Below are 144,179 nucleotides of genomic sequence, written 5' to 3'. Positions count from 1 at the left end.
CACGGCCTCCATCGTAACGCGGTTGCCGCGGCCAGGTTCGAGCCCTAGTATTCCGGATTAATTTTGACCACCTATGGCTCTGTACCGTACGTTGACGTCGCACAGGACGGGGGCGCCTTTTCTGTTTTGCATCCACCGAAACGCGGCCGTCGCGGCCGGGTTCGAACCCGGGTTATCCGGCTTGGTAGGCGGGCGGGCAACCGCAAGTGGTTTTAATCAACCACTCTGCACAGCGGCGTATGAAAACGCAGTGAAGTTTAGAACACTGCTACCCGAAATAAACTGAACGTGCATATTTTCGAATCCAATTTATCAGAAATATAAGCGTAAATAAAATACGTGATGCTCACATGACAGAATGTTTTCAGTTTTTTAAGGGCAATTATATTTTTTCGCCACTCCACGTGCCAACAGTGAATCGAATGACGCCGTTTGAAGTGTGAAATGACCTGAAGCAAGCAATAGTATTCAGAGGCCACACTAAGGTGAAATAAGACTCATACTTTCCTAATTTATTTACAAAACGAGAACAGAAACCTGGGCAAGTTGGAACGGATTCATCACAAAGGAGCTCGAAACACAGGTCGTAGTGGAAGAAACAAGAGACGACACGAGCGCTCGTGTCGTCTCTTCTTTCTTCCACTACGCCCTGTCGTTCGCGCTGCTTTATTATGAATTATTTACATCGGCGGAGAGAAATACGAAGCCTTTGAGTGCCACGTGAATGTTAAAAAAAAACAGCCTTCAACACGTTCGTTGTATGTACTGGACTTTTCTGCAGAAGACGAAGACAGAGGTCTCAGTAGTTCGGATATGCATCAACATGTTAGCCAGTCTTTCGAATACTAGAAGGTTAGAAGCATCCACTTTTAACACTGTAGAGTCGGGTGCATGTTTCGCTGCCCCAAGCCTGAGGCGTGTCTTGAAGGGCAGTACGAGCAGGCAGCAGAGGCGGATTTGGGCACTAGCATCACAACTTCAACATTAGTTTTCGAATAAAACAAAAAGTGCTCAGTTTAATCAAGTTGATCTATTTGCGTGCTTGAATTCACTGTATTCTATATATTTACTAGGATCACCACTGTATGCCGTTTGCGGCTAAGTACAGAGCTAGAAAGACATTTAGAGTCGTTCAGAGTTTACTTTTTTGCATAATTTGCCTTCGGTTTGGTCCTGTATATTTGATAACTTTGTTCATGTTCTGAAGAGCTTTGGCAAGTACATATATTTAGTACTGTAAGAAAAAAAATATATCTCGAAAAATTCAATCCCTGAGATGTACTTTTTTTAGAATTTTGTATTCATATCAAAATGCGCGGATTTGGTGTGAGCTTGTGACCTTTGGGAGGAGGAATGTCGTTCAGTTAGTTGGAATACCTTAAGGCAAATGCGTAAAACAGATGATTTTCATAAATTAATTTCCTGCCCTAGCTTTTGATTATTACGGCGATGACGGCGAGAAAATATTTTTATCTTCGAAAACAGGAAAATTATCCTATTGCCGCGATGAGCCGCGATTTTTTAAACAGAAATCTGAGGTGATTTAGTATAGATTCAGAACAACCTGAACTCCTAGTGGAGAGTCGCAGCTATGAACGCAACGTGACCGCTTGCACGACAGCCCTGTTCTCACGGGCTCTAGGATAGAACATCGGCGACTAAATTCGTTGTTTTTGCTGGTATAGCGTCCAGTAAAGAGTGAGGAGGTTTTGAGTGGCACAAAAAAGAAAAGAGCGAGAACTTCTGCTTCAGCGCCTGCGGGCACCATGGGTGGGAGACGGGCATATCGGGTGAGGGAGGCTAAGGGGTTTGAAAAGCATTTCATAATTTTCTTTATTTGGCATAGCAGGACTGAATGAGTGCTGACGCTGGTCTTCCTGTCGAATGGCTGCTCTACAAACACTCGCTTCTTGTATTTAGTAGCCGTGGCATCCACCGATGAGGGGGGAGTCACTTTAGTCAAGGGACAGTTGCGGGTGCAGCATCCTGCAGGAAAAATCTGAAGGATACAAACTGTGAGCGACTTGCCTCTCGAGGTCACAAGTCATCACTGGTTACTAAACATGATGTCAGTTGACCCACTGATTCACATTCAGCAGAAAATTCCTTTCCCGAGTACTAGATTTCTGCATTTGAAAGAGACCAGACATGTACTTAGAAATTAATTTCTAATAAAGCACAGAATGAGGCACACAAGCGTACGGAAGTGGAAGTAGTTAGTAACAAGTGATTTAACTTTGCTTTCTAGCTGCTCTATGGGCCGTTCTTACTTTCAGTTTTTCATGTACCTCTTCTTGTGTTATCAGTATGTAGTAAATTCTTGCGTCAAAGCAGTTCCGTTCTTGTAATCTTATTGCAGCCACTTCCAAAGTAGCTCTGCTATGACATTCCATTCCTACTTGCTGGAGCTTTTTGGCACACTATGTATTTCATTCTGACTCTGCTTTTATTCCCGTTGAATTGCGATAGGGTTTATGGGGTGACACAGGAAACCGTAGACTTGAGGGTTAAGGCGAAAAGGAAGACGACTTGCATCCAATGCTTGTTTTTGCGAAAATCTAACATGTCCAGCATTCTCGGACAAAAGTTTGAAAATTGTGAAATTGTAAGATACTGTTATGTATTTATTCAAGATAATGACCCATTCTTTTGATATGTAAGTAAATCTTTCTTTTATAGTGTTTCCATCGATCGTATCGAAGTGTTAGTACTGCCTCAGAAATCCAATGGGGAACGCTTCTGATGATAGCGAAAAGGTTAATAACAAGAAAACTGAAGACTGCCGTCGGATGATGTGCTGATATATTGATTGTAGTGAAATCTAAGATTATGCGAAAAAATTGCATTAATAAATGGTTTCCCATCCTAAAATGCTTTCGTCCAGAATTGCTGGGTATTAGTACTGCTCTTTGTGAAGAGGCTGACGACTGTCGGCGGCAAAACACGCAACATTTCTTTCCTTACATAACTGGTCTCAAAGATGGATTAACGTTTTCCCGACACCCGATTAGACTTGTGCCATCAAGACTGCTTGAAAATAGCGCGGCGAGTACCGTTTACAAGCGGCCATTGCTAGAGCTTAGGCTCACGGAACCGGCTGACAAAAATTGTCTCCACGTCACTGCTGATTACTTGCGCAAACGCCAAGCCGTTGCAATTTCTGTATATTCTTTAGGAGCAGTTAAGCTCACAAAAGTGTCCTGTTAAGTGGGCATAGCCTCGTCATCATCACCAAGCGGTAATCTGTCTATACTAGAAAACTTCACATCGCGATTAAGATCTCTTTGAGCGGAATGCAGCTCCTTTACAAAATCCACTGCTAGTTGTGACAGCAATTCCGGCTTGTGAATTGGTTCTTGCCCTGGTTCAGCTATTCAGTCGAGATCTTCCTTGTCTAGGTAGTTCTTACAAGGTCATTGTGATTAATTTTGACAGCTATAGTTGTTAAGTGGCAGGTTGTCCTATATTTAAAAAAATTGCGAAGGTTAGAGATAATAATTGCCGACAACCTCATTAGAAAAGCATGGCTATGCTGCACAATTTCGAGCAACAATTTGCCAAATTAGGCGGAAGCATCCTTATGTACCCGCGGGTGAAACACCGGGCAGAAACTTTGGCCTGGCTTTCAACTGGCCCTTGTTTCCCAGACCTAGGTCAACCGTAGGCGTAATCAAAAGGCACCAATAAAGTTTGCTATCTGTCTTCTCTCTCTTGGTGCTCGACCTAATCAGGGCGAAATGCTCAGGAAACGGCGCTTTGACCTTGCCTTGTGTAGACGAAGACACTGTCTGTAAAGGTACCCTTTGACCACAGATGCTCTTGCGCTATAAAACCATCATCATCATCATCGTCGTTAAGATAAGCCAAAAAACACCAAGTAGGTCATTACAGTGCCAGGTGTGTGAAAGCTGAGGTACGTAATTTTAACAGTTTACATGTCCCCACGACATTAAAACGTGTCGGTGACAACGTACACAAATTTATCACCTGAAATATTTTGTTATCCACACTGATAAAACTCTGTGTCACAGATTGCACCGGACAAATTTGATTTTGACATCAATTTGGTTGGTTGGTTTATGGGGTTTAACGTCCCAAAGCGACTAAGGCTATGAGAGACGCCGTAGTGGAGGGCTCCGGAAATTTCGACCACCTGGGGTTCTTTAACGTGCACTGTCATCGCACAGTACACGGGCCTCGAATTTCTCCTCCAAAGAAATTCAACCGCCGCGGCCGGGATCGAACCCGCGTCTTTCGGGACAGCAGCCGAGCACCATAGCCACTGAGCCACCACGGCGGCTTGACATCAATTTCACACGGTACAGACTAGATGTGTGCAAATCTTTTATTTTTCTTAAATACCACCGGAATGACAGAAGGATTTATTGCTCTTAATATCCTAAACTAAGACTGTCGGTTTTTAAGTCGTGCCTTGGTGGCGAACACTGTAGCAATCCGATCATACCACTACTCTTTCAACATATGTATATTGGGACAGTTCTGAACGGAAAGCTTGTCCTTTCGCTGGCATCGAAATTCCGGCATGGACGAGATGGAAACCGCGAAAATCAAACCCGCGCACCTCGGCGGCAAAGTTGCAACCACGAACTATTACTATTCAGTGTTACAACGCCATGGCCCATCAGCGCCAGCTGCAATACACATCTAGCATCTTCATGTTGTAATATGTTGCAAAATTTCATTTCCGAAATTAGTCAGGGAACAGAAATTTCTTACTCGATTGATTCCTTCCGAAAGAAAGCCGCCTGAGTAAACGGTACGTATAAAGGATGTTGTGGATGCAGCTCTAGAGATAACGAACGCCAAACCGGCGCTGCAGGCGATACATTCCGCAAGAGGCAGCGGATACCGCTCTGCTAGTTGCCCCAGCGACCGCCTACAAAACAAAATAGATAAGAGCCCGCACAGCGAGGGCGAAAAAATTGCAGTTTTTCAGGCGGCGGGGCAGCGAGCGCACGTGAAGAGTGATGCCTCCTGCAGCTGCCCAGTACACGCTCGTCGGCTTCAGCCCGGACCTCGACTGGAGGCCTCTGAGTTTCGTGAAGACCATTCCGACGAACAGGGTGTGCAGTGCTTGCGGACTGGTGCGCAAGAGTACCGCGTTGCTGCCCTGCATGCACGTGCTGTGCGACTCGTGCTACAAGCAATGCGCCCAGGAAGAGATGCACGTCTGTCCGCTCGATGGCTACGAGTGGCACGACGAAGAGGACGTCGACTGGAGGGACTTTCCTCTAGATGAGTTGCAGAGACGAGAGGTTAGTCACGGAACTTACGCCCTTCTCTTTATCTTTTACTATCGTTCCCCGTTTCTATTTGGCATGAAAAAAGTATAATAATGTTTGCAAAAGAAGTTGCAGTGCCACACGCGGGACATGAAATAGGCAGACGGAACCACTCGCTCTGACTGCTTACCGAAAACTTTCGCTCCATTTTTGTACAGCGAAGTATTGCGGTGTGCCATGGTAGCGCATGCTTTCGTCTGTTATTTTCTTCTCCGGTGTGCTCCGCTTTGAATTCCCGAGAGTACTTGCCTTAGCTCACGATGTCCACGTCAAAATATATCCATGCATTGAATAGAAACCAGCCCCCGACAGGAGGGTTTGCGGGATCATTCAAACGAGGACACCGCGGAACGATTTATGTGTGTCCTAACCTTAACACGGCCCGCACCAAGACGGCGTCTGGAAATCTTCACCACGCAAAATGTGTTCCGTGCTCTTTAATTCGGGATCGTCACAACAGAAGTTAACCTTTGCTTTTCATTTTCACGCAAAACAATCAAGTTATTTGCCTTCTTTGGCAATTTCGCTTTCGTTTTATTCTTTCTGCAAGCACCGGTTTTCGTTCAGTGCGTTTTTAATTTTTCTCTTTGTTGTTTGCGAGGAATGCATGTTGCGGGCAAAAAAGAAAAATACTGCCGCATCATGCAGTAAGCGAGCAGCGATAACCACTCTGCAGTGGCGTGTGCTTTCACTGTCCGATGACAACGGCCCGATGGTGACGGGGTTTGTGGGTGCATGTGGGAAGAGCCGGGCAGACGAGGCTGTCTAAACCAAGAGCTTTTACCGCTCCGCGTAATCTCGCTGATTTCGCCGCTGTGTGCGGTGAGAGGCCGCTTAAGTACTGGCTTTTCGACAGTGCCCGATAAAGTTAAAAATGGCTGGCTGACCTTGCATGGCGCTGAGGAAATGCTTGAATGAATGCTGCTCTCATTTACTGATTATTTTGGTCGCTGGATAGATAGGATATACTAAAGGAGCCGTACTACACAGAGGCGCACAGATTACTCGGACGTCTCGAAGCTTTGAAGCAAAGGACACGTCATCGTCATCATCATCATCATCAGCCTGACTGCACCCATTGCAGGGCAAATGCCTCTCCCATGTCTCTCCGATTAACCCTGTCCTTTGCCAGTTTCGGCCACAGTATCCCCGCCACCCTCTTAATCTCATCCGCCCACCTAACTGTTACGTTTGCCTTCTCTTGGAATCCACTCCGTTACCCTTAAAGACCAGCGGTTGTCTTGCCTTCGCATTACATGCCCTGCCCAAGCTCATTCCTTCCTCTTGATTTCAACTAGAATATCATTAACCCGCGTTTGTTCCCTCACCCACTCCGCCCTCTTCCGATATCTTAACGTCACGTCACAGGGACACGTATTTCTGCAATATTTAAGGCACTGTAAGGTATGGACCGAGTTTCGTCTAACACGCTCGCATTCTTTCTGGTTCTCCGAGTATGTGAGTGATCGAAAGTGTGTGAAAAAAAGTATTTAGCAGTTAAAGGTGATCATTGTGCGTAATATTTTTCCTTACGTCGCGCTAAAAGACAAAAAAAAAACTATGGTTATGAGCCTTCTTATCCGCGAAGGTCCGAGAGGGACCCAAGCAGCGCAGGTAATTGACCCAATATTAGAAATGTATTGAAGAAGGGTTCGGTCCTGCAGAGAACCAGTACGAAACCATCCATTTCCAATATTGGGCCGATTGATTATGCTGTTCGGTATAGTTTCATGCTGTGCCTCAATTGACAGCCACAGCCCGCTACTCTGAACGTTTGTAATGCTAGATGAGGTAAAAAAAACCATGGACAACAAGCCCTGTCAGTCAGGTGCGCTGACGACTAGAGGTTAAAAAAGTCCCTATTTCTGCTTTTTCGCGACGAAAAGACCCCTCTGCTTTCATCTTTCTGCTGTCGTGGCCCACCGCAATGCAGTACTGTATGAAGTAGAGTGCACCTTTTTCGTAAGAAATCAAAGCGACTGCGTAAGCGTGTTGCCGCTATTGTCGCAAGCACGTTTTTGAATCATATCACAGTTGTCTTTCAAGAGGAACTGCCATTGCAGCTGAATTATTTCTCTGACAGTGGGAGTGGTTTCGGTCCCGATCGAAGGCACATAAACAAAACGGATTAAGCCACGATATTTTTGCCTACGGGTTTACAACACACATCTGTCGCAGGGATGCTCAAATAGTTTGAATTCATTAATGCTTCAAAAGATAAAAATCTTTTCTTTTCCCTTTTCGTGTATCGTATCCCGTGATAAACACATAATACATTTAGGAGCTAATGTGATTGCCGAAGTTTACTTTTCAGAAACCTACCATACAAACCGTTGTTTTCTACTCGTCATAATGAATTGACGTCTGGTGATCAAGTACGGTTGTAGGTTTACATGAAATAAAAGGCAATCAGGCATTCCTTCATGCGGTAGAAATCTCGTCGTTGCGTTTCTCTGACTGATGTTTCAAGAGGCGTAGGTGTTTTCTTAGCTGTCTTCTTGGTCTACCACCTTTTCAACGCTTTCTACCCCGCTTACCTGGACAGCACGGTATCTCATGATCCCACCTGTGCGACCATATATACAGCGCACACATACAAGGCTGGGCCCATGCTATGAATGGCGAACACCTAATTTCCTGTATCATATCTATGCCAGATTTACTAATCCTTCCAAGTCCACCTCAAGGAGAATATTCCTCCTCGCGCATATGTACCCACTATTAAACAATTTGCTCAATACGTGGTCTGTGTAGAATGTAGGCTTCAAATTGCATCGGTACTCTCCTGATGTTGAGGTCTGTTTGAGCCTGCATTTCTATCCAGGTTAAGCGGCGGGCTCCCACAGAAGAATAGGCTTTATCTTCGCGATAAGCTTTGTTTCTTACCTGTAACTTTTTTGTTTCCTGCCGAGAGTAGGCGGACCACATGAATATCCTGTACTAGGATTTACGCTGCTGTGTATGCACGGTGCGCAATGTGTGATCATCAAACTAGTCTGGGCTTATAAATACGTGGGTGATATTGCTACGCAGGTCGATGTTCTATTGTAATTCAGGTCCCTTTGTGGACGGACGGACAAAATTAACGCAGGTAAATCGTTGCTGCCCGTTGCATTGGAGTACTGCAGGAAATGCAGCGAGGCATTTGCATGTGCAGTAGGGTACATTTTCATGGCGCTAGTTCTCCGAGGGCTCGCATGGAGGCGAGTGTATTATTGGAGGAAATCGTGCTAGTCCAAAATTCTTTTCTCTTCTTATTCGAAGCTCACAAAGATATCGTAAAAAGCCAAGCCTTCCCTGAACGCTGCCATATATGCAGCATGCGCGCAAATAGAAATAGATGGTGTCTACTGTTGTTCGCTACTGCTACTTACTGCTATGTACGTCAGTCGCCAGGCAGAAGGAGCTAAATCAGGGCGCATAGGGGGGACTAAAATTGTGATATAGGGGACAGGAGTGTGTAAATATAACACTATAATTTAGTTCATGAATTAAACAACTAAGGGTCGGAGTGAGTGGGCGCGTAGAAGTGAAAGCGCAACCGTCTCTTTGCCATTCATGTGTTGCAGCTATAAAATTGTAGATTTTGAAGAGCAAAGCTGCAAGATCCTGCTGCCCCTGAGCCCAACCAAGAGCTGACGTGAAATCACAGCAGGAATTACCTTAAAAACAAATTAAGAAATCAATAGTTGGAGACGTAATAATGATTTCAATGAAACTACTCTTGTTCGCCTTGCAGGTCAAGTGCTGGAATGCAGAAGAAGGTTGCCAGCATGTGACAACTGCTTCCATGATCGCCCACCATTTCCAGCGGGAATGTCTGCACCATTCTACTCGCTGCCCGAAGTGTTCGAACAGCGTCCTCTGCAGCGAAGTGTGCGCGCACCTCAGGTCGGGAACTTGCGGCTCGTTGACTGACGCCTCTTTTGAATCCCAAAGCAATTGCGACCCCAAGGATGGAAATGCGTTTTTTGCTACTTTCAGCCAAGCATTCCAGAAGCAGGCGGATGAAATCATGGGCTATCCGAAAGAATCACTGCTGATAATAGCACGCACGGTGACAGGTTGAATGAAATTTCTCATGATATCAACGCATTCAAAGAAGCCTTAAGACAAGAAATCCTATCGTCGAACGCGGAAATTAAAGAATATTTTACCACACGCAGCGACACCGTAAACAATATTTCCGCAGGGGTAAACCGACTAGAAAGAGCACTGACAGATCATTTGGGTAATATGACAACGAAAACTGCAGGAAGTATTTCTCAAATCACAGCTGCTTTGCATCAAGCCAGAACAGAAGGGAGGGAGAGTGGTGAGAAGACGTTGCAGCGCATCAGCAAAGTGCACACACTCGCTCAGCTGCAAGCAACGCGGTGCGAGTTTTTTGTAACAGGTGTGAAATCCCTCGAAGAGGAAGCGCTGAAGGAAGGCTTTTCTAGCTATTACAACGAGAGGGTGTACCGGCGTGGTTACTGCATGTCACCCGGCCTATACTTCTGTAATGAAGGCGGCTCGGTTAGTGTGCGTATTTGCTTGCAGCTGCACGAGGGCGACCTGGACGACGTTGTTCTGTGGCCATTCCAGCAAAGGATCAAGCTGAGCGTCGTGAACCCGCAGGGAGGCGCCGAACGTGACATCGAGAGTAAAACGGGGCGTTCTCGGAAGGTCTACCAAAAGCCCGAAACCTCAAGCAATCGTGGCATTTGCTTAATGACGTCGTCGTTCGTCCTAGCGGATCTCCTCAATGACGGCTTTGTTGAAGACGACAAGCTTCGAGTCAAGTGGGAGCTCCTGCCTTGAGTTTCTCTTCCATCGGCACAGGGACAAGGAAGTGGCACATGTGCACGACAGGAATAAACTTTTTTTCTTGTTGACATTCAAACCAGATTGGAAGAAAGCTTCGTGACCACTGCAATATTAGCATTTTTTTTTTCAAAATAAATTTGCAGTTTAAATGGCAGTTACTGATGTTTGTATTCGATATCACTGCTGTTTTGTCCTTCGCAAGACTGCCTTTCAGCGTCGTATAGTCCGCGATGTATCTCACAATATTTGTTGAGAAATGGTAGCTTCTACTTGTGTTGATACCCAGTTTCGCAACCATAGCTATATATGCCATATTTCTGGGAATAAACTAAGCCTCCGTGTTTCGTCGTACTATGCCATAGAAAAATGCTCCCACGTGCATTTCCTAACTAAAGGGACAGCTATTCTTGTGCCGTATCTACTGGCGTATAGGCCAAGCCAATCCTTTCAAATAATGCCCTTGAAACTTGGGGACCACCAATACTGTCATCAAGTGAGGGCAGAGCCCCAATCTGGTTTAAAACACGGAATAGGTGGAAAGAAAACTCCGCCAAACACATTATTTTGGGAAGTTTTTAGTTCAGGCCGTCACTTCGGTTTCATACATTATACGGCGGTTGCAACCATGTTTGCATGGAAAGTCCTTTACGCGCCCCTTCTTTTGCAAGGGATCCGCGACAAAATTGTGAGATAAATGTCATAGGAAGATGAAAGCGGATTTGCATTGTGCAATCAACGCGTGGTTTATTGAATTTGTACAGAGAAGCAGGCTTCTTGCAGTCACTCAGTGACCGTTCTTTAGTAGTATTTTAGCCTGTCTTCTTCTAGGGACAGGAGCGTGTAAAAATTTACAGGGCCGCAAGTCGAGTGCAATGTCACACAAAAATGCGCCAGGTGCTGGGAAAAGCAGATGTAGGCCCTTTCCATTATAACAGCGTCTAGCTTTGAGACCATCGGCCGGAAATTACTGCCGAAATTGTTCGAGTGCTTTGACGCAGCGGATGTTTAAAGTTTTGTGACAAACATCATCAGTGAAACGGAGGTATTGTCTTCAGCCGTCTCCGAGCACACATTCATCGAAATTAGTCATCTTTGTGCCAGGCGCTGTGCGCAGCCCCGCTGTTGTGTTTATCAGTGCAACGTCGCCGCTGCTCGCATGATCGCGGCCGAGAGCTTCCGTTGCTTTACCTAAGTACATGTGATATAGCATTTTCTTATTCTCCCGTTGGAAAAATAATGGGCCAACCAACGCGGTTTATTGACGAATGTGAGAGTTAAATGATAGTCCTGTGTCCCATGCTCAGGGAAGTGGACGCTTCCAGGAATGCGTCAGCGGTATCCAGGCAAAGCTTTAATATCACGATCATCATCATCGTCATCAGCCTAACTACGCCCACTGTAGGGCAAAGGCCTCTCCCATGTCTCTTCAGTTAACCCTGTCCTCTGCCAGCTGCGGCCACTGTATCCCCGGAAACGTTTTAATCTCAACCGCCCACCTAACTTTCCGCCGCCCCCTGCAACGATTGCCTTCTCTTAGAATCCACACCACTACCCTTGACGACCAGTGGTTATCTTCTTGCCTTAGCACTGCAGCCTCGGTCCGTACCCAATTCTTCTTCTAGATTTTGACTAGGATGTCATTAACTCGCATTTGTTCCCTCACTCACTCTTTTGGCCTTCGGTCTCTTAAAGTTAACCTATTCTTTTTCTTTCCATACCTGTCTGCATTGTCCTTAACTTAAGCCGAACACTTTTCGCTACCCTCCGCGTTTCAGCACCATAGGTGAACACCGGCAAGATGCAGTTGCTGTACGCTTTTCTTTTGAGGGATATTGGTAAACTGCCACTCATGACCTCGAGAGAAACTGGCATACGCACTACACCCCATTCTTATTCTTCCGTTTATTTCCCACTCGTGATCCGTATCAGCGACCACTACCTGCCCTTAGTACGTGTATCCCCTTAGCAATTCCGGCAACTCGCTACCTGTTGTGAACTGCTTCCTTATTGGAACCCTTCTTTATTGGAATTTTATGGCTGATTTTATAATGGACTATCGTAGCTATGCAGTCCTTATAATATCTTCCAGTATTTTCATGCAAGACTTACACACTCCGATTCCGCAATGCCTACATAACTCCTGAAGTTTCCACTGAGTTTCCAGTGGTTCTTCTCTAGCGTGCTCATGGAAATATTCTAGAGTGACTTAATTGTTTTAGTTCTGTAGGCGATAAATCGACCTTCGGGTATTGAAAGAAGCACGGGGGTTCGTGCAGCCTCCATAGTAGGGATGACAGTCTAGAGGCGGGTGTAAATTGGGACGGCAGAATGGCACGATGTGCATCAATGGTCTTTGTAAACGATGCGCGCGGCCTTGTAATAGGAAGACAGGTAAGATGGTGAGAGCAAACCCTGGAGATGTGTCGAAAATGTATCCTCAGTGCGTCAATTGTTAGGTATGTATTGATTGGATTCTCCTGGGCTATTAGTACGGTTTCGGCCGTAGAGGCGTATTTCGGCAATCCTAGGGATGCAGGTCCGGAGAGCTTGAACTTGAACGCCTTGTAGACTTCGTATGTTGGTTTTTCTAATGTTTCCAAGTGCAGGAAGGCTGTACCGGAGGAGTTCCATGAATAATGCCTTGTGGAGCTGCATCATCGACCGCACTGACCCTCCCCATGACTTTCCCCGAAGAAAAAGGAGAATGTTAGCAAACCCTGTCAGTCGCTTTTTCATGTATGAAATATGGGGGTCCACGATAGATTTCAGTCGATGATTACTCCTAGAAATCGATGGCTGTTTTCGTAGGGTTGCCGTTTGTAAATACGGTAACGTGTGACATGTTCTTGCGTGGAAAGCAAGAATCCAACACTTTCGGTTGAAATCTGCAGACCTTGCAGTGGAGGTTACAATAATACTTGACGCCTTTTAAAATCTCTCTCGAACTTGTGGGGGCGTAACTTCGAATTCCCAAATACAGATGTCGTCCGCATAAATTGAGAGTTGTGCTGATTGTGGCGGTAAGTATGTAAGCCTTAGAAGTGTAAGGCTGAAAAGGTTTGGTCTTAGCACTCCACCCTGTGGGACTCCACGGCAAGTAAAATGAGTTAGGCCATCCTCAGTGTGGACAAAGAGAGGTATGTTAGATAAATAACTGCGCATCCAACAGAATACGCGGCCACCAATTTCGTCTGCTTCCAGAGCGTCCACAATGTTAGGTGAGTTTCGATGTCATATGCACCCTTTATATCCAGGAACAATGCAATGGTCAAGTGCTTCAATTGTTTTGGCGCTTGCTGGATGACACCAGGTCGACCACGTCGTGAATTGAAGACGTTCACTTCGAAACCCGGACATCATAGCCGGATATATACGGTAGTGCTTCAGGGACCACTCAATACGTGTAAGAACTATCCTTTCCAGTACTTTGCCTATGCTGCTAGCTGGTGCAATTGGACTTTATGATGTTAGGTCAAGAGGCAATTTGCTTGGTTTCAGTAGCAGAACTGGACGAGTCGACTTCCACTCGTCTGCAACTGTGCCCGCATTCCATAATTTTTTGTAATATTCCAAACGTACGCGTCTCGCTTCTTGTCTAGGGTTTGGAAGTGCAAAGTATGGCAGACCGCCGATTCTCGGCGACGATGACCGTCTGCCACCAGCCAGCGTGGCGTCAAGTTCTTCCCCAGAGATGGGAAGGAACATTCGTGAATCCCGAGAAGCAGGAACATAGCTGCAATGCAGTGTTGCTGATGGGGTCGATGGGCCTGCCACCATAGAGCAGAAATATTCGGCTACCTCCTTACTTTCGGGTGTTCACGTTCACTTCTTTGCGTTCTTCATCGATATGTGGCACATTCTTGCGTCAATGCAGTTCTTCTCAGTTATTGCAGTGAATCATGGGGAATCACATACAAAACGTATTTATCAACATTGCTAAGACAACAAAAACGTGCCTTGAAAACCATTGGATTACCTTCTTCGAATAGTTCTAACAACATTTTTGATGCAATGCAAATCATGTCATTCACAACCTTACGCGATTACAAAATAGCTCTTATGGTTAATAATATTATAAATACCAACTACCCCTTACCTCTTGGTGCATTCAGTATTCCCGTCCGCAACACTACACAAGCCAGCAATGCCAATTTAACCTTCCTATTTGCCATAATGCGTACGGAGAAAGACGAATAGAATTTACAGGAGCGAAAATTTGGAACTCGTTGCCAATTGAAATAAAGCAAGCTAGGAATTTCAAACTGACATGCAAGAAACATTTTTTGGTAATGTAAGCAAGGCTACAAAGTTAGTGTTTCTTCAATGTGTTTGTGATTGCTGTTGTATATGTTATTTTGTATTGGACTGCTTACTAGCCTCATTGGCTATCGGTCCAAATATCTGTGTATACACTTTGTTTGTGTTACTCAATAAAGACTTCTTGATTCTTGATTCTTGAATCATATTGCATTAACATCCAAAACAGGAAATTAATTCCAGATTATTTTTTGTAGCTTCAAGCGCTTTTGGGGATGCTAAGCATTTCTTTCTGACTTTGCTTTAATGTCATTGGAATTGAGATAGGCTTTATGGGCAGACACAGCTCGCAGAACGGCAAACCATGCATTGGAGGGTTAAGTGGACAACGACCAAAACTCCATCCAGTATTTATTTCTGTCAAAATTGATTGTATTACTCTTTATGAAGATACTGATTTCTGCCGGTGGCAAAAGATGCATTCTTGCTCAGATAACTGGTTTCAAAGATGAACCAACCTTCCCCCTCCATACGATTCGATTCGTGCCTTCAGGGCATAAAGGGACGCATTGACCGCCGTTTAGAGTGAACATTCTTGAAGCTTAAGCGAACTGAACTGGACGTCAAAACTGCCACAATGTCACCGCTGTTTCTTCGCGAAAACGCCAAGCGGTTGTAATTTGTGTATATACATGGTCTGTTCTGAAAGTAGTAGGACTCATTTTTTTAAACAAAATTTATTCAGGAGAATAGTACAAACGATTACAATTTCCGCACCTACTCACTGCTGCTAATGAGTTTTACAATTTTCGTACGCCTCCAGGAACGCCTGGACCGGAATGCTGTTTAGCTCCCTCGTCATGGCCTGTTGAACCACCTCTACCGATCCGTGATGTTTCCCCTCGAGCGTCGATTTTATTCTCGGGAATAGAAAAAAGTCTGGCAGGGCCAAGTCGAGGCTGTAGGGGGGCTGAGACAGCGTTGCCGCCTTGTGCGGGACAAAAAATCGGGGTCCTCATTCAGATGACGAAGAAGATCCTACCGGTTGGCCTTTTCCTCCTCTGACAACACTCCCGGCACCAACTTCGCACACTCTTTCCTCATGGGTAAGTTTTCTGTCACGATCCCAATATTTGGGTTTGAGGAATGCTCAAGTCATCAGCAATCATTCTGATAGATCACTGTTAAGTAAATGTTTCCCTCGCTACACATTTTCGTTGGTCTTGATGGTCGAAGGGCGTCTGAAGCGGTCGTCTTCCTCCACTCTTTCCTTACCTTCTCGGAAAAGCTTGTGCCTATCAAAAACACCTGATCTACCCATGGAAGCGTCACCGTAGGCCTCTTTAATCATGTTGTGAGTCTCTTTGCCCGTTTTACCAAGATTTACTCAAAATTTGATCGCGTACCGCTGATGCAGTAAACGCTCGACGATTCTGCGTGACGAGACGTTTCGACAGGGGTTGACAGTACAAGCGACCTCCTCTTTTTAATGGCCGAGAGCCGACTGCCGATTTTCCACAGCATTCCCATTATCCCCGTTCAACGATCCTGCACGCGCAGACCACCTCTCCTCCGCCCGTTCGCCCAGGAAAAAACCAGTCCTACTACTTTCAGAACAGACCATGTAGTTTAGCAGCAGTTAAGCTCACAAAAGCTCCTCTTTTAGTAGACGTAGCCTCGTCGTCATCACAGAGTGGTAATCTATTTACACAAGAAAACTTCACGTCGTGGTCAAGGTCTCTTTGAGCGGGATGCAGCTCCTCGAGAAAATCCACAGCACGTGGTGCCCTACAATTTCGGCGCGTGAATTGGTCACTGTACAGGTTCAGCTATTGAGTCGAGCTCGTCCTTGTTTCGACATTTCTTTCCATGTCACTCTGATTAATTCTGGCTAAGCTAGTTGCTTAATCGCAGACTGTCTTCTCGGTAAAAAATTATCGCAGGTTTGAGACAATGAATCGGAAAAAGCCTGGAGATCAGTTGGGGAAATACGAGCAACAACTGCTGCCAATGTAAGCGAAAGTGCCCATATGGGGCCACCGGTGAAGCCACCCGCGTAGTCTCAAGGTACATCAAGTTTTCCCTCTCTTCCCTCCCTTGGTGCTCGACTTATTCAGGGAGAAATGCTCCGGAAATGGTGCCCTGACTCGACCATGTGTAGACGAAAGCACCTCGTCTAACGGTGCTCCTTGACCAAAGATGCTCTTGAGCCATAAAATCATCATCATCATCATTTAAGTAAGCGAGATATCAATTAGATCATTATGCGTAGTGTGTTAAAGCTGAGGCAGTCCATTTTAACAGTTTGCTCATGCCCAAAACATCATAATGTGTCGTTGACAGAGTACAGAAATTTCTCACCTGAAATATTTAGCTCTCCGCACTGATAACACTGTATCGCAGCTTGCCCCGGACAAATTTGATTTTGACATCAGTTTAACACGGAACAGAAGAAGTGGTTGCAAACCTTTTTTTTTTCTGAACTATCAGCAGAATGCCGGAAGGATTTTTGGGTCTTAAAGTCCTAAACCAAGGCTAGAGATTTTTGAGCTGTGCCTTTGATGTAGGGCACTGTAACAAACCGATCATAACACTAGTTTTTCAACACAAACCGGGGTAGTTTTGCAAGGAAAATTTTAGCTTTCGCTGGCGTCGAAACTCCAGCACGGACGGGATGCAACCCGCGAATCTCGAACGCGCGCACCTCGGCGGCTATGTTCCAACCGTGAAATACTACTATTGAGTGTTACAATGCCATAGCCACTCAGCGGCTGCAGCAATTCACACCGAGTATCCTCATGTTGTAATGTGTGCCAATATTTCATTTCGTCCATTAGGCAGCGGACAGAAATTTATTACTCGCTTGAGGCCTTCCGAAAGAAAGCCGCCTGAGGTACAGCTACGTATAGAGGAGGTTGTGAATGCAGCTGGAGAGATAACGACAGAAAAACGGGCGCAGCAGGCGATAAGTTCCGCGAGAGGCAGCGGACGCCGCTCTGATAGTCGCCCCGACGACAAAACGAAATAGATAACAGCCCGCACAGAGGGGGCGGAAAAATGCACTTTTTCAGGCCGCGGGGCAGCGAGCGCACGTGAAGAGGGATGCCTCCTGCAGCTACCCAATATACCCTGGTTGGCTTCGGCCCGGACCTCGACTGGAGACCTCTGAGTTTCGTCAAGACCATTCCGTCGAACAGGGTGTGCAGTGCTTGCGGGCTGGTGCGCAAGAGGACCGCGTTGCTGTCCTGCATGCACGTGCTGTGCGACTCGTGCTACGAGCAATGCGCCCAGGAAGACATGCACGTCTGTCCGCTGGACGGCCACGAGTGGCACGACGAAGACGACGTGGACTGGAAGGACTTCCCTCTAGATCAGCTGCTGAGGCGAGAGGTTAGTCACTCAACTTCCACCTCCCCCTCTCCTTTTCTTTTAAAGCTAAAAACTATGCTCCTTTCACCCTTAGCCTGAAGCTCAACTGGGTCTTTGATTTGACCTCTAATGGGAGGCGCGCCGCATGTCGAAAATCGCGAGCGGCGGGGGCCTCGATCTTCTTCTTCATCGTCGCCATAGCTGCGCACTTGGCAGTCACGTCCACCGCTGCGCAGGCTGCTTGCTCTGCCGCTCCTTCTCGCCTGTGGCCGCACGTGATGAGTCACCTGACTCGCTCTTGCGCTTGGCGGTCACGTCCGCCGCTGCCCCGACCGTCGCTCTGGACGCTTGATCTTGCACTTGTGGCACGTGGTTTGCGCTCGCTGAAGTCTTGAAAAAATAAAGGTGAACCAAAGCTGGACAGTGTATAACCATGCTCAGGAGCTCTCGCTCAGTTTATGCTGGCTGAGGTGAGTTGCGCCACAGCCACTTTTTGTCTTCAGCTGTCGATAACCTTTATTTGTTCCAGAAAAAAGCCTTCCAATATCTACAAAAGAAATCCCAATGCAACACGCGGAACATGAAATGGACTTACGGGACCAGTCGCTCTGATTGCTTAACAAAAAGTCGCACTCCTTTGTACTAGAGCTGTATTCCGGTATACCATTGTAGCCCGTTGCTTCGTATGTTATTTTCTTGGCCCATGTGCTGCGCTTTGAATTGCCCGAGTACCCGCCTTAGTTAGCCACTACCGTGCATGGAATTGAAACCAGCGCCCGACAGGAGGGTTTGCCGGATCATTCAAATGCGTACACAGCGGAATGTTTTAAGTCTACCCTAACCTTAATACAGCCCGCAGCAAGAAAGCGCCTGGAAATCTTCGCCACGAAGACAATCGTCGTGGTCTTTAATTAGGGATATTTATGCCCCAAATTGATCGTTTGTTTTGACTTCCACGCGAAACAATCTAATTTTTTGCTCTGTTTGCCAACTTTGCCTACTTTATATTCTTCCTGCAAGCTCTGTTTCTCGTTCAATGCGTTGGTCTTTTTTTTATCGTCTTTATTGTTTGTGAGGAAAGCATGTTTCGAAGAAAAGAAATCCTGCCACATCATGCAATAAGTCAGCGGTGATAAGCGTTCTTAATCTCATCCGCCAACCTGACTTTCTGCCGCCCCCTTGCTACGCTTGCATTCTGTTGGAATCCACTCCGTTATCCTTAAAGGGAGACTGAAGCACGTTTTTCGAAAATCGGGCTGGAAGCGGCATTCTATAGTTTTTCATGCTCTATACTGGAATATCGCATCAAAATAAGGCAAAAACAAGCGCGAATTGCCTTTTTTAGCGGAAATATGCGGCCTGTGCCGCGGGGCACGCCGCGCGGCGCGCCGCCGCCCGTGATTGGTCAAGAGAGGTCGTGACGTCACTTTGAGGACCGGAGAAGCTGCCGATGCGGATCCGGCGCTGCGTTGAGTGCAGATCGCAGCTTTCCGTGTCGTTGTAAAAGCGAATACGGCGACTATTTTTTTTTACTGACCTCCGAAGGAAAGGATACTACAGTTTGCTCATTCCACGTATCGCCTGAAACCAAATTGACACAGCAAAAAATTCTACGCCTAGCACAAGCATACGCCAGCGTCAAAGACGCGATGCAGAGCATGCGTAAAAGGTGCCAGCACAACCTCGGCTCGTATTCTCGGAAAGGAAGGGGTGCGAACAATACTCAAGTCAATTACCACCACCGGACGCCTCCTGGCTCGCCCTTAAGCGCGTCATCCTAAAGAAAAGGCCCAAAGCACTGTGTACAAAAAATCCTGTTCTCAGTACCCGGCGTTGCAGGTTGGGGCAAGAAAGTATTTCAAGGAAACGATGAAGGAGCACAAAGTTGGTGTCAAAATTAGCGAAGCGCAGTGGCCAAGCACTGCGACGCATGTGACCACGAGATAGTGACGCAATCATAGTGCGCTGGAAACCAAGCCAAATACGCGCACAAGGCTGCTGCTTCACTCATGGCGCGTTCAGCAGATGCCAGAAAATATTAATCGCTGCCTCGGAAACGTTCGCCCTTCCTAGATTTGCAGTTTAGGTTCAGTGAAGTGGTTGCCAACTATATGTGTGTTTAAAAGCCAAGCTAGCTGCAACTCGCCCGCTGCCACAACTTGAAGAAACCGAGTAAGGTTGCGGTGTTTTCTTGCAAAAACTCGGTTGGCATTCATTTCTCTCATAAATTTGCATCCGAAATCAACGTCGAACGCTTTCATTTCAATTGCTTAGCTACGATTAAACGAGATGCCGCATATGAAGAGCTTCGATGCTTGCTTGCTTTGGTTTATTGTGCTTTGCTCTGCTTGCTTGCTTGCTTGCTTGTACACGTCGAACCGAGTATAAAATCACTAACCGAGCCTTGCTGAGCACGTCTCAGGTGGTCTGGCCGCACCTAAGCTGAGGAGAGCGACACGTGCTTGAGCCTCTATAAGGTTTCTTCATGGGCTAAGTGAGCATGTTTCTACTTTGAAAAGAGGCGTTTCTTCGGAATGGTGACACGCCTCTCGTGCGCGAGAAAATCGAAGGAACTGTGTCATGGTTCAGCCGCGCCTTTTCGACAGAAATCTCCAGGGGTCACATTAGGGACAAGCTCTGCATGTAGCCGCTCTTACGAAAGTGCTTTGAGCAGAGTAGGCTTGCTTTGGTGAGCTTGAATTCTTTGTCACAGCAGCGACCACTTGCGCTGCGAGCTTTTGATCTTGCTAAAAACAGTGGAAGACGACACAGTCTCGGCCGTATTTGTTCATCGACACGAACGCAGAGTAGTACCTCGTGTTGAATCTGATTCTCAAGGTCGGCTGACACGCTTTGTACGGCACAACGCACGCAGCAGGAGCAACAACGCGCGCTGAAAGCTCGCTCGGGTGCGCCGAAGTATCCCCGGCTCCTGAACGTGACGTCACGTTGGCCCGCATGGGCGAGGTTTCCCTCTCCGCTGTTCTCCTCTCATAGGCTCGCGCGGGGCGCGGGAGATTTGAACATCGCGTTTTTAATTGGTCATTGCGCCACTCTTTTAGCCAAAATCGAAAAAATAATTGCACAGACGTGATCAGCAATGACACTACTTCAAAACCGTAAAAAATTAGCTGATTCGAAAACCGCCTCAGTATCCCTTTAAGGACCAGCGGTTATCTTGCCTTCGCATTACATGCCCTGCCTAAGCCCATTCTTTCCACTCGATTTCGACTAGGATGTCATTGACCCGCGTTTGAGGGTTGATGACTTCCAAATGAATGGTGGTTAATAAGAGAAGTTTGCGTTGATGCAGCGGCCGCAGCTTGCAAAGGACAGGGGTTAATTGGAGAGACATGGGAGAGGTCTTTGCCCTGCAGTGGGCGCTGTCAGGCTGATGATGATGGTAATCATTCGGAGTCTTGTATGCTTTCACTCTCCGATGACGACGACACTAGTAGTGATGGGGGTTACGGGTGCGTGTGGGAAAAACCAGGAAGATGAGGCTGCCTAAAGCAAAAGCTGATAAGACGCTGATGAACTAACTGTTCGACAGTGCCTGATACCGTTAGAAATGGCTCTCTGACCTTCCTATGGAAATGTGTGCACGAATGCTGCTCTTATTTCCCGCATATTTTAAATGCTGGATAAGCAGGATACACTAAAGAAGCCGCCCTATGGAGCCGCATAGATGACTTAGATGTCTGGAAGCTTTTAAGGAAAGGACACGTATTTCTGCATTATTGAAGCATCTCTTAAATATGGACCGAGTTCCCTCTTAATACTCTTGCATTCTTTCTGGCTCTTCGAATCAGTGAGTAATCAAGACTGTGCGAAAAAAAAACAAATATTCAGCAGTTAAAGGTGATCATCGTGCGTAGTGTTTTATCGTATGTCATGGTATTTTGTACTGCGCCTAAAGAGAAAAAAAAAGCCATTGTTAATAAACCTTCTTACCCGCGAAGGTCCGAGAGGTACGCAAGTAGCGCAGCTAATGGGCCGAATATTATTGGCGAAGGTCGGTCCTACAATGGGCCAGAATGAAACCATCTGTTTCCAACGTTGGGCCGGTTGATTATGCCGCTTGGGTGTAGTGTTATGCTGTGCCTTAATTGACAGTCACAGCTCGCTAATCTGAACAATTTTAATGGTAGATGAGGTAAAATAGACCGTGGACAACAAGCTCTGTCAGTCAGGTGCGCTCATGACTCAAACGAAAGACCTCTATTTCTGCTTTTTCGCGACGAGGAGAGGCTTCAGTTTTTTTCATCTTTTTGCGGTCGTGGTCCACCGCAATACGGTACTGTGTGCAGTAGAGTGTGCCTTTTTGGCAAGAAATCAAAGCGACTGGCTAAGCGTGTCGCCGCTGCTGTCGCAAGCACGGTTTTGCTCATTGAACGCTTGTCTTTGAACAGCAACTGCCACTGCAGCTGAACAATTTCCCCAACAGTGGTATTTCTTTTGGTCCTAAGCGAAGGCAGATGAGCGGAACACAACTAGCCGCGATATTTTTGCATACTATTTAAAACTCTAATCGAACGCTGGGTTGCTCAAATAGTTAACATTCTTTATTGCTTCAAAGGATGAAAATCATTTCTTTTCCTTTTTCATGTGTCGTATTCTGTGACCAGCATGTAGTGCATTTAGCATGCGTAATGAATGTCAAAGTTTAGTTTTCGGAACACTAGCGTACAAACCCTTGTCTTTCATGGTTTACTCTTCATCATGAACTGACGTCTGGTGATCCAGTACGGTGGCAGGTTTATATAGAATTAACTACAATCAGACATTCCTTCACGCGTTAGGAATTTCGACGTGGCCTTTCTCTGACTGGAGTTTCAAGAGGTTCAGCTGCTTTACTATGTTGTCGTCTCCGTCTACCACCAATCCAACATTTGCTACCCAGATAAACTGGAGAGCACGATATCCTATGACCCTACCTTGTCTGAACGCGACCATAATGCGGCATGCGCACAAATAAACATGGGTGCTGTGTAGTGTCGTTCTCTGCTGCTGCTTACTGCAATGTACGTCTATCCGTAGGCAGGCGGTCCAAAATGAGGCACATGAGGAGGACTAAAATCTTGACAGCGGGTACAGGAAGGTATAGATATAACACTGTAATTTAGTTCACATATTACACTACTATGAGTCAAAGTGAGGTTAGTGCAGAAGGAAAAATAGAACAGTGTCTTTGCACTTCATGTGTTGCAGGTATAAAGTTGTAGATTTTGAAGAACAAATCTGTATGGCATCCGACTGTCCCTGTGCTCAACCAAGTGGTGACGTGAATTCACCGCAGGAATTAACTTACAAACAAAAATTGAAAAAAAAAATATATATCGTTGGAGAGGTAATAGGGATTTCAATAGATATACTCTTGTTCGTCTTGCAGGTCAAGTGCTGGAATGCAGAACGGGGTTGCCAGCACGTGGCGGCTGCTTCCATGATCGCCCACCATTTCCAGCGGGAATGTGTGCACCATTCTACTCGCTGCCCGAAGTGTTCGAACAGCGTCCTCTGCAGCGAAGTGTGCGCGCACCTCAGATCGGGAACTTGCGGCTCGTTGACTGACGCCTCGTTGGAATCCCAAAACGACTGCGACCCCAAGGATGGAAATGCGTCTTTTGCTACTTTCAGCCAAGCATTTGAAAAGAGGGCGGAAGAAATCATGGGCTGTCTGGAAAGAATCGCTGCTGATAATAGCACACACGGGGACAGGCTGAATGAAATGTGTCATGGTATCAACACATTCAAAGAAGCTGTAAGGCATGAACTGACAGCTGCAGTTCAAAATCCTCAGAACTTAAAGGAAACTTTACGTGAAATTTTAACGTCAAACGCGGAAATGAAACAATGTTTGACCACACGAAGCGACGCTGTAAACAATCTTTCTGCATGGGTGAACCGATTAGAAAAAGAACTGACAGATCAGTTGGCTCTTGTGACAAAGGAAACCGCAGACAGCCTTTCGAAAATAACAGCTGCGCTGGATCAAGCCAGAACAGAAGGGAGGGAGAATGGTCAGAAGACGTTGGAGCGCATCACAAAAGTGCATACACTCGCTCAACTGCAAGCAACTCGGTGCGAGTTTTTTGTACAGGGTGTGAAATCCCTCGAAGAGAAAGCACTGATGGAAGGCTTTCGTTGTTATTACAACGAGAGGGTGTACCTGCGTGGTTATTGCATATCACCTGGCCTAGATTTCAGGAAAACGGGCGACTCAGTGACTGTGCATATTTGCTTAAAGCTGCACAAAGGCGACCTGGACGACGTTGTTCTGTGGCCATTCGAACAACGAATCAAGCTGAGCGTCGTGCATCCGCAGGGAGGCGCCGAACGGGAGGTCGAGGATAAAACAATACGTTCTTCGAAGTATTTCCAAAAGCCCGAATCTTCGAGCAATTTTGGCGCTTATTTCAAGAAGATGTCGTTTGGCCTAGCGGATCTCCGGAAAGGCGGCTTTGTTGAAGACGACAAGCTTCGTGTCAAGTGGGAGCTCCTGCCTTGAGTGTGTCTTCTGTCTTCACAGGGACAGGGAAGTGGCACATGTACATGCCTGGAATAAACCTTTTTTTTCTTGATATTAAAAGCAGATTTGAAGAAAGCTTCGTGGCCACTGCAATATTAAGCATTTGTTTCAAAATAAATTTGCAGCTTAAATTGCAGTTACTGACGTTTGCACTCGGCGTCATTCCTGTTTTTTCCTTCCTAACACTACTTTTTAGGATCGTAATTTTCGTTGCCACTGGATATATTGGTTGGACATGAAAGCGTTCACTTCTGCTCATATCCAGTGTCACACCGGCAGCTGCGTATTCCATACTTCTGGGAATAAAAAGAGCCTCCATGTTCGTAAAATTTCCCAAAAGAATACTTCGACGTTCATGTGTTAACTGAAGGGAAAACTATCCTTGTGCCATTTCTACTCGCGTGTAGGCCAAACAAGTTATTTTAAAAAAGTGTTTTTTAAATCTGCGAACGACGAACACTCTCCTCAAGCAAGGACAAGGCCGAAATACGGTTACAAACGCGGAAAAGGTGGAATAAAAAACTCCGGCAATAGCATTCCTTTCAAAAGTCCTTAGTTCTGGCCGCCACTTAGTTTTCACACATTATACGGTGGTTGAAATGAGCTGTGCTTGCGACAGGCTTTTGCGCGCCGCTTATTTGCAGAGACGCCGCGCGGTGCCTCAGCGGTTATGGCGTCCAGCTACTGACCGGAAAGTCGCGGGTTTGGCCCCGGCCGCAGCTCTCGAATGTCGTTGGAGGCGATATTTTAGACGCCCGTATAGTGTGCGATGGCAGTTCTCGTTAAAGAACCCCTGGTTGTCAAAATTTTCGCAGCCCTTCACTACGGTGTCCCCCATAGCCTGAGCTGCTTTGGGACGTTAAGCCCCCATAAGCCATAAACCAAATCTTCTTTGCAAGAAAGCCGCGATCCAATCTTGAGATGAACGCCATAGAAAGATAAGCGCTGACCTTCACTGTTCAACCAACGCATGGTTTAGTGAATTTCTGCTGTAAAGGAAGCTTCTTCTAGTCACTTAGTGACCCTTGTTTTGTACGATTTTAGCCCGTCTTAACGTTGGGACAGGAGGCGTGTAGAAATTTACATGGCCGGAAGCCGAGTTCCACATCGCATAGAAATGCGTCGTGTACTGAGAAAATGAGACGTAGCGCCATCTACCTTCTAATCGCGTTAAAGTTTTGAGATCATCGCCTGGAAATTACTGCGGAAATTATTCGACTGGAGTGTCGCTGCGGATGTTTGAAGTTTTCTGCCAACCCTCATCAGTGAAACGGAGGTATTGTCTTTGCCCGTGTCCTCGCGCACGTTCATCACTACGAATCGTCTTTGTGCCTGATGCTGTGCGCCGGCCCGGCGTTGTTGTTATCGCTGCAATGTCGCAGCTATTCGTATGATCGCGGCCGAGAGCTTTCATTGCTCCGCCTATGTACATGTAATAAAACATTTTATTTATTTCATTGTTAGCAAAATAAAGGGCCAACAAGCATGGTTTATTGACCAGTACGATAATGAAATGGTAATCTTGCGTCCCATGCTCAGGGGTGCGGTCGCTTCCAGGTATGCGTCAGCGATATTCAGGCAAAGCAGACGAGCTTTAATCTTCAGTGTCATAATTAGCCTGTCTACGCCCACTGCAGGGCAAAGCCCTCAACCTGGTCTCTGCAATTAGAACTGTCCTTTAACAGCTGCGTCCACCGTATCCCTGTAGATCTCATAATCTCATTCGTCCAGCTAACCTTCTGCCGTCCCCAGCTGCGCCTGCTTTCTCTAGGAATCCAGTCCGTTAACCTCAAAAAAACAGTGGTTATCCTGCCTTCGCATTGCACCCTCTGCCCAAGCCCAATTCTTCGTGTCGATTTCGACTAGAATGTCGTTAACTCACGTTTTTTCTCTCACCCATATTGCCCGCCTTCGGTCTCTTAACGTTACATCCTATCATTTTTCTTTCCACAGCTGGCTGCGTTGTCCTCAACTTAAGCCCAACCCTTTTCATTAGCCTCCATGCTTCTGCCACCTAGGTGGGCACCGGTAAGATATAGCTATAGTAAACGTTTATCTGGAGGGATATTGAAAGACTGCCATTCGCGATCTGAGAGAACGTGCCATATGCACTCTACCCTATTCTTATTCTTCTGGTCATTTCCCTCTCATGATCCGGATTGGCGGCCGCTACCTGACCTAAGTAGACGTATTTCTGTGTCACTCATTAACCAATTGTTAACTGCTGTTCCCTGGCTAGGCGGTTGATCATTACTTTAGTTTTCTAGATTTTAATTTTAAGGCCTGCCATTCTGCTTTGCGTGTTTAACTAACTGATCGTGTTTCGCAGCTCATCTCCTGAGTTCGCAAAGCAATGTCATCAACGAATCGCCATTTACCTACGATATTCTCCAGTAAATCTTATCCTTAATGCAGGCCTCGGGACACCTACTGTAAACAAGCGGTGAATAGCATTGGCGAGATTGGGTCTCCATGTCTGACACCCTTTCTTATTTTAATTTAATTGCTGACTTTTTAAAGGACTACTGTAATTCTGCAGTCGTTATAGATATCTTTCGGTATTTTCACGTAAGACTCTTTTACATCCTTAATGCGCAATCCTGCGTGACTGCTGAGGTTTCCACTGCGTAACATGTTTTGTCGCAATCACTGAAGGCTATATAGAGGGGTTGGTTACATTTTGAGCAATTCTGTATCTTCCGATTAATTGTGTGAATATGGTTTATTGTCGAACATGCTTTACGAGAGCCTGCCTGACAATTTGGTTTTTACGACCAAGGTTTTCAGCATTCTTTTTGTGATTACCTTCGGAAATACCTTGTAGGCAACGGACAGTAAGGTGATAGGACTAATTTTTCAAGTCCTTGACGCCTCGTTTCTTATGAATGATGATAATGTTAGCGTTCTTCCAAGGTTCTGGTACGCTCGAGGTGATGATGGAAACACAAGCTCTTCAAACACAATCTCCTGTGGTTCCTTCAAGAGATCTGCTGCTGCTGATCCTGACCACGCACTTTCCTGCTTTATATTTCTCGTAACGCTTTCTTTCCTTCCTCTTTTGTTACTGGCGGGATGTCCCAATGCTGAGAAATTTTGCCTCTCTCACTGACGGTCTGATTATATTGGCTACTGTATAGATTTGTGTGGAGCGCTTCGGCTGCTTTAACTATCTTATCCATTTTGCTAATGACATTCTCCTCTTTGTCTCTTTGCACAAACATCTCGCTTTGACCTATGCCTAGTGTCCTCTTCTCTGCTTTATGGCTACCTCCGTTCTCCATAGCATGCTCGATTTTCTTCACATTAAACTTCCTTAAGTTGGCTACCTTGCGGTTGTTTATTAATTTTGATACCTCTACTAGTCCAATTCTGTCCGCATTGTTAGACGCTTTCAAGCTGTCATGCTTCATGGGTCGTTTCGTAATCAGATTTTTCATTTCCTGAGATAGCTATTGTGCCAAAATGTGCTTAAGAGTCTTAACTGTTGATGCGCAAATTTCTTATAGTGTTTTTATTGTTGTGAAAGTTCTTTTTTGTCTTTGAGAAAGCAAGCGTAGCGGGGAGCGGCAGAAACAAAGAACGGCGGATGAAATTACGAAGTTTTGAGGGAGTAACAGGGCTGCAGATGGTACAAGACACAGACAGATATCTTTGTCGTGGAGGGGACGTAATAGTGCGATGATCATAAGTCGATATAGATATTCTCGGAGGCTGAAGATTCACATTTTTGTGAGTTGTCAACGAGCAGTATACTTGCGAGATTTCATCATCATTATAAGCCTCACTATGCCCTCTGCAGGGAAGGACCTCTCCCATGTCTCTGTAATTAACCGTCTCCTTTGCCAGTTGCAGCCGCCGTATCCCCGCAAACTTCTTAATCTCATCCGCCCACCCAACTTTCTGCCGCCCCCTGCACCGCTTCGTTTTTCTTCGAATCCACTCCGTTACCCTTAAGAGCCAGCGGCTAACTTCGCTTCGTATTAAATGCCCTACCCAAGCCCATTTCTTCCTCTTGATTTCGACTAGGATATGATTAACCTGCGTTTGTTCTCTCACCCAGTCCGCCAGCTTCCGATCTCGTAACGTCACACCTGCCATTTTTCTTTCCATAGCTCGCTGCGCTGTCCTAACTTAAGCTGCGCCCTCTTTGTTAGCCTCCACGTTTCTGCCGCATGGGTGAGTAACGGTATGATACAGCTGCTAGGATAGGATAGGATAACTTTATTTAGCTCAAGCGCAAGTGCTTTTCTGCGGACAGATGATTTTGTCTCCGAAACAGTCGGTTGCCCATATTCCAGGGCTCCGCTGGATGCTGCCGTCAGCTGACATCGCCGTATCAAACCGGTCTGGTTATCGCGGCAGTCAGTGGAGAGCAGACCCTCCCATTGCTCCGCACTTGGGTTTGGTATAACGGGGATGATGTCGACTTTATGACATGCCCATGTTATGTGGTTAAGTGTAGGGTTTACATGGCACCACGGACTATTGTGTTCGTAAAGTGTGGGGTGAATTTTACTTAGTGTGTTTAGATTTGGATACGACCCCGTTTGAAGTTGTCTCCATGTGACAGCCTGTTCTTTGTCAAGGATTTTTTATACTTTTCTCTTGAGTTATATTGATAAATTGCCATTCATGATCTGAGAGAACCTGCTATAAACGCTCCACCAAATTCTGATTCTTGTAGTTATTTCGCTCTCATTATTCGGATCAGCGGTCACTTCCTGCCTTAAGTAGACATATTCTCTTATTGCTTGCAGTACATCGCTACCGATTGCTAACTGCTGTTCCCTTGCTAGACGGTTGAACACTACTTTGGTTTTCTGCATGTTAATTTTTAGACACACCGTTCTGCTCTGCCTGTCTAACTCATTGATGATGCTTTGCAGTTCATGTCATGAGTGACTTAGCAAGGCAATGTCATCAGCGAATCGCAGATTATTTAGGTATTCTCCGCTAACTTTCGTCCCCAACTGTTCCCAATTCAGGCCCCGGAATACCTCCTATAAACAGGCGGGGAATAGCATTGGAGAGATCGTGTCTCCCTGCCTGGCACCTTTCTTTATTGTAATTCTTTATTGGGTGCAATCACCCTTAAAAACCATGCGAAGCGTTGCAATATTAGTGTTCAGTGCAGAGGACTAGGCAATCAAACCGCTGGCATAACACTGATGGAACGTTGCAAACAGTGCCGATATATTTTCATCCGCCAAGAAACATTGCGCGCATTTCAGTGAGCTTACACGTTTGCTTCCATTTTCCACTGTTTAGTACTCATACAGTGTCCTTGTGAAGAAATAAGAATGAAGTACTTTGTGAAATGTGGATTGTGAGGATTTAACGTCCCCAAGAAACACATTGGCTATGAGGGAGGCCATATTAAGGGGCTCTGGATTACTTTTGATTTTTTCTTTTAGAAGTGAAATGAGGCAGTAACTGTCTCACATATCTGGGCGGACTCCCAAACCACGCCGTAAGGCAGGGAATAAACGAGGAAGTGAAAGAGCAAAGTAAGAAAGAGATGCCGTAGTGGAGGTCTCGGGAATAATTTTGACCCCTTGGGGATGATTAAGGTGCACTGATATCGCACAGCACACGGCCTCCATCGAAACGCGGCCGCCGCGGCCAGGTTCGAACTCGGGTATTCCGGATTCAATTAGACCACTGATGTCTCTGTAACGTACGTTTACATCCCACAGCACGGGGGCGCCTTTTCTGTTTTGCCTCCACCGAAACGCGGCCGCCGCGGCCGGGTTCGAACCCGGGTCATCCTTCTTAGTAGCGGGCAACCGCAAGTAATGTTAATCAACCGCTCTCCATCGCGCCGGATAAGAAAGTAGTTAAGTTTAGAACACAGCTACTGGAAATTAACTGAATCTACAAAGTTTCCAATTATATTTGTCAAAAATATAAGCGTAAATAAGAAACGTGATGTTCATGTGACCGAATGTTTTCAGTTTTTTAAGGGGAATTCTATTTTATAAGCCACTCGACTTGCCAATAGTGGATTGACTGGCGCCGTTAGAAGTGTGAAACGATCGGAAGCAAGCAATAGTATTCAGAGGCCACACTAAGATGAAATAAGACTCATATTTGCCTATTTTATTTACAAAGGCGGAGAGAAATACGAAGTATATGGATGCCATGAGAAAGTTTGAAAGTAAAGAACCTTCAACGCGTTCATTGCATCTACTGGACCTTCCTGCAGAACAAGAAGACATAGGCATCAGTAGTTCGGATATGCATCAACACGTTAGCCAGTTTTTCGAAGACTTGGTTAGAAGCATCCACTTGTAACACTTTAGAATCGGCTGCATGTTTCGCTGCCCCTTGACTGAGGCTTGCGGTGCAGTGAAGTACGAACACGGAGCAGAGGCGGATTTCGGCACGAGCACTCAACTTCAGCATTACTTTTTGACTAAAACAAGAAATGCTCAATTTAATCAAGTTTATCTTTTGTCTACTTGAATCCGCTGTATTTTATGTTTTTGCTAGGATCACCACAGTATGCCGTCTGCGGCTAAGTATACGGCTAGAACGATATTTAGAATAATTTAAAATTGACTTATTTGCATAATCTTTCTTTGTTTTAGTCCTAGCCATTTAATCACTTTTTTGATGTTGTGGAGAGGTTGGGAGAGTCGATGTAGTTAGTACAGTAAGAAAAAAATACATATTTCGAAAAAGCCAATCCCTGAAAAGCTGTACTTTTTTCAGAATTTTTTCTTCATATCGAAATGCGCGGCTTTGGTGTGAGTTTTTGATCTTTGGGAGGAGAAATGCCGTTCAGTTAGTTGGGAAAGCTTAATGCGAACACCTAAAACAATTGATTTCCATAAATTAATTTCTTGCACTACACTTTGCTTATGAGGGCTATGATGGCGAGAAAATATTTTTATATTCGAAAACAGGAAAATTAACTTATTGCCGCGATAGACCACGATATTTTTAACAGAAATCTGAGGTGGCTTAGTGCAGAGTCAGGGCCACTCGGCTTCTTTGTGGAGAGTCGCAGCTACGAACGCAACGTGACGGCTTGCACTACAGTCCTGTTCTCACGTGCTCGAGGGTAGAACAGTCGATTTCTGAATGCGTTCAGATTTTGCTGGCAGCGTCCACTACACAGCGAGGAGGCTATGAGAGGCGCAAAAAAAACAACAACAAAAGAGCGAGAACCTTTGCTTCAGCGCCTCCGGTAACCGTGCGTGAGAGAAACGCATATCAGGTGAGAGAGGCTAAAGGGTTTGGAAAGCATTTCATTATGCTCTTTATTTGGCATAGAACGACTGAAGGTGAGCTGACGCTGGTCTTCCTGTCGAATGGCAGCTCCACAGACACTCGCGTTTTGTGTTTAGTTGCTGCGGCATCCGCCGACGAGGAAGGAGCCACTTTATTCTGAGAACGGTGAACGCTGGACAGCCTGTAAGAAAAATCTGAAGGATACGAGCTGAGTACGACTCAACTTTCGGGGTCACAAGTTATCACATCTTACTAAATATAATGCCAATGAAGGCAGTGATTCGCATTGAGGAAAACTTTCTTTTCGAGAGCAAAAGAAATTTCCATTAGAGAGAGACCTGTGATGTACTTATAAATTAATTTCTAATAAAGCACAGAACGAGGCACACAAACGACCGGAAAGGGCAATAGTAACCGGCGCTTCCTTTTCGCTTTCTAGCTGTTGTATGGGCCTTTCTTATTTTCAGTTTTTTATGTACCTCTTTTTGTGTTATCAGTAAGTAGTAAATTCTTGCGTAAAAGCAGTTCCGTGCTTGTAATCTTATTACAACGACTTCCAAGGTAGCTCTGTTATGAAATTCTGTTCCTATTTGCTGGCGCTTTTTGGCAGACTATGTATTTAATTCTGGCTCAGCTTTTATTCCTGTTGAATTGCGATAGGGTTGATGGGCTGACACGGCAAACAATAGATTTTAGGGTTAAAGTTGGAAAACAAGGACGACTTGCGTCCAATGCTTGTTTTTGTGACAATCGATCAAGTCCAACATTCTCGGACAAAAATTTCGAAGATTGGGCAGTTGGAAGATACTCTCATGTATTTATTCAAGGTAACGGCCCATTCTTTTGATATGTGAGAAAATCTTTCTTTTATAGTGTTTCCATCGATCGCATAGAAGTGTTAATACTGCCTTGGAAATCCAATGGGGAATGCTTTTGAAGATAGCAAAAAGGTTGATATAAAAAAAATTCAAGACTGCCGTCGGTTGATCTGCAGATATATTGATTGTTATATTGAAATCTTATATTATGTGAAAAAATTGCATTGATAAACAGTTTCCCATCTTAAAATGCTCTTGTCCTGAATTGCTGGGTATGTATATTGCTCTTTCTGAAGATGCTGATGACTGTCGGCGGCAAAATACGCAACATTTTTTTCCTCCAATAACTGGTTTCAAAGACAGCCTATCCTTTTCCCGCAACCCGATTTGACTTGTGCCATCAAGGTTGTTTGAAAAGTGCACCGGGAGTACCGTTTAGAAGCGGCCATTGCTAGAGCTTAGGCTCACGGAACTTGTGACAAAAATTGCCTCCACGTCACTGCTGTTTACTTGCGCAAACGCCAAGCGGTTGCAATTTCTGTATATTCTTTAGGAGCAGTTAAGCTCACAAAAGTTTGAAGGTTTGAAGGTTTATTAAAACGAAATACAAATCAGTTGTAAGTTTCATAAAAAAGTTAGTACAGTAGGAGGTCCCAAAGTGAAAACTGTCTGGGGGACCTCCCATCAGGAATTCATAAGAAAAGTGCACAAGTTTAGCAGGGGAGCTGGAACATAACTATACAATGAAGTTAAAACCTGTTATATTATTGTAAGTGGGCGAGCTTGGAAGCGCATGCCGAAACGGGTCACCGACGTGCCCTGAGGAGGGCGCGGGAAGGGGCGCCCGTAAAGCGACAGTACACGTTGCTGGCGGGAGTCAAACTGGCTCCTCTCCTTGAAAAGCGAGGGAGCGTTTATTTCCCTTTCCCTTCTTCCCCGTGCAGCTGGGTGCCGCGGAGACGGCGCCTGCGGTGTACTTCGCGTCCGCTGACTTGGGGAATCGTCACACTCCTCCCTTTGTTATGAAGCCTGCTGGTCGAGCGGCGCTTGTTTACGCCTCTGTAGGCCGTAGTAGATAACAGTCTTCCGGACCCGGGAAGACCGACGAAGCTGGGGGCGCAAAGGGGCCGCACTTGACTGCTGTTGCCGCGCCGAGGCTGTTGTAGACGGCTCGGTGCTTAATGAGCAGCGAGGTGGGCACAGCTGTTCCGTGTCCGTTGTCGCTGCCAGTGCAGGAAGAAGCTCCTCGTCATCGGAGAGAACACCGGGGGTCCTTCGCGGTCGCACATGGTCCGCGTGTCTGTTCCACAGCGTTCCGTCTTCGAGCTGTATTTGAAGCGACGATGAACTTGTGGGATGGCGAACCGTTCCGGCAATCCAAGCTGGGCCTGGTCGGAAGTTTCGAACAAAGACGGGCTCGCCGGACGAAGGCAAAGAGCTTTTGCGTGCGTTGCTGTCGCAGCGCATCTTTTGCTTCAATTGTTTGAAGTCCACATGCGCCCTTAGGCCGGGGTGCATTCGTTGAATGGGCGTTTGCAGTTGCCTGCCCATAAGGAGCTCAGTGGGAGGGGACCCAGTAAACGCGTGCGGCATTGTTCTGTAGGAAAGCAGGATCTTGTCGATGTTTGTTTGGAAATCTCCAGGCGCTGCCTTCTTGAGCTTCCCCTTAATTGTCTGCACGACGCGTTCCGCTGCTCCGTTCGATGCCGGGTGGTATGGCGGGATAAGAATACGCCGTATGCCGTTCTTGCTCAAGAAGTCAGCGTACTTCTCGCTGGTGAATGCGGTGCCGTTGTCGGAGACAATGATGTCTGGAATGCCATGTGTGGAAAATATGCTTCGCAGGCATCGAATTGTGGCGTCCGCTGATGGTGCATGAACGGGAACCACCTCTACCCATTTAGAGTAGGCATCGACTAGGACGAAAAAGTAGTGTCCTTGAAATGGACCACCAAAGTCGACATGCAGTCTAGACCATGGTTTCTTCGGAAACGGCCACGGATTAGACTGTGCTTTCCGTCCCATTCTCTGGTGTTCTTGGCCTTTGAATGTGCCTAGTCGCTCTGAAAATACGTCCTTGTAGCAAGTCAGCAGCTCGTCAATGCTTGTAAGTGAGTCAACGGATCTGACGTCATTGAGGTTGAGCTGCAGCGCACTGATCCAGTTTCGTCCGAGAAGAGTTGGACACTGGTCCGGAGCTACAAACAAAGGCAGTGTTGCCTCTCTTCGCCCGAACTGGACTGGAACGGTAACCTTGCCCTTAACGGGTGTTAGTCTTCCGCAGTAACTCTTCAGAATCACGTCTGATGGATCTACTGAGAGCTCGGGAAACCGCTGTTGGAATGCGGTCTCCCCCATTACGGAGACACTGGCCCCCGTGTCCAGCTCCATTCTAAGAGGTCTTCCTGCGACTTGTAAAACTGCAACAAACGGAGGAATTGTTTGGTCGCTTTTCATCTGCCACGTCTCGTAGACCTGTGACTGGATTTCAGGAAGATTTCCACTCTCTGCAAGGCTGTGGACTGGCTGCTTTTGTTGCCTCTGCGTATTGTGCTTCCTTGACAAGTTCTTTTGCTTCGTGTCGCTAGCCCTTGAGCGGCATACTCTGGCCAGATGCCCGATCTTACTGCATGCGTTGCACCGGGATTTGGCGTGCTGGCATACTGTTGCGTAGTGCGGCTCTCCACAGCGATAACAACTTATCGTCTGTTTCATTTGTGCTCGCATCGCACTGTGAACTGGCTGCGCTTCGGCCATACCCTGGGCTTGCATCAACATGCTTGAGTCTTTTTTCGCTGTCTCGATTGCAACTAGGACCTTGACTGCAGACTCGAACCTCAGGTTTGGCTCTTCAAGCATGCGCCGTTGCATTGGCGCGTCATTAATGCCGCAAACGAGTCTGTCCCGCAGCATGTCAGGAAGGAAGGTGCCGTACTCACAGTTTGCTGAAAGCTTTTTGAGTGATGCGATGTAGTCGCTGACAGATTCATCCGGTTGGCGAGAGCGACTGTTGAATCTGAAGCGGCAGACCACCACGGAAGGCTTAGGAATGTAGTGGCCCGGCAGCACGGAGAATATCTCGTCGATGGAGACTTGATCTGGAGTCTTAGGCGTCAGCAGGCTCCGTAGTAAGGAGTAGGTGCTAGATCCGCAACATGTCAGGAACACGGACCTTTTCTTCTCCTCTGGAACAGTGTTGGCGTCGAAGAAGAGCTTGACTCGCTCCAAGTACTCTGTCCAGGCTCCTCCTTCCCCGTGAAATGGCTCCAATGCTCCGTAGGTCGGCATGGTTGCAGATGATGCGATGCCGGAAAACTTTTACCTCGTCGCCAGAATTGTTATAGTATTGTAAGTGGGCGAGCTTGGAAGCGCATGCCGAAACGGGTCACCGACGTGCCCTGAGGAGGGCGCGGGAAGGGGCGCCCGTAAAGCGACAGTACACGTTGCTGGCGGGAGTCAAACTGGCTCCTCTCCTTGAAAAGCGAGGGAGCGTTTATTTCCCTTTCCCTTCTTCCCCGTGCAGCTGGGTGCCGCGGAGACGGCGCCTGCGGTGTACTTCGCGTCCGCTGACTTGGGGAATCGTCACAAAACCTATTAGTGTAATTTGCGGCAATGAATAAATTATGCAATAGTTAGCGGGCATGATTTAACAAAAAAGGCATAAAACAGCAAAGCATAAGAGCAAGAGAAAGAACACAAAAAGACATCAGATAACAATGGGCATTGAATAAATGCAGATATAAAACAGAGGCGGAGAGAAAAAGGAATAAAAAAAAAACAAAGGTTCCAGATGAGCAACAATATGACCATTTGCTGTCAGAGTGGGGAACAGAAAATAAGATTAACGCAACCTTAAGCATGGCATGAAGCTGAATGGGTTGATAAGAGATGTTTTTTTAGTAAAGTGTAGAAAGCAGGCTGGGAACGTGCGGATTTGATTGCTAGTGGTAATGAATTCCAGGTTTTGATGGCGGAGAAAAAAGCAGTTTATTTTCCATAATTTGTGTTCACTTTTGGTAGAAGCATATTGTTTTGTTCGGAGAATCTAGTGTTATTACTATTAGCAAGGAAAGATGCGGAAAAACAGAGAAGTTGATTATTATTATTGCGAGCGCGGTAGATTAGAAGACCTAACCTAAGATTAAGGAGGCATTTCAACGGCAAAATGTTCAGGTCAGAGTAAAGAGGTGAAGCAGAGGCTGTGTATGGGCTGAACGATAAAATTCGAAGCGCTTGATTTTGAATATGAGAAATACATGACATATGGCATGAATAGGTATTACCCCATGATGATAACAATAATTAAGGTGACTGTTAATGAACGCATAGTACAGGGATAAGAGAACATGGCGTTGAAAGAATTGTCTAGTTTTTATTAACACCCTTATTCCAAACGAAATTTTTTTGCTGATAGATCTGGTGCGTAGATGAAATTTTAGATGACAGTCAAGCGTGATGCCGAGAAATGTAACGGATTCGGAGGCAGGGATAATATGATGACCCAGATAAATGGGTAGGCTCGGGATGACATGCTTTTGATGAGAGCGGAATATCATGAAAGTGGTTTTTGTAGGATTAAGTTGTAGCAAGTTATTTTCACACCATAAAACAATATTCTGTAAGTCCATGTTTAATTTGTTTATTAGGCTTGTGAAATTGCTGTCCTTAGTGAATAAAGTCGTATCATTCGCATAAAGTATACATCTTGTGTTATTTAAGGACAAAGGTAAGTCATTGATGAAAATGAGAAAAATAAGTGGACCTAAAATGGAACCTTGTGGCACTCCTAAATTAATAGTTAAAGGGGAAGACAGTGTTTCTTGTAGCTGGACAACTTGTATGCGGTTAGTAAGATAACTGCGTAAAAGAGCTAAAGCAGGCCCACAGATGCCTAGAGATTCTAATTTAGTGTACAGTATAGTGGGGTTAATTGTGTCGAATGCTTTGGTGAAATCAAAGAAAACAGCACCGGCAAACAACCCTTTATCAATATATTGTTTAATACTGTCTGCGAATTCGATTAAAGCTAGTTCTGTGGAGTAATTAGGCCGGAATCCAAATTGCTCATCTGCTAACAGCTGGAATTTAATGAGGTAGTTCATTATGCGATTAACAATTAACTTTTCTATTATTTTACTAAAGAAAGGCAATATAGTTATTGGACGGTAGTTACTTAGGCGTTCTTTGTCGCCTTTCTTGAATATCGGTGTCACCTTATCTTTTTTAAGTTGAGTTGGAAAAACACCAGTCCTAAATACTAAATTAATAATGTGACTAAGAACATTAGACAGCTCACGACCCACCAGCTTTACTTTAAAAGAAGGAATTTCATCGATCCCAGGAGCCGTATTTTTTAGGCTAGAAATTATCTGAAAGACTTCGTCTGGTGAAGTAGGGCGCAAGTAAAAAGAGTGAGGGCATCGATGAGGGCCACAGTAACTACTTGGAGGCGGGGAACCGCGGCGCAAGAAGAAAGAATTAAATGCATTAGCAATGTCGGTTTGATCCGTTAAAGTACACTCACCGTCAGAGACTTTCGTTATGCTCGTTTTGTTTTCAGCTATATTCAGAAATTCCTTAATTGTTGCCCAATTCTTACGAGTGTCATTTCCATTTCTAAGTATTTCATTTTGGTAGTAATCTTGTTTGGAGCGTTTAAGTGCTGCGGAGAGGGTATCCGAGTATTTTTGATAGCGCTGTTTTAGGTGCACGTTAAATGGCTGCTCTCTAACCTTTTTGAGAAGTTAAGCAGACAAGGAAAGGGGAATGAGGGGCTCGTTTTAAATATGAGAGAAGCCAACAGCCACAGAAACCAAGGGGCACAGGGGATTTTTAATTTGTTTACTTATTTTGTGGTGTTGATCAATTTATAATATTACTGAATATGTTATCGCTTAAAGCTAAATGATTAGAAAAGCAGAAGAAAAAACAACCACATGCCGCCGGTGGGATCCGAACCCACGATCTCCGAATTACGCGTCCGGTGCTCTACCGCTGAGCTACGGCGACGGCTGTCAAACCTTCTGCTTTCGGGGGTATTTATGTTTACAAATAACCTAACCTTGGGAGTGTTCACCAGCGCCACCCACGTTCTTAAGCGGCGGACGTAGCACGTCCTGTTACCGCTGATGTGACGTCGAACGCCATCGAACGGCGAGGGTGGAAGCTGTATGAGAACCCTCTTATGCTTCCTAAGGCATCAAGGCTGCCAGAACCGAGGCCCTCGTTAAGCAATTAAGCAGACAAGGAAAGGGGAATGAGGTTCTCGTTATAAATATGAGAGAAGCCAACAGCCACAGAAACCAAGGGGCACAGGGGATTTTTAATTTGTTTACTTATTTTGTGGTGTTGATCAATTTATAATATTACTGAATATGTTATCGCTTAAAGGTTATTTTATTTTTTTTATTTATACAGCTTAGAAGGGTTTTGGTTATCCATGGGTTCCGGGGAACTGAATACCGTTGAGTGATCGGAGTTACTGATGTGCATAAGCTAATTATTTCTTTGAGCTTCGCAGAAAATTTACTGAAGCCTTTATTAGCGCATGTTTCTTGTAGTATGCTATCCCAGTTAGTCTCAGCCACTATCGCAACAAACCGGTTTCTATCAAATGTTTGCTTATAGCGTTTTCTAGGGGGCGTGTTATTAGGGAATTCAATTAACAGGAAAGTGGGATAATGGTCCGTGATATCAAAGTTGATGACTCCTGCGATTTGAGGCGTAATAACATTAGATAGTATATGATCAATGAGGGTGCTAGAGCCTCGATGAGCAATGCGCGTTGGTGACGCCAATAGTGACTCCAAACCATGGCCGAGAAAGCAGTTTGTGTATACAGAACAAGAGGTGTCAGAAATGTCAGTTATGTCAATATTAATATCACCTAGGATTACAGCGTTCTTGTTTTCACGATTTAGAATTTGGAGGATGACTTCTAGTTCATGGCAAAAGTGCTCGTAAGACGCGGATGGTGAGCGATAGATACTACCAATGACAGTGTTTCTGTGTGAAGCAAAAATTTATTTGTAAAATTCTAACCACACTGATTCGCACTTTTCTGTTTGAAACGCGATGTCGTGAAGGCGTTTATATGATATCGCGTTAGAAATAAAGATATCAGATCCTCCGTGCCGATCAGTTGACCTGTGATAATATTGATTTTGATAGCCAGGAAGAGCAAACAGCCTATCATCGTCGGATGATAGCCATGGCTCAGAAATACAAATGATTGAAAAGGCGTGATCAACGAGCGTTAAAAAGTTTACTAAGTCTTCGTAATACCTTGGTAAACTGCGTGAATTTAAATGGATAATAGACTTATGGGTATCAGCTAAATTAAAGAGGAGGCTTTTAAGGTGGTCTAGTGAGAAGTGCATGATGATTATTGATATGTGGTGCTCCTTTTACGTGAAGACTGAAAGATCATCAACTCCAGAGATACGGTAGACGTCGCTATCCTTGGTCTCCCTTGCCTTGATACGGCCATTGTCTACCCACACAAACTCCAAGTTTTTCTCTTTTTTTTTCAGAGCCAGAGCTTTGCTAAGAAGACGTTTGTTCTCTGGGGTTAGGTGATCGTTCACGTAGATGGGCTTGTCATCGTTAGCATGGACCTTAAATCCGATGGAGCTCATGGAGATGCGTGCTTTCCTCGCTTTGGAAATAAATTCTGCCTTCTTGAAGCGGGAGAAAAGCGTGCTATGATGTTGGTGTCAGTTTTCGCAGGAACTCGATGCGCAACTTCAATGTCAGTGCTAGAAACTGGACAACCTATTCTCGAGCCAATTTCTTCAAGAATTGCGACGCAGCTCTCACCCTGAGTCGAAGGAACTCCCATAACCTCAACGTTATTTATCCTGGAATATTGCTCCTGTTCAGACAATCGTTGTGCTAACTGCTTATTGCAACGAGCAAGTTCCTTATTTCCTTTTGTCAAGTCAGCTTGCTTGTTTTAGAGCGCAGCTCTTTGGCGTCCGTTCCTGGGTTTCGCGTCGTCGTCGGCGTCGGCGTCGGCGTCGGCCTCGTAACCAGCTCCGCCCCCAATGTCATGCTTTTCAATTGGTCGAAATGCTCGTGACGTCACTGTGCGCGAATTTCAAATGGGGCCAATTGTACTTTGGCTAGTAACCATGCAACCAATCAAAGGGATCGTATAGTGATGCTGCAACTAACTTGGACTGAGTTTAGTTAATTGCTTAATTAATCAATTAGCCTAATTAATATAGAGGATAATGAAGAGGTCAGAAGAAAAGAAAAGAAAGACGCGCGCCGCAGCGACAACAGCGTCCGCGGAAGCAGACGCTGCTGAAAAAAAAAACAGATAAGTACGAAGCCGCGTTCCCTCCACCACCACGCACTTCCCCACTCAGTAAGACGTTGCTCGTTTCATATACGTTGTGTCGAACATCCTAGACAGTTCCAACAATTGACAGGTTAATGACAGAACACGATGGATAGAAATGCAATAATGTAAATATGAAATAGCCTAATTAACCTTTCTAGTTAGACCGCATAAATCTATAAAACCGAGAACGAAATTGGTCGAGTTGGGGAATCGAACCAGGGTCTCCGGAGTGCGATACGAGCACGCTAGCCACTCCGTAGTGCCAGCTGAATGGTTTGGAATGAACAAAGGCGCGTCTAGCTAATACGGCGTCTTCGTTCACTCCCATCTTCCCCCTTCCCCTTACGGCGAGGTGCAGGTGTCCACCCAGATATGCGAGAGAGATACATTTCCTTTCCTCAAAAAATAAATTTACCGTCCAGCAAGGCGTACAGCCGAATTGGCGATGGCGTTCTGTGGACTCCCTGGCAGCGTTGCAAGACGCTGTCGCGTTCCACTCTTACAGGCGAAGCTTAACATGTTAACCACACATCAGTAACACACGCAGACAGCCAATGGACGCGTCATTCGCTGGCAGCACTTGATTCATCATTCACAACCACATTCTTAACGTACGCTCCCTTGCCGCACATGCCAAGGACGTACACCACGATCACATTCTGCGCCATTCCTCTGTACTTTGCTTTGCTGAAACCTGGATGGATCCCGAAAAGCCTCTCGAAATCACAGATTTCCTATACTGCTGTGGTGCTCGCAGAGACCACAACACAGCGGCGGGAGTCGCTATCTACTTGCGCACATGTCTCTCTGCAATACCAGTCGAAATGTTTGGCACGTCACATGAACTTGGCGAACTGTGCGCCGCAAAGTTGCCCAACGGCTTGCTGGTAGTAGCTGCCTACTTCGCCCCTACCGCACTCACGAAAGACGTCGTGCACTTCCTGCAACTCGCATTAACCGTCCATCGATCCACACCGATGTTAGTAGTGGGGGACTTTAATGTTGACATAAAGACAAACAGCAATTTCCTAACACTTATGCGGGAGAACATCCCGTTCCTCTCACTCGTAACGCGTCCCACGGCTGACAACCTCGCGAGGCACTTGTATAGATCTCGTCTTTGAGAATCAAGCATTGGTGTACCAAGTCGAACATATATCAGTCTATTTCTCCGACCACAAAACTTCCTTCATGACTGTCAAGAACTGTTAGTGGAATCTTTGTTAAAGGAATACGTGTGAAAAATAAAAAAAAACTCTGTGATAGCGCATACATGTGTTGCTCGATTTCTTTGCCTCAATCTATCGAAAAGGTGAAACAGCTTTTTGCTGCGCTCAAATATCGCATTAGGAAGTAACGTAATCGTCGGTAATTTTTTCATTTCCTCGTAGAGTTCATTGAACATAGCAAGGCTGTCTCGCAATTCGGATACTTCTTTTTTTCAGCTCTTCAACATCTTTTGCAAATTCTGCATTGGTAGGCATTGTGACAAAGAAAGGACTGGTATGGGCAGCAGTGGTTGCGGCCGCAAAAGTACACGTGGAAATCAATGAAACTAACTAACCTGCGCGAAGAACATAGAATGGTCAGGGCTTGTTCACTGCCGCAACCCCGGCTGCCAAAATCCTCAAAAAAAGTGTCCTCTTTAGTGAACACAGCTTCGTAGTCATCACCAAGCGGTAATCTGTCCCTACAAGAAAACTTCACATCGCGGTGAAGATCTCTTTGAGCGGAATGCAGCTCCTCTAGAAAATCTAGAGCTAGTTGTGAAAGGGTATTTAGGCCTGTGAATTGGTTCTTCTCCTGGTTAAGCTATTCAATCGAGCTCCTCCTTGTCTCTGTAGTTCTTGCAATGTCATTATGATTAATTTTGACACCGATAGTTGGAAGTCGCAGCTTGTCCTCTATTTAAAAACTTTGCGAAGGTGAAATATAATAATTGCCTACAGCCTCATTAGAAATGCATGGCTATGTTGAGCCATTTCGAGCAGCAATATGCCAAATTAGGCGGAAGCGGCCTTATGTACCCACGGGTGAAACAAAGGGGCAGAAGCTTTTCCCTGGCTTTCTACTGACCCCTGTTTCTCAGACCTAGCTCAATCATAGGCGTAATAACAAGGCACCAATAAAGTTTGCCGTCCGTCTTCCCTGGTCGGGTGCTCGACTTATTCTTGGTGAAACGATCAGGAGATGGCGCTTTGACCCTCCCCCCCCCCCTTTTGTAGACGAAGACAGCTTGTGTAATGGTGCCCTTTGGCCGCAGGTGCTCCTGCGCCATCAGATCGTCATCATCATCATTAAACTAAGGCAAAAAATCAAATAGATCATTACAGTGCCAGGTGTGTGAAAGCTGAGGTAGGCCATTTGAACAGTTTGCATGTGCCCACGGCATTGTAACGTACACAAGGTACACAAATGTATCACCTGAAATATTGTGTTATCCCCACTGATAGAACACTGTGTCTCAGCTTGCACCGGGTAAATTTGATTTTGACATCAGTTCAACACGGAACAGACTATCTGCGTGTAAGCCTTTCATTATTTTGAAATACCAGCGGAATGCCAGAAGGATTTATTGGTCTTAATATCCTAAACGAAGACTGTCGGTTTTTGAGTCACGCCTTGGCGGTGAGCACTGTAACAATCCGATCATATCACCAATCTTTCACCCCATATTGAGACAGTTCTGCACGGGAAATTTGTCCTTTCGCTGGCATCGAAACTCCAGCGCGGACGGGATGCAAGCCGCATATCTCGAACCCACGCACCTCGGCGGCAAAGTTTTTACCTTGAAAAATTACTATTCAGCATTAAAAATGCTATAGCACTCAACGCCTGCAGCGAATCACACCTAAAACCTCATTTTGTAATGTATTGCAAAAATTGATTTTGACCATTAGGCGGGGAACGGAAATGCGTTATTCGCTTGATCCCTCCCGAAAGAAAGCCGCCTGAGTAACAGCTACGTATAAAGGGTGTTGTGGATGCATTCCAGAGATAACGAACGCCAAACCGGCGCAGCAGGCGATACGTTCCGCAAGAGGCAGCGGCTGCCGATCTGATAGTTGACCTAGAGACCGCCTACAAAACAAAATAGATAAGAGCCCGCACGTAGGGGGCGAAAAATGCAGTTTTTCAGGCGGCAGGGCAGCGAGCGCACGTGGAGAGGGATGCCTCCTACTGCTACCCAATATACGCTCGTTGGCTTCAGCCCGGACCTCGACTGGAGACCTCTGAGTTTCGTCAAGACCATTCCGACGAACAGGGTGTGCAGTGCCTGCGGACTGGTGCGCAAGAGGACCGCATTGCTGTCCTGCATGCACGTGCTGTGCGACTTGTGCTACGAGCAGTGCGCCCAGGAAGAGATGCACGTCTGTCCGCTCGATGGCTACGAGTGGCACGACGAAGAGGACGTCGACTGGAGGGACTTTCCTCTAGATGAGTTGCAGAGACGAGAGGTTAGTCACGGAACTTACGCCCTTCTCTTTACCATGTACTATCGTTCCCTGTTTCTATTTGGCATGAAAAAAGTATCATAATGTTTGCAAAAGAAGTAGCAGTGCCACACGCGGGACAAGAAATAGGCAGACGGAACCACTCGCTCTGACTGCTTACCGAAAAGTTTCGCTCCATTTTTGTACAGCGCAGTATTGCGGTGTTTCATGGTAGCGCATTCTTTCGTCTGTTATTTTCTTCTCCGGTGTGCTCCGCTTTGAATTCCCTAGAGTACTTGCCTTAACTTCCAATTTCCACTTCAAAATGTATGCATGCAATGAATAGAAACCAGCCCCCGACAGGAGGGTTTGCGGGGTCATTCAAACGAGGACACCGTGGAACGATTTATGTGTATCCTAACCTTAACACGGCCCGCACCAAGACACCGTCTGGAAATCTTCACCACGCAAATTGTGTTCCGTGCTCTTTAATTCGGGATCGTCACTCCAGAAGTTAACCTTGGTTTTTCATTTTCACGCAAAACAATCAAGTTATTTGCCTTCTTTGCCAATTTCGCTTACATTTTATTCTGTCTGCAAGCCCCGGTTTTCGTTCAATGCGTTTTTATTTTTTCTCTTTGTTGTTTGCGAGGAGTGCATGGTGCGGACAAAAAAAATACTGCTGCATCATGCAGTAAGCGAGCAGCGATAACCACTCTGCAGTCGCGTGTGCTTTCACTGTCCGATGACGACGGCACCGACGGTGACGGGGGTTGTGGGTGCATTTGGGAAGAGCCGGGGAGACGAGGCTGTCTAAAGCAAGAGCTTTCACCGCTCCGCGTAATCTCGCTGATTTCGGCGCTATGTGCGGTGAGACGCCGCTTAAGTACTGGCTTTTCGGCAGTGCCCGACACAGTTAAAAATGGCTGGCTGACCTTGCATGGCGCTGAGGAAATGCTTGAATGAATGCTGCTCTCATTTACTGAATATTTTGGTCGCTGGATAGATAGGATATACTAAAGGAGCCGTACTACACAGAGCCGCACAGATTCCTCGGACGTCTCGAAGCTTTGAAGGAGAGGACACGTCATCGTCATCATCATCATCATCAGCCTGACTACACCCACTGCAGGGCAAATGCCTCTCCCATGTCTCTCCGATTAACCCTGTCCTTTGCCAGTTGCGGCCACAGTATCCCCGCCACCCTCTTAATCTCATCCGCTCACCTATCTGTTACGTTTGCCTTCTCTTGGAATCCACTCCGTTACCCTTAAGGACCAGCGGTTGTCTCGCCTTCGCATTACATGCCCTGCCCAAGCCCCTTTCTACCTCTTGATTTCAACTTGGATATCACTAACCCGCGTTTGTTCCCTCACCCACTCCGCCCTCTTCCGATATCTTAACGTCACGTCACAGGGACACGTATTTCTGCAATATTTAAGGCAGTGTAAGGTATGGACCGAGTTTCGCCTAACACGCTAGCATTCTTTCTGGTTCTGCGAGTTTGTGAGTGATCAAAAGTGTGTGAAAAAAAGTATTTAGCAGTTAAAGGTGATCATTGTGCGTAATATTTTTTCTTATGTGGCTCTAAAAGAAGAAAAAAAGCAATTCTTAATAAGCCTTCTTATCAGCGAAGGTCCGAGAGGGACCCAAGCAGCGCAAGTAATTGACCCAATATTAGAAATGTATTGAAAAAGGTCGGTCCAACAGAGGACCAGAACGAAAGCATGGATTTCCAATATTGGGCCGATTGATTATGCTGTTGGGTATAGTTTTATGCTGTGCCTCAATTGACAGCCACAGCCCGCTACTCTGAACGTTTGTAATGCTAGATGAGGTAAAAAAAACCATGGACAACAAGCCGTGTCAGTCAGGTGCGCGGACGACTAGAGGGTAAAAAACTGCCTATTTCTACTTTTTCGCGACGAAAAGACCCCTCTGTTTCCATCTTTCTGCTGTCGTGGTCCACCGCAATGCAGTACTGTATGCAGTAGAGTGCACCTTTTTCGTAAGAAATCAAAGCGACTGGGTAAGAGTGTTGCCGCTATTGTCGCAAGCACGTTTTTGAATCATATCACAGTTGTCTGTCAAGAGGAACTGCCATTGCAGCTGAATTATTTCTCTAAATGTGGGAATGGTTTCGGTCCCGATCGAAGGCACATAAACAAAACGGATTAAGCCACGATATTTTTGCCTACGGGTTTACAACACACATCTGTCGCAGGGTTGCTCAAATAGTTTGAATTCATTAATGCTTCAAAAGATGAAAATCTTTTCTTTTCCCTTTTCGTGTATCGTATCCCGTGATCAACACATAATACATTTAGAAGGTAATGAGATTGTCGAAGTTTACTTTTCAGAACCCTACCATACAAACCGTTGTTTTCTACTCGTCATAATGAATTGACGTCTGGTGATCAAGTACGGTTGTAGTATTACATGAAATAAAAGGCAATCAGGCATTCCGTCATGCGGTAGGAATCTCGTCGTTGCGTTTCTCTGACTGATGTTCCAAGAGGCGTAGGCGTTTTCTTAAGCTGTCTTCTTGGTCTACCACCTTTTCAACGCTTTCTACCCGGCTTACCTGGACAGCACGGTATCTCATGATCCTACCTGTGCGACCATATATACAGCGCGCACATACAAGGCTGGACCCATGATATGAATTGGCGAACACCTAATTTCCTGTATCATGTCTATGCCAGATTTACTAATCCTTCCAAGTCCACCTCAAGAACAATATTCCTCCTCGCGCATATGTACCCACTATTAAACAATTTGCTCAATACGTGCTCTGTGTAGAATGTAGGCTTCAAATTGCATCGGTACTCTCCTGATGTTGAGGTCTGTTTGAGCCTGCATTTCTATCCAGGTTAAGCGGCGGGCTCACACAGAAGAATAGGCTTTATCTTCGCAATAAGCTTTGTTTCTTACCTATAACTTTTTTGTTTCCTGCCGAGAGCAGGCGGACCACATGGATATCCTGTACTAGGATTTACGCTGCTGTGTATGCACGATGCGCAATGTGTCGTCATCAAACTAGTCTGGGCTTATAGATACGTGGGTGATATTGTTACGCAGGTCGATGTTCTATTGTAATTCAGGTCTCTCTGTGGACAGACGGACAAAATTACCGCAGTTTAATCGTTGCTGCCCATTGCATTGGAGTACTGCAGGAAATGCAGCGAGGCATTTGCATGTGCAGTAAGGTACATTTTCATGGCGCTAGTTCTCCGAGGGCTCCCAAGGAGGCGAGTGTATTATTGGAGGAAATCGTCCTTGTCCAAGATTCTTTTCTCTTCTTATTCGAAGCTCACAAAGATATCGAAAAAACCAAGCCTTCTCTGAACGCTGCCATATATGCCGCATGCGCGCAAATAGAAATAGATGGTGTCTACTGGTGTTCGCTACTGCTACTTACTGCTATGTACGTCAGTCGCCAGGCAGAAGGAGCTAAATCAGGGCTCATAGGGAGGACTAAAATCGTGATATAGGGGACAGGAGTGTGTAAATATAAAACTATAATTTAGTTCATGAATTACACTACTAGGAATCGGAGTGAGTGGACGCGTAGAAGTGAAAGCGCAACCGTGTCTTTGCCATTCCTGTGTTGCAGCTATAAAATTGTAGATTTTGAAGAGCAAAGCTTCAAGATCCTGCTGCCCCTGCGCCCAGCCAAGAGCTGACGTGAAATAACAAATGAAGAAATCAATAGTTGGAGACGTGATAGTGATTTCAATGAAAATACTCTTGTTCGCCGTGCAGGTCAAGTGCTGGAATGCAGAACAAGGTTGCCAGCATGTGACAACTGCTTCCATGATCGCCCACCACTTCCAGCGGGAATGTGTGCACCATTCTACTCGCTGCCCGAAGTGTTCGAACAGCGTCCTCTGCAGCGAAGTGTGCGCGCATCTCAGATCGGGAACTTGCGGCTCGTTGACTGACGCCTCTTTGGAATCCCAAAGCAATTGCGACCCCAAGGATGGAAATTCGTCTTTTGCTACTTTCAGCCAAGCATTTGATAAGAAGGCGGATGAAATGAAGGGCTATCTCGAAAGAATCACTGCTGATAATAGCACGCACGGTGACAGGTTTAATGAAATTTCTCATGATATCAACGCATTCAAAGAAGCCTTAAGACAAGAAATCCGAGCGTCGAACGCGGAAATTAAAGAATATCTGACGAGACGCAGCGACTCCGTAAACAATATTTCCGCAGGGGTAAACCGACTAGAGAGAGCACTGACAGATCAGTTGGGTAATATGACAACGGAAACTGCAGGAATTATTTCTCAAATCACAGCTGCCCTGGAAGAAGCCACAACAGAAGGGAGGGAGAATGGTCAGAAGACGTTGGAGCGCATCACAAAAGTGCACACACTGGCTCAGCTGCAAGCAACGCGGTGCGAGTTTCTTGTACAGGGTGTGAAACCCCTCGAAGAGAAAGCGCTGAAGGAAGGCTTTTCTAGCTATTACAACGAGAGGGTGTACCTGCGTGGTTATTGCATGTCACCAGGCCTAGAATTCTGGAAAATTGACGACTCGGTTACTGTGCATATTTTATTACAGCTGCACAAAGGCGACCTGGACGACATTGTTCTGTGGCCATTCGAACAAAGGATCAAGCTGAGCGTCGTGCACCCGAAGCGAGGCGCCGAACGGGAGGTCGAGGATAAAACAACACGTTCTCTGACGTATTACAAAAAGCCGAAGACTTCAAGCAACCTTGGTGTTTGTCTCCTGAAGACGTCGTTCGTCTTAGTGGATCTCCTGAATGACGGCTTTGTTGAGGACGACAAGCTTCGAGTCAAGTGGGAGCTCCTGCCTTGAGTTTCTCTTCTAAAGGCACAGGAAGAAGGAAGTGGCGCATGTGCATGGTAGTAATAACTTTTCTTCGTGAGAATTTCTTGAGAATTGAAATTTGAAGGAAGCCTCGTGGGCAATGCAATGTTTTACCTTTTTTGTTCGAAATAAATTCGAAGTTTAACTGCAATTTACAAAGGTTTGGATTCGACGGCATTGCTGTTTTGCCCTACCAAACACTACTTTTAACATCTTACAATTTCCCTTGCCACAGTCGCAAATTTTGTTTAGAAATGAAAGCTTTCACATCTGCTCATACCCAGCTTCACATCGATAGCTGAATATGCCATATTTCCGGGAATAAAAAAGCCTCCGTGTTCGTAATATTTTCCACAAGAATAACGCGACGCTCATGTTAGAATACCCCCCCCCCCCCACACACACACACAATAATCCAGAATTCCCTCAAAAGTTTCACAACATTCTGAACGAACTTACAACAAAAGACCCTAATGCACACGTGCTCCTTTTTAGAGATTTTAACTATCCTGACATAGATTAGAATAATCCTTATCAGCCTGTTTTTAGACAGCATGAATCACAGGAGTTTGCGGACGTGTGCTTAAATTTTAATCTTACTCAATTAGTAACCCGGCGTACACGCATCGCCGGAAATACCGTTAACATTATTGACCTTATACTATCTAGCGACCCCGAATGCCTCAACTCCATTACTTATCTCCGGGAAATTAGTGATCACAAAGTCATCCACGCGTCTTTTACCTTCACTCCAACACTAAAAGAAAGTTTAAGAAAAACAATCACCCTTTATGACAAAGGTAACTACGAGGCTGTAAACAGGGCGTTGGAAGTTTACTTCCCAACTTTTCAGCGCTCTTTCCAGGAAGAAACGATCCTCGAAAATTGGTCGATGTTTATTCATAAAATGAACGAACTTACTAACAAATATATTCCCAAATGCAGCTTCCGCGCAATCAAGCAGAAACCATGGATTACCAAGGCTCTAGGAAGATGGGAAAACAAAAAGAAAGCTTTGTTTCGCAGTGCCGAACAGACTGGAAATGACTGCGCATGGGAAAAATATTACACTGCCGAAAAGACATACCTGGTCGCAGTAAATAATGCTAAACGCTCATTTTATCATACTGACCTACCCAACATACTTAAGGATAACCCGACTAAATTTTGGCAGCTTTTAAACCCGCCCTCTTTACGCAATATTACCCTCACTAATGATTCCGGGCGTGCTGTTTCCGCTGTCGAGCGTGCTAACATATTTAATTCTGCTTTCGGATCTGTATTCACTCATGAACAGGAACCGCCCCCTCTCATGACAGCAAATGACCAAAGAAGTTTAATGCAAGCCGTTACTTTCTCTGAAGCCGGGATATCATGTCTTATAGATAAACTAATACTGACATCATCTGCCGGCTTTGACGAAATCAACACCAAGGTACTAAAAAACGTTCACCACACGTCTGCCAAATTTTTATGCCTGCTGTTCTCACAGTCTCTTTCTACAGGTGTCATACCCCATGACTGGAAAGTGAGGAAGGTCGTTCCGGTCCACAAGTCGGGTAACAAAGATTCACCACTTAATTACCGACGCATATCACTCACCAGCATACCATGTAAACTCATGGAACACGTCATTTACTCTTTAACGATGCATTTTCTGGATTTAAATAATTTTTTTCACTCATCGCAGCACGGATTTCGCAAAGGATACTTTTGTGAAATTCAGCTAGCACTTTTCGTTGATGACTTGCATGCCAAGCTTGATGCTAACCTCCAAACTGACGCAATTTTTCTAGACTTCGCTAAGGCATTTGACAAGGTAACTCATAACCGCTTATTTCTGAAACTCTCTCGCCTAAACATGCATCCCGACATTCTAGAATGGATAAAAGAATTCTTAACTCTCCGCTTCCAATCAGTCATTGTCAGTAACCAAATGTCTAACCTCCTACCAGTCTCCTCAGGCGTGCCCAAAAGGATCCGTCCTTGGGCCACTCTTGTTTCTAATTTATATTAACGACCTACCTGAGTAATTAGATTTTCATATTCGGATGTTTGCTGACGAGTGTGTTATTTACAGAACAGTCACTAACACCTTCGGCCAACAATCCCTTAGAAATAATTTAACTCAAATGGAAGACTGGTGCAGTGAATGGCTAATGACACTTAACATAAGTAAATGCAAATATATGTCGTTCCATCGCCGCCGTTACCCTCTTCTGTTCCAATACAGCATATCTAACGTTCCTCTCGATCTTGTCGAATCATACAAATACCTTGGTGTTCATCTTTGTCAGGATCTTACATGGAATACGCATATTTCAAACATCGTATCATCCGCTAACAGAACACTAGAATTCTTAAAGCGTCACCTACGCTCTGCACCTCAGCATGTCAAGCTCCTCGCATACAAATCATTAGTCCGATCAAAATTAGAATACGCATCTCCCATCTGGTCTCCAAGGCAAGCATATCTCTGTAATTCAATTGAAGCAGTTGAAAACCGAGCAACTAGATTCATTCATTCATCGTATTCCTTTGATATCAGCATATCATCCCTCAAATCACAGTCCAGCCCACCTGCCCTTGCTCATCGCCGCTACGTTGCTAGTTTGTTTGTTTCACAAGTTTTTTTACTCTGAGCTACGACAGGAACCCTACTTCTGCGCACCACCACCACGCATCTCCCTCTGCACCGGTCATCAGCGGTAAGTGTCACGACCTCGCGCCCGCACCACTACATTTTCTTCTTCATTCTTCCCCCGGGCTACGAACGACTGGAACGGCGTTCCCTAAAAACTTGCTGCTATCACATGCCAATCTTTGTTCCTGGAAAGAATCACGCGGGCACTTGCTGAGTGGAAACCTTATATTTATATAACTCAACTTATCGGTTACTTATTTTGTTTTTCATCTATGTGTGCCGCACCCATTATGTAATACCCTCTAACGAGGGCCTTTAAGGTAATAAAGTGAAGTGAAGTGAAATGTGTTAACTGAAGGGAAAACTACCCTTGTGTCATGTCTACTCTGGTATAGGCCAAATCAAATCATTTTACACAAGTGTGCTTTAGACCTGCGGACAGCCAATACTCTCATCAAGTGAGGGCAAGGCCCCAGTCCGGTTACAAAAGCGGATAAGGTGGAAAGAAAACTCCGCCAGCAGCATTCCCTTGGAAAGTCCTAAGTTCTGGCCGCCACTTAGCTTTAGCGCAATACACGGTGGTTGAAATGAGCTGTGTATGCGTAAGGTTTTTGCGTGCCGCTGCTTCTGTATGGCCGCCGTGTTGGCTCAGTGGATATAGCACTCTGCAGCTGACCCGAAAGACGCGGATTTGACCCCGCCCGCAGCGGTTGAATTTGGATGGAGATGAAATTCTAGACGCCCATGTACTATGGGATCTCAGTGTTAGTTAAAGAATCCCAGGTGGTCGAAATTTTCGGTGTCTTTCAGGGAACTACGGCGTCCCTCGTGGCCTGAGTCACTTTGGGACGATAAACCCCGACAAAGCATGTAAGGGTTCGGTAGCGTTCGCGGGGGTCATCGGAACGCGGCTGGGGGTGCTCACAGCGAAGCGTCTCCTTTCTTGGAACGCGGCCGCTCGCGAACGCGCCGGCAGGTATACGGGTGTTCCCCCACCCGCGGTACTGATTCGCACACGTGCTGGCACGGATGTCTATTTGTGTTTGTTTTTATTTTGTGGTGGAGAGAGTGCTCTCTTTACGGCAGCTGGAGGGCTGGCCAGGCTCTTGAAGAACCAATCATGTTGAGAGCACAATATGATTGGTTGCTACGAAATGTGGGCTGGGCCTTTAGGTCTTTAAAACCGGACCCCGGAGCCGGAATCGGGGTTCTGCGCTAAGGTGAGATGCAACGCATCTTCGGCAACGCCGAGTAGGGGCCTCCCCTAGTATTAGCCAGATCCACCTTTTTGTTGTTTGTCCTTGTGCCGTTAATTTGTCTCAAGTGTCTTAACTTGTATCTATTGTACATATTTGTATATAAATCTCCAGTCATTGCCTTTTTCATCCCTGCGTCTCTATTCATCGAGAGACCGTCTCTGACGGGGCACCGCTGGTGCGAAGAGCTTCAGTCTTCGAGTTGAAACCAACCCGTCTCTGGCGGGGCACTGCTGGTGCAATAAGGAAGACGGAAGAACCTGTGAAATTTACTGGCGCAGTCGACAGGATCCTGCGGCCATCGGAAGACGGCGCAGGAAGAAGACAAGGCAGGGAGAAAGGTGACGACAAGGCGACAGGTCAGCGTTCGTGAACGGACCTGCAGAGACACGGCGGCAAGGACGCAAGGACCACGGCAGTAGTCCAGCGACGCGGGACTGCGTCCGGTCAAGGAAGCAGCGCGTCGGGAACTCGACGATCACCGGCGGCGGACCAGCGGCGTGCGACAGCTCATCGCAGCGTCCGGGGAAAGTGGCGGTGGACCCCGACGCCAAGGAGCTGGCAATGCGGATCGACGCATCGAAACCGTGAGTTTCCTTGGTCGCATTGTTCACGTCCCTGTGTTCGAGCCGATAGGACATCTGATGGGTACGGAAGGCGGTATGGAGAGCTATCCAAGCCTGCCCTCACTTGATGTGAGGTACCGATTAGAATTGGCGAAGGCGCGCTTAGCTTATTATCAGGCAGAGCTTGCAAAAGTGAATGGAGGAAAGGCGCCGCTATGCGAGGAAAAACCTCCGGATTTGCAGGCGTTGGAAGCAAGGCGCCAGCAGCTAGAGCTCGAGCTGGCTAAGCTCAAAGAATCTAGAAGAGCCAGTGAATCAGCCAGGGAGAACTGCTCCGATTCCCGAGTGGTGAGGCCGCTTGTGCTGGAAGACAAAGAATTAAGCTTGTCATGCACAGATCAGGGAAACAGCAGTCAGGTCGCTGTAGGCAATCAGCCGATAAGTGCGGACGCCTCTTTGTTGGGAAATGCCGCAGAGAGCGAAAACGAGATTCCTGAAAGGATCACAGCTTCGCCACTGCGGGCGGCTAGCAAAGAAAAAGAGCAGCCCAATTCTGATGGTCTAGGGCCAATCGAGACCAAATTGTCCGAAACCAAGCAGGACAGTGATCTAATTCCTGCAGGCTCTCTCGATAAGATTGCGATCTGTGACACGGAGCTAGTGACAGGAGAAAGGCTAGCGTTGCTGGAACCGCACACTGTGTCGGTCATAGGGCATGAAGGGCCCCGTAGCGTCATTGATGGAAAGAGCGTTCCATGCGAGCCAGGGAACGGAGGCGGGCTTGCTGGGCCGACCGGGCAGAGCGCCACACAGTTGTGGAACGCACCCGATGTGTGTCTGGCCAGGTCATTTGAGTACCCGGAAATGAGTGGCGACTTGCCGCAAGGCAAGCTCGGGTCAAGCGACGGCGATTCAGCTCGTGCAGCAGACGATGCCACGAAGCCGGCCAGCGTCTATCAAGCAGGGAGCGGCGATTTAAATGTTTGCCCGTGCAGGAACGGTGCAAATAGCTCCAAACGCTCCAAAGTGCCAGGGGACAGGCGCATAGCCTTCACAGTGAATGTCGGCGCGTGGAACAGTACGTTCCGTGCTGCGGTACGCCAAATTATGTTCAGCAAAGCCGGCCGCACTGTTACAGCTGAACTCGGCAAGAGAGATGTTCCTTACGCAGCACGCGGTTCGTACCGGCGCGCCAGAGAGAGCGGGCCCTCAGGTGCGTCTTGTAGTGAGGGGTTTGGACCCATCAAAACCCGGGACGTTTTTGATCCTGGAGGGCACCATCTTTTCAGTTCGCGCCCCGTTGTGGCGCCAGCCTAATGAGTGAGACCGTTTAGGCGTTAATTGTGTTACTGACAACACGTGGTGGCTCGAATGTACACAGGGACGCTCGGTGCGACTAAGGAGGCTCACGTGGGCATTGGGCGAGTGCTGTGAACGCTCCAGTCGCGAGTGTCTGTGTCTGTGTGCTCATTCGCGAGCAGGACGACGGCGTGCATGCTGGTGAACTGGGTGCAACGCACCAACTTGGACGCTGTGTTACGGCGCACGGCAGGCATGCCACTGTGTGTATTTAAGTGTGCATTTTGCGTGATGTTGTGTTGGTGCCCGTGTGCATTTTGTTGTTTTTGGTTTTGTTCGTGCCAGTGTTGGTGTAGCTGCGACATGTCACCCACAGGGTGGTTTTGTGACCCGTACCGATCCCTTTGTTAGAATTCTAAAAGTGGCATTTGAGCCCTTTGTAGAATCTTGGGAAGGGCGTGTAAGGGTTCGGTAGCGTTCGCGGGGGTCATCGGAACGCGGCTGGGGGTGCTCACAGCGAAGCGTCTCCTTTCTTGGAACGCGGCCGCTCGCGAACGCGCCGGCAGGTATACGGGTGTTCCCCCACCCGCGGTACTGATTCGCACACGTGCTGGCACGGATGTCTATTTGTGTTTGTTTTTATTTTGTGGTGGAGAGAGTGCTCTACTTTACGGCAGCTGGAGGGCTGGCCAGGCTCTTGAAGAACCAATCATGTTGAGAGCACAATATGATTGGTTGCTACGAAATGTGGGCTGGGCCTTTAGGTCTTTAAAACCGGACCCCGGAGCCGGAATCGGGGTTCTGCGCTAAGGTGAGATGCAACGCATCTTCGGCAACGCCGAGTAGGGGCCTCCCCTAGTATTAGCCAGATCCACCTTTTTGTTGTTTGTCCTTGTGCCGTTAATTTGTCTCAAGTGTCTTAACTTGTATCTATTGTACATATTTGTATATAAATCTCCAGTCATTGCCTTTTTCATCCCTGCGTCTCTATTCATCGAGAGACCGTCTCTGACGGGGCACCGCTGGTGCGAAGAGCTTCAGTCTTCGAGTTGAAACCAACCCGTCTCTGGCGGGGCACTGCTGGTGCAATAAGGAAGACGGAAGAACCTGTGAAATTTACTAAGCAAATCACATTTTGCAAAGGAGCCGTGGTCAAATTGTGAGCAAATGTCTTAGGAAGACGAGTGCGGACCTCCACGGTGCAAGCATAGAGGTATTTAGTTAAATTCTACAGAAAACGATGCTTCTTTCACTCAGTGACTGTTGTTTAGTATAATTTTAGCCTGCCTTAACCATGGGACAGGAGCCGTGTAAAAATTTGCATTGCCGCAAGTCGAGTTTCATACCCAATAAAAATGAGTCAGGTACTGGGAAAGCTGGTGTAGCGCCCTCTCCCTTGAAATCACGTCGAGGTTTCTGAATATTGTCTGGGAATTACTTCGGAAACTATTCAACCGGTGTGACGTTGCAGATGTTTGATGTTTTCTGGCAAACCTCATGAGTGAAACACAGGTATTGTCTTCCGCTGTCTCCTCACACACGTTCATCAAAATGGATCTTCTTTGTGTCGGGCGGTGTGCGCTGTCCAGGTGTTGTGCTTATCACTGCAATGTCGCAGCTTTTCGCATGATCGCGGCCGAGAGCTTCCATTGCTCTGCCTATGTACTGTCAGCAGCAAAAATTTGCGGAATCTCCAGCGCGTGGCGGAGCGGCGGAAAAGTGCATTACAGCGCCATCTGCTGCCTCCAAGCATGTTGTCGAGGCTTGCGGAAATTGCGTCTGAAGCACGCTTTGTGCATGCCTGTTCTTTTTTTCGCTATCAAGCATGCTGTGAGGATCTGTGAGGTTGCAGGTCTTATTTTAAACAAACACAAAAGTGCAAACAATAAACGAGGCGGCTTTTATCGGAAAGGAAACCAATTTCAGTATGAGAGCGAAAAAAAGGAAAGGAACAAGAGAGCAAGGCAGCAACACACGGGAAAAACACACGGGGGAACAGAACAAAGTGCTTACGAAAAATGCAGAAAAAAGAAAGTCAAAGAGGAAAGTCACACTACTTGTCTCTTATTCGAGCAACGAGCGGGGAGGACTGGCTGGGTGTCGGGCAGTCAGGGAGTCTCTGGGCGTTCCAATGTTGATGCAACGCTGCCGCAGCGTCGGCGTCTGTGGGCTCCCAGCACGGTTCCCAGGTCTGGTATCCCGGAAAAGCCACGTAGGCACCAGAGGCGGCCTGTGTGGAGCAGCTGACGGATGGACGGAGAAGAGTGGCGCCTGGGCCTGGTGGTTGAGGCTCTCGACGATGGATGTCCAGGTCTGCTGGCCCGGACGTCTGCGGCTAAGGCCCAAGCCCGGAACTCGGGAAGCCAGAAGAACTCGTCCACGTCCGTCGTCCACCGCGCTCTTCTCTTCTCTGCCACGTAATCCTCTTCGACCTGCCCCGCGTTCCCCTCCGCACGCGCTCCTCGTGCTTTGTCTTCTTCTCCTCACGAACGCCGCTGGGTGGCGCTAACTCCTTACAGAAGGCCCCCTCTTCGGAAGTTTTTTCCAAGGGAAAGAACTCAACTTCAGGAGAGCGACACCAGACGCGTTCGACGATCGCAACACAGAACACCGCACCACAGCGCGCACACTACACACCACACACAAAACGACGGTCGTCAATGTTCGAAGCGTTCACAGACATTGGCACACACAGCACAGAGAGCACATGGAAAGTCAACGTGAAGCGTCCATAGAGGGCGAAGAAACACGGAAAGCATAAAAAGTAAGTAGCCGACACCCAAAAACAAACATGAACAAACACAGACAATGCCAACAAGAACAGGTGTGGGCTACATTCTTCCGTATTCCATTGTTCACATCAAACCACTTCACCGTCGCGAGAACTCTTTCAACTAGTACTTCCGTTTTCCTTTGTGAAACCGGTTTCTCCAAACCGACCTCGGTCTCCACCATGGTTTTAAATGTCCCCGTCCTACGATGTTATACGCTCTGTGCCGGCCGTTGTCGGCCGGCTCCGATGGAACAACGGCGTCATTTACTTTGTTCTCCCTTTCCTTTGACACAGTCGGTTGACACTTAGCACACGATCTGACATAACTCTTAATGTCAGCCTGTACACCGGGCCAGTAAAACTCACTAAGCACCCTAGCTATTGTTTGCCGTATTCCTTGATGGCCGGATAATGCATCCTTATGCGCCAACTTAAGGACTTGCGTGCGTAAGCCCTTTGGTACCACCGCTTGCTCAACGACTCGGCCGGGACACACTTGGTATGTCCGGAAGAGAACACCTTCATCTGTATCAAAAGAGTGGGCGGTCTGTCCCTTGCCACGAAATATTTGCCCCAACTTCCTGCGACACACCTCTAAAGTCGAGTCTTCTTCCTGTTTCAGGCGAAACTCCAGCCGTGACAAGTGGAGTGTGTTCAGAGTGGGGCTTTTACTACTCTCTGAAACCTTTGCTGTCACCATAAGGGAAGGAACATCGACCGCACCCGTCATGGCAAGGGAAACTGCCTGATCAGTTAGAACTGGCGGGTCAACCGAGAATGGAGGTTTAGCGCCAGGGACATTGCCTATTATGATGTCGTACAGGGGTGTAGACAAACACCGCGCGATGGCCTTACCCGAAAAGTATGGTGAGGAAATCACCACCTCCGCTTCCGGAACTTCTACACGGGTCCCATTGGCCAAGAATAATGTAGCCTGCTTCCCTGTAAGTGCCGCTGCCGGTACAAGGGACTCACGCACAACAATGCCGGTGCTGCCCGTATCCCGTAATACCGAACCAGGCTGGCCAAACACCTCACCGTGCGCCACGGGCATAGCAGTTTCCACCGGGTTGGAAGGACAGACCATCTCCCCCAACTGGCCCTCTACACGCGTTACCACTGCAGTGCTATCGGGATGTGAATATCGAGGTGTCATGCAACAGGCGGACTCCTCACGGTCTCCTGGCCTCTTAGCTTTGCCTGACTGGGCATCATGTCCTACCTCGCGGCACCAGGTGCAATACGATTGCTTCGGCTTCGTCCGACAATCCGCCGCCTTGTGCCCAGTCTTCTCGCAAAGAAAACACCGCAGGCGAGATTGTGAACCTGAAACCTCGTCCTTGGCTTTATTCATCGTATGCTCCCCCTGTTCTTTGAAGAACAAGTTATTTTGCCGCTGTGCTTCGAGAAAATGATCGGCAGCCTCCGCCAGCTTGGAAACTGTCTTGCCCTCCCGCTCACGTAAGAAAAGGGCTAAACGAGAATGACAGTTGTTCAGAAATTGTTCGCTCACGACCATTTCGCGAACCACCTCAAAAGTGCGGCCTTCTCCCCGCATCTCGACCCAACGGTCAAAGAAACTAAACAACCTGGCAGCATATTGCGAGGCCGTTTCGCTATCCTGGGGCTTGCTCTGGCGAAACTTCTCTCGGTACCCTTCCGCGGTGAACCGAAACCTCTGAAGCAAGGCAAGCTTCGCTTTGTCATAATCCACGGAATCCTCAGGCGAGAGCCGACCGAAGACCCTAAGTGCCTCGCCGCCAAGGCACAAGCTCAACGCCGTTGCCCACTTTTCTTTTGGCCAACCCTGCCCCGTGGCCACATGCTCAAACCTCTTTAAGTAGGCATCGAGGTCATCCCACGCTTCATTGAACTGTGGTATGAGGCTGTGCGGGTTAATGGAGCTGGTCGATGAGACGCTACGCTCTCCACGGTCACTCGGAGGATTTGCGCCACCCTCCATGAGCCTTATTTGTAGCTGCAAGTTCCGCGCCTCTAACTCCAAGCGTTCCTTCGCAGCCTCACGCTCCGTCTCTAAATTCCGTGCCTCTAAATCCAATTTCTGCTTCGTAGCCTCACGCTCTAACTCTAATTTCTGCTTCGTAGCTTCTCGCTCTAACTCCAATTTCTGCTTCGCAGCTTCACGCTCAGCGGCTCTCTCTTCCCGTGCCTTACGAAGCTCGTCCTCCACCCACGCTCGTAACTCCGCGCCGCACATGCCCATGCGCTCGCCTAAGGCCACCAACTCTGACGCGCTCATGCTGTTCCTAAATTAACACCACAGGCAAAGAAATAATAACCGACCTCGTCCTGTCGTAGTGGACGCCAAATTTGTGAGGAGCTGTGGGATTGCAGGTCTTATTTTACACAAATACAAAAGTACAAACAATAAACGAGGCGGCTTTTATAGGAAAGGATACCAATTTCATTATGAGAGTGAAAAAACTCGTGTTACTTAGTAGTAACAAGCGCTATAACTTCGCCTTCTAGCTCCTGTGTGGGCCGTCCTTACTTTCAGTTCTACATGTACCTCTTTTTGTGGTATCAATATGTAGTAAATTCTTGCATCAAAACAGTTCCGTTCTTGTAATCTTATTGCAGCGACTTCCAAAGTAGCTCTGTTATGAAATTCAGTCCCTACTTGCTAGTGCTTTTTGGCACACTATGTATTTCATTCTGACTCTGCTTTTATTCTGGTTAAATTGCGTTCAATTTGGCAATTAGAGCAAACCGTAGATTGGAGGGTTAAGGTGAAAACGTGGAGGACTTGCGTAAAATGCTTGTTTTTGGGAAAATCGATCATGTCCAATATTCTCGGACAAAAACTTTGAAAATTGGGAAATTGGAAAATAGTGCTACGGAAATATTGCAGGTAATGGCCCATTCTTTTCATATGTAGTAAAATATTTGCTTTTATAGTGTTTTCATCGATCGCATCGAGGTGTTAATACTGCCTTAGAAATCAAATGGCGAACGCTTTTGACGACAGCAAAAGCATTAATAGAAAAAAAATTCAAGGGTGGTGTCGGGTGACCTGCGGATATATTGATTCTTAGAGTGAAAACTTAGATTATTTGAAAAACTTTACTCCATAAATGATTTCCCTCCCGAAAATGGTTTGTCCAGAATTGCTGGGTATGTGTATTGCTCTTTCTGAAGATGCTGATGACTGTCTGTGGGAAAAGGCTCATTTTTTTCCTTGGATAACTGGTTCCAAATATTGACAAAGATTTTCCCGCCACGAGATTAGATTTCTGCCGTAAAGGCTTTTTGAAAAGGACCCAGTGACTACCGTTTAGAAGCGGCGATTTTCAGAGCTTAGGCTCACGGAACCGGGTGACAAAAACTGGCTTCATGTCACTGCTGTTTCCTTGCGAAAACGGCAAGCGGTTACAATTTATGTACATTCGTTAGGACCATTTAAGATAAAAAAAGGTCCCGCTTTAGTTAACATCACCTTGAGGTTATTACAAAACGGTAATCCATCCATACAAGAAAACTTCACTTCGCGGTTAAGATCTCTTTGAGCGGAATGGAACTCCTCTAGAAAATGGACAGCCAGTTGTGAACGGCAGTTTCGGCTTGTGAATTGGTTCTTCTCTTGGTTCAACTACTCAGTCGAGCTCTTCCTTGTCTCGGTAGATTTTACAAGGTCATTATGATTAATTTTACAGCCGTAGCTGTTAAGTCGCAGGTTGTGCGATCTTTAAAATTTTTCGAAGGTCAGAGATAATAATTACCGGCAACCTCGTCAGAAAAGTATGGCTATGCTGTACAATTTCGAGCAGCAATTTGCCAAATTAGGCGGATGCGCGCTTATGCACCCACGGGTGAAACAAAGGGGCAGAAGGTTCGCCCTGGTTTTGGCCCTTGCTTCCCTGACTTGGGTAAACCAGCCGTTTAATCACAAGGCACCAATAAAGATGCTGTCGGTCTTCCCTAGGGCGTGGTGCTTGACTCATTCTGGGTGAAATGCTTTGGAGATGGGGCCTTGACCCAACCTTGTGTAGACGAAGACACCTTGTGTAATAGTGCCCTTTGGTCGCAGATGCTCTTGCGCCAAAAAAATCCTCATCATCATCATCATCATCATTTAAATAAGCGAAACACCAAGTAGATCATTGCAGTGCGAGGTGTGTGAAAGCTGAGGTAGGTGATTTGAACAGTTTGCACGTCCCCAATAAATTAATTTGATTTGATTTATTAGGGTTTAACATCCCAAAGCGACTCAGGCTATGTGGGACGCCGTAGTGAAGGACTGCGGAAATTCCGACCACCTGGGGTTTTAATGTTGTGGGGACGCCTTCGTCCCCTGCGTTCACTTTCCCGCATTGCACCCCCTACTGTGGTTAGCTCCCCCGCAACGCACTCCCTTTAGTTGGGTTAACTAACAGGGGAGGGCGCTCGCGTCGTTAAGTGGCCGCATACAAATACCTCGGGATATGGCAAAACGAAGGGCAGATATACACGGAAAAGCACGAACAGGCTCATAGGGCAAAGGGACGAAGAGACGCCGGGATAATGAAACATAGGGCATTATGGGGGTACAACAAATATGAAGTACTAAGAGGTATTTGGAAAGGAATAATGGTGCCGGGACTTACTTTCGGCAATGCGGTTCTGTGCTTAAGGGCAGAAGTTCAGTCGAGATTAGACGTAAATCAGAGAGCGGTTGGAAGATTAGCCCTAGGTGCCCACGGCAAAACCACAAACGAGGCAGTACAAGGGGATATGGGCTGGGCATCGTTCGAAGCACGGGAAGCTAAGAGTAAAATACTATATGAAGAACGCCTGAGGAAATTGGTCGATAACAGGTGGTGGGCTAAGGTATTTAAATATTTATACAGAAAGAGCGTTGACTCACAGTGGCGGAAAAGAACTAGAAAACTAACCAGTAAGTATGCAGGTCATGAGGACGGAGAAAGAAAGAGCATTAAACGACAGGTTAAAAATGCGGAAGTTAAAAATTGGATGAATTGAATGGAAAAGAAACATAGTGTAGAACTATATCGATGCTGGAAAAGGCAGATCAGGAAAGAATTTTTCTATGATAACTCAAGAGGCAGTGCCCTACTTTTTGAAGCTAGGTCAGGGTGTCTTAGAACGCGCAGCTACAAAAAGAAATTTAACGAAGAAGATGACACATGTGCAGTGTGTGGTAGATCTCTGGAAACAATTGAACACCTCATAATCAAATGTGACGGTATCCATCCGGATGTCGATGCAGGCGCAGTCACTCTTCCTGAGGCCCTAGGGTTTAAAGATAACAATGGTCATGTAAATAAATCTGCAGTGGAAGTCAGCAAAAAGCGATTGGAGGATTGGTGGCTGAAAAGCAGAGATGTGGCATAAGGTTAGAATTGTAGGTAAAGATGGTGGCGATTCTTAACGAGAATTGCCAACACAGTAAACAAAAAAAATAATAAAGAAAGAAAAGCTGAGGATGGTGGCAATTGCCACCACCCCGTTTCAAAGGGGGCGCTCCTATCCATCCATCCATCCATCCATCCATCCATCCATCCATCCATCCATCCATCCATCCATCCGTCCGTCCGTCCGTCCGTCCGTCCGTCCGCCCGTCCATCCATCCATCCATCCATCCATCCATCCATCCATCCATCCATCCATCCATCCATCCATCCATCCATCCATCCATCCATCCATCCATCCATCCATCCATCCATCCATCCATCCATCCATCCATCCATCCATCCATCCATCCATCCATCCATCCATCCATCCATCCATCCATCCATCCATCCATCCATCCATCCATCCATCCATCCATCCATCCATCCATCCATCCATCCATCCATCCATCCATCCATCCATCCATCCATCCATCCATCCATCCATCCATCCATCCATCCATCCATCCATCCATCCATCCATCCATCCATCCATCCATCCATCCATCCATCCATCCATCCATCCATCCATCCATCCATCCATCCATCCATCCATCCATCCATCCATCCATCCATCCATCCATCCATCCATCCATCCATCCATCCATCCATCCATCCATCCATCCATCCATCCATCCATCCATCCATCCACCCACCCACCCACCCACCCACCCACCCACCCACCAACGCCACGGATGGCGTGTTTTGCCGCTCGCGCGCGGGGGAAGACTGGCTCTCTTCTGCTCGGCACCGGAATAGCTCGCGGACGTTTCGCGAGCCGCTCCGCTCTTCGCCGGCGGCGACCTCGTGTGGAAACATGTATCCCTCAGCTCGTCCCGTCCGGCCTCGGAGATATTCCCACTGCCCTACCGTGGGCGAACATTCGCTCGTAACCGTGCTGGTGAGTCGGACATCCTCGATTCCTCAGTGTATTTTGTTGCTAGCTGGCGTTATTGTTGTTATAGCAATAAATGCCTTGTTTGTGTCAGCCAGTGTGTCGTTCCTTTGTTCCCGCAGAACAAGGCCCGCCGTGGTAGGCGTGCGCTCAGTAGCGTACGCGACCACGGGGTGGGGTCCGTGCGGCTTTGAACTCTGTCAGCCGCGGTTAAACGGGGAGAACGTGTTTATCTCCCCTATTTTAAAACCGCACAATGTGCACTGACATCGCACAGTACACGAGCCTCTATGATTTCTCCTCCATCGAAATTCAGCCGCCGCGGCCGGGATCGAACCCGCGTCTTTCGGGCCAGCAGCCGAGCGCCGTAACCACTGAGCCACCGCGGAGGGGTCCCAAGAAATTATAACGTGTTAGTGACAAAATACACAAATTTCTCACCTGAAATATTTAGCTCTCCACACTGATAACACTGTATCGCAGCTTGCCCCGGACAAATTTGATGTGGACATTAATTTCACCCGGTAAAGACTGGCTGCGTGCAACCTTTCATTTTTTTGAAATACCAGGGGAATGCCAGGAGGATTTATTGGTCTTAATTTTCTAAACCAAGACTGTCGGTTTTTGAGTCATGCCTAGGTGGAGAGCACTGTAGCAATCCGATCATACAAGTAGTATTTCAACATATATTGGGGCAGTTCGGCACGGAAAGTTTGTCTTTCGCTGCCATCGAAACTCCGGCACAGACGGGATGCAAACCGCGAATCTCGAACCCGCGCTCCTCGGCGGCAATGTTTTTACCTTGCAACATTACTATTCAACGTTAAAAACTCCATAGCCACTCAGCGCCTGCAGCGAATCACACCTAGTTCCTTATTTTGTAATGTATTGCGAAATTTGATTTCGACCATTAGGCGAAGAACGGAAATTTATTATTCGCTTGATCGCTTCGAAACGAAGGCCATCTGACATACAGCTACGCATAGAAGAGGTTGTGAATGCAGCTCGAGAGGTGATGAAAGCCAAACGGGCGCAGCGGGCGATACGTTCCACAAGAGGCAGCGGTTGCTGCTGTTATAGTGGCCCTGACGACCACCTACAAAACAAAATAGATATTCTTATATTATGGTACTCTGGTATTCTTATTTCCTGCAGTCCGTACGCGAATGGAAAGCTTTGCAACCATGTATTACCGCGCAGCGAATATAGAAACAAATGCTTGTGCTCTCTGAAAAAGGCAGTGCTTTGTTATACGCATTGTTCACCCTGTTTCCTTATGTGCACTTGTTTTCTGTTATTTTCTTCATCTTTCAATCCGCTCCTGTAATGACCCCTTCGGGGTTGGCAGTATTCCGAATAAATAATTTTTTTTTCTTGCAGGAAGAAGTGTGTGGTGGGTAAGAATGTCGGTCGAGCTTCGCTGCAGATTTATGTTTTGCTCATTTACATGACACTTAAACCGGTGTTTCTCTGAACGTCTCCCGCTCCAGACATGTCTATTCACAAAATTAACAGCGCAGCTTTCGCGTTTCCTCGAGTAGTGATAAAGACGGTTTCGTAAAAGCTTCGTACTTTGCCTTTGCAGGTCAAGTGCTGGAATGAAGACGAAAACTGCGAGGCAGTGAGGCCGGCACTACAAATGGTCCAACACTTCCACCATGAATGCGGATACCATTGGACTTTTTGCAAGAAGTGTTCGGCCACCGTCCTTTGCCGCGACATCTGTGAGCACTTGCGATCAGCGTGCTGCACTACAGTGACGCTTGCTGCATCCGAATGTCAGGAGGACAGCTGCAGGGGGCAAGCGGCGCTTACATCGTCCTTTAGAAAATCACTAGAACGGCAGGCCTATGAAATAAAAGCCCTCCTGGAGCGGCTGCTAAGTGCAAGTGGCGCGAATAGTGATCGACTCAGCGAAATTGTTCACGGGGTAAACAACTGCCAACAAGCACTGAGAGAAGAATTGAGGCAAGACATTGACAACGTACAGAAAACACTGATGCAAGAGGCAGGCAACCAAATGAGAGAAAATCGTGACTGGCAGAGAAGGAGCTTGCGTGAATTAGCTGCATTCAAGGAGGAAACGAAAGAGCGTTTGATTGCAATTGGGGATATTATGCCACGGAAATTAGGCCCTATGGATAGACTACAAAATCAGGAAGATGAGGTGGTGAAGGCAATAAGAGCGAACTCTGAGAAGGTTGCCCAGATTCCACATAGCATTGAAGAGGCCAAGGAAGAAATGAAACAAGGCAAAAAGACAGTTGACTACATGGAAAAAATACTAAGGCAGACAGGACCGCTTGTATCAATGAGTGAGTTTCTCGTGACTGATGTGAGCTTACAACGAGAGAAAGCTCTTGAGTCTGGCTGGACTGTGTACGAAGGTGACAGAGCATATCTACGCGGATATTGCATGCCCCCTGGAGTCTACCTCAAAAAGGAAGGTGGAAGAGTGATGTTACATGCATATTTTCTTCTGCACAAAGGAGAGATGGACGATGTTGTTCAGTTGCCATTCAGTCAAACGATCAAACTGAAAGTTCTTCATCCAAATGGATTTTTAGAACGCGAGCTCAAAGAAAGATCACGTACATCTCTTGGTTCTTGTGCAAGGCCGAAGGCGTCAAGGAACGAAGAGTCATTGGTAGTAACGCCTCCCTCAGTCTTGATGACCTAATCAGAAATGGCTACGTGCAAGACGACCAGCTCAGAGTGATGTTTCAGGTGCTACTCTGAGTAGGAGTCTGAAGAACAGCAGAGGCCTGGAGAGTTCACCGCATTTCAGCTCGCATACAAGCATTACTTCTTGATTCATTCATATATGTTTTATCTGGAGATATGTTGAAGGCCTGTCGGAATTTACTCTTCTGAACTTGCCTCCGAGATTGTTTCTTCGTAGTTGTGTTTGCACAGATATATCAACTCTGAACGACCGGAAAAACTGGAAACAGTGATATTTGAATAAAACAGGACTCCTTTCATTCTGGCCACTGTGTGTGCGTGCGTGAGCGTGTGTGCGTGCGTGAACATGTGTGCGTGTGCGCGCGTGTACGTGCGTGTGCGTGCGTGGGCGTGCGCGTGCGTGTGCGCGTGCGTGCGTGCGTGTGTGTTTGTGTGTGTGTGTGTGTCACCTTTTTGTAGTGTGAATTATGTGGCCATGAATAAGAGCGTGCATATAAAAATTGGATGGGTTGATGTCGAGTAATACGCGTTTTTGATGCCTCTCGTTGGTCTCTTGAAAGGTAGAAAATGGGGGCCATCGAGAATAAAAAACCTTTCTTACAACCCCACTTCGTATACTATAATGCGCATCACTACTGCTGCTTAAATGTTAATGAGTCCTTCACTACGGCGTCCCTCATATAGCCCGAGTGCCTTTGGGACGTTAAACCCACATTACAGGAAACGCAACGAATATCAAAGTATTAAGGCAAAAGCCTTTAATGCCTCATCGTTGTCGACACAAGGTTGTCAGCAGAGGTGTCGCGCTTTTTCTAGTCCGACCAGAAAAAAATCTCTGTGCCCGATGGGATTCGAACCACAGTCTTCTGTTCCTCAGCAGAGCCTGTTAATGGCTACGCTACTTCCTGCTCTGTTTTTCCTTTTATGGTATTTATTTACATGGGTTTGTACATGTTATGTATACCCACAAACACAACTAGGCTTCCCATCCTGTGGCGCCATCTCTACGTGGCCACCTCGTCCTAACAAGGCTCCACAGCCAGCGCCACCTACGTAACAGCAACCCAAGCAAATCCTGAATAAACCTCGGTTCCTTTTCTGTTCACAACTGGGCTGGTCCGTGTCGTCAGTCTCTCCGACAATAACCAAACATAACACGGTGTCAGAATAACCTAGAACCCCGTAAATATGGCCAGTGTGTTTCTGCAACCACCTCCTCACTTCGAGCCCGGCGACAACCCGCACCAGGCATGGGAGGACTGGAAAGACGCCTACAACATCTACGAACTCGCATGTGAGTACGCCAGCAAGCCTCCCGCTACTCGCAAGGCCCTACTCCTCCATGTTCTCGGGCCCCGCGGCCGCCGCGTCGCCCAGACATTCCCCCCTCAACCTCCGAGCGCCGACGGCGCGCAGACGCCGGACCAAGTTACGTACCTCCTCGAGCAGTTCGACGCTATGTACAAGCCATACAAAAACGTAATACAGGCGTCGGCTGTCTTCAACAGCATGCAACAAAAAGAAAACCAGCCGTTCGACGACTTCGTAACTGACCTCCGGAGGCAAGCAGAAAAATGCGACTTTGGAGAAAAGGCAGAGAGGCTCATAGGGGACCGCATCGTTGTCGGAATTAGAGACACAGCATTGAGGGAGCGACTTTTCCGTGAACGGGACCTCACGCTTGACAAGATAATTACAACATGCAAAGCAGCAGAGATTTCTAAGAAGCACGTAAAAGACTTGCAAGAGCCCAAGCTTGAAGTGCAAGCCATAAACAATCAGAAAAGATGGAACTCGTCAAAACAACCAGCTTTGAGGACCCCGCATTCGATCCCGGAGCAGAAGCAGCAACGCGAATGCTCGCGCTGTGGAAAAGCGCACAAGCCGCGAGCCTGCCCCGCTTACGGTCACAACTGTTACACCTGCGGCAAATTCGGGCATTTTTCGAGCATGTGTAAACAACGCCAACGAGGCAGCAACTCCTCAAGTCAGCGAATCGGGCTCCTTGAAGGTCCTCAGCAGCAGGATCAGCAACAAGAATTCTTCCTGGAGAGCCTCGACCTCCTCAACGTAAACAGTGCCTCAGAATGGTTCGAAACAGTCTGCGTGAATGGTCACAGCATCGGGTTCAAGTTAGACACCGGTTCCGACGTGAACATCATGCCTATGCATCAAATCAGAAACTGGCGTATGCAACCAGACATGAAGCCGACGCATGCACGAGTGACGACGTACAGCGGGCAGGAACTTCCTATATATGCTGAATGCCAACTGCAATGCTCAGCGGGCGAAAACTCCTGCATCTTGAATTTCCTCGTCGTCAACCAGCCGCATGCCAGGCAAATGTACTTCGCACGCTCCACCAAGCACACCGCGGAATCGTTGCGTGCAAGGGTTTGGCAAGCCAGAGTGTGTATTGGCCAACTCTAAACCAAGACATCGAGACTTTGGTCACGAGCTGCTACATATGTCAATCACATCAAATTGGCCATCCACACCAGCCTCTATTGGACCGAGCCCTTCCAGATCAACCTTGGCAACAACTCGCAATGGACTTCTTCCATCTGCAGGGAAATACATACCTGCTTATTGTCGATTATTTTTCCAAGTATGCAGAGGTCCGGCAGATGAGGACAACCACAGCAAGTTCGCTGATACAGATACTGAAGGAAACATTTGCCAGGTTTGGCATTCCAACGACAATCGTATCTGATCAGGGACCTCCCTTCGACAGCGACGAGCTCAGGAAGTTCTTCCGTGATTGGGACGTGACACACCAGCCGTCTTCTCCCTTGTACCCTCGTAGCAATGGCCAAGCGGAAAGAACAATACAGACCATCAAGGCAATGATGACTAAAGCAGCCGAGGAAGGCAAAGACCTAGCAGTAGTGCTCCTCAACTACCGCTCCACACCAATACCAGGAGCAAAATCACCGGCTGAGCTCCTGATGGGTAGAAAGCTTCGCACATTCCTACCAACACTACCAAGTGCCTTGAAACCAAGCTTTCCAACTGAGGCTCACCAGAATCTTCTGCAGGAAAGGCAGAAACAACAACACAAGCATGCTGACCTGCACACAAGAAACCTTGCCGCGCTTGTCCCTGGCCAACCCGTATGGCTCCGAAATAGCCGCAATTGGAAAAAAGCCACCGTGGTAAACGTGGGCCCAGAGCCTAGAAGGTACACTGTGAAAACAGACACCGGAGGCATCCTTGTAAGAAATCGAATCCACCTGCGACCTCGAATGGCGGAACGTCCTACTACCCAAACTTCGCCAGAAGACTACGAGGTAATCGATTCAAGCACTCCTCAACAGAACCCAGAATATCCGGTCCTTCCTCCCCAACCACTTCAAGTACCTCCTCGCCCACCTCATACTACTCGAGCAGGAAGAAGGATCAAGCCTCCTGCACGTTATCCAAGCTCATTCAGTGACTTCAGATAACCAGGATATTCCGTGTGCAACCTTCTCAATTTTCGTTAAAAAAGGGCGTGTTATGTATACCCACAAACACAACTAGGCTTCCCATCCTGTGGCGCCATCTCTACGTGGCCACCTCGTCCTAACAAGGCTCCACAGCCAGCGCCACCTACGTAACAGCAACCCAAGCAAATCCTGAATAAACCTCGGTTCCTTTTCTGTTCACAACTGGGCTGGTCCGTGTCGTCAGTCTCTCCGACAATAACCAAACATAACAGTACAGAAAGCATATATATACATATGTGTGTGTGTATACACACACGCAAAAACAACTATTTACAGAGCACCTAGGTAGGCGCTACGTGGCAGAAACGTAATAGTAACATATTATAACTAAAAGGTCGGTAAGGATATACAGCGCATCAGGAGAGGAAACCAAGCCGGTACAAAATCCAATTCTTTGTAAATGTCCTTAAATGCTGTAGACACTGGAAGGCGTTTGGGAGGCATCCGTCTGATTCGGCGCCTTTCTGTAAACACTCTCCAGCGTCCTAGACAAGGAGAACTACATAATTGTTGGCAGGAAGTAGCGTACATGGCAGGTAACGGGCATTTACGCTACTTCCTGGCAACGCATATGTAGTTCTCCTTGTCTAGGACGCTGGAGAGTGTTTGCAGAGAGGCGTCGAATCAGACGGATGCCTACGAAACGCCTTCCAGTGTCTACAGCATTTAAGATTCACAAACAATTGTGCACTAAATTAACATCTTAATGACACATCAGTGACACTAGCAGCAACACTGGGCTAAAATCTTTCGCCTCACCGCACTTTAGGTCAACAAAGTGTCCCCCTCAATTTTGTACTCTGCTGCCATTCGGACACCTTTTCAAGAAGTTAGTAGCAGCGGAAGCCTTTTAGCACTCCATCAGTTATTAGTTTTTCTTATTCATCTTTCTGCTACCAAAAGCATGACAAATACATGTTTACCGTGTTTCACTTTAAGAGTGGTAGTTCTCGTTTAGGTATATACTGAACCGCGTACGAACTTGACTAAATATGTGTTATAAGGCGTTGTAACATTTTTAGGCGAAATCCTTTAATGCCTCATCGTTGTCGACAGAAGGTTGTCAGCAGAACTAGGTGTCACGCTTTTTCTAGTCAGACCAGAAAAAAAAAACTTTGTGCACGATGGGATTCAAACCATCATCTTTTTGCTCCTCACCAGAGCGTGCTAATGGCCACGCTACTTCCTTTTCTTTCTTTCATGGTATTTATTTACATGGTTTTGAATTGAAAGCATATATATATATACATATGTATGTGTACACACACACACACACACACGCACACATACGCACGCACGCACGCGCACACGCACACGCACACGCACACACGCACACACAAACTATTTACAGAGCACCTAGGTAGGCGCTACGCGGCAGAAACATAATAGCAACATATTATAACCAAAAGGCCGGTAAGAATATACAGCGCATCAGGAGAGGAAACTAATCCGGTACAAAGTCCAATTCTTTGTAAATGTCCGTTACCAGCAGCAACATTCGGCTAAAGTGGATTCTGGGCGAAACAACAGGTTCAACGTTGCGGTCTTGCATGCGCGTTTTCCAAAGGCTATGAAGTCCAATCAGAACAATCATATCATAGGGGGTCCACCATACTAGACAAGGAGAACTACATATGCGTTGCCAGGAAGTAGCGTGGCTCGTAGACTCGACCTACGCTACTTCCTGGCAACGCATGTGTAGTTCGCCTTGTTTAGTACGGTGGAGAGTGTCGAATCAGACGGGTGTCGAATCAAACTGATGCCTCCCAAACGCCCTCCAGTGTCTCCAGCATTTAAGATACACAAAAAATTGTGTATTTAATTAAGATCTTAACCACACATCAGTGACACTAGCAGCAACACCGCGCTAAAGGCTTTCGCCTCACCGCTGTTTAGGTCAACAAAGTGAACCCCCCCCCCCCCTTGAATTTTTTTAGATGGAAGACACTCGTAGGAAAAACTAATAAATGTAGCAAAAGCCGCTAGTGCTTTCTATACGTCCCTGACAAAATTCATACATGATACCTTTTGATTACCGTCGGCAGACCCGTGGTTATGCTCTGGTGTCAAGGTTATAGGAGAGTTTCGATGACCACCTACATCTTTTGGAAATAGTTCCGAAAAGTTTTAGTGGCACATTTGAACAGCCGGTGCTGATCTCAAATAAAGAGGACTGGTTTAAGTGGAGAGCACGTGGCAACAGTTCCAGTCCCGGTAGCCTCCTGGGGAAGTCGGAAGGCACGATCGTAAGCAAGCCATTCATACATCATGCCCCGTAAACCGATACGTGTACGCTTCGTTTACAGGCTTAAACGCAGGTTGGATTGTGTGTGGCAGTTTTATTCTCGGCGATACGAGTATTGAGAAGGGGTGCTAAAGGAAGTTGGTTTGGTTTATGGGGTTTAACGTCCCAAAGCGACTAAGGCTATGAGGGACGCCGTAGTGAAGGGCTCCGGAAATTTCGACCACCTGGGGTTCTTTAACGTGCACTGACATCGCACAGTACACGGGCCTCTGGAATTTCTCCTCCAAAGAAATTCAACCGCCGCGGCCGGGATCGAACCCGCGTCTTTCGGGACAGCAGCCGAGCACCATAGCCACTGAGCCACCGCGGCGGCCCGCTAAAGGAAGTGTACTGCAAAAATGTCGTAATTGGGTCATTTGTATGACAGAATGTTACTTTTCTCTAACATTTTTTGTCATTGGGTCTAATTTTTTGGGTTCTTTGCTTTTAACATTACCAGGGAAATATAATTTTTGGTGGCACTAAATTAGTTCTTCCGAACGTGCCATCGTCTATAAGACACGCCGACAATTCCAGAAGGCCTATTTCTATGCACAACAATAGAGTTTACCAAATTTCAAATGTGTATTTACTTGTGCATTGCATGCCATGATAAAATAAGAAGAAATGTAAAATTTTGGGGTTTTTGATTGTTTTAAGCTGTATCTTCAAGATACTGTTTAATTCCCGAATATACAGGCGTATTCAAATTTCCTCAGCCGACGTAATTGTTGCGATTTGATCAAAAGTAATAAAGTTAAGTTTTCGCTTTATGATCGGGGTGATTACTCGAGCATAACTAATGAATTATCAACATTCTATGAGAGTTCCGCATTAAGTTATCGGTGTCGGTAAATCGAATCGAACTGGTTTTTTTTTAAAGCCGAGATGCATTGGTTAATTACTTTTCATTCCAACTCTAACAATAAGCGAGCGCGTGAAATCATCGTGGTTTAATGAGAACTTAAAACGGCTAAATGATAAGAAAAAGCACCTCTTTCGATGTGCTAAACATAACTCTCAACTCGCTTGGGACAACTACTACTCTGCTGCTAGCCACTACGATGCCCTAATATTAAAAGAAAAGCGAATATTTTACTCTACTGCCTTAGATGTTGCTTAACAACACGAAAGCGTTTTGGAAAGGTATTCGTCCCAATGAATCTAACACTATACCTATTTGTGGTTCTGATGGCTCGCCTGTGCCTGATTTAGGAGTCGCTAATGTGTTAAACATTCCATTGTGTTCTATTTTCACCTATGAGCCCCTTCAGAATCTTCACAATGCATCTTCTTACAATCATCCTCTGATGGCAAACAATCTGGAATCCCAGCAGTATCGTTTAATCAATAGCCTCATTAAAATGTGTCATCAGTAGGAGTCGAAGGTATTAATACAAAAGATTTAAAGAACACTGAGCAACTATGCAGTTTATTCCTATCACTAACATTTCAGCAGACACTAACTACGAGTTATGTTCCAGCAGACTGGCCTATTGGCAGAATGATTCCTGTATTAGTAAAAGTAACAGATCTCCTCCAAATAATTATCGACAAATTTCCATTACTTGCATGTGCTCCAAAGTCATCGAGCAGAATATCTACTGGAGTTTTTTTTTTAAATTTTAACACCTGTTAATTTCTTTCATCTTAACCAACATTGTTTTCGCAAAGGACATGCATTTATGTGATACTCAGCTCACACTTTTCCTTCATGACTTGCATTCTTTCAGTGTCCAGAACATTTCGGTTGACACCCTCTTTTTGGACTCTGAAAAAATCATTTGATAAGGTCCCCCGTAAGCGCCTAATGCTGAAACTTTGTAGTTGATTTAATGCTTCCTAACTAACCGCCAACAATTTGTTTACGCGAATTCACATTTATCTCTGATGTCCTTCTGGGAAGCACCGAAAAAAAAATACGCAATGTTTAACCATTCGTTGGGGAAAATATCCTAATTGCCGAAAGTTTCTTACCCACAGAGCAAGCGCGCCGCTCCTCTTCCTGTCTAAGATGCCTCGAAGAACTCCTTTTATTAGTTCCATCATCTGAGTGCGGTGTTATTATGTAAGACTAGGTTCAAGCAGCCTACAACAGCGCCAGCACATGGGTCTATGAAAGCTCGCTCGCCCGTTCTGTTTAACAGTGTAACGTTGGAATGACGTAAGAAGGCATGTGCACGCTCGTTCGCAGTGTGAGCCCCTTAATCCCCCCCTTTTTTTTACTCTCCTCCTCATCCTCTTGCATGACTGCATCCACCTTTGGGCCATGAACAATGCCACAAGAACTCAAGAGCAGGCTAGGGGTATAGGAACACTTTACCGTCGGTATTATTGCAGCCTACCGCCCCCTAGAACTAGGGCGGATATAAGGAAATGGCTCACGACTAAACCAAGTAAAGGAATTTCAGAAAGAGCAAGGAACTCTGTTATTCTGAAAATAAAGTACATCTATATGTGCTGTCGCCTGCAATGCGCCATTTAAGCTAACCTTCCGTGGATCCTCGCAGAAAGCTCACTCCTAAACTGGAACAGTTCAGCAGAATCTCATGCAAGTGGAATATGGGAGAGTTGACAATTAGGCTCTCGGAATGCCTGCAAAAAACACCTGTTGCTTTATCACCAATTTTACGCACGCCACAAGACTAGAATACTAGGTAACTTTCTCCAGGCGGTTCCATGAATGAAACCAAAAGGATTGTCAACAGCGAACAACATTTAGAAATATCAGACCAGAAACTGCCACCGAAGGCTTTTACAAGGCCACCACCTTTCTGAACATTATTGCTTTATTCATTGCAGGTTAAATGCTGGAATAAAGAACACGGCTGTGAGACCGTGGTGGCTGCTTCCCTGCTCCCTCAGCATTTCCAGCGTGGATGTCGACACCACGCTGCACGGTTCCCCAAGTGGTGGGCCTCGGTTCCTTGCAGCGATGTTTGCTCACACCTGAGATCGGAGTGTGCGACGCCATCAATCCCTCTTATATGCGAATCTGGCTATCAGCCCAGCAACACGGAAGATGCGACATTTTCAACGTCTTTCTAACGAGTCACTGAGGAGCAGGTCAAATGAAATCAAATCAAATCAAATCAAATCAAAATATTATTCGTCTGTATGCGTACACATTCGTAAATTCTGATCTGCCTAAGCACATTTTGCTTGTTGGCTGATCAGGCAGCAGGTGGAGAAATACGTCCATGCATACATTACTTGTCTAAACACTCATGCTAACATAGAGAAAAAAACAAAAACAAAAAAAGACAACAACAATAAAAAGGTGGTTCAAATGAGAGAGCATCTAGGGCAGCTGGTTTCTGATGTTCAAGGCCATGGTGATAGATTGAACGAAATGTCCCAAGGCATGAAATCTTTTAAAGAAGCGCTCAGAGATGAATTGACCCAAGCGACGAGACAAATTTAGGACAGCGTGACAAGAGGTGTGCGCGAAATAGTCAGTGGTAACGAGCAGTTAAAAAAGCACACGACAACGGTGAGCGATTGTTTTTCGACCAGGCTGAACACACTGGAAAAAGTGCTTAAAGATGAGTTAGCGGCCGCAAAAAGGCAGAGCTCCGAGAATTGTTTACGGATTCAGGAATCAATTCATGAAATGAAAGTTGAAACTCTTGCGAATAGCAAGAAGACGCTAGACCGCATTAAGACATCGCTTTGATGCGAAGAACTACGAGCAGACATACAGTCTTCGATGTCAAAGGAATCAAATCATTCTAAACAGATGCGCTGGAATACGCCTCTTCGGCCTACTGGAGTGAACAGGTATACCTCTGTGGCTTCTTCATGCCACCTGTGCTAAAGTTCGTAAAGAATGGCGATTGTGTGCACATGATGGCGCTCTTGATTAGGAAGGGTCACAACGACGACGCTGTTCTGTGGCCATTCCCGCTCAAGATACGGGTGGGCATAATACACCCACAAGAAGAGATGCAGAGTGTCGTTGAAGTGAAGCCAAGCAGTCATTGGGACGCCATGCAAAAACCTAAAAACTCCAGTAACACAGAACTGAATTTCCTTCATCCGTCATTTAATATTAGCACTCTACGGAAGTACGGCTTCGTATTGGAGGACAACCTTCGGATTATGTGGGAAGTGTTTCCATGAGTCGCACTTGCACAAAGCGTTGATCGAAAGCCATTTCCTTGTTCTGGCATCTTTTTGAGCACTTTGTTTTTAATGCTTAGGCTGCGCAGCATGCCGAAACTTATCCGCCTCGGGAATTTTTTCTACACCTGCATTCACTATACACTTTTGTTCTTATATACTTGGGTTTAACTTGAAAAAATTGCCTTACTAGCAAGAAATAGATGTAACATAATATCCTAAGCACATGGTCTTTTTCCCCACCTCCATCGTTTCATTTGGTTAAGTTTGGGTAACTAGATACCTGAAGTGGTCCGTATGTCATCCATACCAGACCGCAAAGAAGGAAACATTTGCCGAGGCTGACTATGAGGTCAGTAAGCATTTTGCTGTGGGAAATGGTGTTATATTAAGCGGCTGTGGTGCTTCAAAACACGGCCTTTAGATTAGGGTGCAAACTGGAGGAAATAAACAGGTAATAAAAAGTAAGTTACCGTTATGTTATTTATTTTTTCACGTATTCGTGTACAGTCAATTTCAACGTCAAGTGAAGAAAAAAGCGCCACAGACAAGGACGTGACACGGCAACAAAGACATTGAAGTTGTTTAACAACTAGGGTTTATTGTCAGACAAGAATTGTTTATAGGTCACACAAAAAAGAGCAAAAGTGCGTCATTCGGGCTACTATCAGCTGCGAAAGACCATAAAAGGTAAGTTTAATGTGTAAGATGGCGCATGAAAACGCCGTCTGCAAAGTAGAAACTGGGAGCGAAAATAAAATTGACATTCATATCTAAAAAAGGGCGACCAACAAACAATGGCGAATCATGTTGCACACTAATAGTGCCGGAAGGGAATGAAAAATTGCCGCAGGCCTGGCTGCAAGCAATTGGAGGGCTTGGATTCTTAACAGTTTCACAAGGAACAAACAGTTTCCCAAGGAACAAAGTTCATGGATAACTTTCTTTAAATACCAGCAGAATGCCTGAAGGATTTTGTGAAATGTGTGGGGGAATACCCGAAGGCGAAGTAGATTTAAAAAATTGGAGTAATTATTCACTGACGTCCGGCCAAGCGAAGCCATACGGCAACAAAATAAAGCTGCACAGCTTTCTCAGAAACGTCATGGTTAAAGAAAAAGGAAATAAATCCAAGATGATTTATCAGGCGCTAGGTCCTAAACCAAGAAAAGCGTCGTAGCGCCGAAAAGAAACACACACTAAGTGAGATGGAAAAGGCGCTACAACCCTTTTCTGGAAATACGCACCAACTAGCCGCCCGACAAGTGTTACTCCTAAACCAAGGCTGTCGGTTTCTGAGTCGTTCGTTGGTGAAGGACACTATAAGAAACTGTTCCTAACACTAGTTTTTCAACGCAAACCGGGGTAGTTTTGCAAGGAAAGTTTGAGCTTCCGCTGGCGTCGAAACTCCGGCACGGACGGGATGCAAACCGCTAATCTCGAACGCGCGCACCTCGGCGGCAAAGTTGTAACCGTGAAATATTACTATTGAGTGTTACAACGCCATGACCACTCAGCGCCTGCAGCAATTCACATAGAGTATTCTCATTTTGTAATGTGTTGCAAAATTTCATTTCTGCCATTAGGCAGGGAACAGAAATGTGTTATTCGCTTGATCCCTTCAGAAAGAAAGCCGCCTGAGTTAAAGCTACGTATTGGAGAGGTTGTAAATGCAGCCGAAGAGATAACGACAGCCAAACGGGAGCAGCAGGTAATACTTTTCGCGAGAGGTAGTGGATGCATGCCGCTCTGATAGTCGCCCTGACGACCAAACGAAATAGATAAGAGCCCGCACGGAGAGGGCGGAAAAATGCAGTTTTTCAGGCGGCGGGGCAGCGAGCGCACGCGAAGAGTGATGCCTCCTGCCGCTACCCAATATACCCTGGTCGGCTTCAGCCCGGACCTCGACTGGAGACCTCTGAATTTCGTGAAGACCATTCCGACGAACAGGGTGTGCAGTGCCTGCGGGCTGGTGCGCAAGAGGACCGCGTTGCTGTCCTGCATGCACGTGCTGTGCGACTGGTGCTACGAGCAATGCGCCCAGGAAGACATGCACGTCTGTCCGCTGGACGGCCACGAGTGGCACGACGAAGACGACGTCGAGTGGAGGGACTTTCCTTTAGATCAGCTGCTGAGGCGAGAGGTTAGTCACTCAACTTCCGCCTCCCCTCCTCCTTTTCTTTTAAAGCTAAAAACTATACTCCTTTCCCCCTTAGCCTGAAGCTCAACTGGGTCTTTGATTTGACCTCTAATGGGAGGCGCGCCGCATGTCGAAAATCGCGAGCGGCCGGGGCCTCGATCTTCTTCATCATCGTCGCCATAGCTGCGCGCTTGGCAGTCACGTCCACCGCGGCGCAGGCCGCTGCTCTGCCGCTCATTCTCGCCTGTGGCCGCACGTGAGAGTCACCTGACTCGCTCTTGAGCTTGGCGGTCACGTCCACCGCTGCCCCGACCGCCGCTCTGGACGCTTGATCTTGCACTTGTGGCACGTGGTTTGCGCTCGCTGAAGTCCTGAAAAAATACAGGTGAACTAAAGCTGGACAGTGTATAACCATGCTTAGGAACTCTCACTCAGTTTATGCTGGCTCAGGTGAGTTGCGCCACAGCCACTTTTTGTCTGGAGCTGTCGATAACCTTCATTTGTTCCGGAAAAAAGCCTTCTACAAAAGAAATCGAAATGCAACACGCGGAACAAGAAGTGGACAGACGGACCCACTCGCTCTGACTGCTTAACAAAAAGTTGCACTCGGTTGTATTAGAACGCTCTATTGCGGTATACCATTGCAGCCCGTGTCTTCGTGTTTTATTTTCTTCGACCGTGTACTGCGCTTTGAATTGCCTGAGTACCAGCCTTAACTAACGATGCCAATGTCATTAAATGACCGTGCAATGAATAGAAACCAGTTTCCGACAGGATGGTTTGCGGGATCAATCAAACGCGTATACCTCGTAATGATTTAAGTATGTCGTAACCTTAATACAACCGGAAGCAAGAAAGCGTCTGGAAATCTTCGCCACGAAGAAAGTCGTCGTGGTCTTTAATTAGGGATAGTTTTTCCCCAAGTTAATCCTTTGTTTTCACTTCCACGCGAAACAATCCATTTTTTTGCCCTGTTTACCAACTTTGCCTACTTTTTATTATTCCTGCAAGCTCTGTTTCTCGTTCAGTGCATTGGTCTTTTTTTATGGTCTTTGTTGTTTGTGAGGAAAGCATGTTTCGAAGAAAAGAAATCTTGCCACATCATGCAATAAGCAAGCGGTGATAAGCATTCTTAATCTCATCCGCCAACAAAAACTTTCTGCCGCCCCCTGCTACGCTTGCTTTCTGTTGGAATCCACTCCGTTATCCTTAAGGACCAGCGGGTATCTTGCTTTGCATTACATGCCTTGCCTAAGCCCATTCTTTCCTCTTGATTTCGACTAGGATGTCATTGACCCGCGTTTGAGGGTTGATGACTTCCAAATTAATGGTTGTTAATAAGAGAAGTTTACGTTGATGCAGCGGCCGCAGGTTGCAAAGGACAGGGGCTAATTGGAGAGACATGGGAGAGGTCTTTGCCCTGCAGTGGGCGCTGTTAGGCTGATGATGATGATAATCATTCGGAGTCTTGTATCCTTTCGCTGTCCGATGACGCCGACAGTAGTAGTGGCGGGGGTTATGGGTGCATGTGTGAAGAGCTGTGAAGATTAGGCTGCCTAAAGCAACAGCTGATAAGACGCTGATGAACTGACTGTTAGACAGTGCCCGATACCGTTAACAATGGCTCTCTGACCTTGCATGGTCCTATGGAAATGTGTGTATGAATGCTGCTGTTATTTACCGGATATTTTGAATGCTGGATAAGCAGGATACACTAAAGAAGCCGTACTATGGAGCCGCACAGACGACTCAGATGTCTCGAAGCTTTCAAGAAAAGGACACGTATTTGTGCATTGATGAAGGCACTCTTAAATATGGGCCGAGTTCCCTCTTAATACTCTCGCATTCTGTCCGGCTCTCTGGATGTATGAGTAATGAAGACTGTGCGAAAAAAATATATTTAGCAGTTAAAGGTGATCGTCATGCGTAGTGTTTTATCGTATGTCATGGTATTTTGTATTGTTCCAAAAGAGAAAAAAAGCTATTGTTAATAAACATTCTTATCCGCAGAGGTTCCAGAGGCACCGAAGCAGCGCAGCTAATATGCCGAATACTATTGGCAAGGGTTACTCCTACAACGGACCAAAATTAAACCATCCATTTCCAACGTTGGGCCGATTGATTATGTTGCTTGTCTGTAGTGTTATGCGATACCTTAATTGACAGTCACAGCTCGCTAATCTGAACAATTTTAATGCTAGATGAGGTAAAATAGACCGTGGACAACAAGCTCTGTCAGTCAGGTGCTCTCATGACTCAAAGGAAAGACCTCTATTTCTGCTTTTTCGCGACGAGTAGAGGCTTCAGTTTTTTTCATCTTTTTGCGGTCGTCGTCCACCGCAATACGGTACTGTGTGCAGTAGAGTGTGCCTTTTTGGCAAGAAATCAAAGCGACTGGCTAAGCGTGTCGCCGCTGCTGTCGCAAGCACGGTTTTGGTCATTGAACGCTTGTCTTTGAACAGCAACTGCCATTGCAGCTGAACAATTTCCCCAACAGTGGTATTTCTTTTGGTCCTAAGCGAAGGCAGATGAGCTGAACACAACTAGCCGCGATATTTTTGCATAAGATTCAAAACCAGTATCTGACGCCGGGTTTCTCAAATAGTTAACATTCTTTATTGCTTCAAATTATGAAAATCATTTCTTTTCCTTTTTCATGTATCGTATTCCGTGACCAACACGTAGTGCATTTAGCATGCGTAGCGAATGTCAAAGTTTATTTTTCGGAACACTAGCGTAAAAACCCTTGTTTTTCATGGTTTACTATTTATCATAAACTGACGTCTGGTGATCCAGTACGGTGGCATATTTATATAGAATTAACTACAATCAGTCATTCCTTCATGCGTTAGGAATTTCTACGTTGCGTTTCTCTGACTGCAGTTTCAAAATGTCCAGCTGCTTTACTATGTTGTCGTCTCCGTCTACCACCAATCCAACATTCGCTACCCAGATTAACTGGAGAGCACGATATCCTATGATCCTACCTTGTCTGAACGCGGCCATAATGCGGCATGCGCACAAATAAACATAGGTGCTGTTTAGTGTCGTTCTCTGCTGCTGCTTACTGCGATCTACGTCTATCCGTAGGCAGACGATCCAAAATGAGGGCGCATGGGGAGAGCTAAAATCGTGACAGCGGGTACAGGAAAGTATAGATATAACACGGTAATTTAGTTCACGTATTACACTACTATGAGTCAGAGTGAGGTTAGTGCAGAAGTGAAAATAGAACAGTGTCTTTGCACTTCATGTGTTGCAGGTATAAAGTTGTACATTTTGAAGAACAAACCTGAATAGCATCCTACTGTCCCTGTGTTTAACCAAGTGGTGACGTGAAGTCACCGCAGGAATTAACTTAAAAACAAAAATTGAAAAAAAAAATATATATCGTTGGAGAGGTAATAGGGATTTCAATAGATATACTCTTGTTCGTCTTGCAGGTCAAGTGCTGGAATGCAGAACGGGGTTGCCAGCACGTGGCGGCTGCTTCCATGATCGCCCACCATTTCCAGCGGGAATGTGTGCACCATTCTACTTGCTGCCCAAAGTGTTCGGTGAGCGTCCTCTGCAGCGAAGTGTGCGCCCACCTCAGATCGGGAACTTGCGGCTCGATGACCAACGCCTCGTTGGAAACCCAAAGCAACTGCGTCGTCAAGGATGGAAGTGCGTCTTTTGCTACTTTCAGCCAAGCATTTCAAAAGCAGGCGGATGAAATCAAGGGCTATCTCGACAGAATCACTGCTGATAATAGCACACACGGTGACAGGTTGAATGAAGTGTCTCACGATATCAACACAATCAAGGAAGCTTTAAGGCAAGAACTGGCAGCTGCAGTTCAAAATCCTCAGAACTTGAAGGAAACCTTGCGAGAAATCTTAGCTTCAAACGCGGAAATTAAGGAATGTTTGACGACACGCAGCGACGCCGTAAACAATCTTTCCGCAGGGGTGAACCGATTAGAAAAAGAACTGACAGATCAGTTGGGGAATGTCAGGACGGAAACTGCAGGAAGCATTTGCCAAATCACAGCTGCCCTGGAGCAAGCCAGAACAGGAGGGAGGGAGAATGGTCAGAAGACGTTGGAGCGCATCACCAAAGTGCACACACTGGCTCAGCTGCAAGCAACGCGGTGCGAGTTCTTTGTACAGGGTGTGAAATCCCTCGAAGAGAAAGCGCTGAAGGAAGGCGCTGCTTGCTATTACAACGACAGGGTGTACCTGCGTGGTTACTGCATATCACCAGGCCTAGATTTCAACAAAACAGGCGACTCGGTTACTGTGCATATTTTATTACAGCTGCACAAAGGCGACCTGGACGACGTTGTTCTGTGGCCATTCGAGCAAAGAATCAAGCTGAGCGTCGTGCACCCGAAGGGAGGCGCCGAACGGGAGGTCGAGGATAAAACAAGACGTTATTGTAAGAACTACCAAAAGCCCGAAACTTCAAGCAACCGTGGCATTTGCCTCCTGACGACGTCGTTCGTCCTAGCGGACCTCCTGAATGACGGCTTTGTTGAAGACGACAATCTTCGTGTCAAGTGGGAGCTCCTGCCTTGAATATCTCTTCTAAATGCACAGGGACACGGAAGTGGCCCATGGGCACGGCGGGAATAAATTTTTTTCGTGTTAATATTCAAACCAGATTTGAAGAAAGCTTCGTGACCACTGCAATATTAGCATTTTTTTTTTAAGATAAATTTTGCACTTTAAATGCCAGTTACTGATGTTTGTATTCGATATCACTGCTGTTTGGTCCTTCGTAAGACTGGCTTTAAGCGTCGTATATTCTGCGATGCCACTCGCAATATTGGTTGAGAAATGGGAGCTTCTACTTGTGTTGATACCCAGTTTCGCAACCATAGCTATATATGCCATATTTCTGGGAATAAACTAAGCCTCCGTGTTTCGTCATACTGTGCCATAGAAAACTGCTCCTGCGCTAATTTCCTAACTAAAGAGAAAGCTATTCTTGTGCCGTGTCTACTGGCGTATAGGACAAGCCAATCCTTTCGAATAATGCCCTTGAAACTTGGGGACCACCAATACTGTCATCAAGTGGGGGCAGGGCCCCAATCTGGTTTAAAACGCGGAGTAGGTACAAAGAAAACTCCGCCAAATGCATTCTTTTGGGAAGTCCTTAGTTCAGGCCGTCACTTAGGTTTCATACATTAAACCAGGTTTGCGTGGAAAGTCTTTTACGCGCCCCTTCTTTTGCAAGGGATCCGCGACAAAATTATGAGATATATGTCATAGGAAGATGAAAGCGGGTCTGCATTGTGCAATCAACTCGTGGTTTGTTGAATTTGTACAGAGAACGAGGCTTCTTGCAGTCACTCAGTGACCGTTCTTTAGTACTATTTTAGCCTGTCTTCTTCTTGGGACAGGAGCGTGTAAAAATTTACAGGGCTGCAAGTCGAGTGCAATCTCGCACAAAAGTGCGTCAGGTACTGCGAAAAACAGATGTAGGCCCTTTTCATTATAACAGCTTCTAGCTTTGAGACCATCGTCCGGAAATTACTGCCGAAATTGTTCGTTTGCTTTGACGCTGCGGCTGTTTAAAGTTTTCTGACAAACATCATCAGTGAAACGGAGGTATTGTCTTCGGCCGTCTCCTCGCACACATTCATCGAAATGAGGCATCTGTGTGCCAGGCGCTGTGCGCAGCCCCGGTGTTGTGTTTATCAGTGCAACGTCACAGCTGCTCGCATGATCGCGGCCGAGAGCTTCCATTGCTTTACCCAAGTACGTGGGATATAGCATTTTTTTTACTCTTCTGTTGCCAAAATAATGGGCCAGCCAACATGGTTTATTGAAGAATTTGAGAGTTAAATGCTGGTCCTGTGTCCCATGCTCAGGGAAGTGGACGCTTCCAGGTGTGCGTCGGCGGTACCAAGCAAAGCTTTAATATCACGATCATCATCATCGTCATCTTCCTGACTACACCCACTGCAGGACAAAGACCTTTCCCATATCTCTTCAGTTAACCCTGTCTTCTGCCAGCTGCGGCCACTGTATCCCTGAAAACTTTTTAATCTCAACCGCCCACCTAACTTTATGCCGCCACCTGCAACGCTTGCCTTCTCTTGGAATCCACATCGCTACCCTTCAGGACTAGCGGATATCTTGCCTTGGCATTACACCCTCTGCCCATAACCAATTGTTCTTCTTGATTTTGACTGGGATGTCATTAACTCGCATTTGTACCCTCACCCACTCTGTCCGCTTTCGGCCTCTTAAGCTTTCGGTCTCTTAACCTTAACGTATTATTTGTCTTTTCTTAGCTGTCTGCATTTTCCTTAGCTTAACCCGAGCACTTTTCGCTACCCTGCACATATTTTCCCCATAGGTGAGTACCGGCAAGATACACCTGTTGTACATTTTTCGCTTGAGGGATATTGGTAAACTGCCACTCATGACCTGAGAGAACCTACCATACACGCTAGATCCCATTCTTATTATTCTGTTTATTTCCCACTCGTGATCCGTATCAGCGACCACTGCCTTCCCCGTAGCAATTCCGGCACCTCGCTACCAATTGTGAACTGCTTCCTTATTGGAACCTTTCCTTATCAGAATTTTATTGCTGATTTTATAAAGGTCTGTCGTAGCTGTGCAGGCGTTATAATATCTTCCAGTATTTTCCCACAAGACTCTTCTACACCCCCAGTTCGGCATTATCTACATGACTATAGGAAACAGCATTCGGTCAAGACACAGACAGGACGAGATTATGTTCCACTTTATGAATTCTTCTATAGCAAACAGCTGGTTTGAAAACAAGCGCAAGCGAGATGCAGTGTGCCGCGCGCAAGCTTAGAACTTAGATTTGCCGACCTTCGCGCTGGGCGCTACGGAAGAGCTTCGTGAAGCTCGATATAGGAGGGCGTTACAGATTCGAGGAAAGCCTTTATCTTGACCACAGTCCCCTTCCAGGAAGGCTACGCAAGTTTTGAACATGTGAGCTGTTAACGTGACGTACGCAAGTTGGAACACAAACCTGGCAGGAACAAGAACGCGGAGGTATGATACAAAACGCAAGGTAAACAGGAGCGAGTGAAGTTTTTTGTGGAAACTGCGAGATTATCTATCCGTTACAAAGTAAAAAAAGCTTCTTTATAGGTCTCCACCCAGCAAAATAAGAAATATTTTCGTTAATTTCTTTCTTGTTGGTTGCGGTTACCAAAACGGTCCCACAAGCATTTTACACCCATTAATCCCTGATGTCCGATTTTGACACCATACCTGTAAATCGATTAATACTCGCACCACAAGCTTTATATTTTTACTGCGTGGTTATGGGCCTTAGGCATTGTAAAAACGCGGAGCAAAAAAATCTACGGCCGAAATAAAAAATCCAGGGCCGAAAGGGTTAACTTGCACTGACATCTCTCAGCACGCGGGCGCGTTTTCTGTTTCGCCTCTATCGAAACTCAGCCGCCGGCTCCGGGTTTGAACACGGGTATTCCGGATTAATTTACACCATCTAGGGTTCTCTAACCTGCGCTGACAACAGACAGCACAGGGGCGCCAATTCTGTTTAAGCACCGTCGAAACGCTGCTGCCGCGGTAGGATTCGAACCACGGTCATCCGGCTTAGTAGCCCAGCGGGCAACCGCTCTCCACTGCGGCGGATAAAAATGAAATAAAATTGAAGACTGACCTCCCTGAAAATAACCTGTAAAGTTTCCGATTATATTTGTCATAAATATAAGCATTGTAATGGTAACGACCGGCAGCCGTTCACGCGGTGCGACGAAGAGGTGAACGAAGTGGTGTGCTGGTTCCTGACTGACTCCTGGGTGTGTGCCTGCCGTGACGCGTCTTTCATCAACGGCCTCCGACCTGAGCTTCGAAGACGCACCCGCACCCGTACACTTGGTGGAGGTGCGGGGTAGAGGATAAACATCCTTGCGAGTAATCTGGTTGAGACGACGGTAGTCCACGCAGAACCGGATGGAGCCATCTTTTTCGTCACCATGACAACAGGAGAGGCCCAAGGGCTTTGAGAGGGCTGTATGATGCCGCGCTGTAGCATATCGTCGACATTGTCACGTATGACGGCGCTCTGTGGGCGAGACGCGGTACGGTCGCTGGCGCAAAGGGGGCGTGCGTACCTGTGTCGATTTCGTGCGAGACGGCAAACGCACGGCCCAAGGAAGGTTGGGAAATATCAAAAGACGTGCTGAAGCGTTGGAGAAGTGTCAGTAGCTGGTCACGTTGAGCGGGCGGAATGTCGGCAGCCATGGCGCGATGAAAGGCGTCGACGGGAAGCGGATCGGGCGTTGCCGCACAAATGTCCAGGAGAGCAACCTCGGGACAGGCACGGTGATCGGAGAACTCGTAGGCAACAGCAGGGTCCAGTTCTTCGATACGACCGAGGCATTCGCCGCGAAGGAGAGAGAACGGGCAAGCGCCGTTCGCGATGGCCTCTTATACCGGCGTAACTACTTCTCCGACGGGCGGAAGTGGCTGTTGGTGATTCCTCGCCACTTCCGTGCTGCGATCTGCGCCTCTTTCCACGCAGATCCACAATGCGGCCATGCCAGTGTCTTGAAAACCTATGCTCGCCTGCGTCTACGATATTATTGGCGTGGTATTGTTGGTACTGGGAGTCCGAGCCAGGAAACGGTCGAGGCGACGGTGAGTCAAAGGACTTTTATGTACAGTATTTACAAGGGCTTTTACATGATACAAGGGCCAAGCGCACCACGGGCTAGCACAAAGAAGGAGAGCGGCGAGCGTAGCTCCGGCGTGATGGCTGTTTTGCTGCCCGTCTGCGGCTCGGGTTCAGCGCGGCTCCGTTTTTAAAGCCGCCGGTGTCCGTTGCGGCAGCCAGCCGTTCAAATCCTCCAATCAGGTCACGGCACTGGCCACCGTTCAAATTAGACGAATGGTTTAGAGGCGCCCGGCCGTTGAAGGCTTGCCGACAGGAACGGGCGGCGGCGAAGCGCCGCAGGTGTTCGAGCCTGTCAGCATGCTGCCGACGGCAACGTTTCTCGCCCGGCCCAGGCAAGTTCCGAGAACTGCTAACTGCCTCGGCCTTCGACAAGAGCGCGCTTTCTGCAGATTTATGGCCCGAGGAAAGCAGACCCCGACGAAAACACACCGCGCCTGCAAAAAGACATCAGCATGCCAGAGCCACGGGCTCTTCAGAGAAAAGAGGGGACCCCGCGACGTTCCCGCACTCCGAAGGGAAGAGGGGAACCTCACGCGACCACGGAGGGAAGAAACGGACCGAGGGACACAGAGAGACGGGCGCCAGAGAGAGACAAAAGAGAGTCGACAGAGCGGACGCGGCGAGTGCAGCTCAGTTCGCACGACGCGATCTCCATTGAAAGCGTTGACTGGCATCCCTGTAAATATTCACTAGCGACCTCAATAAACCAGTTTTAACCATCCACTGAGTGTCCGCTAACATGGCGCAGCCGACAGGATGTCAGTCCAACACAATCTCTGAAGACGCAACGGCCCAACGGCGAACCCCGTCGACGCACTCCGACTCAACGGTCGTCTACTCGCCGCTGTGCTCCGTCGACCGCAACCTCCTGGGCACCGCTACGAAGAGACAGCTTGTGGACGAACTGAAATCCCGTGAACTACCGTGCTCCGGAAGCAAGGACCAGCTGATCGCACGAATCCTCGAAGACAACATTCGACAGCGAGTCTCTAACGAGATGGACACGCCAACGACAAACCAGGCTGCCAACGACGACGACAGGCAGGCGTACCTGGAGGCGCTTTCCACAATCAAGGAGCTCCGTGCCGAGGTGGAGATAGAGCGAACGCAGCTCGCCCAAGCTACCACGGCCATCGCACCTGGAGTGCACGGCAACGTCAGCCCAGCTGTCCCAACACCGACGGAAAACGTCACGAGTTCCGAACGAAGCTCGGCACAATTCGGAGTTCCTGCTGATGGCACGAGAGCTGGAACGACGGAAGGATCACCAACGGCAAGTGGCAATCACGCACACTACGACACGGAGCCGAACGGCAGTGCACAAATACCGCTGCCTTGCACCACCATTGACGGTACACCAAATATGGCAGCTATCCTGGCAATGATCGCCACCACGCAGGCGCAGCTAGCCACTGCATTGACGAGGACTCCCTCAGCCACGGCACCGGTGCAGATCCACTCTACGAGCGACACGTCATCCGCCATACCGCTTTATGACGGAACTCCACAGCAGAGTGTGCACGGCTGGATCTCGCAGGTCGAACGCATCGCAGCACTTGCGCACTGGACGGAATCACTAACGCTAGCCAGCGCAGCAACACGTCTGACGGGAGCTGCAAGAGACTGGAACAGCTCCTACGGAACGAGGTGCGACACCTGGCACGAGTGGAAAGAAGCCCTCGCCTCCCGCTTCAAACGAAAGCTCTCTATGCAGGATTTTCTCGACCTCCAGGCCAAACGACGCCTTGAAACCACCGAGTCCATCGTGGAGTACATGTACTCGAAGAACGCAGTACTTGACAAGGCGCCGTACCCGCTGGCCACCGAGGAAAGGATATCCCTCATCCTGAGCGGCATAGACGACGACACCTGGGCGAATCCACTCGCGGCGCAGTGTTGCACCACGGTGACCGAGCTGATCGACCGTGCAGCTCAACTTGACTCGCGACGCCGCACCACAACCGCGCACACCCGCGACGCCAAAGATGAATATCCCGCTTCTACGAGACAACGAGGCCAAGCCAGGCGAGTCAGCGAGACGGCTAACGCTCCTCAAAGCGAACGACGCCAGTACTCACGACCTCTCCAGCCAAGATACGGTACAGCAAGAGCGTGCTTCAACTGCGGCGACGTTGGCCACCTGTCCCGCGAGTGCAGCAGGCCAAAGACCGCAGCTACCATCAGGGCTGAGCAACGGCGATCTGGCAGCAGCAACGACACCAACAGGGACGGGCCACCCATCAGGCAAGCAAATTGCTTTTTGCAGTCTACCGGCGACACGTTGCCAATCGTTACCGGGCACGTAAATAACAGACCGCTCAAGATCTGTATCGACAGTGGAGCCAACGTGTCAATCATAAGCGAAGGTGCCCTGAGCCCCGACATTCGCACGCACGCCCGATTGGCTTCGGAGGAAATTCAAGTGTTGAACCGCTGCATTAGACCGACGCGTGCTGCAACGTTGGATGTTGAAGTTGGAGCGACGAAGGTGTTTCTCCGAGACGTCGTCATAACGCCGCTACCGGAATCTATCGATCTGATTCTCGGATCGGACTGGCGCCGCGCTGCGAACGTCGACGTGACTTTTCATCCTACCAACGACGTGACTCTCGTGCAAGTCACCAATATCGTCGACGCGCCATCGAGCTCGCAGGGCCCGACTCCAAAGTTAAGAAGACACACGGGAGAGGCTTTGGTGGCCTCGTTTTGCCGTCAAGCTAATGAGCCTGCTCCCGACGACTGCGGCTTTGTGCAGCTGGGTGCGAAGGTCCATCTCCCCGATGACGACTATATGACTCTTGTGGAAGACGCGGTGTCGAAAATGACCACGCAAGCAAACGAGAGAGAGAAAGTGAAGAAAGTTAACCGTTCACACCCGATCTTCCAGAAACGCTTGCACCTGAGGACAGGCGCAAAATTTGGGAGGGTCGTGTCAGCATGCTGCCGACGGCAACGTTTCTCGCCCGGCCCAGGCAAGTTCCGAGAACTGCTAACTGCCTCGGCCTTCGGACAGAGCGCGCTTTCTGCAGATTTATGGCCCGAGGAAAGCAGACCCCGACGAAAACACACCGCGCCTGCAAAAAGACATCAGCATGCCAGAGCCACGGGCTCTTCAGAGAAAAGAGGGGACCCCGCGACGTTCCCGCGCTCCGAAGGGAAGAGGGGAACCTCACGCGACCACGGAGGGAAGAAACGGACCGAGGGACACAGAGAGACGGGCGCCAGAGAGAGACAAAAGAGAGTCGACAGAGCGGACGCGGCGAGTGCAGCTCAGTTCGCACGACGCGATCTCCATTGAAAGCGTTGACTGGCATCCCTGTAAATATTCACTAGCGACCTCAATAAACCAGTTTTAACCATCCACTGAGTGTCCGCTAACAAGCCGACGGAGAGGAGGGGGAGGAGGAAGGGTCCGCGCCGAGCTGAGCGCCGGCGAGGCCGGATGATTCACGCTGCAAGCCGCGACATGTCCGAGAGAGTCTGGGCGGCTGGGCCTGCCTTGAGCGACGGCGGGCGCGCAGCGCTGATTTCTAGAGAGGCCAGCCAGCGAAATGTGGGCGCCGGCACAACAGTATGTACCGCTTCGTACGTCAGTACATTCGGTCATGTACAGCCTGCCAATGTCGCAAGAACCCTCCCCGCCACGACCCCGCTCCATTACAGCCGTTACCCTGCGCCGCCCGCCCCTTCAGGGTTGCCGTTGGTGGCTACTTTGCGCCAAACTGGCTACTTTTCAACCCCGTCTGGCGATGAAAATTTCACGCTGGCTCCTTGGCTACTTTCTGGCTACTTTGAACTTCTATTGTGGCGCATTTACTAGCCATTTTTTTTTGCAATTGCATATACAATAGCAAGCAAGAACAGAAAAGAACAATTATTTCCAAGCTTTGCTGTCTTCATTGCTGTCCTGGTCGCCTTGATGCGCGCATATTCCTCCAACGAACTGGAGTCTCAAATACGCCAGGAGCAGAGAATTAGCGGTGCACTTGATCGCGCATCATGTTTGACTCTCTGGCACGCAGCGGCATCGTACGAGGACACTTGCGGCGAATGCCCTTTTCAACACCTGGCGCAAGGAGCACTGAAAATTTTGACCCTTCCAATTTCTAATGCTGATGCAGAGCGCGTGTTCTCTTGCGTGAACTTGACGAAAACAGAGATCCGTAACAAAATGAAGCTGGACTTGCTTTTTTTTATAAAATCAAATCACGCCAGTCGATTCTGCGAATCAAATTTGGGCTACGACTCCAAGAAAAAACAGCATCATCGTTTAACGTTCCTGCTGAGGGATTGAATAGAATGTGCCAAAATTACTCCGGCAAGAACACTATCTACTCTAGATAAACTACGCGGACTGAACTTTTATTTATTTGCAACGTACCTGATACTTGAAGGCCCAGCAAGAGGCCCAAAATTCTGTGCTCTTTATTTACTCTGTGCTTTTGTGTTGATTCAAAATGATAATATTTAAGAATGCAAGAGCGGGGGCTAGTTTGTGCTTCATACTGATCAATTTGCGCTACAAGGGACATACACACGGAAACACAAACGGACGAAGCGCATTTATGCGCTTCGTCCGTTTGTGTTTCCGTGTGTATGTTCCTTCTAGCGCGAATTGGTCAGTATGATAATATTTATTGTTCACTAATAAAAGTTGCTTATAATAATGGTTCTTTTCTACTTGGCTACAAATTTGGCGCCAAGATCAGGTGGCGTGGCTACTTTTGGCTACTTTTAGCATCAGTTCTGGCTCTTTTTGAAAAATTCCCAACGGCAACCCTGCGCCCCTTTGACCGCGTCGGCATTGACGTTTACGGTCTGCTTCCAACCAGTTCTGCTAACAATCGCTGGGTCATCGTGGCCGTTGACCACCTAACCCGCTACGTAGAAACGTCGCATCTCCAATCTGCTACCGCACAGGATGTTGCTTTTTTCATCCTACACCGTCTTGTTCTTCGTCACGGCGCCCCGAAAGAACTGCTCAGTAACCGTGGCCGTGTTTTTCTATCGGAAGTCGTCGCGGCGCTGCTAAAGGAATACCAAATCGTTCACCGCTGTACCAGCGCCTATCACCCACAAACGAACGACATGACTGAGCGGTTCGACCGCACACTCAGTGGCCGCATTTGTTTTTCCAGTCCCGGACTACTTGCTGGCAGGTCTCGGCTTCCGCTCGGACAGGAAAAGCGTCATGGTCACATGACCTACTTGCCATAGGCATGCCATAGGCTGCTTTCGAACTCGCCGCCAGAGCCGGGCTCCCCCTCGGTTACCGTAAAAGGACGCTGTCATCTGCTAGCAGACGATGCAAGCCACGGCCACCACGACGCCGAAGCAACGCCGAAGCAACGCCGTGCGTTCGATCATGATACTGAGTCGATTTAAAGACTGTACTGTCAGCTTAGCGTAGGTGCATTACAGAACTCAGCTTCGGAGGTATGCTCGCCGCTACTGCTTGCGGCGAAGTTCGCACAAAGTAGCCCAACTCGTTGCGGATAGGCAGATAGACGAAAGCCTTCGCAAAAATGTTGACAACAAGCTCTATAGCTGCTCCAGTATACGAGTGGTTCACCAGCGATGCTTTCAGGTAAGCGTACAGACAGCATGTCGCAAAACAAGCGAACGAGAACCTCTTGACGACACGAGCAAACAATACGCGCTCGCAGCTTCGAACGCGCGTCCGTATGCGGTGAATTTCAAGAAAATAAACGAAGATGCAAGAACAAAAAGTCTTGCGATGGCTCAGAGAGCAGCTACGGAGCTCATTTGAAGGTTTAACGCATGATATCGACCTCCAGGAACACGAGAAGTACTCAAAATGCACACGGAGTCTAACTCAATATGGCTGCCAGCGCGGCGCGCAGCTATCGTCTGCTGTCTTCTCAGCAGCCCCAAGCAGCCCGCGGACTGCCATAGGCTAAAAACGAACGCGTTGCTATGGCGATGCAAGCAGGTGGGCGGAGCTTTCGGGCTGCCCGAGAAAAACAAATACCGGACTCGAGTCCGCAAGTAGTCCCGGACAGTCCGGGACTGAAAAACAAATGCGCCCAGTGACATGCTCGCCATGTACGTTGATACCGCCCACTCCAACTGGGACAAAGTACTTCCTTTCGTAACCTACGCGTAAATACGCCTACGCAGACAACGACGGGATTCTCTCCTTTCTTCCTTTCTTATGGTCGAGAGCCTACATGCACCACGGACACCATCCTTCCCTATCGTCCTGAGCCTTCCGAGAGCACATCCCTTTCCGAAGCTCACATGTATACCGAAGAATGTCGACAACTTGCGCGCTCTTTCACCACACAGCTCCAGCGGCACGAGAAGCACCGTCGGGACCTCTCGGACCCTCCCGTGTCATATCGCTCCGGCGCACTCGTTTGGCTCTGGGTGCCTTCCTTCAGTCCCGGCCTTGTCACGAAACTGCTTTCCCGCTATCACGGCACTTACCGCGTTCTACAGCAAACTTCTCCCGTGAATTACATAGTTGAGTCCCTTGACCCATCTCCGGATCACCGTCGCTGGGGACGTGAAACTGTACACGTCGACCGCCTTAAGCCCAACTATGACCCGACTACTCTTTCGTCCCCGTAAGTCGCCAGGATTGCTCCTTTTCGCCGGGGAGGAAACAGTAATGGGAACGACCGGCAGCCGTTCACGCGGTGCGACGAAGAGGTGAACGAAGTGGTGTGCTGGTTCCTGAGTGACTCCTGGGTGTGTGCCTGCCGTGACGCATCTCCATCAACGGCCTCCGAGCTGAGCTTCGAAGACGCACCCGTAGAGCCTAAATAGGATTCGTAAGTTCTCGTGTCATGAAAAGACGTTTTCAGTTTTTTCAGTAGAATTAAACTTCATTGCTACTATACGTGCCAACAGTGAATTGAATGACGTGTTTGAAGCGTAGAACGATCAGAAACAAGGAACAGAATTCAGAGGCCACACTAATATGAAATAAGGCTCATATTTGCCTGTTTACATAGGCTGAGAGAAATATGAAGCCTTTATCACGCTCATTCTATCAACTGGACTTTTCTGCAGAACAAGAACACAGGGGTTTCAGTATTTCAAATATGCACTAGCATGTTGACCGGTATTTCGAAGACTTGAAAGTCAGGAGGATCGACTTGGAGCACCGTAGAGCCGGCTGCATGTATCACTGCCCCTTGCCTGAGGCGTGCGTTGCAGTGAAGAACGAGCACGGAGCAGAGGCGGGTTTGGGCACTAGCACTCAACTTCAGCTTTACTTTTCGACTAAAGCGAAAAGTACTAAATTGAATTAAGTTTACTTTTTTTGCCGGCTTGAATCAGTTGTCTTTTATATCTTTTCTAGGATCACCGCAGTATGCTGTTTGCTTCTAAGCATGCCGCTACAAGGATATTTAATGTTTTTGAGAATTTACTTTGTTTTGCATAATTTCTCGTCTTTTTAGTCCGAAAAATTTAATCACGTTTATGACATTTTGGAAAGCTTGGGCAAGTAGATGGAAATACTAGAGTGCGAAAAAAATATTTATATCTGAAAATGTCATTTATAATTTCTCTTAGTTTTGTATCCATATTATTTCGGAGCTTGTGGAATAGTGCCCTTTGGCCGCAGGTGCTCCTGCGCCATAAGATCGTCATCATCAGCATTAAACTAAGCCAAAAAGTCAAGTAGATCATTATAGTGCCAGGTGTGTGAGAGCTGAGGTAGGTCATTTGAACAGTTTGCACGTGCCCACGACATTATAACGTTCCAGTGACACGGTTCACAAATTTATCCCGTGGAATATTGAGTTATCCACACTGATAGAACACTGTGTCGCTGCTTGCCCCGGAGAAATTTGATTTAGACATCAATTTCACACGGTATTGACTAGATGCGTGAAAACCTTTTATTTTTCTGAAATACCAGCGGAATGCCAGATGTGCCCTGGTGGAGAGCACTGTAACAATCCGATGATAACACTAGTTTCTCAACATACATCGGGACAGTTCTGCACGGTAAGTTTGTCCTTTCGCTGGCATCCAAACTCCGGCACGGATGGGATGTAACCTCCGGATCGTGAACGCGCGCCACATCGGCGGCAAAGCTTTAACCGCGAAACCCTACTATCCAACGTTAAAAACGCCCTAGCCACTCAGCGCCTGCAGCCATTCACACCGAGTATCCTGATTTTGTAGTGTGTTGCAAAATTTCATTTCGGCCATTAGACAGGAATCAGAAATTTATTATTTTCTTCATCCCTTTCGAAAGAAAGCCGCCGAAGTTACAGCTACGTATAGAAGAGCTTGTGAATGCAGCTCGAGAGATAACGACAGTCAAACGGGCGCAGCAGGTGATACGCTCCGCGAAAGGCAGCGGATGCCGCTCTGTTAGTCGCCATGACGACAGAACTAAATAGATAAGAGCCCTCACGGCGAGGGCGAAAAAATTCACTTTTTCAGGCGGCGGGGCAGCGAGCGCACGTGAAGAGGGATGCCTCCTGCAGCTACCCAGTACACGCTCGTCGGCTTCAGCCCGGACCTCGACTGGAGACCTCTGAGTTTCGTCAAGACCATTCCGACGAACAGGGTGTGCAGTGCTTGCGGACTGGTGCGAAAGAGGACCGCATTGCTGTCCTGCATGCACGTGCTGTGCGACTCGTGCTACGAGCAATGCGCCCAGGAAGAGATGCACGTCTGTCCGCTCGACGGCAGCGAGTGGCACGACGAAGAGGACGTTGAGTGGAGGGACTTTCCTCCAGATCAGCTGCTGAGGCGAGAGGTTAGTCACTCAATTTCCGCCCTTTTCTTTGTATTGTACTATCGTTCCCCCCCTCTTTTTTGGCAAGAAACCGTTCTTACTAATTTTGCAAAAGAAGTTGCAGTGCCACACGCGGGACAAGAAATGGGCAGACGGAACCACTCGCTCTGACTGCTTACCAAAATGTTTCGCTCCATTTTTGTACAGCGCAGTATGCGGTGTGCCATGGTAGCGCGTTCTTTTGTCTGTTATTTTCTCCCGTGGTCTCCGCTTTGAATTCCCGAGAGTACTTGCCTTAACTCACGATGTCCATGTCAAAATATATCCATGCATTGAATAGAAAGCTGCCCCGACAGGAGGTTTTGCGGGATCATTCAAACGAGTATACCGCGGAACGATTTATGTGTATTCTAGCCTTAACACGGCCCGCACCAAGAAACCGCCTGGAAATCTTCACCGCGCAAGAAGTGGTCCGTGGTCTTTAATTCGGGATCGTCTGCTTCTTCTTCTTCTTCTTCTTCTTCACCTCTTTATAATGGCACATACCCCCGTGGGGGGATTGGCCAAGGTGTAGTGTATATATAACGAGATCGTCAAATCCCAATTTAGTCCTCGTCTTTCACTTTCACGCGAAACAATCAAATTCGTTGTCTTCTTTGCACACTTTGCCTGCGTTTTATTCTTCCTGCAAGCTCCGTTTTTCGTTCAATGCGTTGCTCGTTTCTTTTCTTTGTTGTTTGCGAGGAATACGTGTTGCGGACAAAAAAATACTGCCACATCATGCAGTAAGCGAGCAGTGATAACAACTAGCAGTAGCGTGTGCTTTCGCTGTCCGATGACGACGGCACCAGTGGTGACGGGCGTTATGGGTGCATGTGGGAAGAGCCGGGCAGAGGAGACTATTTGAAGCAGCAGCTTTCACCGCTTCGCCTAATCTCGCTGATTTCGCCGCTGTGTGCGGCGATGAGGCGGTGTTGAACTGGCTTTTCGACAGTGCCCGATACAGTTAAATATGACTGGCTTAACTTGCATGGCGCTGTGGAAATGGTTGAATGAATGCTGCTCTCGTTTCCTGATTATTGTGGACGCTGTATAGACAAGATATACTAAAGAAGCCGTACTACAGAGCCACACAGATTGCTCGGACGTCTGGAAGCTTTGAAGGAAAGGACACGTATTTCTGCAATATTCAAGGCACTGTAAGATATGGACCGAGTTTCCCCTTTACACGCTCGCATTCTTTCTGGCTCTCCGAATCTGTAAGTAATAGAAAGTGGGTGAAAAAAAATATTTAGTAGTCAAAGGTGATCGTTGTGCGTAATATTTTTTCTTACGTCATGGTGTTTATTAATGGGCTAAAAGAGAAAAAAGCTATGGTTATGAGCCTTCTTATCTGTGAAGGTCCGAGTGGTACGCAAGCAGCACAGCTAACTGAGCTAATATTAGAAATCTATGGGCAAAGGTGGGCCTTACAAAGGACTAGCGTGAAGCCATCCATATCGAATATTGGACCATTTGCCTATCCTGCTTGGGTAGATTTAAGCATTGCATTAATTGACTGTCGCAGCCGGCTACTCTGAACGTTTGTAATGCTAGATGAGCTAAAATAAACCGTGAACAACAAGCCCTGTCAGTGAAATGCGCTGACGACTAGTGCGTAAAAAACTTCCTATTTCTGCTTTTTCGCGACGAAGAGAATTCTTTTTTTTTCATCTTTTTGCTGGCGCGGTCCACCGCAATGCGGTACTGTATGTAGTAGAGTGCACCTCTTTCGTAAGAAATCTACCGAATTGGTTAGCGTGTTGCCGCTATTGTCGCAAGCACAGTTTTGGATCATATAACAGTTGTCTTTCAAGCGGAACTGCCGCTGTAGCTGAATAATTTCCCTATTAGTGGGAATTGTTTCGGTCCCGATGAAAGCGACCTAAGCCAAACAGATTTAAGGCATGATATTTTTGCCTACGGGTTTTCAACACACATCTATCGCACGGTTGCTAAAATGTTTGAATTCATTAATGCTTCAAAAAATGAAAATCTTTTCTTTTCTCTTTTCGTGTATCGTATCCCGTGATCAACACATAATACATTTAGGAGGTAATGTGATTGTCGAAGTTTACTTTTCAGAACCCTACCATACAAACCGTGGTTTTCTACTTTTCATAATGAATTGACGTCTGCTGATCAAGTACGGTTGTAGGTTTACATGAAATAAAAGGCAATCAGGCATTCCTTCATTCGGTAGGAATCTCGTCGTTGCGTTTCTCTGACTGATGTTCCAAGAGGCGTAGGTGTTTTCTAAAGCTGTGTTCTTGGTCTATCACCTTTTCAACGCTTTTCTTCCCAGCTTACCTGGACAGCACGGTATCTCATGATTCTACCTGTGCGACCATATATACAGCGCGCACATACAAGGCTGGGCCCATGCTCTGAATTGGCAAACACCTAATTTCCTTTATCATATCTATGCCAGATTTACTCACCCTTCCAAGTCCACCTCAAGAACAATATTCCTCCCCGCACATACGGATCCACTATTAAAAAATTTGCTCAATACGTGCTCTGTGTAGAATGTAGGCTTCAAATTGCATCGGTACTCTCCTGATGTTGAGGTCTGCTTGAGCCTGCATTTCTATCCAGGTTAAGCGGCGGGCTCCCACAGAAGAATAGGCTTTATCTTCGCGATAAGCTTTGTTTCTTACCTGTAACCTTTTTGTTTCCTGCCGAGAGGAGCCGGACCACATGGATATCCTGTACAAGGATTTACGCTGCTGTATGCACTGTGCGCAATATGTCATCATCAAACTAGTCTGGGCTTATAAATACGTGGGTGATATTGTTACGCAGGTCGATGTTCTATTGTAATTCAGGTCCCACTGTGGACGGACGGACAAAATTACCGCAGGTTAATCGTTGCTGCCCGTTGCATCGGAGTACTGCAGGAAATGCAGCGAGGCATTTGCATGTGCAGTAAGGTAAATTTTCATGGCGCTAGTTCTCCGAGGGCTCCCATAGAGGCGAGTGTATTATTGGAGGAAATCGTCCTAGTCCAAACTTTTTTCTCTTCTTTCTCGAAGCTCACAAAGATATCGTAAAAAGCCAAGCCTTCTCTCAACGCTGCCATATATGCAGCATGCGCGCAAATAGAAATAGATGGTGTCTACTGTTGTTCGCTACTGCTACTTACTGCTATGTACGTCAGTCGCCAGGCAGAAGGAGCTAAATCAGGGCGCATAGGGAGGACTAAAATCGTGATATAGGGGACAGGAGTGTGTAAATATAACACTATAATTTAGTTCAAAATTTACACTACTAGGAGTCGGAGTGAGTGGACGCGCAGAAGTGAAAGCGCAACCGTGTCTTTGCCATTCCTGTGTTGCAGCTGTAAAATTGTAGATTTTGAAGAGCAAAGCTGCAAGATCCTGCTGCCCCTGCGCCCAAGCAAGAGCTGACGTGAAATCACAGCAGGAATTACCTTAAAAACAAATTAAGAAATCAATAGTTGGAGACGTAATTGTGATTTCAATGAAAATACTCTCTTTCGCCTTGCAGGTCAAGTGCTGGAATGCAGAACAAGGTTGCCAGCATATGACAACTGCTTCAATGATCACCCACCATTTCCAGCGGGAATGTGTGCACCATTCTACTCGCTGCCCGAAGTGTTCGAACAGCGTCCTCTGCAGCGAAGTGTGCGCGCACCTCAGATCGGGAACTTGCGGCTCGTTGACTGACGCCTCTTTGGAATCCCAAACCAATTGCGACCCCAAGGATGGAAATGCGTGTTTTGCTACTTTCAGCCAAGCATTTCTAAAGCAGGCGGATGAAATGAAGGGCTATCTCGAAAGAATCACTGCTGATAATAGCACGCACGGTGACAGGTTTAATGAAATTTCTCATGATATCAACGCATCAAAAGAAGCCTTAAGACAAGAAATCCTAGCGTCGAACGCGGAGATTAAAGAATATTTGGCCACACGCAGCGGCACCGTAAACAATATTTCCGCAGCGGTAAACCGACTAGAAAGAGCACTGGCAGATCAGTTGGGTAATATCACAACGGAAACTGCAGGAAGCATTTCTCAAATCACAGCTGCCCTGGATCAAGCCAGAACAGAAGGGAGGGAGAATGGTCAGAAGACGTTGGAGTGCATCACAAAAGTGCACACACTCGCTCAGCTGCAAGCAACTCGGTGCGAGTTTTTTCTACAGGGTGTGAAATCCCTCGCAGGGAAAGCGCTGAACGGAGGCACTGCTTGGTATTACAACGAGAGGGTGTACCTGCGTGGTTATTGCATGTCACCCGGCCTATACTTCAAGAAATTAGGTGACTCGGTTAGTGTGCATATTTGTTTGCAGCTGCACAAGGGCGACCTGGACGACGTTGTTCTGTGGCCATTCGAACAAAGGATCAAGCTGAACTTCGTGCACCCGGGGGGTGGCGCCGACCGTGAGGTCGAGGATAAAACAATACGTTCTTGGACGTTTTGCCAAAAGCCCGAAACTTCGAGCAACCGTGGTGCTTATTTCACGACGACGTCGTTTGTCCTCGCGGATCTCCGGAAAGGCGGCTTTGTTGAGGACGACAAGCTTCGGGTCAAGTGGGAGCTCCTGCCTTGAGTACCTCTTCTAACTGCACAGGGACAAGGAAGTGGCGCATGTGCATGGTAGTAATAATTTTTCTTCGTGAGAATTTCTTGAGAAATGAAATTTGAAGAAAGCCTCGTGGGCAATGCGATGTTTAACCTTTTTTGTTCGAAATAAATTCGAAGTTTAACTGCAATTTACTAAGGTTGCTGTTTTGCCCTACCGAACACTACTTTTAACATCTTACAATTTCCGTTGCGACACTCGCAAATTTTGTTTGGAAATGAAAGCTTTCACATCTGCTCATACCCAGCTTCACATCGATAGCTGCATATGCCATATTTCCGGGAATAAAAAAGCCTCCGTGTTCGTAATACCTTCCAAAAGAATACTGCGACGCTCATGTCAGAATACACCCCCCCCCCACACACACACAATAACCCCGAAATCCCTCAAAAGCTGCACAACATTCGGAATGAACTTTAAACAAAGCACCCTTATGCACACGTGCTCCTTTTCTGAGATTTTGACTATCCTGACATAGATTGGAATAACCCTTATCAGCCTATTTTTAGACAGCATGAATCACAGGAGGTTGTGGACGTGTGCTTAAATTTTAATCTTACTCAATTAGTAACCCAGCCTACACGCATCGCCGGAGATACCGCTAACATTCTTGACCTTATACTATGTAGCGACCCCGAATGCCTCAACTGCCTTACTTATCTCCGGGAAATTAGTGATCACAAAGTCATCCACGTGTCTTTTACCTTCACTCCAACACTAAAAGAAACTTCCAGAAAAACAATCACCCTTTATAACAAAGGTAACTATGAGGCTGTAAACAGGGCGTTGGAAGCTTACTTCCCAACTTCTAAGCGCTCTTTCTAGGAACAAACCATCCACGAAAATTGGTCGATGTTTGTTCATAAAATGAACGAACTTACTAACAAATATATTCGCAAATGCAGCTTCCACGCAACCAAACAGAAACTCTGGTTTACTAAGGCTCTAGGAAGTTTGGAAAACAAAAAGAAGTGTTTGTTCCGCAGTGCTAAACAGACTGGAAATGACTGCGCATGGGAAAAATATTACACTGCCGAAAAGACATACCGGGTCGCAGTAAAAAATGCTAAGCGCTCATTTTATTATACTGACCTACCCTACGTACTTAAGGATAACCCGACTAAATTCTGGCAGCGTTTAAACCCGCCATCTATACGCACTACAACCCTCACTGATGATTTCGGGCGTGCTGTTTCCGACGTCGGGTGTGCTAACATATTTAATTCTGCTTTCGCATCTGTATTCACTCATGAACAGGAACCGCCCCCTCTCAAGACAGCAAATGACCAAAGAAGAGTAATGGAAGCCGTTACTTTCTCTGAAGCCGGGATATCTTGTCTTATAGATAAACTAAAACTGACATCATCTGCCGGCTTTGACGAAATCAACACAAAGGTACTAAAAAACATTAACCACACGTCTGCCAAATTTGTATGCCTGATGTTCTCACAGTCTCTTTCTACAGGTGTCATAAACCATGAGCGGAAAGTGGGGAAGGTCGTTCCGGTCCACAAGTCGGGTAACAAAGATTCACCACTTAATTACCGACGCATATCACTCACCAGCATACCATGTAAACTCATGGAACACGTCATTTACTCTTTAACGATGCATTTTCTGGATTTAAATAATTTTTTTTCACTCATCGCAGCACGGATTTCGCAAAGGATACTTTTGTGAAAGTCAGCTAGCACTTTTCCTTGATGACTTGCATGCCAAGCTTGATGGTAACCTCCAAACTGACGCAATTTTTCTAGACTTCGCTAAGGGATTTGACATGGTACCTCATATCCGCTTATTTCTGAAACTCTCTCGCCTAAACATGCATCCCGACATAATAGCATGGATAAAAGAATTCTTAACTCTCCGCTTCCAATCAGTCATTGTCAGTGAACAAATGTCTAACCTCCTACCAGTCTCCTCAGGCGTGCCCAAAAGGATCCGTCGTTGGGCCACTCTTGTTTCTAATTTATATAACGACCTACCTGAGAAATTAGATTGCCATATTCGGATGTTTGCTGACGATTGTGTTATTTACAGAACAGTACTAACACCTTCGGCCAACAATCCCTTCAAAATAATTGAACTCACGTGGAAGACTGGTGCAGTGAATGGCTAATGACACTTAACATAAGTAAATGGAAATATATGTCGTTCCATCGCCGCCGTTACCCTCTTCTGTTCCAATACAGAATATCTAACGTTCCTCTCGATCTTGTCGAATCATACAAATACCTTGGTGTTCATCTTTGTCAGGATCTTACATGGAATACGCATATTTCAAACATCGTATCATCCGCTAACAGAACACTAGAATTCTTAAAGCGTCACCTACGCTCTGCACCTCAGCATGTCAAGCTCCTGGCATACAAATCATTAGTCCGATCAAAATTAGAATACGCATCTCCCATCTGGTCTCCAAGGCAAGCATATCTCTGTAATTCAATTGAAGCAGTTCAAAACCGAGCAACTAGATTCATTCATTCATCGTATTCCTTTGATATCAGCATATCATCCCTCGGATCACAGTCCAGCCCACCTGCCCTTGTTCATCGCCGCTACGTTGCTAGTTTGTTTGTTTCACAAGTTTTTTTACTCTGAGCTACGACAGGAACCCTACTACTGCGCACCACCACCACGCATCTCCCTCTGCACCGGTCATCAGCGGCTAGTGTCACGACCTCGCGCCCGCACCACTACATTTTCTTCTTCATTCTTCCCCCGGGCTACGAACGACTGGAACGGCGTTCCCCAAGAACTTGCTGCTATCACATGCCAATCTTTGTTCCTGGAAAGACTCAAGCGTGTACTTGCTGAGTGGAAATCTTATATTTATATAACTCAACTTATCGGTTACTTATTTTGTTTTTCATTTCTGTGTGCCCCACCCCTTATGTAATACCCTCTAACGAGGGTCTTTAAGGTAATAAAGTGAAGTGAAGTGAAATGTGTTAACTGAAGGGAAAACTACCCTTGTGTCATGTCTACTCTCGTATAGGCCAAATCAAATCATTTTATACAAGTGTGCTTTAGACGTGCGGACAGCCAATACTCTCATCAAGTGAGGGTGGTTGAAATGAGCTGTGTATGCGTAATGTTTTGCGCGCCACTGCTTCTGTAGAGCCGCCGTGGTGGCTCAGTGGATATAGCACTCTGCAGCTGATCCGAAAGACGCGGATTTGATCCCGGCCGCAGCGGTTGAATTTGGATGGAGATGAAATTCTAGACGTGCATGTACTATGGGATCTCAGTGTTTGTTAAAGAATCCCAGGTGGCCAAAATTTTCGGCATCTTTCAGGGAACTACGGCGTCCCTCATGGCCTGAGTCACTCTGGGACGATAAACCCGGATAAACCAAATCACCTTTTGCAAAGGAGCCGTGGTCAAATTGTGAGAAAATGTCTTAGGAAGATGAGTGCGGACCTCCACGGTGCAATCATAGAGTTTAGTTAATTTCTGCAGGAAACGAGGCTTCTTTCTCTCAGTGACAGTTCTTTAGTACCATTTTAGCCTGTCGTAACCATGGGACAGGAGCCGTTTTAAAGTTTGGATTGCCGCAAGTCGAGTTTCATACCCAATAAAAATGCATCAGGTACTGGGAGAGCAAGGTAGCGCCCTCTCCCTTGAAATCACGTCGAGTTTTCTGAATATTGTCTGGGAATTACTTCGGTAACTATTCGACGAGTGTGACGTTGCAGATGTTTGAAATTTTCTGGCAAACCTCATCAGTGAAACGCAGGTATTGTCTTCGGCTGTCTCCTCGCACACGTTCATCAAAATGGATCTTCTTTGTGTCGGGCGGTGTGCGCTGTCCCGGTGTTGTGCTAATCACTGCATTGTCGGAGATTTTCGCATGATCGCGGCCGAGAGCTTCCATTGCGCCGTATATGTACTGTCATCAGCAAAATTTTGCGGGATCTCCAGCACGTGGCGGAGCGACGAAAAACTGCATTCCAGCGCCACCTGCCGCCTCCAAGCATGTTGTCGAGGCTCACGGACATTGCGTCCGAAGCACGCTCAGCGCATGCCTATCCTTTCTTCGCTCTCAAGCATGCCTTCACGCTTTCTTCCCCGTGACGCGCTTAATTTAAGGCCGATTCACACGACGGACCGTTCGCCCGCGGCCCGCGCACTACGTGCTCATGCGTCAGCACTTTGAGGGGCGCGCTGCCGGCCGTGATAGGCCGCGGCCGGCAGCGCGCCTCTCAAAGTGCTGACGTATGCACACGTACTGCGCGGGCCGCGGACGAACGGTCCGTCGTGTGAATCGGCCCTAACTGACTCACGGGGGCCGCTGAGGCGCTGTGTGACGTTCGCAGCCAGTCCTACTTGGGCTCGCGCGGGCGATGGGGGCACTGTTCACCATCGCAGCAGCCGAAAGAGACGCGCAATGATGGTGACACAGTGATTCATTGCCAACGGCGAGTGGCAAAAGCGGATCCCGGCGAATACGCGATGAGACGTGCGTGATAACAAAGAAAGGACAGGTATGCATAAATAGGAAAGCCAAGCTGAAGATTGCCGTGTCGATTGCAGCGCCGTAACACACAGCATAGCGAGAGGAGCAAGCAGTTTTGGGGGCGCTCTTGTTGCTATTCCACGCCACCTTCCTGAGCTTATTGGCATGAGCTTCTGCGCTCTGTCGAAGCCACACGTGGTGCCTGTCAGCTATCTGGGTTAAGTCTACAGAAGCGAGGCAAATTGTGCTATCAACCAAACGCGGGCCTCTAATCGTTCATAATGTGCTCTTGCGTTTGTAGCGGCCCAAGCGATTGAAGGCAGCAGTTTTTAGGCATCTAATGGAATAACTGCAGTGGCACCTGGGGAGCGCAGGTTCTCTATAATGGTTAACGCGGAAATGCTGTGAGCCTCGTCATCGGGTGTAATCCCGGCAGGTGGCGCTAGAATGCAGTTTTGCGTTGCTCCGCCACGGGCTTGAGTTCCCGCAAACATTTGCTGCTGACAGTATATGTAATACAGCATTATTTTTAATTCTCCTGTTAGCAAATCAAAGGGCCAACCAACATGATTTATTGACCAATGTGAAAATGATTGGTTTGGGTTTGTTTATGGCGTTTAACGTCCCAAAGCGACTCGGCCATGAGAGACGCCGTAGTGAAGGGCTCCGGAAATTTCGACCACCCGGGATTCTTTAACGTGCTCTGACATCGCACGGTACACAGGCCTCTAGAATTTCGCTTGCATCGAAATTCAACCGCCGTGGCCGGGATGGAACCCGCCTCTTTCGGGTCAGCAGCCGAGAACCATAACCACTGAGCCACTGCGGCGGATGTGAGAATGAAATGTTGATTCTATGTCCCATGCTCAGGGGAGCGGACGCATCTATGAATGCGTCAACGGCATCCGTGCGAAGAAGGCGAGCTTTAATATTACCGTCAGCATCATTACAATCAGCCTGACAACGCCTACTGCAGGGCAAAAGCCTCTTCCATGTCTCTGCAATTAATACTGTCTTTTTCAGCTGCGTACACCGTATCCATGCAGATTTCATAATGTCATACACCGAACAAACTTTCTGCCGCCCCCAGCTGCGCTCGCCACCACTTGGAATCCGTTCGTTGACCTTAAAAACGAGCGGTTATCTTGCCTTCACATTACAACCTCTGCCCTAGCCCAATTTTTCGGGTCGATTTCGACTAAAATGGCATTAACTCACATTTGTTCCCTCATCCATATTGCCCGCCTTCGGTCTCTTAACGTTACATCCTATCATTTTTCTTTCCACAGCTGGCTGCATTGTCCTCAACTTAAGCCCAACCCTTTTCGTTAGCCTCCACGTTTCTGCCCCATAGGTGAGTCCAGTTAAGATACAGCTGTTGTATACTTTTCACATGAGGGAATTGACAGACTGCCATTCGTGATCTGAGAGAACGTGCCATATGCGCTCAACCCCATTCTTATTCTTCAAGTCGTTCCCCTCTCACGATGCGGATTAGCGGCCACTACCTGACCTAAGTAGACATATTCCTTTGTCATTCGTTAACCAATTGTAAACTGGTATTCCCTTTCGAGACTGTTGATCATCACTTTAGTTTTATGAATTTTAATTTTAAGGCCTACCATTCTGCTATGCCTGTTTACCTGATTGATCATGCTTAGGAGCTCACTTGAGTTCGCAAGGGAATGCCACCAGCGGATCGCCATTTACTCAGGATATTCTTCATTAACTCTTATCCTTAATGCAGGCATTGGGACACCTCCTGAAAACAAGCGGTGAATAACATTGGCGAGATTGGGTTTCCCTGCCTGACACACTCCCTTATTCAAATTTAATTGCTGACTTTATAAATGACTCTTGTAACTCTGCAGTCGTTATAGATATCTTTCAGTATTTTGACATAAGAGTCTTAAACACCCCGATTGCGCAATGCGTGAGTGATTGGTGTGCCTTCCGCTGAGTGAAATGCTTTCTCGTAATCACCGAAGGCTATATATAGGGGTTGGTTACATTTTAAGCACTTCTCTATCTCCTGATTAATAGTGTAGAAATGGTCTATTATCGAGTATGCTTTACGAAAACCTGCCTGACAATTTGTTTTATTTAATTAAGTCCAAGGTTGTCTGGATCCTTTTTGCGGTTACCATAGGAAATACCTTGTAGGCAACAGACATTAAGTTGATAGGTTTAATTTTTCGAGTCCTTGATGTCTCGTTTCTTATGAATTATGATAATGTTAGCGTTCTTCCTAGCTTCTGGTTCTCGCGATGGTAAAGCATTATTGTGTATAGGGTGGCTAGCTTTCCAAACACAATCTCAACTGGTTCCTTCAAGAGATCTGCTGCTGCTGATCCTGACAACCTACTTTCCCTCTTAATATTGCTTCTAAGCCTGTCTTTACTTACTCTTTTGTCATCGGGGGATGTCCCATTGCTGTGCACTAACGCCTGTCTCACGGACGTTCTGTTACATTGGATACTGAATAGATTTTTGTGGAACACTCCGGCTGCTTTAGCTATCTTATCCATATTTCCAAAGACACTGCCCTCTTTGACTCTTTGCACAGACATCTGGTTTTGACCTATGCCTAGTTTACTCTTCACTGCTTTTACGCTACCTCCGTTCTCCATAGCATGCTCGATTTTCTTCATATCAAACTTCCTTATGTCTGCTACCTTGCATTGCTTATTAATTTTGGTACATATACCAGTCCAATTCTGTCCGCAGGGTTACACGCTTTCATGCTTCATGAGTCGTGTCTTAATCAGGTTTTTCATCTCCTGAGAAAGCTATTGTGCCAAAATGCGCTTAAGAGTCTTCACTGTTAATGCGTTTCTACTATATTGGTTTTAGTGTTGTCGATGTTCTTTTTTTGTCTTTGAGAAAACAAGCGTAGCCGGAAGCGGGTGGAACAAAGAACGGAGGATGAAATTACGAAGTATTGCGGCTATAACAAGGCTGAAGATAGCGCAAGACAGGATTAATCAGAAGTTTACGGAGATACGTTTGTCGTGCTGTGGACGTAATACGAGGGGGTACCCAAAAGAAACCGGACTTGTTTTTGTTTGAACTTATTTGTTCACATTTTAAGCACAGACCTTCAATCTCCTTCAAAGTATTCCCCACTTGCAATGATACGCTTGTCGAATCTTTCATTCCATTTTTCAAAACATTGTTTAAATTCATCTTTTGTGATGCTTGACAGTGCCTCCGTCGTTTTTTTCTTCACCTCAGCAACATCAGCGAAACGGTTTCCATTCACATATTTTTTCATTCTAGGAAATAAAGAAAGTAGCACGGGGAAAGGTCGGGAGAGTATGAGGGTTGATGAATAGGGGTCATGCCATTTTTGGCCCAAAATTGTCGTAGAGACAGGGCTGTGTGAGCAGGCGCATTGCCATGATGCAAAAACCAGTCACCCGACCGCCCCAAATCTGGCCGCTTCCACCGCACACTGTTGCCCAATCTTTTCAAAACATCCAAGTAGAAAGCCTGGCTATCTGTCTGACCCTGGGGAACAAATTCTCAATGGACGACTCCTCTCACGTCAAAAAAAACAAATCAGCGTTGTTTTGAGGTTTGGTTTCACCTGACGAGCTTTCTTGAGGCGAGGTGAATTTGAAGTTTTCCATTGGCATGATTGTTGCTTTGATTCAGGATTCGATTCAGGAACACTTGAGTTGTCCCCATAGCATCGTCCTTGTACGTCTTTCTTAATATTTCAAGAGTTTCCATTCAACTTTTTCCGAGCAGAAATCAGAATTTCACCGGCGCACGCTGTTCACGAAAATAAGCAATTGCAAAAACGACATTCACACAAAACAGTCGTCACTCTAAAACTCTGCCTAAACTAGTCTGACCTCCTTCAACGACGGCACTCGGCTTACTGACTCTGGAATGTTCGTTCTATGCGCTCCTAGTGGCAAAACGCGGTACAACAGAAGCTTTGCCGACCAAAAAATTTAGTCCGGTTTCTTTTGGGTACCCCCTCGTAGTGTGATGATGATAAGCCGATATAGATATAAGGTGAAGATTCACGTTTTTGTGGCTGTCGACGAGCAATATACTTGCGAGGTTTCGTCATCCTCATCAGCCTAACTGCGCCCACTGCATGGAATGACCTCTCCCATGCCTCTGTAATTAACCCTGTTCTTTATCCATTGCAGCCGCCGTATCCCCGCAGACTTCTTAATCTCATCCGGCCACCTAACTTTTTCCCGACCCCTGCAACGCTTGTTTTTTTTTTTTGAAATCTACTCCGTTACACTTAAGGATCAGCGACTATCTTCCCCTCGCTTTACATGCCCTGCCCAAGCGCATTTCTTCCTCTTGATTTCAACTAGGATATCATGAACCCGCGACTGTTCCCTCAACCACTCCGCCCTCTTCCGATCTCTTAATGTCACACCTATCATTTTTCATTCCATAGCTCACTGCGTTGTCCTGAACTTGAGCTGAACCCTCTTTGTTAGTCTCCACGTTTCTCCGCTCAGGTGAGTAACGCTATGTTACAGCTGCTGTGTACTTTTCTCTTGAGTCATATTGGTAAACTGCAATTCATGATCTGAGAGAACCTGCCATAAACGCTCCACCAAATTCTTATTCTTCTGGTTATTTCGCTCTCATGATTCGAATCAGGGGTAACTACCTGCGCTAAGTAGACATGTTCTCTTACTGCTTCCAGTATCTCTCTACCAATTGCTAAATGCTGTTCCCTTGCTAGACGGTTGAACATTGCTTTTTTTTTCTGCGTGGTAATTTCTAGCCCCACTTTTCTGCTCTGCCTGTCTAACTTATTGATCATAATTTGCCGTTCATGGCCCGAGTGACATAGCAAGGCAATGTCATCAGCAAATAGTAGATTACTTAGGTATTCTCCATGAACTCTTGTCCCCAACTGCTCCCATTTCAGGGCCCTGAATACCTGCTGTAAACAGGCGATGAATAGCATAGGAGAGATCTTGTCTTCCTGCCTGACACCTTTCCTTATTGATATTCTTTATTGGGTGCCATCGCCCTTTAAACCCATGCGGAGGGTTGAAGTTTTAGAGTTCAGTGCAGAGGACAATGCAATCAAATGGCTTGCATAATACGGAAGGAACGTTCTAACTGTGCTGATATATTATCTTCCGCCAAGAAATATTGCGCAGATTTCAGTAAAGTCATTAGTTTCGATTTTCCACTGTTTAGTACTCATACTGTGTACTTGTTGTGAATTCAGAAAGAAGTACTTTGCGAAATGTGGATTGTGAGGATTTAACGTCCCCAAGGAACACAGTGGCTATGAGGGAGGCCACAGTGAGGGGCTCCGGATTACTTTTGGTTGTGTTTTTTGAGGAAAGGAAATGACGCAGTAACTGTCTCACATACCTGGGTGGACACCCGAACTACGCCGTAAGGCCAGGGAGAAAGGTGGGAGTGAAAGAAGAAAGAAAGAGATGTGGTAGTGGAGTTGTCGGGAATAATTTCGACCACTTGGGGTCCATTAAGTTGCACTGATATCGCGCAGCACACGGCCTCCACCGAAGCGCGGCCGCCGCGGCCAGGTTCGAATCCGGATATTCCGGATTAATTGAGACTACCTATGGCTCTTTAACGTACGTATGACATCGCACAGCACTGGGGCGCCTCTTCTATTTTGCCTCCACCTAAGCACGGCCACCGCGGCTGGGTTCGAACCCGGGTCCTCCGGCTTAGTAGCGTGCAACCATAAGTGTTGTAAATCAACCACTCTCCACCTCGGCGGATAAAGACGTAGTGAAGTTCATAAATCACCTACCAGGAATTAGCTGAATCTGAAAAGTTTCCAGTTATATTTATGAGAAATATAAGCATAATTAAGATACGTGATGTTCTCGTGACATAAAATGTTTTCAGTTTTTTAATGGGAATTATATTTTATAGGCCACTTCAAGTGAATTGAAGGACGCCGTTGGAAGTGTGAAACGATCGCAATCAAGCAATAGTATTCAGAGGCCACACTAAGGTGAAATAGGACTCATACTTGCCTTTTATGCGAAGCATATTGCTAGAGCTACCAGTCACGCCGTCGCCGTGGGACCCCCACGTGACACCGTGACGTCACACTACGTGACCCCTAGCCGTCACACCACGTGATCCCTAGCCGTCGCGCCACGTGACACCGTGACGTCACACCACGCAACATCGGATGAGAGAGCCGGCTTCCACCTCGCGCCGCTGCCGTAGGACCCCTAGCCGTCACGCCACGTGACACCGTGACGTCACACCACGTGACATCGGATGAGAGAGCCGGCCTCCACCTCGCGCCGTCGCCGTGGGACCCCTAGCCGTCACACCCGCGCATTCCCGCGCATTTCGAACGCGCGTTCACACTCGGTGTAGGTGAAACGCTCGCTCCACCGGGCAGGCAGACGCGGCTTCCGTGGCAATCCAGGCGCCCACCCAACGCGCGTCTCGGGGTTAGTCGGCGTTCCGCTGTAGCCATGCCGTTGTCTTCCCCCACGACGAAGGCTTCTAGTGGTTGTATTAAAATGACCAAGTATTCAACCAAGGAAAGCCATCTATTACCAAGCCTAGCCACTAATATGCTTCGCATTCCCCAGGCTTAGCCAAGCTGAGCCTCAGCAATTTTTTTATTTACACAAGCCGAGAGAAATATGAAGCCTTTGAATGGCTCGAGAAAGTTAAAAGAAAACAAAACAGCTTTCAACGCGTTCTTTGTATGTAGTGGACTTTTCTTCCGAACAAAAAGACACCGGTGTCAGTACTTCGAAGACTTGAACGTTAAAAGCATGCACTTGTAACACCGTAGAGTAGGCTGCATGTTTCGCTGCCCCTTGCCTCAGGCGTGCGTTGCAGTGAAGACCGAGCACGGAGCAGAGGTGGATTAAACTTCAACATTACTTTTCGACTAAAACAAAAAGCGCTCAAGTTTATCTATTTGCCTGCTTGAATTCTCTGTATTTTATATCTTTACTAGGATCACCAAAGTATGCCGTTTGAGGCTAAGTATACGGCTGGCAGGTTATTTAGAGTAGCTTAGAATTCACTTTTTGTTTCATAATATCTCTTCGTGTTGGTCCTAAGCATTTGATCACTTTTTTGACGTTCTAGATAGCTTGGGCAAGTAGATGTAGCTACTACAGTAAGACAAAATATATATCTTGAAAAAGTCAATGTTTGAGAAGTTCTACTTTTTGAAGAATTTTTTATTCATATCTAAATGCACGGATTTGGTGCGAGCTTGTAATCTTTGGGAGGAGAAATGTCGTTCAGTTAGTTGGAATATCAAAGTCAAATGCGTAAAACAATAGATTTCCATAAATTAATTTCTTGCACATTCCTTTGCTTATTACGGCGAGAAAATATTGTCTTTGAAAACAGGAAAATTTATCCTATTGCCGCGATAGACCGCGATAACTTTAACAGAAATCTGAGGTGCTTTAGTGCAGAGTCAGAACCACCCGAACTCCCTATTGAGAGTCGCAGCTACGAACGCAACGTGACGGCTTGCATTAGAGTCCTGTTCTTACGTGCTCGGGGGCAAAACATCGATGACTAAATGCGTTGAGTTTTTGCTGGTATAGCGTCCACTACACAGCGAGGATCTTTTGAGTGGAACAAAAAACAAAACAGCGATAACTTCTGCTTCAGCGCCTCCGGGAACCGTGCCTAAGAGACGCGCATATCGGGTGAGAGAGGTTAACGGCTTCGGAAAGCATTTCATCATTTTCTTTATTTTTCATAGCACGTCTGAATGCGTGCTGACGCTGGTCTTCCTGTCGAATGGCAGCTCCACCGACACTCGCTTCTTGTGTTTAGTTTCCGTGGCGTCTGCCGCCGAGGGGGGAACCAGTTTAGTTTGAGGACGGTGAACGCTAGACAGCCTGTAAGGAAAATCTGAAGGATACAAATTGAGTACGACTTAACTTTCGGGGTCACAAGTTTTCACTTGTTACTAAATAAAATGTCAGTGAAGCCAGCGATTCACATTGAGTAAAACTTTCTTTTCGAGAGCAAAAGATCTTTGCATTAGAAAGAGACCGGTCATGTACTTATAAAGAATACAGAACAAGACACACAAACGACCGGAAGTACGAGCTAGTAGTAACAAGCGCTATAACTTCGCCTTGTAGCTCCTGTATGGGCCGTCCTTACTTTCAGTTCTACATGTACCTCTTTTTGTGGTATCAATATGTAGTAAATTCTTGCATCAAAGCAGTTCCGTTCTTGCAATCTTATTGCAGCGACTTCCAAAGTAGCTCTGTTATGAAATTCTGTTCCTACTTGCTAGTGCTTTTTGGCACACTATGTATTTCATTCTGACTCTGCTTTTATTCTGGTTGAATTGCGTTCAATTTGGCAATTAGAGAAAACCGTAGATTGGAGGGTTAAGGTGAAAACGTGGAGGACTTGCGTAAAATGCTTGTTTTTGGCAAAATCGATCATGTCCAATATTCTCGGAGAAAAACTTTGAAAATTGGGAAATTGGAAGATAGTGCTACGGAAATATTGCAGGTAATGGTACATTCTTTCCATATGTAGCAAAATATTTCTTTTAGAGTGTTTCCATCGATCGCATCGAGGTGTTAATACGGCCTTAGAAATCAAATGGGGAACTTTTTGAAGACAGCAAAAAGGTTAATAGAAAAAAAATTCAAGGGTGGTGTCGGGTGACCTGCGGATATACTGATTTTTAGAGTGAAAACTTAGATTATATGATAAACTTGACTCCATAAATGATTTCCCTCCCGAAAATGTTTTGTCCAGAATTGCTGGGTATGTGTGTTGCTCTTTCTGAAGATGCTGATGACTCTCGGTGGGAAAAGGCTCATTTTTTTGCTTTGGATAACTGGTTCCAAATATGGACTAAAATATTCCCGCCACGAGATTAGATTTGTGCCGTAAAGGCTTTTTGAAAAGGACCCAGTGACTACCGTTTGGAAACGGCGATTTTTGGAGCTTAGGCTCACGGAACCGGGTGACAAAAACTCACTGCTGTTTCCTTGCGAAAACGCCAATCGGTTACAATTTGTGTACATTCATTAGGACCATTTAAGATAAAAAAAGCTGCCTCTTTAGTTAACATCACCTTGATATTATTACAAAACGGTGATCCATCTATGCAAGAAAACTTCACTTCGCGGTTAAGATCTCTTTGAGCGGAATGCAGCTCCTCTAGAAAATCGACAGCTAGTTGTGAACGGCTGTTTCGGTTGGCGAATTGGTTTTTCTCTTGGTTTAGCTACTCAGTCGAGCTCTTCCTTGTCTCGGTAGATTTTACAAGGTCATTATGATTAAGTTTACAGCCGTAGCTATTAAGTCGCAGCTGGCGTCAGCACACATTCAGTCGTGCTATGAAAAATAAAGAAAATGATGAAATGCTTTCCGAAGCCCTTAACCTCTCTCTCTATCTTTAAAAAAATTGCGAACGTTAGAGATAATAATTGCCGACAACCTCATTAGAAAAGTATGGCTATGCTGTACAATTTCGAGCAGCAATTTGCCAAATTAGGCGGAAGCGCCCTTATGGACCTACGGGTGAAACAAAAGGCAGAAGCTTTGCCCTAGCTTTCGACTGGCCCTTGTTTTCCTGACCTGGGTAAACCAGCCGCGTAATCACAAGGCACCAATAAAGATGCTGTCGGTCTTCCCTGGAGGGGTGCCCGACTCATTCTGGGTGAAATGCTCAGGAGATGGCGCCTTGACCCCACGATGTGTAGACGAAGACACCTTGTGTAATGGTGCCCTTTGGTCGCAGATGCTCTTGCGCCAATAAATCCTCCTCATCGTCATCATTTAAATAAGCGAAACACCAAGTAGATCATTGCAGTGCGAGGTGTGTGAAAGCTGAGGTAGGTCATTTGAACAGTTTGCACGTGCCCAAGAAATATAATTTGATTCGATTTATTGGGCTTTAACGTCCCAAAGCGACTCAGGCTACGAGGGACGCCGTAGTGAAGTGCTCAGGAAATTTCTACCACCTGGGGTTCTTTAATGTGCACTGACATCGCACAGTACACGGGCCTCTAGAATTTCTCCTCTATCGAAATTCAGCCGCGGCGGCCGGGATCGAACCCGCGTCTTTCGGGCCAACAGCCGAGCGCCGTAACCACTGAGCCACCGCGGAGGGGTCCCAAGAAATTATAACGTGTCAGTGACAAAATACACAAATTTCTCACCTGAAATATTTAGCTCTCCACACTGACAACGCTGTATCTCAGCTTGCCCCGGACGAATTTGATTTTGACATCAATTTCACCCGGTAAACACTGGCTGCGTGCAACCTTTTATTTTTTTGATATACCAGGGGAATGCCAGGAGGATTTATTGGTCTAATGTTCTAAACCAAGACCGTAGGTTTTTGAGTCATGCCTTGGTGGAGAGCATTGTAGCAATCCGATTATACCGGTGGTATTTCAACATATATTGGGGCAGTTCTGCATGGAAAGTTTGTCTTTCACTGGCATTGAAACACCGGCACGGACGGGATGCAAACCGCGAATCTCGAACCCGCGCCCCTCGGCGGCAAAGTTGTTACCTTGCAACGTTACTATTCAGCGTTAAAAACGCCATAGCCACTCGGCGCCTGCAGCGAATCACACCTAGTTCCTTATTTTGCAACGTATTGCGAAATTTGATTTCGACCATTATGCGGGGAACGGAAATTCATTACTCGCTTGATCGCTTCAAAAAGAAGGCCACCTGACATACAGCTACGCATAGAAAAGGTTGTGAATGCAGCTCGAGAGATAATGAAAGCCAAACGGGCGCAGCGGGCGATGCGTTCCACTAGAGGCAGAGGTTGCTGGTGTTATAGTGGCCCTGAAGACTACCTACAAAACAAAATAGATATTCTTATATTCCGGAACTCTGGTATTCTTATTTCCTGCAGTCCGTACGCGAATGGAAAGCTTTGCAACCATGTATTACCGCGCAGCGAATATAGAAAAAAAAATTCTTGTGCTATCTGAAAAGGCAGTGCTTTGTTATACGCATAATTGTTCACCCTGTTTCCTCATATGTACTTGTTTTCTGTTATTTTCTTCGTCTTTCAACCCGCTCCTGTAATGACCCCCTCGGGGTTGGCAGTATTCCAAATAAATAATTTTTTTTTCTTGCAGGAAGAAGTGTGTGTGGTGGGTAAGAATGTCGGTCGAGCTTCACTGTAGATTTATTTTTGCTCATTTATATGACACTTAAACCGGTGTTTCTCTGAACGTCTCCCGCTCCAGACATGTCTATTCACAAAATTAACAGCGCACCTTTCGCGTTTCCTCGAGTAGTGATAAAGACGGTTTCGTAAAAGCTTCGTACTTTGCCTTTGCAGGTCAAGTGCTGGAATGAAGACGAAAACTGCGAGGCAGTGAGGCCGGCACTACAAATGGTCCAACACTTCCACCATGAATGCGGATACCATTGGAATTTTTGCAAGAAGTGTTCGGCCACCGTCCTTTGCCGCGTTATCTGTGAGCACTTGCGATCAGCGTGCTGCACTACAGTGACGCTTGCTGCATCCGAATGTCAGGAGGACAGCTGCAGGGGGCAAGCGGCGCTTACATCGTCCTTTAGAAATTCACTAGAACGGCACGCCTATGAAATAAAAGCCCTCCTGGAGCGGCTGCTAAGTGCAAGTGGCGCGAATAGTGATCGACTCAGCGAAATTGTTCACGGGGTAAACAACTGCCAATAAGCACTGAGAGAAGAATTGAGGCAAGGCACTAACAACGTACAGAAAAGAAGCCGCCGCGGTGGCTCAGTGGTTATGGTTCTCGCCTGCTGACCCGAAAGACGCGGGTTCGATCCCGGCCGCGGCGGTTGAATTTCTTTGGAGGAGATATTCTAAAGGTCCCTGTACTGTGCGATGTCAGTGCACGTTAAAGAACCCCAGGTGGTCGAAATTACCGGAGCCCTCCACTACGGCGTCTCTCATAGACTTAGTCGCTTTGGGACGTTAAACCCCATAAACCAAACCAAACCAAAACAAACGTACAGAAAACAGTGATCCAAGAGGCAGGCAACCATAGCCAAACTCACAGAGCAGGCTGCAGCGTATGCTGCCGAGCTCTCAGATTCAAATTGGATAGCACGCTGCGACGCCGCAGCTCATCAGATGAGCTCGAAGGGGACTTGGCGTCTCTTTCGCAGTCTAATCGACCCCTCCCAAACGAGAGGGGAGACGCAAAAGCAGCTCCGGCGGGCTCTGCAAGGGTATCAAGGTACGACGGCGCAACTTGCGGACACTCTGTGCGACAGATATCTCTGTCGTATGGAGGACCCGCCTGGGCAACAGTACATGTACTCTGGCAGGCCTAATGAAACACTCGATGCCCCTTTTGAGTTGCACGACCTTAAGGCGGCCTTAGCAAAAATGCGCCGGGGTACGGCTCCGGGACGGGACCACATAACAGTGAACCTGTTGGCGAACCTACCGGACTCAGCCTACCTTCATTTATTAGAATACATCAACCAGATCTGGGACGGGCGTCCACTCCCTCCCGAGTGGAAAACGTCACTTGTGACGTTTATCCCTAAAACAGGTAAGGCCGTGAATACGGACAACCTGAGGCCCATATCACTGACCTCATGTGCGGGCAAGCTTATGGAGACGATGGTACGGGATCGCCTCTCTCCATACCTGGAGAGTAAGGGCTTCTTTGCAGTCACCATGTTCGGGTTTCGCCCTCACATGTCTGCACAGGATGTCCTTCTCCAGCTGCACAGGGATGTAATACGACCCACAACTATGCAACACAATGACAAAGCCATCCTCGCCCTTGATCTGAAAGGGGCTTTCGACAATGTGAAACACGGAAGCATCCTGGCCAACTTGAGTTCTACCGATTGTGGGGCTAGGACCTACGCGTATGTAAGAGATTTCTTGTCTAATCACCAAGCCTTTCTTCGGATTGAGGCCGAGGAATACGGCCCTTACATGATGGGAACACGGGGTACCCCTCAGGGAGCAGTGTTATCACCGCTCCTGTTCAACATTGCTATGATGCGCCTCCCAAGCCAATTGGCCCGGGTGGAAGGCATTCAACACGCGTTATATGCAGATGATATTACAATTTGGACCACTCAGGGGAGCCTTGGAGACATGGAGGACCGCCTTCAGCAGGCTGCTTCCATAGTCGATGCGTATGCTAATGACTGTGGGCTCCAATGTGCTCCAGCGAAATCAGAGCTTCTGCATGTCAGAGCGAACCCAAAGGATAGGACAGCAATACACATCTCTCTGTCAGGAGGTCCTATTAGAGAGGTGGAGGAGCTCCGTATTCTGGGCCTTTTCATTCACCAGAGACTCAGACCGGACTCCACTATTGCGAAACTCAAGAGAGTAGGCGAACAGGTAGGGCGCATGATCCGCCGCGTTTCCAACAAGCGGGGTGGTCTGCGGGGCAGGGACGCGCTTCGGCTCGTCTATGCCTTCGTGACTAGCCGGATCCTCTACGCCGTGCCATATCTCCGCACTACTAAGCAAGACGAGGCGCGAATAGACGCCATCATCCGCAAGGCAACTAAGCGAGCCCTGGATCTCCCGGTGGCTACCTCTAATGCCAAACTCAAGGCATTGGGGGTGCTAAACTCCTACCAGGAGCTGCGGGAGGCCCACCTCGTGAACCAATACACGCGGCTCACGCAGACGGCTCCTGGGCGCCGCCTGCTAAACCGCTTACACATCCAACACGACTGCACTCCAGAGGAGGCGGAGCGTATCCCAGTACTATGGCGCCATATGCTCTGGGTCTCCCCGCTCCCCCGTAACATGGACACCGACATGCATGAAAACAGACGACAAGCGCGGGCTCGGGCTCTTGAGAGACAACACGGCTCCCGACCCGGTGTATATTATGTAGACGTAGCAGGGCCATCGCCCACGGGATTTTACTCGGCCGCTGTCGTTCACCAGGAAATGCACGTTGATGGACTCTCCTTTCGAGCCCCGAATTCAATGCGGGCCGAGGAAGTAGCGATAGCGCTTGCTGCCGCCCACGCCAATTCGAGAATAATCATCACGGACTCCCGAAAAGCATGTGAACATTACTTGGCAGGGGAGATCTCCCCCTTAGCTGCTTGTATTCTACGACGGAGTGCCACTGATCCAACACCCAAACGAATCATTTGGGCTCCTGGCCACCAGGGCTTACGAGGTAATGAGGCCGCTGACGCGGCTGCCCGAGCGCTTACTCACCGGGCTCCTCATCCCAGCTCTTCTGGCTCGGAGACTAACCAGCCGCTGCTGCGATTCAGGGAAATATTAACACATTATAGCGACAACCACCGCCTTTTCCCGGCCCCTGCAAAAGGGCTGAGTAAGACGGAGGAGCGAACTTTAAGGCGCCTGCAGACAGGTACTCTACTCTGTCCTGCAATAATAAAACATTACGATCCTAACACGGATGGGCGATGCCCACACTGTGGGGAGACCTGTGATATCTTCCACATGGTGTGGGCATGTACTCAAAATCCCCACCTCCCCCCTTCCCCTACCCCTTCCAGAGAGGCATGGGAGACTGCCCTCCTCAACTGCTCCTCGCTTGAGTCCCAAAGGGCTCTGGTGAAACGGGCGAGAGACGGGGCCTCGTCGTGCGGTGTCCCGGACTAGGGACGCCGACCATGTAGCGGGGCCACTCTGTGGCTCCCAAACTCTTTTTTACAATATAAAAGTTTTCACCACCACCACCACCAAATGTGAGAACATCGTGACTGGCAGAGAAGGTGCTTGTATGAATTAGCTGCATTCAAGGAGGAAACGAAAGAGAGTTTGATTGCAATTGGGGATATTATGCCGCGGATTTTAGGCCCCATGGATAGACTGCATAAACAGGAAGATGAGGTGGTGAAGGCAATGAGAGCGAACTTTGAGAAGTTTCCCAGATTTCACGTAGCATCGAAGAGTCTAAGAAAGAAATGAAAGAAGGGAAAAAGACAGTTGATTACATGGGAAAAAATACTAAGGCAGACAGGACAGCCTGTATCGATGTGCGAGTTTCTTGTGACTTATGTGAGCTTACAGCGAGAGAAAGCTCTTCGACCTGGCTTGACTGTGTACGAAGGTGACAGAGCATATCTACGCGGATATTGCACGTCCCCTGGAGTCTACCTCAAAAAGGAAGATGGATTGGATTGGAAAACGTTTATTGTCAGCACTGAGCCCTAGTGGGCATTATACTAGGTGGCTTCGAGCCCATGGCTCTTGGCGACCTTGTGAGCCCACTCAGTGGCCCGGACTTGCGTCAACGGGTCTGAGCTGGCCAGTATAGCCTCCCACCGCTCTAGAGAAGGGACTGGTAGTAGGTCCGCCGGTGGCGGTGCCTTTTTGCAGCTCCCTAAAATGTGGTCATATCCGGCTATCTCGCCGCATTGTTTGCAAGTAGCGTTGTATTGTGTCGGATACATGTGTGCTAGTCTCGACGGGCTAAAGAAGGCTCGCGTCTGGAGCCGACGCCACGTTACCTCCTGGCTTTTGTCGAGCTTTTTGTCTGGTGGCGGATAGATCCTCCTTTCCAGTTTAAACTGATTGGCGTATTCGTGAAATGATATGAATGGATCTCTCGTGAAATTTGGGGACTCAACCCGGCTCACTGCTCGGCTGACATAACCTCGAGCTATACTGTGAGCCAACTCGTTTCCCCTGTTCCCCGAGTGTGCCGGCACCCATATTAGTTCCACCTCTCTTTGGTCCCAGTCTTTATCTCTTAGGATTCGTTCTGCCTCCTGGGAGATCATACCCCACGCAAAATTGTTGATAGCCACCTTGGAGTCGCTAATTATGGTGACTGCTTTGGTGCTGGCCATTGCCATGGCGATAGCCGCCTCCTCCGCTGTCCCTGAGGTTTTTGTTTTGACCGAACCGGCCGTTAATGTTTCACCCGAGTCGTTCACGGCCACGACCACAAAGGAGTCGCCTCCTTCGTATTCCGCCGCGTCTACATAGGTTGTGTATTCCGAGCCTTCGAGCTTGGCTTCAAGGGCCTTTGCTCTGGCTCTCCTCCTGCCTTCGTGAAAAGCAGGGTGCATGTTTTTTGGAAGTGGTTTAATAGTGAGCAATTTTCTAACTTCGGTCTGTAATTTTGCCTGCGCGTTTCTTTCCGGAATTCTATCATGTAATCCTAGGTTGCTCAGGTTGCTTTCTCTCGTCCTGTGTATCGCGCTGCTTTAAGATGAAAACGTGAATGCCTCCTGCGTTGGTATCGCGTTTCCTAGCCCCCCGGATCACCAGAAGTTCGGATTTGCTTGGCGAGCATTTTAGTCCTGCCCATTCCGCGTAATCCTGGACAATATCGATCGCGTGTTGGAGATTTTGTTCTATCTCCCCATCGTTTCCTGTATGCGTCCATATTGTTATGTCATCCGCATATAGCGTATGGTTTATACCTTCGACAGTCTTCAATAGCGGCGGTAGGTTCTTCAACGCCAGGTTGAATAAGAAAGGAGAGAGCACTGAGCCCTGCGGAGTTCCCTTGTCTCCCAGCTTAATAGTTTCTGACTGGATGTCTCCTAGATTTATTTCTGCGGTTCTGCCGGTTAGAAAGTCCCTTACGTAATCGTAGGTCCGCTTTCCAGGGGCAATCTCCGCCAGATTAGTTAGTATGACCTCGTGTTTGACGTTATCGAAGGCTTTATGTAGGTCTAGGCCCAGTATAGTTTTGGCGCCCCCTTTGTTCGGCGGGTCTATGATGTCTGCCTTGAGCTGGAGCATGACGTCCTGCGTGGACAACTTGCTCCTGAAGCCTAGCATCGTTTCAGGAAATGGCTCCCTTTCCTCTGCGTATTCCTGGAGTCTGTTTAATATGACATGTTCCATCAGCTTCCCCAGGCAGGACGTTAGCGATATCGGCCTGAGGTTGCCCACTTCAAGTTTCTTCCCGGGTTTTGGAATAAAGATTACTTTAGCATGTTTCCATTGTGAAGGTAGACTACCTCGTTTCCGTATCTCATTTAGGTAATCTGTGACTGCCGTGACCGAGACTAGATCTAGGTTCCTTAGCATTTTGTTGGTTACCCCATCTGCCCCCGCTGCCGACGTGGTTCTTAGTTGACTCATTGCGCTCCATACCTCCGCTATCGAGATGTCCTCATCTAGCTGTGTGTTATCTGCTCCTTGGTAAGCTGGAGATGAACCCCCTTTGTCTGTGTTAAGGTACCTGCTCTTCAGTTCCTCTATTAGGTCCGCGGCTGTTCCCTGGTATTTGTGAATCAATCGTTTAAGCTGCCCTTGTGCCGCCGACTTTGTTTGTCCTGGGTCTAGTAAGTGGCGAAGAAGATGCCACGTGTTCTTGCACCCTAGCTTTCCATTCATTTCATCGCAAATTTGTCCCCAGTGTTGACGCTGAAGCTCGTTTGTGTAGTCTTCTATCTGTTTTTCGAGTGTCGATATTCTCTTCTTTAGCCTTCTATTGTGTTTCTGTTTTTTCCACCTCTTCAAGAGGCTCTCGTGGGCTTCCCACATGTGGGCCAGCCTCGAGTCTGTGATGTCATGTTCGGTGGTTAGGGTCTGTCTAGTGTGACTGTTTACGTCTCTTTTGAATGTCTCAACCCATTGATTTAGATCCGATATCTCCCTCGGAGCGGTTCTGTCCCGGACTTTTCGGAGGGTGTCCCAGTCTGTCAGTTTCGTTTCGCGCAGCTTCCCCTTCATCGGCCTGGTTTGTGTTTCAATCTCTATGATGTAGTGATCGCTACCCAAGGTGTGTCCTGTGTTTGACCATCTTTCACCCTCGAGGTCATTGCCTAGCGTCAAGTCTGGGGACGTGTCTACGCTGACGCTATCGCCTATCCTCGTGGGGTCTTGCGGGTTGTTTAGTAGCGTGAGCCTTAAGTTTTGGATTTCTGTCCATAGTTTGTTTCCCTTAGGGGAGGCCGTCCGATATCCCCATGCCGGATGCGGGGCGTTGAAGTCCCCCGTGATTACTAATCCCTTCTTATAAGATAGTCTAATGGCTTTACGTAATAGGTCCGCCAGCCCTGTGCCCTGGTTTTTCGGTGAGTTGTATATATTGCCACGTATCATTGCAGTGTGTGTTCGTTCACGCTCAAGGCAGCAGGAAAGGGTCGTTATCACTTTTGTTCGTGGCGCGAGAAGCGACCAGACTAATCTCGATTGTTCGCAGCCATGAAAGGCTGCATCTAGGTTTTTCCAGATTACCGTAGACGATCTTGACCTGTTATCTGGAAGTTTCCTTGCCGGCTTTAAATTGAGCGATGCCGCGAGCGGCGGACATTCGTAGTTCGACGACCGACGAGCACGTTTGTTGCTTACGCCGCCGCCGAGTGATTCAGTTCTTTTGTGGGCGCAAGTCAGCCCAAATAAAGAGCTTCGTTTCCAAGACTGGTTGGTGTCTTCCTGACCGCTGAACTGCCGTCACTACAACGTGACATCTGGTGGAGGTGCGGGGTAGCCTTCCATGTACCGGACACCCCCTACAAGCCGTGACGCCAGCCCTCTGAGTCATCAACCGCAGGACCTGAGTACAGTCCACCGCGCTAGCCGACGCCTGCAAGGGGACGCACCAGAGTTCGGGAATCTGCCGGACCCTACCCGGAAGCGGAAGCCAGCGGAAACGTCCACCATGAGCTTGCCCCAGCCGACGACTCCAATCATTCTCCACCAGCCCCGGGTGCCACCAACCTTCGACGCTTCGCCTGGCGCCGACCCCGAAGAATGGCTGGAACAGTTCGACCGTGTGGCTGCCTTCAACAACTGGGATGATGCTACGAAACTTAGGTAAGTCTTCTTCGCCTTGGAGGGACCAGCAAAAGTCTGGTTTGAGAATGAGGAAGCTAACCTCACGAACTGGGAAACCTTCAAGGAGCAGCTTCTAAAGACATTCACGAACGTTGTGCGAAAGGAGAGAGCCCAGCAGCTGCTACAGTCTCGCATACAACACCCAAACGAGACCGTTGCTGTGTACACTGAGGAAATGAAGCGTCTCTTCCGGCGTGCCGACGCAAACATGAAGGAAGAAGAAAAAGTAAGGTTGCTCATGCGAGGAGTTAAAGAGCAACTCTTTGCCGGCCTCGTCCGAAACCCACCGAAAACTGTCGCGGAATTTGTAGAAGAGGCATCCACGATGGAAAAAACTCTGGATGCCCGAGCCCGCCAGTATGACCGCCAGCAGCGCATTTTCTCAGCAAGCTGCCTGGACACCGCTAACAGCAATGACCTGCGGGATGTTATACGTCAAGTTGTGCGAGAGGAGCTCCGACGATTGCTGCCAACGGGAACGCAGCCGCAAATTTCATCGCTCACGGACGTCATCAGGGACGAGGTTCAACAGGCCTTGGGTGTGACGCCGACACCCACGCAGCCTCTGCAGCCCCCAGCCATGACTTACGCCGCAGCTGTGCGCCGTCCTGCCCCTCGACGACGGGACCCAAGCCCCTATCGCCCTCAGCCAGCTGCGTTGGACCGCCGCCCACTCGCCCCAACCCGCCCGTCCTACGAGCGACGCGCGCAGCCGAGGAAATGCGACGAGTGGAGAACTCCCGACCAGCGCCGCCCACTATGCTTCCACTGTGGCGAAGCCGGTCACGTCCTCCGGCACTGCCCATACAGAAGACTGGGCATCCGAGGGTTCTCTTACGACGCTCCACGACCCCGACCCGGCCAGCGACCAGCCGAAATCGAGGAGTTTTTGCGTCGGGAAGAATACTCATCGCCGAGCCGCCTATCACGTTCCCCGTCGCCATCGTCCCCGCGCTTTGTATCTCCTAGCCGAGGTTACGCCATGCGTGGACGCTCCCCCAGCCCCCGAAGGTTAAACTAAATAAAGCAGCCTCTGGAGGTGAGGTTGCTTCTAAGCACAATGATAAAGATCCTCCATCGACGAGTACTCAAGACCATGCCTCAACTACGACGACAACACCGACGACGACAACACCGACGACGACAACACCGACGACGACAGCTCCGACGACGACAGCTCCGACGACGACGACACCGACGACGACGACGACGACGCGGCCAGACTTGAAGCTTTTACCGTTGCCCAGTGAAGTAACGTCGCAGTACGCCCACCGCAGCCTCACTACTCGACGAAGCCGAGATCGTACACCGAAGACAACGTGCAATGCGCAAACGCGAACAAGTGACCTTGAAGTTATGATCGACGATCACGCGGTTACTGCCTTGGTGGACACCGGAGCTGACTACTCCGTCATGAGTGGGCCACTCGCTGTCCGACTCAGGAAGGTAACAACAACTTGGGATGGCCCGCTGATCCGCACCGCAGGTGGTAACCTGATTACGCCGTCAGGACGCTGCACCGCGAGAGTTACTGTAAATGGGAGAACCTACGCGACAACCTTCCTGATCCTACAGCAATGCTCGCGAGACGTGATTTTAGGAATGGACTTCCTGAATGAACATCGGGCGATCATCGACCTTCGATCCAAGTCGATCAAGCTTTCCACGGACAAAGCCATATCTGCAGCGACGACAGCGACTCATCGCGTTGCCTCAAACGTCCTTGACGAAGTACTGAGCGTGCCGCCCCGATCAAGTGTCTTCGCCTGCATAGGTACTGGAGACGTCGAAACTGCCGAAGGCGTCGTCGAGGGGAACACCCAGTTACTCCTTGATCGAGGACTGGGCGTCGCAAGGGTAGTCGCCCAAATCCGAAATGGCCAAGCCCAGGTGCTGCTAACCAACTTCACCGAAGAATACCGGCATCTAAACAAAGGTACGACGATCGCTTTCCTCGACGAGCTGGCGGACATCAGAGACATATGTGCCCTACCCGACCAACCCCTAGAACCATCTAACCAAGGCCATCAACCAACGTTTGATATCAACCCGACATTACCACGGAGCAGACAAGAACAAATACGCAGTCTTCTTCAAAAGTACAGCGATTGCTTCTCATCAGCATCGAATGTGCGAAGAACCCAGCTTGCCAAGCACCGCATTGTCACAGACGAACACGCCCGACCACTGCGACAGAGCCCCTACCGCGTATCGCCGCTAGAACGCCAAGCTATTCGCAAGCAAGTTGAGGAAATGCTACGTGACGACGTCATCCAGCCATCAAGGAGCCCCTGGGCAGCACCAGTTGTCCTAGTGAAAAAGAAAGACGGCACCCTTCGCTTCTGCGTCGATTACCGCCGCCTGAACAGCATTACGAAGAAGGATGTCTACCCCCTCCCCCGCATCGACGACACACTGGATCGGCTATGCAACGCTAAGTACTTCTCATCGATGGACCTGAAGAGCGGCTACTGGCAAATTGAAGTCGACGAAAGAGATCGCGAGAAGACTGCGTTCATCACGCCAGACGGACTCTTCGAGTTCAAGGTGATGCCATTCGGCCTCTGCTCTGCACCAGCGACGTTCCAGCGAGTAATGGATACGGTGCTCGCAGGCTTGAAGTGGCAGATTTGCCTCGTCTACTTAGATGACGTTGTTGTCTTCTCCTCAAACTTTGAAGACCACCTCAGAAGGCTTCGGATAGTGCTGGAAACGATCAAGTCTTCAGGCCTGACACTGAAACCAGAGAAGTGCCACTTCGCCTACGAGGAGCTGCTGTTCCTTGGTCACGTCGTAAGCAAGGATGGAGTTCGCCCAGACCCCCAGAAGACGGCTGCGATCGCAGAGTTTCCACAGCCTAATGACAAGAAAGCTATACGCAGATTCCTTGGATTGTGCGCTTATTACCGGCGATTCGTCAAGAACTTTTCGCGCATCGCTGAACCTTTGACCCAACTTACCAAGGCTGACGTGACTTTTAAATGGGAAAGGCCGCAAGAGGAAGCTTTCAACGAGCTGAAGCGCCGCTTACAGTCCCCTCCTGTGCTCGGGCACTTTGACGAAAACGCCGAAACCGAAGTTCATACCGATGCAAGCAGTGTGGGCTTAGGAGCGGTCCTCGTTCAGAAAAATGGCAGAGAGGAGAAAGTTATCGCGTACGCTAGCCGTTCACTGTCGAGAGCAGAAGCCAACTATTCGACGACAGAGAAAGAATGTCTCGCCATTATTTGGGCCACGTCGAAATTTCGCCCCTACCTATACGGACGACCATTCAAGGTTGTGAGCGATCACCATGCTCTCTGCTGGCTGGTCAATTTGAAAGATCCCTCCGGCCGCCTTGCTCGTTGGAGCCTGCGTCTTCAAGAATTCGACATAACTGTAGTGTATAAATCTGGCCGCAAGCATTCCGATGCAGACTGCTTGTCACGAGCCCCTGTCGACGCAGCACCCGAAGAGGAAGACGACGACGCTTTCTTAGGAACGGTAAGCGCCAGCAGTTTCGCGCAGCAGCAGCACTCGGATCCTGACTTGCAAAGCCTAGTTGATTATCTGAAAGGCAAGACCGCATCGCCTCCCCGAGGGTTCAAGCGGCAACTGTCGTCCTTCGTCCTTCACAATAATGTCCTCCTGAAGAAGAACTTCGCGCCCAACAGGACAGTACATCTTCTTGTCGTGCCCAAGAATCTTAGGCAAGAAATTATGCAGGCATGTCATGATGAGCCGACTGCAGGGCATCTCGGGATTGCTCGCACGTTGCACCGCATCCAGGAGAAGTACTATTGACCGCGGCTAGCTACCGACGTTTCCCATTACGTGAAAACGTGCCGTGAGTGTCAGCGACGCAAAACGCCTCCGACTAGACCAGCCGGACTCCTGAACCCCATACCACCTGCAACTAAGCCCTTTCAGCAAATAGGAATGGACCTCCTCGGCCCCTTTCCGACTTCATCATCAGGTAACAAGTGGATCATCGTGGCCACCGACTACATGACCCGATACGCCGAAGCAAAAGCGTTGCCTAATGGTACCGCAACAGAAGTCGCAAAATTTTTTGTCGAGCAAATTCTCCTGCGACACGGCGCCCCCGAAGTGCTCATCACCGACAGAGGGACGGCATTTACAGCGGAGCTGACGCAAGCCATTTTAAACTACAGCCAGACAAGCCATCGGAGGACAACTGCCTATCATCCACAAACCAACGGACTCACAGAGCGTCTGAACAAGACCATGGCAGACATGCTCTCCATGTACATCGACGCCGAACACAAGACGTGGGACTCCATTCTGCCCTACGTGATCTTCGCGTACAATACTGCCGTCCAGGAGACAACCAGGTTTACTCCATTCCAGCTGGTATACGGCAGGAAGCCCACGACAACACTCGACGCAATGCTCCCGCACGTTTCTGACGAAGACAACCTCGACGTCGCCGCCTACCTTCATCGCGCCGAGGAAGCCCGAAGACTTGCGCGGCTTCGCATTCAAGACCAGCAGCACACCGACGCCCGACGCTACAATCTGCGCCGACGAGACACGCATTACAAGCCAGGTGATCGTGTTTGGATATGGACGCCAGTTCGCCGCCGTGGATTGAGTGAAAAGTTGCTGCGACGCTACTTTGGCCCGTACAAGGTTCTCCGTCGCATCGGTGACCTCGACTACGAAGTCATCCCCGACAGCACGACAGCATCTCAGCGACGCCGCACACGCCCGGAAGTCGTACATGTCGTACGCCTGAAGCCATATTATGAACGCTAAAGGACTGGAAGTTTTCATTGTCCGTGTTTATTCTCATTTTAAAGCATCGAGACGATGCTTCTTTGGAAGGGGGGTAATGCCACGTATCATTGCAGTGTGTGTTCGTTCACGCTCAAGGCAGCAGGAAAGGGTCGTTATCACTTTTGTTCGTGGCGCGAGAAGCGACCAGACTAATCTCGATTGTTCGCAGCCATGAAAGGCTGTATCTAGGTTTTTCCAGATTACCGTAGACGATATTGACCTGTTATCTGGAAGTTTCCTTGCCGGCTTTAAATTGAGCGATGCTGCGAGCGGCGGACATTCGTAGTTCGACGACCGACGAGCACGTTTGTTGCTTACGCCGCCGCCGAGTGATTCAGTTCTTTTGTGGGCGCAAGTCAGCCCAAATAAAGAGCTTCGTTTCCAAGACTGGTTGGTGTCTTCCTGACCGCTGAACTGCCGTCACTACAACGTGACAATATTCAGAATAAAGAGACTGTTGTCCCCTTTTCTGTTTGGGATTATTTCTACCATCACGTAGTCCTCGCTTGTGTTTTCGAGTGCGTGTTGCGTTGCCGTTAGGTTTCTTTGCACTAGCGTGGCCGTGAACGACTTGGGTTTGTGCTCTTTTTGCACTTCTAGCGGGGTGTACGCGGCGTAGCCATTTAATTTGACCATGCCGCTTGCCTCCTGCGGCGTGATTACGTCCGGTGTGGTTATGTTTTTTTTAATGTATGCCTGCAGGTTCCATCTTTTGGACTGGAAGCCTCTGCAGTTCCACTGCCAGATTTTAATTTGTTGGCGAGGGGCCATGATGTTCTACAGAGGCTGCTGCTGCGGTTGCAGCGAGGGGAGGGTGTTGCCGGCAACAGGGGGAAGCCTGGCTTCTATGTTTGCTAGTTGTTCCAGAATTTGCTGGAAGCAACCCATGGTTCGTTCCCTGAACATGACGAATTCCGCCGTCAGATTGTCAGCACGTTCGGCTATTTTGTCTACCCTAGCGGTAAGGGCATCAATTCTAGCGTCTTGAGCGTCAACCCGCTTCAAGAGTGTGTTCATGTCTGACCTAACCTTGATGTGGGTTTTAGCCGATGCGTCCTCGTTAGGACTTTCTGCCGCCTTTTTGGGAGTACTGTCGTTTGTGTTTCCCTCTCTGGGTAGAGGTCTTTTCAAGGGGACTCTGGTGTCTGTGTCCATTGTGTTTTGAATGTCTCCCCCTTCATATGCGTCACGCTGGGGCGCCTGACTCGCGTTTTGTGATTGTTGCAAAGGTGGGTTTTCGACCACCTTCGGCTGTTTTTGGTTAGCGTTAATGAGTTTCCTCAGCTCCGCCATCTCCTTCTTTATGGTGTCTAGCTCTCTGTCCCTCTTAGCGAGCTGCTCTACCAGTTCCTTCTCCCGAACGGTTTCCCAAGAAGAGGCCTTATCTGGCCAGCTCACCTTTTTGCCCGCGTCTCTGTCCTTGCTTGAGCCTCTTCCTCTGCTCGAGCTGCTCTCTCTGTCAGGACCCGAGCTGGCGCCTCCGGTCCACGGTAATGGTGGGAAGGAGCTCGATCTGCTTCTCCCCCGGTGGCCTTGGCGGGTGCCGCTGTGGTCCCTGGTCTTCGGTCTTGGTTGGTGTCCGGAGTCAAGTTGCCGCAGGTCGTTCTTGGCTTTATAAGGTTCTTTCTTTGCCAGCCGATACTTGCAATTCCGGCTGCCGGTGTTGTGTGGCCCCCCGCATACGATGCATTCGGGCTTGCATGTCGGCAGTTCTCCCTCCGGTGGGTCTGGATGGTCTTCGCCGCATCTGCGGCAACGCTTTACCCATGGCTTATAGCACACATCCGTCCTGTGTCCCGTCTTCCTGCAGTTGTAGCAGGTCTCTACCCGCTCTCGGTACGGGTAGACGATGAACACTGATCCCCAGTAGAAGACTTGTCTGGGAAGCTTTTTCTGTCCAAAGGTGATGAGAATAGATCTCGACTTGCCAATTCTTCTGTCGTTCAGTACTACGATGTCCGGGTTGCGTTTGATGAATCCTTGGCGGACGTCTTCCGGTGTTCCGATATCATAGGCGTTGTATACCACGCCCTTAATTGCGTCGTCGGGAGCCGCGACGTAGGGTGCACTGTAAAAAATAAAACACCCTTAAAGGAGTTTCCAGGTGTCTATAACTCGCACCCTTGCACCCGGCCCAGAAGGGTGTTTTGTGATTTCAATACACCTTTCACATGGGGTGTTTAATGAAAAAACCAACCCGAAAATGATATAACTTGACCCAAAGGTGTTGAGGTGTATCACACACTTTACCACCGAGCCAAAGGAGTTTTATGCTTCTTACACCCCTACACCCTTCAGGAAAAAGCATGCAATGGGTTCATAATTTGTCCCCACTTTTATTACTTTTCTTAAGCGTTCTTTAAATTTACCATTATAATGCCTATGTATTGCAATATACCTGTATTACTGGAGCTCTTCATAGCAGTAAACAGGCTGTATGCACCTAAGAAAAACGTTTATTGACAAAACTCACAAAACTGCAGAAATGTTGAAAATTTTTATTAGAACAAAACATCCATAAAACAATGCACAAGAAGCTTCTCCAATGAATTCCTCACTGCCATGCCATCCAAAGAACTTAAAATTTTAAGGTACAACAGCACCATACCTGCCATTATTGGGTTTATGGTGCTGCAAGAATAAGGTTCCATTGCACTTACTCTACCTCCTAATTTTCCAGAGCAAACAATGAAAAATTCATGCTTGTGCAGCCTTTCAGAGCAAACAGAATGAAAAATTCATGCCTGTGCAGCCTTCTATACCAGCCTGAAGAAGGCTTGGACTGTGACGCTCACTCCCAGGAATAAGCAAAAAAGCAAACTTAAGGCAGCTTATGCTGAACACGCATATTCCTGACATTATGGCAGTTGTGGAGTGAGCCGCAGTGGTAAGCCTGCTGAGTAGTCATCCTCCCTCGACGAACAGGTTCTCAGCCACCTCAGGATTGTCTTCGGTGAACAGCATACATGGTGTGAGTCTGCATTTCAGACAAAAACAGTAAAATATTTCACATCAGTATACACTGCTCAATGGTCCTTATAAACGCCAACATATTGCTCATTAACAATGTGTTTTATAATGCATGCTAACACTAACAGAAAGAAAATCTGCCCAAGTGGCAAGCAAGTGCCAGCTGTTATCTTTTGAACCATTCCAAAGAGGCCACCGTGGTTTAGAAAAAATAGCTCTAAGCGGCATTATATAAACAATGTTCTAGCTAAAAAGCTAGATGTTATGAAATGGAATGAAGGTAGTCAGGCCATGCAATTAATTCTGCACGAACTGCTAAAAGCTAGTGCAAACCACTGGCCTGCCTGGCGGGTAAACTGACTATAAAAGGCACAAAACACCATGACAACAAAGGCAAAAATAGAGCACTTCAAAATGCTTTACAATAAACCGAACGACAAGTAATGTGCAACATTCACTGTAACAGAAAGCACAGTATCTGATCAAAGTCAGCAATACGACCCCTTCCATGAGAGTGGTCGGCTGCAACTAACGCAAAGCATGCATTCATTATTATACCAAGCAAGTGACATCTTGAAAGGCAGGCAACAGTGCTAAGTTAACATATCTCCCATGTCTGCAGCCAGTAACCTCAAAAATCCATCAAGAAAAATTTGCACAAGGCCACTAAACTACTACAAGAAAAGGAGCTCGGCCAGTTGGTGCATGAATCTTTGCAAAACCACGCAGGATAACAGGACACAGACAAGACAGGTGCAGCGATAACAACTGCGGAATTTATTGTTTAGTTTGCAATGAATACAGGAAGCATCATCCAAAATACAAAGAAGGGAAGTCATGGAATCGTCATTTTGTCAAATCTGTCGTGATTATTTATCCAGGTAGTTGATTTCTTTTTCGTTAGAGTTAGTGATGATGTGCTTAAACAGGTTGAACAATTCTTATGTACCATGCACGTCTCTTACATTTCCTCAGAATTTTACATTGTCGAAAGTGTGATACTATACACTCACAGTCCGATACGTGTCTTGGTAGCTTGCTACCATATCCTTTCTCAGTATTCCGACATGTTGCATTAGATAAATGTTAACATGCTGACCTTATTTCCCAACACAGGACGCTCCGCGTGACGGAGGGTTCTTGTAAACTAAGCCACTGTTGCATGCCATGAATTTGTCTCTGTGCGTCTTACACTGGGCTGTTTGTGAAGCACCTTTGCTAGGAGCATTGCAAACTACATTAAGCTACTTTCTGTGAAAAAGCAAATGAAGCCACTGCAAAGAGCTTCCACAAGCTGCAAAAGAAAGTCATGCCAACAACTTGACCAAACTAGGGCTGGTTGTGAAAAAGAGTGAGGGCCTATGCCTGAATGCCTTCTTTATGGCAAAAATGCAATGATAACTGGCCTTTCAGAGTAATTGTCTCTGAACAAGGATCGTGGCAACAACCCTTAGGGCAGTATCTGCAAGAATTGCTCTCCTTGCTCACCGTGGAAGACCTTTTCCTGATAAAAAAGCCAGATGTGTCCGCATTCCTCTTGAACAGCCGTCTAGAAGGAGTGTCTTCTCATTCTCATCAAGGACTAACATTACACGCTGCCACATACCACCTTGTTTGAGACTGTAAGAGAAGGCATTGATTCAATGGGAGCAGCATGATTCCAGATCCAATGCAGAATTAATGCTCATAGATTCCTCGAGTTGCTAACCATCTATTATTTTAGTTTCATGACCTGCACATACAGTGGCAAGGAGTATGCACCAGTTCCTGTGTTGCACTAATTCTCATTGTCCTGCTAGCCTGTCAAGATAGCCAACTATTAAAAAGCTTTTCATGGCACCAATTTAATAATGACCTTCAAATTCTTGGACGACTTCCTAGTAATCGACAAGCTTCATAAGAAAGGGCAATACAACGGCACTGTTCACATATTCAAGACCTTCTCCGAAGTTCTTGCTGGAGGTACAGCTTCTCGAGCTATGGCTGCACATCAGAGAGGCCCATATGTGTTGGTGTTACGTCCCACAGTTGAAAAAAAGACTGTTGCTACTGGCACACTAAAAAATGCCTCAAACAGATTGTGTACTGACCGTCAGCAGGAAAGCATTGAGGCCCAATTAACATAGTTACCTGAAGCTGGTTTACCCGATGACCTGGTCTGCAGCCTAGGCTTGAAGATAATGAAAGAAATTTTCTGATCCACCCTAACGAGGCTTCAGAAAGAAGAATGGAAGTTAGCTGTGACGGCGTATGTGCATGGTATCAGCCACGTGCTAGAGAAAGTGGTCAGGCAAGCTGGTGTGAACTTAGTAAACAAGGCGCCTAAGTAACTGTCGCATGCTGTGAATTTGACTGCCTTCTATACCAGGCTGTCTTTGAAGCACCCTTGCTGGGCGTGTTGCATACTAAGTTCACACCAGCCTGCCTGACCACTTTCTTTCGCGCGTGGCTGATACCATGCACCTATGACCTTAATCACCATGTTGCCCACTACCCTCCCGGCTTCCACGTACTCCTCTGGCTCCCTGCGCGCCATGTGGGCCTGGGTGAGAAGCTGCTGCCTCATTGCGTGGGTCCTTACCGCATCTTCTCTTAAGGCAACTGAGCAATGTGACCTATCAAATCACGTCCCTGGACTACCACACTCCTCCCACGGCCTCCCCACAAAGCTCGCGCACGTCACCCGTCTTAAGCCCTACCATTCACACCACCTTAGGGCACCCAGGGACTGTGCTTCCTTCCACGAGGCGGAGGGGGTAGTGCCACAGTGCAAGTTGCAAGGTGAAGAGGACGTTTTGACGCTGGACAGTCGACAACGGGGCCGCTGCAGCTAGTGCTTGGGGTGACTTGGTTTGGTGTGCCTTCTGAGTGCGACCTGTCGCGCCTGCTGCTGAGCTAAACCCCATAATAATATTCTACGACAGCTATGGTCCGTTCTTTCTGAAGCCTTTTAGAGGTAGATAGGCAAATTTCTTTATCCTGAAGCCAAGGCTGCAGATGAGGTCATCTGGGAAATCAGCTTCAGGTAGCCATGTCAGGTGGGCCTCAAGGCATTCCTGCTGACGGTCAATACACGACCTATTTAGGATATTTTTCAGTGCGCCAGTAGCAACAGCCTTTTTTTTCGACCCTGGGAAGAAACGCCAGCACATATGGGTCTCTACAAAGTACAGCCATAGATCGGGAAGCTGTACCTCCAGTGGCATTTCTTTGGTCAGCTCAAAGTTGGCAAGAACTTTGGAGAAGATCATGAAGATGGCAACAATGACTTTGTGTTACCCTTGGTAATGAAGCTTGTGATTACTAAGAAGTCGTCCACAAATCGGAAGGTCATTATCAAACTGGTGCCATGCAAAGATTTTTAATAGTTGGCTATCTTGACAGGCTAGCAGCACAATGAGAATTAGTGCTACGCCGGAACTGGTGCATACTCCCTGCTACTGTATGCACACATCATTAAACTTTACATAGGTAGAACGGAAGTAGATGGTTAGCAACTCGAGGAATCTATCCGCATTAATTCTGCACAGGTTCTGGAATCGTACTGCTCCCATTGAATTAATGCCTTCTCTCATAGTCTCAAACAAGGCGGCATTTAGCAGCGTGCAATGTAAGTCATTGATCAGAATGAGAAGACAATTCTTCTGTACAGCTGTTAGAGAGGAATGCGGACACTTCTGGCTTCTTTACCAGGAAGAGGTCTCCCACGGTGAACAAGGGGAGTAATTCTTGCAGATACTGCCCTAAGGGTTGCTGCCTTGATCCTTGTTCAGCGACAATTACTCTGAAAGGCCAGTTATTGCTGAGTGTTTTTGCAATAGAGAATGCATTCAGGCACAGGCCATCACTTTTCTTCATCGCCAGCACTAATTTGGTCAAGTTGCTGGCTTGACACAATTTTTTAGGTTTCGTTCTTCACTGTATGGCGCTTGACCTTCTTTTGCAGCTTGCGGAAGTTCTTTGCGATCGCTTCATTTGCTTTTTTGCAGAAAGTAGCTGAACGTAGTATGCAACGCACCCAGCAAAGGTGCTTTAAAAACAGCCCAGCACAAGATGAAGCACTGAAACAAATTCACAGCATGCGACTGTGGCTTAGTTTACAAGATCAGTCTCTCATGCAAAGCGTCGTATGTTGGGAAATAAGGTGAGCGTGTCAACATTTGTCTAATAGAACAAGTCAGCAACACTGAGACAGGATATAGTAGCAAACTAGCAAGACACGTGTCGAACTGTGAGTGCACCCCACACTTTCGACAATGTAAAATTCTTAGGAAATATAATGAACAGCTCATGCTGAGACATATGAGACATGCATGACACATAAGAATTGTTCAACCTACGCACGCACATCATCACTAACGCCAACGAAAAAATAAATTGACTATCTGGATTAATAATCACGACAGATGTGACCAAATGATGATTCCACGACTTTCCTTCTTTTGTATCTTGGATGATATTTCCTCTATCTATAGTGAGCAAAGCAATAAATTCCTCAATTGTTAGTCAGCACAGTATCTGCGTCTTCCTGTCAGTGTCCTGTTACCCTGCACGCTGCTTTGCCTAGACTAATAGACTATCTAAATCTGGAAAAAGACCACAAGGGGTTCCAAGCTGTTTCCTTTCTGGTTTGCGTTCCCTTTCTTTGAGGCATACATGCACCATGTAGTGAACAAAAGTACAAAGTAGATAAATAGAATAAATCATTTGGCAAATATCACTACTGTAAAATGGTGTTAACAAATGGCCACATTCATCCTTAGGACAGATCTGCATTTCATCTGCCATTACAAATGAAACATGAAAATTCCAAGCACCCAGGTGAATGCATACATTTTTCCCAGAAATTTACCAAAGGTACACACAGTGATACCATTCCAGTGGATCAGTTGAGTATGCTGTTCAGGAGCAGCAATATTCATATGGGGTGAATGCTTGCAGGAAAAAATATTGGCAATGCAATATATGTTCGCATACAAGATGCGAAATAAACAGTATGATATGGACCCATTCCAATTATGCCAGCAGAAAAAATTGCATTCAACCTACACTCCAATATTAATCGAGTTACAAAAATATCATAAAGGCTTTTTCAAACAAGCACACAGTTGGCATTTATATGTCATTGGATCATTCCATGCCAACTGTTCCTCCAGGCTTACCACTGAATCTTCGATTTCTTTAAAAAAATTCATGGCTTATTGCATTACTTAGGCAAACATTATCCCAGCTTGTTTTAGGCGGAATAATTTTTTCCCATCGTGGCCACCATCTCACGTTTGTAAGCGCTAGCCAGACCTAACCTTGCAAAAAAATTTGTGAAAAGAAACATTCTTAAGCAGGACTATGAAGTTCTTGTTATATAAATTAAAGGTATTCTATATCCAATGCAGTAATATGAACTTATTTTGTTTTAAATAGAACATGTAAGAAGTACAAAATATGAAAATTTGAGATCTTTTATCAAATTTTATGTTCTCACAGTATTATTCTATTTTCTAAGCTGTTGAGAAGACAAAGGTGATAAAAATGTTTCAGAGAGCAAAACAAGTAAGGCAAGTCAGCGAAAGGATTCTAAAGTCGAGAAAATTTGCTTTATGTGATATATTCAGTAGTCTACTACATAATGAGGTGATCTTAATTAAATTATGAAAGATAGAAAGTTAAACAGCACCATTTAATGGCATTTATTTTTAGTTCAATTGGAGCTCTTTTTTTGTTTTAAGCGAGAAAACAATCTTGCAAGTTGAGTCCCAGCGTTCAACATTGACACTGCACAGTGCTTCCTTTTCACTCCAGCACACTTTGCCACCGGCTGTAAATTACACAAAACCAGCACTCCGCTGCACGAATACAATGGTGTGCTGGTCTTCGATGGCACCAGCTTCGGCAATAAAGAAATCTGCTGAACGATAGATTTACAAGAAGTAAAACTGAAGTGGCCACATGGCAGAACGACTCTCGTTCCTCGGCACAAACAGTACTCAGCCGGGAAGCACTCTTGTGGTCTGACCAATCAGAGTTAAAACCTCTACTACCATGGAAATTATTTAAACTTTTCAGTGGAATGGACTTTTTCACCACATCACATGGGAGGATTGCTTGTGACAGCATTTGTGGGAGTGTGAGGACCCCTGCAGCAACAGCAAGCATTCAGAGGCCATAGAAAGGTCAAATACTGTTCTTGTATAAGCTATTTACATGGGCGGAGACAACCATTAAGATTGTCGTAGCCCTCTGGGTGCTCCAACAAAATATTCAAGAAAACAAAGGTGAACTCACTAGGCGGTTTACAAGAGTGCTACCATTACAAGGAATACCCATTTTTCACCACATCAAGCCTTTTTTATCTCTCTCAATGGTGCACTCTGGACTTAAGTCATGCTTGAGTTTAAACTGACAAAATTTGAGCGAATATGCCAGCAGACTTCTCAAAACCAAAATATAAGGAGCATCCACTTGGAGTACCATGCAGCAAAGCTTTGTCTCCTTCATGCCGGCTCTAGCATGCACCGCAGTGTCGAGCAAGCAGCCAGCAATGCTGCGGTTGAAGGTAGACTCAAATTGCAAAATTATTTTCTCGCCTAAAATGAAAATTGCTCCAATTAAAATTTTAGAAATGCCACAGCCATTACAAAATAAATGAGGCCAACCTCACTGTGCAACTGGTGGCTGAATATGCCTCAAAAATATAATTTTTTTTTAGCTGACTGACATGCCTTGCGTTTTTTTCATCTCAAACACTTTTATTCCATCCTTTGCCTTTTGGATAACCCAGAAAAATGGTTTAAATGACAGTTATGAGAACATAAATTGGATAACATATATCAATTTCCAATATTTTTGCACCTTCTTTCATGTTTTATACATGAGTCCAATTTATTGGATATGAAAGCACATCCTTCATTTATACGAAAAAGTTTCAGTCATGCGTAAAGCATATATTTTTAACATGTTCTTTTGCAAGACTTAGCTTTGCTTGTAAACATAGGACGGTGGCCACGACATGAAACTTCTTTTTCTCTGCCAAGAACATGATGGAAAAATCTTTGTCATAGTAATAAAATAAGCCATGATTTTTTTTGTTTCTTTAAGAAATCAAGTGGAGTCGAGTGCAAAAGTCTGGATAAGGTGGCTTGGAATCACCTTATTCAGTATTGCACCGGAACAAAATACACAGCCTACTTATCACCAGGCATATAGCAGCTTCCGTATAGGTCAATATATTGGCTGGACTTTAAGAGGCTTCTGTAACACTAGAAAAAATTACAATTGCAAGTTACAAAGAGGACACCAATCTGAATCTTTACATTGTACAGATGTATAACCCTGACACTGAGAACTCCCACTCCCTCCCCTACTTGGATGGTGGCATTGTTCCTGCCAGTCTACCAAATATGGTCCCCGCAATATCATAATGAGTCGAGCATTTTGCCTTCTGTAGACGTGAGCAGCAAAGGAGACTTAATGCTGCTAACAACAAATATAAGCATCCTAAGAGTTTGGTAAGCTTGCAAAATTTAAGCTTGTTCGTTTCCAAAAAGATGCAATAGCAATCTGAATGGTCATTCATTCAAACCATGCGAATGCAATTGGTAAAATGGCTTCACAATGTAAAAAGTTACTTTCTTGAACTAGTCGGTACATGTTCGTCAGCATGAAAGGCACACCATGACAGTAATGGGATGAAAGAACTAGAGAGACTCGGCGCTGACTGACGATTTTTATTGCTACCACACAATAAACAAGTGAAAAAAGGGCACACCCAACATTTATTTTGCAACAGTTTGCCTGCTTGCAAAACATGTGGCACTGCATTAACGATTGTCTGCGAAGGGCAAAAACCCTGGCGAATAAAAACAAAAAAAAAAGTGTTAAAAATGTAGAAAAAACCATTACTCTGCCGTCTTAACTGCTGAGGTAGCCTAGTTCTTTGCATGCGAGCACAACAGTAGGTTTGCTGATGCATTTGTCTTGCTCCTGACACATCAAACGCATCAACAACAATCTCCCGCGTGTGCTGGTCCTTATGTAAGTGCACAGTATGGTTGGCTGAAAGCAGAGGCGCAGTTTTCACACGACAGCCAATATATAACCATATTGCTTTCGGGAGGTGGTTTTAAGGAGCTCTTGTGTTCGCTCATAAAGTCGTTTAGGCATCTCCTGTTTGACTGATACAGCCCGTTCCGCGGGATAGCTCACTTCTGTGCGCCACATTTTTGGGGCACTTGTACATAAGAGAATTCTTGGTTCTTTTCGCATTCTGCGGGTGGCAACCCTTCACAGTTGACACTCTTGCAGAGACGTTGCAATTTGCTTGGAGCAGAGAATACTACTCAAACACCGGCCCTAGCTCCTATTCTTTTCAAGTTGTGAGACACGTGTGAGACGAGATTGTTGTTGATGCGTTCGACCCGTCAGGAGCAAGACAAGTGTGTCAGCAAACATTCTGTTGTGCTCACACGAAAAGAACTATACTTGGGGTAAGCTTTCTGTGGCTATGCAGTGGAAGCTATGAGGGCAAGGCTTTTACAAGCGTGCCTCTTATCACACCGTCACGAGGGACAGAGATAGGTGGTTAAGCTGGAGGTGCGTGCTCGTACCTTCCCCTGCATAGCCACAGAAAGCTGTCCCCGACTATGGGCTACCTTAGCAGCTTAGAAGGCAGAATAGTGATTTTTTTTCAACATTTTTTATTCTTTTTGTTTTTATTCGCCAATGTTTGTTTTGCTTTATGTAGTCAATCTTTGATGCAGTGCCACGTGTCGGTAGTGCTCGTTTTTCATCGATTTATTGCTTAACAGCAATAAAGATCAGTAGTGAGTCAGCACTGTACCTTTAAGTGATAGCTTCACAATGTAATGAAACATTTTTGGTACTACTTCAGTCAAAACAGACATCAATAATAGTTAAGGAATCACAAACGAGAGTGTACTAGAATGTAAAATAATGCAGTTCTGCAGGCACCTCACAGCAGCATGAAAATTCATTGCATACCAAAGGCTAAGCTTAAAGAAACCTTAAAGATTAACCATGAGCTCCCCAAAAGTGATCAGAGACCGTTTGTTGACTTCCACCTGTTCCTTGGGAATGATCACATGTGCTCCACGTACTTTACTGCCAATGGGTGTAATCACAAGGCAATATGAACACAAGTGCTATATCCACTATCATACTGCAGGCTTTGTACACACACACAAGAAACAAAAGCGACAAACAACAGCATTAATTGAAAAAAACAAAACAATCTACACAGTGGCTACCATTACACTAGTCAGATAGGCAGCTACCTCCCAAATGCATGCTTATACCCGAGAGAAAACACTTATTTTAAACAACCAGAGTGACATTTTAGCTACACTTCTAGTATGTTCCATTTCACACTTTAGTAAAATGGAGGCGAACCTATGCTAGTGAGGCAACAGCTTCCGAAACTGTGACTGGCCATGTTAGGTGGAAGACGTTGCCTTTCACTAACAACTTCTAATGCACTGCAAGAAGTGGTGAGGTGAAATATACTACTCTGCTTGCAAGTCACAGACATGCTGGATTAGGAGCAGCAGGTAATTGCTACTGATTACACTGCGGCCCATGCTCTGCGCAGTTGAAATAATTGTGATGCCAGCTACTGCTACCTCAAAAAAAAAAAGAACAGTGGGGTTATGAGTCACACAGTTGGCTATTCTGCTTTAACATAGACCGGACTGGCATAAGTGACTGTACAGGAAATGGGAGATGTATTAAAGCCAAAAAGTCATTCAGCTTGCTCTTGCCTACATCTGCAAGTGTGCTCTTGGTGCCAGATGTCCCACAAACTAACCCTCTAGGCTTTCTATGCCACCGTTATCAATGGCTTTTAGTTGATTCTAGCTGCAGCTAACTAACTTGAATGCTGATGCTACAGTAAGGGTCTAGATTTTTTTTTAATTATCACTCTTGATTGTCTAAGTATTCATACCTGCTTCTGCATTGGGCTTCTGACTGGCTTATTTAAATGAGTGTACCTGCATTATATTTGTCATACTGAGACCCTTACATATGCCCACATATATTTAGTTACAAAAGCAGGTCTTAAAGTGAGCACCCAGTGAGTAGAGGTTCTGTTTTAGCACAGGATTTTATTTTGCAGCACTTTTTGTAACCCATTTTCCATTACCAAAAACTGATAACGACAATGTTTAGAAATTCCCAACTTCGTGACACACAAATAAAGATGCACCAAAAAGCTCTAGCTTTTGTCCTAATCCTATTCACATCATACAAAACAAACCCATCCACACATTGGGCACTTCGTTCGCCTTCTCTTGGAATCCGCTTCGTTGGTCCTCAAGTGTTGGTTGGTTGGCTTATGAGGTTTAACGTCCCAAAGCGATTAAGGCTATGAGAGACGCCGTAGTGAAGGGCTCCGGAAATTTCGACCACCTGGGGTTCTTTAACGTGCACTGACATCGCACAGTACACGGGCTCAAGTGTAACGGAGTGGATTCCAAGAGAAGGCAAACGTAGCAGTGGGCGGCAGGAAGTTAGGCGGGTGGATGAGGTAAAGACATTATGCGGTAGCACACTTTTTATCACCAAATGCTAGTACCAAGTTTGCAGGGATATGGTAGCCGCAGCTGGCAAAGGCAGTCCTTTGCCCTGCAGTGGGTGTAATCAGGATGATGATGATGACGAGAAAACTACGTTCAACAACACTCAAACTGGTTAGCAATAACCTTATGCTGACAACGAACTAGCAAGGATGTACAAATAAATGAGGGCATGGTTAGGCTATGTACCCTGTTTCATGAAGCAGCTTGATGAAGGAAAGAAGGGAAAATGGCCCAAAAGAGAACCAAGCATACAAAATAAAAAGAAGCTGACAGCAAGAACTAAAACGCACCTTTGCTTCCATACTGCTCATGAATATTGCCCAGTGGCAACAAGGTGCAAGCTGTCGCTGTGGACTCCCATGTGGATGTAGATGTTTCCCCTGCAGACATCCATTTAATACCATCACGATTACAGACCGCCAAAATTCAGAAATTAGGTCACCATGGCCAAACAATGAAGCTTTTAAAAACTTGAAAAAGCAAGCTAAATATACCTAGCTGGCACAGCACAGGATTCTTTAATCTGGATGCCGTTCTAAAAACAATTAAAGAACCAAAATAGATAGCAGCGTCAACAAATTTTTGCAAAAACCTGGCCTGATGCAAAAACGACCAGCGGTCAGCGCCTGCAGCACACAAAACTGAAAGCTTATCTCAGACGTCACGCTGACGCAACGCATTTTACGCAGAGATACGGAATAGACCTTACGCACAGGAGGAAAAATTACCACGTGCAGATAAACCGTAGGACAAGGAATTTGACGAAATAGCGTTAAACGGCTTTAAATTTGACAGAACACACATACTAGAGCTCTTAAGTAGCATGAGGCAGTACTCTGCAACATTCGTTTCGTCAAAACAAAAACAGCTCTGAGTAGAATCATTCTCGGCGAACTCTGTTCAGTGCTGCTTCTCTTCTTGGATACACGGAAAGAGCTGCCTGTCTGCAGATCTTGGCACTTTGGTACTAGAAGCGGGAAGCCTTGAGGCCGCTCTTCCATAAAATATGCTATGAATAATGCAAACCAGCATGCATGAAGACATAGTATTGCTTACCATGCGAGGCAGGTGCGTAGTCGTGCCGAGCTGATGAAGTACGTCTCCAAATCACGGCAACGCTCGTTTTTCATTAACGCCGACTTCAGGACGTTTCTACATTACAAAATGCATTCTGGTGCATAAACACGCGCACATTATAACTTCGCCCGTGATTTCTGATATCAAACCTTTAAAACGTGAGCGAGCGCCGGCCTTTCTGCCAATCTACAACAAAGAAACGCATTCGGCAGAGCCTCCAAAGGGTGCTTCTGTTCCGATACGTGAGATACGCGTACTTGGACAGCAGTGAACGAACCTACGCACTACTCCAGTTATATATGCACAAAAAACACTTCAGTTCAACGCGGTACCTCGAAAAATGCAGTCGAAAACGCAGTTCACGTCAACCGCTGAAAACCGCACACCACGACGCGACGCCATACCACACACAACAGGCGGGAAAAAATCAACAAAGGCCCGACGGTACCGGTGGCCGCCTAGCGGCGGAAATGTAGTTTCACTTCCAGTTTTGAATTCAGTTTATTGGGCTTTTAACAGTGCGTACGGAAGCTAGAATGTATTTGCAGCATTGGAACAGCATACGCAACGATTGCCAACCGTTACCAGTTACGGAAAATGCGAAGTGATTAAATTAGATATATTTCTTCGGATTCAAAAGTTACCATGAATTGGCCCCCTTGCCGTTTTTTTTTCTTTTTACGTTCACTCCAGCGGCTGCATTTCGATGGTGGCGAAATATATATAAAAAAAGTGTAGCCTATATCGTCGTCGAAAGTGGAGGGAGCATGAAATGTATGGCAGTCACGGCGTAGCACATTTTAGGACGGCACCCCCACCGTCAAGCGACACCTTCGAAGGGCCGCACAGGGACGGTGCCACGGCATTCGTGGTGAGGTGGCTCAGAGGTAGAAGATGGGCGGGAGGGTGCTATGCTATGATGGATAGGCATAATGCCCCTAGGCCTGTGGCATTGCTCTTCATAAACTTAAATTAATCAACAAAACGCAGCGGTGATTGAGAGCAACGCATAAG

At 47.1% G+C, this 144,179-nt stretch overlaps 4 protein-coding genes, 1 long non-coding RNA gene and 1 pseudogene across 5 annotated transcripts; 5 read left to right on the top strand and 1 right to left on the bottom strand.

Moving 5' to 3' along the window:
* Nucleotides 1-17,438: 17,438 nt before the first annotated feature.
* Nucleotides 17,439-24,407, top strand: LOC149329592 (TNF receptor-associated factor 6-like). Its single transcript, XM_089560316.1, has 2 exons — nt 17,439-17,759; nt 23,131-24,407. The coding sequence occupies exons 1-2, from the start codon at nt 17,472-17,474 to the stop codon at nt 24,244-24,246; spliced, it is 1,404 nt and encodes a 467-aa protein (XP_089416442.1). The 5' UTR covers nt 17,439-17,471; the 3' UTR covers nt 24,247-24,407.
* A 19,294-nt stretch (nt 24,408-43,701) lies between these two features.
* LOC149329590 (uncharacterized) lies at nt 43,702-75,290 on the top strand. The gene is made up of 2 exons (XM_089559275.1): nt 43,702-44,126; nt 75,045-75,290. The coding sequence occupies exons 1-2, from the start codon at nt 43,794-43,796 to the stop codon at nt 75,288-75,290; spliced, it is 579 nt and encodes a 192-aa protein (XP_089415401.1). The 5' UTR covers nt 43,702-43,793.
* On the top strand, nt 65,336-66,776 carry LOC149329591 (uncharacterized; annotated as a pseudogene).
* A 2,905-nt stretch (nt 75,291-78,195) lies between the features above and the next one.
* Nucleotides 78,196-83,149, top strand: LOC149329589 (uncharacterized). Its single transcript, XM_089560315.1, has 2 exons — nt 78,196-78,507; nt 81,948-83,149. The coding sequence occupies exons 1-2, from the start codon at nt 78,220-78,222 to the stop codon at nt 83,061-83,063; spliced, it is 1,404 nt and encodes a 467-aa protein (XP_089416441.1). The 5' UTR covers nt 78,196-78,219; the 3' UTR covers nt 83,064-83,149.
* An 8,638-nt stretch (nt 83,150-91,787) lies between these two features.
* On the top strand, nt 91,788-100,685 carry LOC149329588 (uncharacterized). Its single transcript, XM_089560314.1, has 2 exons — nt 91,788-95,929; nt 99,458-100,685. Exons 1-2 carry the CDS (start codon nt 95,642-95,644, stop codon nt 100,520-100,522), a joined length of 1,353 nt encoding a protein of 450 aa, XP_089416440.1. The 5' UTR covers nt 91,788-95,641; the 3' UTR covers nt 100,523-100,685.
* Nucleotides 100,686-131,090: 30,405 nt separating this feature from the next.
* Nucleotides 131,091-143,527, bottom strand: LOC149329587 (uncharacterized). The gene is made up of 3 exons (XR_016285406.1): nt 143,145-143,527; nt 142,379-142,468; nt 131,091-131,503 (listed from the first exon to the last, which is right to left on the bottom strand). It is a non-coding gene; the product is annotated as an uncharacterized LOC149329587 (long non-coding RNA).
* Between the last annotated feature and the right edge of the window lie 652 nt (nt 143,528-144,179).

The sequence above is a fragment of the Amblyomma mixtum genome, chromosome 9, assembly GCF_055824585.1.
Source record: "Amblyomma mixtum isolate Tamu chromosome 9, ASM5582458v1, whole genome shotgun sequence".
Classification (NCBI taxonomy): Eukaryota; Metazoa; Arthropoda; class Arachnida; order Ixodida; family Ixodidae; genus Amblyomma; species Amblyomma mixtum.
This window is presented reverse-complemented; position numbering and strand designations above follow the sequence as displayed.

Excerpts from the sequence above, each read along its gene's own strand:
- LOC149329592 (XM_089560316.1), top strand. The coding sequence starts at position 17,472 with ATGCCTCCTGCAGCTACCCAATATACCCTGGTTGGCTTCGGCCCGGAC. Across the intron at positions 17,760-23,130 it reads ATCAGCTGCTGAGGCGAGAG|GTCAAGTGCTGGAATGCAGA; the intron begins GTTAGTCACTCA and ends TTCGTCTTGCAG.
- LOC149329590 (XM_089559275.1), top strand. The coding sequence starts at position 43,794 with ATGCAGTTTTTCAGGCGGCAGGGCAGCGAGCGCACGTGGAGAGGGATG. Across the intron at positions 44,127-75,044 it reads ATGAGTTGCAGAGACGAGAG|GTTAAATGCTGGAATAAAGA; the intron begins GTTAGTCACGGA and ends TATTCATTGCAG.
- LOC149329589 (XM_089560315.1), top strand. The coding sequence starts at position 78,220 with ATGCCTCCTGCCGCTACCCAATATACCCTGGTCGGCTTCAGCCCGGAC. Across the intron at positions 78,508-81,947 it reads ATCAGCTGCTGAGGCGAGAG|GTCAAGTGCTGGAATGCAGA; the intron begins GTTAGTCACTCA and ends TTCGTCTTGCAG.
- LOC149329588 (XM_089560314.1), top strand. The coding sequence starts at position 95,642 with ATGCCTCCTGCAGCTACCCAGTACACGCTCGTCGGCTTCAGCCCGGAC. Across the intron at positions 95,930-99,457 it reads ATCAGCTGCTGAGGCGAGAG|GTCAAGTGCTGGAATGCAGA; the intron begins GTTAGTCACTCA and ends TTCGCCTTGCAG.